This window comes from Pipistrellus kuhlii, unplaced genomic scaffold (genome assembly GCF_014108245.1).
Source record: "Pipistrellus kuhlii isolate mPipKuh1 unplaced genomic scaffold, mPipKuh1.p scaffold_m20_p_91, whole genome shotgun sequence".
Taxonomy (NCBI): Eukaryota; Metazoa; Chordata; class Mammalia; order Chiroptera; family Vespertilionidae; genus Pipistrellus; species Pipistrellus kuhlii.
Window position 1 is genome coordinate 415,001 of NW_023425597.1, and position 102,264 is coordinate 517,264.

The following is a 102,264-nucleotide window of genomic DNA, read 5'->3' on the forward strand; positions in this document are numbered from 1 at the left end:
ACGGTTTTTCCATGTAGAAGAACTGCATTGTGGGTAGTTAGAAAGAAGCAGAGGACTTACTAGCCATAGCCGGAGGCCACTATCTCCTGGTCCTTTGACATCTCAAGGTTTGTAAGCTTTCCTTATACCAGAGGTCAGCAAACCGCGGCTCCCGAGCCATAGGCGGCTCTTTCGATCTTAAGGTTTTTTTCTTTTCTTTCTTTAAAAAAAAAAAAATATATATATATATATATTATTGATTTTTTACAGAGAGGAAGGGAGAAGGATAGTGAGTTAGAAACATGGATGAGAGAGAAACATCGACCAGCCGCCTCCTGCACACCCCCCACTGCGGATGTACCCGCAACCAACGTACATGCCCCCGACCGGAATCGAACCTGGGACCCTTCAGTCTGCAGGCCGACGCTCCATCCACTGAGCCACACCGGTCTCAGCTGGCCCCTTGAGTTTTTAGCAAAGGCCAGCTCAGGAGCACCCTAATTAAGTTAATAACAATGGACCTACCTATGTAGTTTAAGTTTTTAAAATTTGGCTCTCAATAGAAATTTTGATCATTGTCCAGTCGGTATTTGGCTCTGTGGACTAATGAGTGTGCCGACCACTGCCACATACATAAGCGTACCTAGTAGCCAGATTATTATGCGTTGAGAGACCATGATAACTTGGCCACTTGGTGTGTATGAAGTCGATATATACTGAATTCCGAGAGGAAGGGAGAGGGAGAGAGAGAGAAACATCAGTGATGGGGGGGGGGGTGAGGATCGGCTGCCTCTCGCGTGCCCCCACTGGGGATCCAGCCTGCAACCCGGGCCTGTGTCCCGACCAGGAATCGAACTGCGACCTCCAGCCCCTGAGCCCCCTGAGCCCTGGCACGAACCAGCTTCGGCTGAAGAAATACCCACAGCGTTTCCTGATTATAAAAGCAATCCCTGCTCGTTAGCACCACGGAAGTTACCGGAACCGTGGAGGAGGAGTTCAGGTCCCTCTCACGCCTCTCCCCACCACCACGCGCAGGGCGGCTGGAACCGCTGAGCGCCCAGGGCCCAGGGGCCCGGCGCCCGCCAGCTGCTCAGGCCGCCCGCTGCCCGCCCGTGGAGGCAGCGGCAGTGCCAGGCGGCAGGGAGCCCTCTAGGGGGCGGGCCCCGCTCGAGGTGGCGGCTGTGTGGGGATGGGACCAAGCAGGTGTGTTTGGGGCCTGGACGCTCCCGTGTTTCTGCGTGTTGGAGGCCGGAGGCGGCGGGGCCTGGACGTGTGGGCGGCGGGGTGTGCAGTGGAGGCTGGGACGATCTGGCCAGAGAACAGCTTCCGGGCTCATGGGGAGGGGGACGGGGGGAGGGTGCCCTGCCCAGGAGGCCGGGGCCACCCCCACTGGCTGCAGGCCTGCCCAGCTCCCAGGCCGCCAGGGCCCTCCCTGCCCACAGAGTGGGGACCTGGGCAGTTTCCTCAGGGGAGCAGCCCTGAGCCCCTGGACCAGACGGCGCTGCAGGGGGTGCAGGGCCTGGGGGGGGGCAGGGCTCTCCCACCATCCGGTGCAGGGGCGGCAGGGCCCGCAGGCCTCCTGCTCGGGGTGGGGCAGGGGGGTGTGATGGTCCCCCCTCCCTCAAGCTGGGTCCGGCTCCCCTGGCCTCACAGTGGGGCGAGGGGCGGGGATGGGCTCGGGCAGGCCCAGATGGGGGGGTCTCTGCTTGGACCCCCGGCGGGCCTCGGTGTGGGCTGGGTATCAGGAGCTGCCGGGTGCCCTCCTCCGGCTCACGGGGCCGCCCCTCCGACCTGCAGCAGCGCCCGGCGCTCTCGGAGGCACGTCCCCGCCTGCCCCAGCTCCAGCCGCTCCGCCTCCCAGCGCCCAGGCCCTGCTTCGTGTCATCCTGACAGCGACACGCTGCTCCCCACGGGCCTGGGGAGGGCGGGGGGAGGGCGGCCGGGGTGACTCAGGGGGGTCATGCAGGCGGCGGGGGCCGGGGGCCTGTGGGGCAGCAGGGACTCAGGCCAGGCCAGGACAGAGGGGGGCAGGCAGGGAGGGGTGTAGGGGGGTCGTGCCCCAGATCCCCAGGCTCTGACTCACACCGGCCCAACTCCAGGGGGCGCTGTGAGCTTTGGACGGAGTTGCAGCCAGCCCAGCGCCCACACGGCCCGGCTGAGACAGAGGGCATGCCCCTGTCACCCGCCCCTGCCACCGGCCACCACCCTCCGGCTCCCAGCCAGTGTTCCTCCCCTGGACACACAGCCACCCACCCCGGCTCTGGGAGCCTGGCCCCCAGCCCAGGGCCCGGCATACCCAGTGCTCACGTGGCACAGCTGTGGTTGTGGACTATCTGCGTGAGCATGTGCGTGCATGTGTGCCCATGGTAGCATGTGCGAGTGTGCACACACGAGAGTTCATGTGTGCACGTGCACACACGTGCCTTTGTGAGTGTGCACGTGTGAGAGCGTGTGCATGTGTGTGTACGTGCACCTGCACATGCACATGTGTGAGTGTGCCTCTGTGCATTTCTGTGAGTGCATGTGTGAGTGGATGTGCTTGTGCCTGTGTGCATGTCTGTGAGTGCATGTGTGAGTGGGTGTGCATGTGTCTGTGTGCGTGTCTGTGTGTGCACACATGCATGTCATAGTTTATATGTGTGTGTGCACACGTGTGCCTTTGTGAGTGTGCACGTGTGCATGTGTGAGGGTACTTGTGCGTGAGGGTGCGTGTATGTAAGCATGTGAGCACGTGTGTGCCCCTGTGGAGAGGGGCGGAGCCTGCCCTGAGGAGGGAAGGCACAGCAGACGGGAGGGACCAGGTCCGGGTCCTAATGGCCCAGTCGGGTCTCAGACCGCTCTCGGCCATCACACTGTCATCGCTTCTCGGAAGTGCCCGGCTCCGGGTGGGGGGGACCGGGGCCTCTGTGACAGGAGCAGGCTGACGGCGGCTCTGGGCACGACGCTCTGCCTCCCGTGGTGGGGGGACCTGGGTGAGTGGAGCTGGGGGTGTCTCTGCGGGGTGCACAGGTGTGTGGGTGCTCACACGGAACGGGGAGTGGATGAGGCGGGTCCTCGGGCCCCTCAGCACCCCACTGGTTGCACCTTCAGCTTGCTCTTGCCGACCCCCAGCCCCTCAGCCACACCCAGGCCCCTTGCCCACCCTGAACCCACCTCTCCCCTCCCCCAGCACCCTCCCCAGCTGCCATGCTCCCCTAGGGCGGCGGTGGCAGGCCCCGCTGGAATCCCCGCCCAAGTCCTGATCCTCTCCGCATTCCCTGTGAGTTGGCGCCACCACGTGGCCATCTGTAGCATTACACCCTCCCAGCCTGCGGTTTCAGGATCTGAGCAAGAGACAGCCCGGCCCAGGAGGGGCGGGAGGATCCCCGCAGGCCATCGGCGGGGAGGCCGGGGCCCGGGGCCCGAGGGGCGCCGGGGGCATTGGGCTGAGCCATGGGCGATGCCGGGGTCCCCACGTCCCTGCTCCCAGGGCTGCCTGAGGGGTCTGCAGCCTGGTTCTCCTGCCCTGCCCTGCGGTCCCTGGGCAGTTCTCTGGCCGGGTCAGCCGCAAGGTCACCCAGCCTCAGGCCCGCGGGAGGAGCCGGACCAGAGGCCTGTGAGGCTGGGAGCAGGACCCGGGTGGCCGGGAGGTGGGATGGGGGGGTGGAAGTTGGCTCCTCACTTCCCTGGGGCCCACCCAGCCCCCCACACTCACCAGCGCCAAGCGGTACCGCTCCTGCCTCCTGGCCAGAGGCAAGTGCCGGGGTGCCCAAGCCTGAACCGGACTCAGACTCCTGCCTCCCCTCCCCACCCAGGCAGGCCCCGCTGACTGGAGGGCTCTGACTGGCCGAGCCTGAAGCCACGTCTGCTCTCCTGCAAACAGGCCCAACAGGCTCCTCCCTGCTTAACCCCAAACCCTTTGCCTGACAAACCAGGGGGTCGTCACCCAGCCCCCCGAGCCCAGGCAACCTGGGCCCTCTCCGCCGAGCTCGGAGGCTGCCGGCTGCCGACCCTGTGACCCTCCGGCCGCCCCAGCTTCCCGCACCGGTTCGGGGCAAGTGGATGAGCCGAGGGGTCCCCGCTCCACAGAGGCCACCCCTGCCCAGCGAAGCCCTGAAGGGACCCCCAGAGCCTCAAGACCCTCAAGAGCAGGATCTCCACCTTCCTAAGGCCACAGCTCCTCACGTGGTGGTGACCCCCAGCCACAAAAGTGTTCCCGTTGCTATTTCATCACTGTGATGCTGCTGCTGCTAATGAGGCGTTTCGTCAATGTCTGTGTTTTCGGATGGTCTGAGGCTCCACAGCAGCGGCTCGCAGCCTGTGTGTCTCGACCACCAGCAGGCCCCTCTGAAGACCACCCCTCAGGCCCCTCCTCCGAAGCTGGGGCTCCCAGGCTGCCTCCCAGGGGCGTCTCTGAGCGCCCCCTGCTCTGAGCTCTGCCCTGAGCACCCACCAGGCTGAGAGCCACACACACAGGCAGGCAGGAGGCTGAGGACGCGCATCCTCCTGACCCTGAACCCCGTCCCCTCGGCCACATCCCCCCCCCAGACCCGCCTGCGTGTGTAGAGAGAGACGGAGGCCCTGGGCTCAGAGGAGGTGGAGGGGGAGGGATGGGGGGAGGCGGGGCTGAGCCAGCCATACCCCATGGGCCTGCAGGCGCCTCTGGAGGCTCCCGGCCCTGCCCCTGCACACAGGCCCGCGCCCCTGGGGTGCCCACATGGGCAGGAGCTGGGGGGAGGGCTCACGGGGTCCAGCTTCCAGGCCGGGACATCCTCGGCCCCTCCCACTCTGGCCCCCTGGGGGAGGCTTGCCATCCGGCTCCCGACCTGTCAGTCCTGTTTGGAGGGAAGGGCCGCCAGGTTCTCGGGGCGCCCGGGGCTCGGGCGTTTTTCAGAGGAGCCGAAGCGTGCGGGAAGCGTGCAGGCTGCAGGCCCGTGCGTGTGTGTGTGTGTGTGTGTGTGTGTGCATACACGTGTGTGTGGGCACGTGACCACATGGAGCCAGTGGTGTGCACGTGGGTGTAAATGTGTGTTCAGCGGCTCAGGTGTGTGCCACGCATGTCCCCCCACCCCCACGCAGTACACACACATTGTCCCTGATGGAACCCCCAGGCTGGGGGGGGGGGCAGCTGGCGGCACTGACTGGTGCTCCCCAGGAACAGGGAGAGGTCTGGGGGTTTGGGGGAGAGGGCCCTGGCCCCCCTGGTTTCCATATTGAACCTCAGGGTCCACCCCATGGCAGGTGTCTGGTGTCCCCAAGGCCCCGTCCCCCCAGAGGGTCTAGGGGTCCCCAGAAGTGGGGGGTCTCCCGCAGGGGGCAGAGGGCACAGGCCCCAGGCCAGGGGACCCCCAGACACCAGCCCAGAGTGGGCGGGACCACTGCTCTGCGGGCCACACTCACACTGTCACCTCGGGGTGGCCCCAGGCCTGCGTCAGCCTCGGGTGTCAGGAGGTCCAGGGGGAGCTGTGCAGCGGGTGGGACCCCACGCCCTCCCCCCTCCGCCCCTCGCCACAGGGACTCCAAACGCCCTCGGCCCAGCCTGGGGACTGCGTGATGTGAACTGTGCCGGCCCCTCACGGCCGCACACGCCTGCACACGCCTGCACACGCCTGCAGTGTCTGGGATCTGGGCGCCCAGAGGCCCCTGCCTCTCGGACTCAGAGATTTCACGACAACACGAGGAGATAAGACCGCTTTGATTGGGGCTCAGTTTTATGGGCTTTTGTTCCCTCTGGTTCGGGGGACAAAGGGGTTTATGGCCGCCCCCCCCACGCCAGCCGCAGGGGCGGGGGGGGGGGGCAGCGGCGGCTCTGATCACCGAGCCAGGCCCCGCCCTCCTCCACTGGGAAGGGCGAGGGCCGAGGGGGCTGTGTGCGGCCCCACAAAGCTGGGCCTCCACAGAGGATCCCGGGGTCCCCCATGGGACGGCCTCCGACCCAGGCCCGGGGCCCCCACGCCTCCCCAAACCTGGTGGACAGGATGCCGCCTGGGGGCCGCAGGCCGGCGACTTCAAAGCGGCGGACGGAGCTCTGGGCCCGGCCCCTCTGGGACTTCAAAGGCCGCGCCTGGGACTCTGATCAGGGCGGAGGGAGCGATCAGGGCGCCAGCCCCCCCGGGGCCCTGCACCCCCCCTGCAGGCTCCTCTGGGGCCTCCTCCCCATAGGCGGGTCTGCATGGAGGGGTCATGGAGGCCCCTGGGGCCCAGGCTGCACCCCAGGCCCCCTCGGGACCACCAGGTTCCACGGAGTCCCCCTCCTACCTCGTCACCCTCCCCCCCAGGGCCGGGACAGGGGGCCCAGCACCGTTACCCCACCTGCTCCTCTCAGCTGCCCCTCAGCGGCCGAGGGTCAGAGGGTCAGAGGGTGAGGGCTCAGGGTCCAGGTGTGCCCCCCGGCCTCCTCCCCGGCCGGGAGGAGGGTTCGGGCGGGGGGTCCGGGCGGGGGGTCCAGGCTGGCCTGCCCCGGTCTCCCTCCCCGGCCGGGGGGAGGGCCCTGGCAGCCGGGCGCTTGGGGAGGAGGTGACGATCGCTAATTGGCGTCTGGGGTGGGGCTGCACCTGACGCAGTGCCTCAGGCCAGTGACTCACCGCCGCCCACGCCCGCCGCCCGCCGCTCCCTGCCCACGGCCGCCGGCTGGGCCCGCCCGCCACACGCACGCCACACGCGAGGGCCCCTCCCCGGGAGCCCAGGGGCTCCGGCTGGGCTGGCGGTGCCCTCGGGGCAGGTGGCTCCCTTCAGGAGGGGAGACCGAGGCAGGCCCAGCCCGGCTCCACCCGGGCACGTCCGTGCCAGATGAGCAGGTGGCGTGGGGAGTCCGGGAGGGTCACCGGGGAAGCCCCCGGCCCCAGCTCACTGACCCGGACTCGCCTTCCCCGTCACTGTGCAGTCAGGCTCCGTCTAACACAGCTGCTGGCAGGGACGGTCCGGGGGGTGGGGGCCACGTCCGGCTGTTCCCCGCGCGGCTGTCCCTCCCGGTGGGGACCTGTCGGGAGGACCCAGGCCCTGAGGCTGCCGGCCGTGGCGCGGGGTGAACTGCCGTGCGGGGCACCGGCCTCGCTGAGCTGGTGTTTTCCGTCTGCCTGCGGCTCAGAGCACTCAGTCCGTCTGGAGGAGCCCGAGCCATAGAAGTCGGATCCTGGCACCCTCATGTCTCCCGCAGAGACACAGCCCGGTGCAGCCTGGCGCGGGGTCTGAGCTCGAGGCTGGGGTCACCACCTGCCCCCGCCCCCCACGTCCTCTGGAAACCGCCGGAAGGCAGAGGCCACGATCAGACCATGTTCCAGACCCCAGCACCGGGGCTTGGGGGGCGCCCCCGGGTCACGGAGCTGTGAGCGAGCCCGGAAGGCAGGGCCGGATCAGAATGCCTCGGGGGGTCCACGTGGCTCTGTGGTTGAGGTCGACCTGTGAACCAGGAGGTCAGAGTTCAATTCCCAGTCAGGGCACAGGCCCGGGTTTGGGGCGCCATCGCCAGTGTGGGGCGTGCAGGAGACAGCCGGCCCAAGATTCTCTCTCATCGCGATGTTTCTCTCTCTTTCTCCCTTCCTCTCTGACTTCAATAAAAACACGTTTAAAATATGGATATAGCCGAAACCAGTGTGGCTCAGTAGATAGGGCATTGGCTTGCAGACTGAAAGGTCCTGGGTTTGAGTCCGGTCAAGGGCATGTACCTTGGTTGCGGGCACATCCCCAGTGGGGGGTGTGCGGGAGGCAGCTGGTCGATGTTTCTAGCTCTCTCTCCCTCTCCATTCCTCTCTGTAAAAAATCAATAAAATATATTTTTTAAAAATAAAATAAAGTACGGGAATATTTTTAAAGAAGGAGGCGCCTGAGCTGTCACTGCTGCCCACGCCGTGTGCCCCCCAGCCCCGCGACGGCTCTGCCAGTGGCGTCCCCTGTGGGTCCGATGGGGCAGAGCCGCACTCGCCTCTGAGCCCTGGCGCCCGGCCTGCAGCGGCTGCCGGCCGCACCTGCCCGGCCGTGCCGCCTGGGCTCCTCCCGCGTGACGGCTGGACCCCGAGGTGGACGTGGAGACAGACCGGGAGCCGGAGAGCGGCCGGCGCCCTCGGGGACTGTCCGGGGGGGCGGGTGAGGGAACAGCTCCCCAGCGATGCGGCGCTGGGCCCAGAAGCCGCCCGGCGCTGCGGCTCCGAGGGGGGGCGCTGCGGCTCCGAGAAGCTGGGGGACCGACCGCTCTGTCCAGTGTCCCCGTGGGGCAGGCGCACGCAGAGCCAGCGGCAGGAACGCGTGTGCTGAGCTTAAGGAGCCGGAGGGGCCGGGGGTGGGCAGTGGGGAGTGTGGGAGAGGGGAGGGGAGGGTGGGAGAGGCGTGAGGACAGCGGTGCCCGCGGTGCAGTGGGGAAGGAGGGAGAAGGCGGTGGCTCTCAGCTCGGCTTGCGGTGGGTGAAGTGCAGCTCAGGCCCCACCCGGCTGAGGGCTCCAGCCAGGCCGGGAGGGGTGCGGAGGCTCCGGGCAGGGCCCTGGGACACCGGGTGGCAGCCCAGGGGGCCTGGGGCCTGGGGGGCCAGGAGGTGGGAGACGGGGAGCAGGTCTCCCTGAGCCCGGGGGTCTGGGGAACGGGGGGAGGGGCCCGGCTGTGGCTGGGGTGCAGGGACCGGTGCCGGGTCCGAGGTGGCAGCCCCGTGGGCGGGATGGCGGGCCCAGCAGAGTGGGGTGGCTCCCCGGCTGCGGGCTGGCCTGCAGAAAGCTGGCGGCGCCCATGCATGTGCCAGGCCAGGCTGGCCCCGCATTCCGGAGACGATCCGTGCGGGCAGGGCGGCCGGGCCTGTCCCGGCCTGTCTGCCCGGCGGCTCTCCTCTCCCCTCCCGACAGGCCAGCAGGTCCCCACCGGGCAGCGGGCAGCGGGAGGGATGGGCAAGGGTGCGGGCGGCCGGGGCAGGACGAGGGAGGGGCGTGCCCGGAGGCCAGGGGCAGAGGGGCAGCAGGAGGGATGGGCAGGGGGGCAGGAGGCTGGGGGGGGGCAGGATGAGGGAGGGGCAGGGGGCAGGCGGCCGGGGGGGGAGCAGGATGAGGGAGGGGCAGGGGGCAGACGGCCAGGGGAGGGGGGCAGGGCAAGGGAGGGGCGGGCCCGGAGGCCAGGGGCAGAGGGGCAGCAGGAGGGATGGGCAGGGGGGCAGGTGGCGGGTGGGGGGGCAGGATGAGGGAGGGGCAGGGGGCAGACAGCCAGGGGAGGGGGGCAGGGCGAGGGAGGGGCGGGCCCGGAGGCCAGGGGCAGAGAGGCAGCTGGAGGGGCCAGGAGAGTCTGGGAGGGGGGGAAGTCGGGGCGATGAAGGCAGGACAAGCGGGGAGCCCTGAGGGACAGGGCACCTCAGCCCCCTGCCCCCCATCGGCACTGGGTCGGACGGACCCCGATAACCCACATGGAGAGGGACCGAGAGCCGCAGAGAAGCTGACGGGACTGCCGAGGGCTCGGGGCCTGGAATGGCCGTGGCTGTGGCCGTGGGGGAGACAGGGTAGGCGCCCCCCATGGCTCCGTGTTCGCCGCCAGCCTGCCCCCCTCCCCTCCCCTCCCCACCGTCCCCTTCGGGGTACAGGCCCCGACCTGCCTCCCGCCGCCTCCCTCCCTCCCGGCCCCTCCCTCCCTGGAAGCCGGTGGCAGTCACTCCGCCCGCCCCTGGGTGGGCTGCAGCCACCACGTTGCTTCCTCCTGGGAACCACCAGGCCCTCACTGCCTGCAGGCCGCCCACCACGGGGCCCCCACGCCTGCCACGGCCTCCCTGTGGCCCCGGCACAGCAGGCACATCCTGAGGACGGGGTGGCCTCTGGGCTGACCAGGTGTCAGCCTGGTGGCCGCTGCTGTTCTGGCCCCTCCCCTTCCCCACACCACAGGGGGCAGGAGGAGGGGAGGGGAGGGGAGAGGGTCCGAGTCAGCAATGGGACAGAGAAGTGAGCGTCCAGGCCGACGTGAGGGGCACATGGGCCTCAGAGCGACCTCCTCTGTTGAGGGCATCTGCCCGGCCCGGCACCTGCTGGGGGGACGCCTGCTGGGGGGGCACCTGCTGGGGGGGCACCTGAGCGGGGGGAACCTGAGGGGGGCGCCTGCTGGGGGGACGCCTGCTGGGGGGGCACCTGCTGGGGGGCACCTGAGCGGGGGGAACCTGAGGGGGGCGCCTGCTGGGGGGACGCCTGCTGGGGGGGCCCCTGCTGGGGGGCACCTGAGCAGGGGGAACCTGAGGGGGGCGCCTGCTGGGGGGACGCCTGCTGGGGGGGCACCTGCTGGGGGGCACCTGAGCAGGGGGAACCTGAGGGGGGCGCCTGCTGGGGGGGCGCCTGCTGGGGGGCACCTGCTGGGGGGGCACCTGAGTGGGGGGAACCTGAGGGGGATGCCTGCTGGGGGGGTCGCCTGCTGGGGGGGCACCTGCTGGGGGGGCACCTGCTGGGGGGGCGCCTGCTGGGGGGGCACCTGAGCGGGGGGAACCTGAGGGGGGCGCCTGCTGGGGGGGAGCGCCTGTTGGGGGGGCACCTGCTGGGGGGGCACCTGAGCTGGGGCAGCTGTGCTGGGGCGGCTGCAGACTCACAGCCGGGCTGTGCACCCGCCTCAGGCCTCTGCTCGCTCGGGTCCAGCCCTTGGTGATCCCACGGACACACCCTAGGCCAGCGGTCAGCAAATTGCAGCTCCTGAGCCGAGGTTTGCCGACCACGTAAGGCATTACCCTCACCCAGCAGCTTTGACTTCAGGTGAAAGACATTAGCACATCGTTAAAATGTTTTTTAAGTTTTTCCCTAAGGCGGTGAGTGGTCGGCAAACTCATCAGTCAGCAGAGGCCCATGTGGCTCTGGAGCCGCAGTTTGCCGGTCACTGGTCTAGACGGATCCTACTTTTTAAAAATATCTTCCTATTGATCTCAGAGAGGGAGGGAGCGGGAGAGAGACGCAGAAACATCCACGGTGAGAGGGCACCACGGATCGGCCGCCTCCTGCACACCCTCCACTGGTGACCCAGCCGTCAGCCTGGGCCTGTGCCCCGACCGGAATCGAACCCGGGAGCCTTCAGTCCACAGGTGGCTCCATCCACTGAGCCACACAAGCCAGGCTCTGGTGCTCTAAGGACCCCTCTGCCCCGCCTCCCCCATCCCCATCCTGGTGTGATTGACACCTGTGGTTGTGGGTGGGACTTACTCTGACCAATAGGATGCGACAGAAGTGATGACATCGCTTCTCAGATTAGGTCAGGAGGAAGGTCTGCTTGCTCTGGGTATGGGGGGGAGGGGTAAGGGGGAGAGGACAGGGTTCATGTCAGGAAGGCCTGGACCATCAGGGACAGGGACACCCCTGGCTGGAGTCCCGGGACCCTTCACAGCATGGCCTCCCAGAAGCCTCTGCTGCAGCTGTTTTCGAGGAGACAGGTAGAGCATCTGGGGGGGTCACAGGCTCAGGATGACGGGCCAGGGTCCCCCTTGGGCCCAGGTGTCAGAAGCTGCCCATTGTCCTCTGATTGAGACATTGGAAGCTGAAGCAACTTCCACCTGTCAATCTTATAGAAATCCTTGCTGATTGGCTATTACTGGCTACGGGTGGATCCCAAACCTCAATAAAAGGGATAGCTAGGCCAGAGCACATGGGAGTCCTCCCCCTAGAGGTGGGCTCCCGCCTGGCCCCCAATATTCCCAAAGTAATACTTTCCGGTCTCTTTCACTTGTGCGCGGCCTCCTCCAGAGCCCGAACCCTGAACCACACGGGGTGTGAAAGGGCGGCAGGGGTTCGAGCTGGGGACGCGGGTGTGAGAGGGGCCACCAGTGGGCGGAGTTCTCCTGACACGAGCTGATCCCCCCCCCTCGCCCCAGCTCGTCCTGAAGGCGGGGACGCTGCCCAGGCCACTTCCTCTCCCCGCGGGGCTTCCACTGTGTCCCCAGCCCTGCCCGCCGGGCTCAGCTGGCCCGTCCATCCGTCCGTCCCTGCGAGGCTCCCGAGGACGGCAGGTCCGCGTCTAGTTGTCACGTGAAGACAAAGGAGCCTGGACCATCTGCGGCCCCACACGGCCCACACGGCCCACACGGCCCCACACGCCCCCACGTGGCCCACACATGGCCCCACATGACCCACACGCCCCCACACGGCCCACACATGGCCCCACATGACCCACACGGCCCCACGCAGCCCACACGGCCCCACACACAACCCACACGGCTCCATGCGGCCCCACACGGCCCACACGCCCCCAATCGGCCCACACACGGCTCCACACGGCCCCACACAGCCCCACACGCCCCCAATCGGCCCACACACGGCCCCACACGGCCCCACACAGCACCACATGGCCCACACGCCCCCACGCGGCCCACACACGGCCCCACACGGCCCACACGCCCCCACGCGGCCCACACACGGCCCCACACGGTCCAACATGGCCCCACGCGGCCCCACACGCCGCCACGCGGCCCACACGACCCACACACGGACCCACACGGCCCCACACGCCCCCACGCGGCCCCACACGCCCCCAATCGGCCCACACACGGCCTCACACGGCCCCACATGGCCCCACACGGCCCCACGCGGCCCACACACAGCCCCACATGGCCCACACGCCCCCACGCGGCCCACACACAGCCCCATACGCCCCCAATCGGCCCACACACGCCCCCACGCGGCCCACACACGGCCCCACACGGTCCAACATGGCCCCACGCGGCCCACACACAGCCCCATACGCCCCCAATCGGCCCACACATGGCCCCACGTGGCCCACACACAGCCCCACACGGCCCACACGCCCCCACGCGGCCCACACAGCCCCACACGGCCCCACGCGGCCCCACACGCCCCCACGCGGCCCACACACGGCCTCACACGGCCCCACATGGCCCCACACGGCCCCACGCGGCCCACACACAGCCCCACATGGCCCACACGCCCCCACGCGGCCCACACACGGCCCCACACGGTCCAACATGGCCCCACGCGGCCCCACGCGGCCCCACACGCCGCCACACGGCCCACATGGCCCACACACGGCCCCACATGGCCCCACATGCCCCCACGCGGCCCCCACGGCCCCCACACTGCCCCACACCGCCCCCACGGCCCCATGCGACCCCAGGCAGCCCCACAGGGCCCACACGGACTCCACACAGCTCCACACGGCCCCATGGACTCCACACGGCCCCACGCAGCCCCATACGGCCCTACATGCCCCCACGTTGCCCCAGACAGCCCCAAGGACTCCACACGGCTCCACACGGCCCCACACAGCCCCACACGGCCCCACACGGCCCCACGCAGCCCCATGCTGGTCAGAACAGCCCCACCCCCACCCCCGGGGAAGCAGACAAGGAAGTGGTGCCCCTCGGACCCAGGGCAGCCGTCCCAAGGCACCTGCCCTGGTCAGCGACCTGGCCACAGGTGGGCTCCGACCAAGACACCAGTACCCTGACCCCTGACCCTGGGTGCCCACGATGGGGGCAGGGCCCAGCAGCAGACGTCTGGCGGGGTGGGTGCTGGGCCTCCCCCAGGACCCTTGTAAAGGAGGCTGGGCGGGGGGGGCGGGGGGGGAGCTCTGAGGGCGGTGAGGGGTCCGGCTCTGGCTGGAACCCAGCGGAAGCCAGCCGCCCAGGGGCCCATCCACCCACCCTCCCGCCTGAGGCTCCGAGCAGGCCCGGGAGGGGGTGAGCGAGTGGGGCAGCAGGCCTCCGCGGGGAGGCCGTGGCCGGGCCGGCCGTGGCACCCGCAGCCCGGCCGCACCTGCCCTTTGTTTGCGCAAATCCTCCCTGCGGACACCGCGGGCTTTGAAGGCGGTGCCAGGCCCGTGGGGCCGCCCGCCGCAGCGAACAAACAGCCATTGTCTGCAGCCCCCCGCCGGCTGTTAATGGTAAACCCGAGGCCTGGGTGGGTCCGGGCACCCCACCAGCTGCCCCGTCCTGTCCCGGGCCCAGCGGTCCTCCCGTTCCAGAGCCAGCCTCCGGACCGGGAGCGGGACAGGCCCGGCAGGAGGGTGACACGCAGGGCGGGCAGTTCCTCCACCGGAGCATTCATGTGACGGCTGGCCACGCGGCTCCTGGGTGCAGTGTCCCCTCTGGGCCCAAGGCGGAGGACCTGGAGAGCCACACCCTTACCCACGTCCCAGGCAGCCCCCCCACCCCGGCCCGTCTCTCCCCATCCCGGCCCGTCTCTCCCCACCCCGGCCTGTCTCTCCCCACCCCGGCCCATCTCAGAGGCCCGTCTCTCCCCACCCCGGCCCGTCTCTCCCCACCCCGGCCCGTCTCTCCCCACCCCGGCCCGTCTCTCCCCACCCCGGCCCGTCTCTCCTCACCCCAGCCCGTCTCTCCCCACCCCGGCCTGTCTCTCCCCACCCCCGCCCGTCTCTCCCCACCCCGGCCCGTCTCAGAGGCCCGTCTCTCCCCACCCTGGCCCGTCTCAGAGGCCCGTCTCTCCCCACCCCGGCCCATCTCAGAGGCCCGTCTCTCCCCACCCCGGCCCATCTCAGAGGCCCGTCTCTCCCCACCCCGGCCCGTCTCAGAGGCCCGTCTCTCCCCACCCCGGCCCGTCTCAGAGGCCCGTCTCTCCCCACCCCGGCCCATCTCAGAGGCCCGTCTCTCCCCACCCCGGCCCGTCTCTCCCCACCCCGGCCTGTCTCTCCCCACCCCGGCCCGTCTCAGAGGCCCGTCTCTCCCCACCCCGGCCCGTCTCAGAGGCCCGTCTCTCCCCACCCCGGCCCGTCTCTCCCCACCCCGGCCTGTCTCTCCCCACCCCGGCCCGTCTCAGAGGCCCGTCTCTCCCCACCCCGGCCCGTCTCTCCCCACCCCGGCCTGTCTCTCCCCACCCCGGCCCGTCTCAGAGGCCCGTCTCTCCCCGCCCCGGCCCGTCTCAGAGGCCCGTCTCTCCCCACCCCGGCCCGTCTCTCCCCACCCCGGCCCGTCTCTCCCCACCCCGGCCTGTCTCTCCTCACCCCGGCCCGTCTCAGAGGCCCGTCTCTCCCCACCCCGGCCCGTCTCAGAGGCCCGTCTCTCCTCACCCCGGCCCGTCTCTCCCCACCCCGGCCTGTCTCTCCCCACCCCGGCCCGTCTCAGAGGCCCGTCTCTCCCCACCCCGGCCCATCTCAGAGGCCCGTCTCTCCCCACCCCGGCCCGTCTCTCCCCACCCCGGCCCGTCTCAGAGGCCCGTCTCTCCCCACCCCGGCCCGTCTCTCCCCACCCCGGCCCGTCTCTCCCCACCCCGGCCCGTCTCAGAGGCCGACGCTCTATCCACTGAGCCACACCAGTCGGGGCTGCTTTAGCTTTCCGATGGGCCTCCAGTCCACTCTTACAGGCTTGTCAGCATGTCTCCTCCGCCGCCTCGCCGGCCGCCTGCCCCCCCTCCCCCCCCAAGCCTGCAGGGCAGCCCTGTGTCTCCGGAGTTTGCGAGTCGACCTACTGTCTCTGCTCCTCTTCAACTTCCCACTCCTCCAGCTGCTCAAGGACCACCTTCTCTAATGCCCTCTCTTTCTCTTTTCTCTTAAAGGTATTTTTATTGATGTCAGAGAGGAAGGGAGAGGGAGAGAGAGAGAAACATCGGAGATGAGAGAGAATCGTGGATCGGCTGCCTCCTGCAGGCCCCACACTGGGGATCCTGCCCGGGAATCAAACCCTGACCTCCTGGTTCATGGGTCAAAGCTCAACCCCTGAGCGCACAAGCCAGGCTCCCCTGGAGCTTTCTCATGACCCTCCCGTCTGCTCCGGCTTCGGTCACCCTCCTCCCTCTACTGCGCGCGGCTGCTCTCTCACTACAGGCTTCTCCCCGTGCTCCCCACATCCTCACCAGAACCAGCCCTCCTCCCTCTCCTCTCCCCCCAACCCCCTCCTGCTCCTCCGTCTCCCCAGCCTCCACCGTCCCCCGGAGCCCCACCCTCCACAGCCGCCTCCTGGCCAGGCTACTGCTGGGTCCTGGCTTCCTCGCCCCTCACACTCCTGCAGGCCCCTCCTCTCCCACCCCCCTCACGGGGCCAGGGTCCCATCAGACCTGCAGGCCTCGCCCACCTTCTGCACCCCCCTGTCCGTCCGTGTGTCCCCCCCCCCGCCCCCCGGCTCCGGCTCTGCGTCTGAGAGTCCGGCCCAGATAGCACCCACCTCCCTCCTAGCAACTCAGATCTCCCCAGCGGGACCCAAGCCCGTGGGGCTTCACTTTGTTTGTCTTTTTAAATATATTTTATTGATTTTTTACAGAGAAGAAAGGAGAGGGATAGATAGAAACATCGATGAGAGAGAAGCGTCCATCAGCTGCCTCCTGCACACCCCCTACTGGGGATGTGCCCGCAACCAAGGTACATGCCCCCAACCGGAATCGAACCTGGGACCCTTCAGTCCACAGGCCGACGCTCTATCCACTGAGCCACACCGGTTTCGGCTTCACTTTATTTCTTTTACTAAAATAACAGCCTTCGTTTCCGTCAGGACAGGTTTAGATTTATAGGAAACGGAGGAGGAAGTACAGTCTCCCATCCCTTCACCCCACACGGGGCCCGTCACCAGCCCTGCCGAGGGCAGGAGTGGAGCTCACCGCTGGCACATCGGAGCCCGCTGGGGACACCCTGCAAGCTCAGCCACACCCTGCCTGCGGCTCCCGTCCCCCCATGCACGCAGTTCAGAGACACCCGTGCCCAGCCTGGCAGGGGCACATGTGCCCACACATGCCCACATGCACCCACACGCACCGCCACAGCCACACCCACAGGGACCAGCCCTCTGCCAGCCGCCGGCTGAGGTGGAAGCACAGACACCGGCACACGGCTCGGCCCGGCCGCCCGGAGGCAGGCGCAGGCAGACGAGTGCCCTTCAACGCCGCAGGTGGCACCTCTGCCTGGAGCCCGGCCCACTGGGGCGGGAGCCGAGGGTGCACGCCCGCCGTGCCGGCCCTGCCCAGCACCCCAGCCCCCAAGGGCCCCGTCCGCCTCAGGAGGGGCCTCCGGGGTCCAGAGCAGCTTCCGGGCTCCGGCTGCCTGGAGGCTCACCGGGGCCCTGCCTCTGGGACATGGGCCCCTCCAAGAGGCACCGGCCCCGCACCCACTGCTCACGACTGTCCCTCCCGGAGAAGTTTCCCAGGCGAACAGGAGGCCATGGCCTCCCTGAGGGCGTCCTGGCCAACGAGGGACTCTTCCCTCACCTCGCCCCCCATCGCCCCCCATCGCCCCCCTGAGAAAGGCCCGCCCTGGTCCCAAAGGGAGCGCCCTGTGGTGCCATCGTGTCCGGAGCCCCCACAGAGACCTGCTCCTTGCTTATCTACCGCCTCCGCCCCTGCCCTTCTCCGGGGGCAGCCCTCCCAGCTCTGCAGTTCAGGCCGTGGGGAGCCCTGAGGTCCTGCAGGGGCTGAGGGAGCCGGGGAGGGTCCCGGGCAGGTGGGTTGGGGGTTGGCCGGGCCCCACCCAGGCCCGACGGTGCCAGAACCACTGACCCAGAGACAGCGGGAGGGGCGGAGGCTTAGAGCCAAGCATGAGCCCGGCCCGCGTGGCTCCCTGGCTGAGCGTCTGGACCTACGAACATCTGGATTCCCAATCAGGGCACAGGCCTGGGTTATGGGCTCAATCCCCAGGGTGGGGCATGTGGTTCCAGCCCATCTGTGGTGCTTTCTGGGCGGCATTATTACGGTTAACAATGCGATTAACCACCAACCGGTTAATAATGCGGGTTTTGTAATCAAAGAAAACACGATAATTTCAAGAGAAATATCCAACGTGTTTTGTTCATCGTGATGTCCATCGCTAGCTGCACATTTCCCCATCTTTCAGGTAATTTGTGGGTACCGTCCCAATAGACCTTTTCCTGTTTTGAGGCAGACCATTCAGAGACCCAATTTCCCACTTCTTCATCCGTGTTGAAGTGCTGCTCAGAAACTGCGTGTGCCTCAATCGGGACACATGGCCATCTGAAGGATGGGTTCATACTTCCCAGGCAAGACCTTTTAACGTGTCTTTAACTGGTTTGGAAGTGTGTGATGGTGCGTCATCATGAAGCAAAATTACTTTGCCGTGTCTTCTGGCCCATTGTGGTGGTTTTATGAACAAAACGTGGTTCAAATTGGTTACTTGTGGGTAGCGATCAGTGTTAACTATTTCACCTGGTTTGAGAAGCTCATAATACACCTTCCTGATCCCACCAAACGCAGAGCAGTGTCTTCTTTCCGAAGCGATTTGGCCTGGCAGTCAATGTTGATGGTTGACCTGGATCAATCCATGATTCTGTGAATTTGGGATTCTCAGAATAAATCCACTTTTCATTGCCAGTCACAATTTGATGCAAAAAAAGACTATCTTTCATGCCGCTGAAGAAGCATTTTACTGATGACTTTTCGGTTTTCCATTTGTCTTTCGTTCAGTTGATGTGGCACCCATTTTCCTTCCTTTAAAATCTTCCCCATTGCTTGTAAACAATTGGAAATTGTTGCCGAGCAACGTTTAATCTTTCTGCGAGTTGTTTTTGAGCTTGACACACATCTTTACCCAATATTGCTTGTCATTGTTGGTCTTTAGACTTTTTCTGTTGACCTGGATGTTTTTTGTCTTTCACATCTAAATAATCACTTTTAAAGCAGTTAAGCCAGCGTTCACAGTATCTTGAGATGGAGCATGTTCACCATAAGCTTCCTGAAGCTTTCAGCAGCACTTTTTTTGAAAATAAAATAATGAATTAAAACTTCCCGCAAATGCTCTTTTTTTTTTTTTTTTGGCATGAAATTTGACATTTTAAGTGTAAAAATATCTATGATGTTAATACCTTCAGAAAAATTAACATATGAAGTTTTGAAGCTTCTTGTCAATTCAACAAAATAGCATACTTATCAAATTGCATATATATCAGCATATATGTAACTACTGGAAAAAAATCTTTGTTAACATCATTATTAACAGTATAACACTCCGAAAATAAAATACTTGCATATAAATACATAACAAAAAGTGTGTAGATTCTGAATACTGGAGGTGATAAAACACTGATGAAACAAATCGAAGACGGACATATGTGGAAAGGTATACTATGTTCATGGATTGAATGATTCCGTATTGTCAGTACTCCCTACGTTGATCCAAAGATTCACACATTCAACCATTTCCCCAGCAGGTATTTTTGTAGATGGTGGTAAGTTGATTCTAACATTAATAGGATAATGCAAATAAGCTGAGATCGTTAAAGCAAACTAGAGAAAGGAGAACACATGGGAGCACGCACACTACCGGCTTTGTTTTATTTTACTGTCTGTCTGCCACGGATTACCTGGTTTCACTCAGTTACGGTCGTCAGGATGGCGCGTCCTCTGACGGAAACGACTCACAGGTCAACGGGACAGAACAGAAAGCTCAGAATAGACCCACACACCTACAGCCAGGTGAGCATTGGCAAAAAACACAAAGGCTGCCCTGACCGGTGTGGCTCAGTGGATAGAGCATCGGCCTGCGGACTGAAGGGTCCCAGGTTCGATTCCCAGGTCAAGGTTATGTTCCTTGGTTGCGGGCACATCCCCAGTGGGGGGCGTGCAGGAGGCAGCAGATCGATGGTTCTCATCGATGTTTCTGACTCTTCATCCCTCTCCCTTCCTCTCTGTGAAAAATCAATAAAATATTTAAAAAAACAAAACAAAACAAAAAAAAAAACCACACACACAAAGACAATTTGATGAAGAAAGGATGGCCTTTTCAGCTAAAGGGAAAGGGGTGTTGGGTCGACTGGCTATCCGTCTGCAAAAACAGAACCTCGGCACACAGCAGATTGCACAGCTCACACAGAAAGAAACTCCCAGCAGGACCGAGGGCCTGACTGTGAAACAGAAAACGAAGAACACCTGGAGGAAAAGGACCAGGAGAGGCTGGGTCTCCGGCCTGCCAGTCAGCACGCCGGCATGCAGGGCCGTTTGACCCTCCCAGGATGACAACCAGGGAGGTCTCCAGACATTGCCGAGTGCCCCTGGGGCAGGGTGGCCCTTAGCGGAAAACCTGGCTTCGGAAAGAGTCCTTTGGTTCCGATAAGACAGCGAAACAGGGCCGCCCAGAGGAAAAACCATCTGTGCCCTTTCCTAAATGTAAAATGCTTCCTCTGAAAAGTCAGACACCAGATTCAGAGCTTCTATTCAGAACTCTCACAACTCAACAATAAGAAAACAAACAGCACAATTTAAAAATCAACACCAAGCCGAAACCGGTTTGGCTCAGTGGTAGAGCGTCGGTCTGCGGACTGGGGGGTCCCGGGTTCGATTCCAGTCAAGGGCATGTACATTGGTTGGGGGCGCATCCCCAGTGGGGGGTGTGCAGGAGGCAGCTGGTCGATGTTGTTTCTCTTTCATTGACGTTTCTGGCTCTCTATCTCTCTCCCTTCCTCTCTGTAAAAAATAATAAAATAAAAAATAAAATAAATCAACACCAAGTCTGGCTGGTGTGGCTCAGTGGTTGAGTGTTGACCTAGGAACCAGGAGATCAGGGTTCAGTTCCTGGTCAGGGCACATGGCGGGGTGGTGGGCTCCATCCCCAGTGGGGAGTGTGCAGGAGACAGCTGATCAATGATTCTCTCTCTCATCATGGATGTTTCTATCTCTTTCTCCCTCTCCCTTCCTCTCTGAAATAAAAATATATTTTAAAAAAACAATCAACAGTGGTATAGTCCAGTGGTCGACAAACTCATTAGTCCACAGAGCCAAATACCAACAGCACAATGATTGAAATTTCTTTGGAAAGCCACACTTTTTAAACTTAAACTCTTCTAACACCACTTCTTCAACATAGACTCGCCCAGGCCGTGGTGTTTTGTGGAAGAGCCACACTCAAGGGCCAAAGAGCTGCGTGTGGCTCTCGAGCCGAGGTTTGCCGACCACGAATATAGTCAGATGGAAAGTAATTAGGGAAAGGCAGGTTAAAGCCTCAGAGAGGCGCCTCCCGTTACGACCAGACCATGGAGAACAGGCAGACGGAGCGGTGTCTGGGCCGGGGGTGGGTGGTGGGGGGTGAGGGTGAGGGGTGGGGGTGGGATGGGGAGTGGAAATGGGGGGGTTGGGTGTGCAGCGAGCAGGGCCCCACACCGCCCAGGAGGCAGGCTGCAGCGAGCTGTGTTCCTGGGGTCCGCACCCTGTGGGGGGACTGGCTAGAGGGGCCAAGGGGTGGGGACCACAGAGCCACAGGATGGCACTGAGCTTCCTCACCCCGCCCAGGGCACCCTGGGCTGTCATCATAGCCTAAGGGCTGCAAGGCCGAGCCTGCTCTGCCTGCGTGTCTGAGAGTCTGTACATGTGTACACATGTATCTGCATATATGCATGTGAGTGTGGCGTGTAACTGTGTGTATGTGTGCATGAGTGTGATGGTGCAGCTGTCTCTGTGTGAGTGTGTCTCTATGTGTATACGTCTGTGTGTGTGTATGCCTGTGTGTGTTCATGCATATGTATGTGGGTGTCTCTGTGTTATGTGTCTATGTGTGCTAGCGATGGACATGAAGTCTGTATGAGTGTGTATGTGTGTGTATGTGTGTGCGTGTGTGTCTCTGGGCATGTGTGTGAGTGTGTGTAGGGGGGAGGGAGGCTCTGGCTGCCTGATCTGTTCCGAGTAAAGGCCCTGGGGCTGCGGGCGGGAGGCAGGGAGGGCGAGGCGGGCAGGGGCGAGGCTGCGGGCCTTCAGGTGAAGTGAGACAGAAAGAGCTGGGAGCCACCCTGCCCTGCGCAGAACAGGTTGGACCTGCCGGAGCACTGCTGGGCCGAGGGCGGGGCGGGGGGGCAGGCACTGGCCGGGCAGGAGGGGGAGCCGGCCGCCGCTGGGGACCAGGCCTGGCTGAGCCCCTGGGCCACGGGGCTTGAGCTGGGTCCCCTCTCCCTGAGGTCCCGCAGGACAAGAGGCCACTGCCCGGCGCCATCGGCCTGGAGGCCCTCCACCCGATGGGCTCCCAGCCCGCCTCAGGGAAGCCCTCCCGGCCCCCAGCCCCCAGGCTCTGGGCTGCCCCCTGAGCTGAGCTTTGACCCCCACGTCAGGTCTCCTCCCAGCATGTACCGGGCTCCAAAGAGGTGGGGATCTAGGGATCCAAGCGAGGGTCCCTAAAACCCTCCCCGGCTCCCTCCCTCCGCGCCGCCCCAGCAGGCACTGTGTGTATACGTCTGTGTGTGTGTGCCTCACACAGTGGGGCCCCACTCAGGCCCAGCACCGCGTAGGGTTACGGGGTCCGATGGCCACTGTCCCTCCTGCCTGCCTCTAGCTGGGCGGAAGCTCCGTTTTCTTCCCTTTTGTTTAGAATCAGGGCGTCTATGGATGTTAATGACATTCTGCCTCATTCCATAAGCAATGTGGAATGAGGGAGCAGACACGGGACCTCCCCGAACCCAACAGAGATGAGAACGCCCACTCGAGGGGGGCCCGTGCCCCCCAACACACACACACACACCCTGAGGCCGCCCAGGCCCCCAGCTCCTCGGCAGGAGGGCGAGGCCCCAGTCTCCCCATCAGCTGGGCGCACAGGCGGGGGTCACGGTGAATGAGGGTGCTGACACCCCTGTGGTGACAGACGTCAGACAGGCAGAGCCTGAGGTCTCCAGGTGCCCCTGAGCAGGGACAGGCCTACGGCGACTTGGGTGCAGACTCACTGATTTTAGGCAAATTCTACCCTAATTAGACGACCGTGCTGCTGGGCGGGGGCCCCCCAGATCCGAAGGCCCAGGAGGACGGGGACCAGGCCGGGCCCGGGGTGGCCCGGAGGAGGCTTCTAGAGAGCCTGGGAGCCTGCGGTGGGGTGGCCGGGGTCCGGGAGGCCAAGGGGAGTCTCCAACGCCCCAGCTGCACCCCGTCCGACTCCCCCTTTTCCTCCTCTGGCCATGGAGGCAGCAGGGCTCACCCAGGGCGGGGTCCCAGGCTGCCGTCTCGTCCGCCCCTCTCAGCCGCGTCCACCCTGCCGCCGGCTTCCCTGCAGCCCCGCTCCTAGGCCAGGCGCCTGCAGGCCGGCCCCTCCCTGGTCCCAGGTCAGGGGGCTCAACCGGAGCCCCTGGGGCAACGGCCCTTCTTCAGACTCAGCTCAGACCTCGGACCCCTGAGCACTGGGCCGACTGCCTCCTCCAGCTCTGCTCTGTCACCCGGCGCCCCCGCCCCCGCCAAAGCCGCTGCCCCGCCTGCGGCTCCTGCTGCAGCCTCAGTGCCCACCCATCCCCGGTCACAGGCTGGCCCCGGGGTGAGTGGGGCCACCCGGCTGGGTGCCTCCTGCCACCTGCTCCTGTGGCCGTCCGGCCTCTCTCCCATCGCCCCCGAGAGGTGGGAGGGGTCCTCGCGGCTCTGCCGGTGAGACCGGGGCAGCTCCAGAGGGAGGTCGGAGGTCATGTGAGGTGGTGCCGGCAGAGGCCGGGCCGAGGAAGGGGAGATTCGCCCTCGGGAGGAGGAGTGGGTGTCAGGGGCCCCGTGGGTGGCCCTGGACAGCGTGCCTGACCCCAGACCCCTTCAGGCGGGAGGAAGCTCCCCTGGCCCAGCCCCGAAGGCTCACCTGACTGCGACAGGGTCAGAGGGTCACAGGGTTGGGGCTGAGGGACACTTGGGGGGGGGGGGGGTTGCCTGCCGGGTGGCTGCTACAGGAAGGGTCCCCCCTGCCAGCCCTGCCCCCCTCCCTGGAAATCCCCTCTCTGACCAGCCTCGGGAGCGTGTCCGACGCCCTGAGCCTCAGTTTGCACGCCTGTGAAATGGGCACACCACCAGGATGGACTGAGCAGGCAGACCCAGGGCCGTTAGGACGTGGGGGGCCCGGGTGACGGAGGGCTGGAGGGGTCCAGTAACTTCCCTCCATGCACCTCAGAGGCCTGCAGGGCTGGGGCTCCGAGGGGCAGTCGGGGAGGGGCCACGAGCGGGGGCGGGGGGCTCGCCAGGGTGTGTGTGCAGCACAGGGGAGGGGGGAAGCGGGGGAGAGCCCGGTAGAGCTTAGATCTCTCCGCAGCTCACCTGTGGGCGGCCGGCTTTGTCTTCTGGCCCCTTTTTGGGCCGCTCGCTGATGTGCCCGCCTACAAAGGACATTCAAATGAGAGACAAATATTTGAACAGGAGGGTGGCCCGGCCTCTGCTCCCAGGCCCTCATTTGGGTGTAAATTGGTTTCATTTAGAGATTTGCATGCTTATCAATGGGGGGTTGGGGGGGGCCAGGGCAGGGCCTGGGCAGAGCCACAGGCTTGTAGGCAAATGTGGGATGGGGGGGGAGGCCGGGGCACTGGGGGGCGGGCAGCACCTCCTCACTGACACTGGGCAGGCAACCTGAGCTGGGCGGCCACGGGGCCCGGCTGGGCTGCAGGACCGACGGCCTGGCCTGGACGCGCGGACGGGGCCCAGCGGGACGCGCCGGGGGGCGGGGGGGGCAGTGGGTCCCCCACACAGAACTCCATGACACCCCCCGAGGGGTCAGCCCTGGGGCCTGTCCCCCAATCCGTGGGCTCGGGGGTCCCGGGAGGAGAGGCCCTGGCCGCTCGCTGAGCCAGCGGGGCCCACAGAGGGGCCGGGGGCCGGTGGTCGAGAAGGGGAAGGGGGGCAGTGGCCCCCGGGCTGGGTCCTGGACGCCCTTCGTTACAGGTTGTGTCCCCCGAATTCACAGGCTGGCGTGGCTGCGCGTGGGAGCAGCGGGCCCTGGGGTGCCCTTCTCCCTCCCGAGCGCCCGGACGGGGAGCGAGGGTGCAGGCTCCCGGAGAGGACCTTGGCCTCCGGCACTGACAGTGGCTCCTGCCGGCTCAGCCCGGCTCTGCAGCTGCCCCCGGGACTCCACCACGGCCACCCCGGGCCTGGTTGTGCTTGTTGCCGTGGAGACAGGCCTCTGACCTGGTTCCAGGGTCTGGCCCGCGCTGGGTGGGGGCCGACAGGTGTGTGTCCTTGGGCCAGGGCTGCTCTGGGGGTGCCGACCCCTCCCCCCAGCAGGCCCCTCGCTGCCCCTGGGAAGCTGGACGTCCACAGCTCTGGTGACAAAGGCCCATTCCACAGTGTGGGGTGGGGGTCCAGTCTCGGGGGGCGGGGGGGGGGGGGCGCTGCAGGAGGCAAGGCTGGCCTGCTGACGGCAGCTCCTGTGGCATCGGGGCCCCTGGGTAACAGATGTGCCTGTTAATCACAGCCGGCAGCCTGGCAGGCAGGCTCCGGGGGCCCTGGGGGTCCTGGGAGGTGGGGGTGGGGGGTGGGGACAGGGCCCAGACTGTCCTCCCTCTGTCCCTCCTCCTCCTCTTCCTCCAGCCCCGGCCGGGAGAAGCTGGGAGCCGGCAGGGTGCTTGGCCCGTCCAGCCCCCAGGACCGGCTCCTCTGTCTCTCAGGGCTGACAGGCCCCCCATGCCCTGCTCCCAGCAGGAGACCAGCAATGGCGGCCTCCAGGCGGACGTGGGCCCGAGGAAGCGTGATGGAGCGTGATGGCAGCGTGACGGCAGCATGATGGCAGCATGATAAAAGCGTGACGGGGCTGCCGCCCGCCCTGCTCGCTGTGAACCCCACGCACCCTGAGCTCGCGGGCCCAGAGGTGGGGACAAGTCCCCGAAGGGGCAGGACTCCGGGGGACCTGTCCCCACTGCTGTCCCTCCTAAGGGCTCAGGACTGACTCTGCCCCAGGGTCACCTGGCCCACACCCCGGGTTCATGGGAACAAAGACTGAGCCTCGGACAGCCCCACAGGGAGTCTCACCCCATCTCACTGCTGGGAACAGGCCAGGAGCCCCGCTGGCCATGCCCCCTCCACCCCAGCAGCAGGCGCCACCCTCCCGGCCCTTCCCTCCCATCCCTGGCCCCTGGGGCTCTGGGAGATGGGACTGCGCCCACACCATCCCGCCCCTCTCCCCTCCGCTGCCCACGCGGGAGCCGTCCACGGCGGGACCTCCCCCGCCCCCCCCAGGCCGCACACCACGACCACCTGCCTCACCAGGAGCACAGAGGGCCCATGTCTCGGAGGAGGAGCCTTCGTGGCCCCTTCCCTGGCCTGGGTGCCCCCTCCCCAGGCAAACACGCAGGGGTGAGAGGTGGGTCCCCTGACCCCACCCAGCCAGGGGCTCAGAGGCGAGGGTGCCTTTGGGCATGGTTGTGCTGCCAAAAATTTATATAAATAAAAAATAGCAAATAAAGTTTCAAAACATATCCTAGAGAACTGGAATGCATAAGTATATCACAACTAGAGGCCCGGTGCACAAAGTTCATGCATGGAGGAGGGGGAGGGGGTTCCTCAGCCCGGCCTGCACCCTCTCCAACCTGTGACCCTTTGGGGCATGTCCACCTACCAGGTTAGGCCCGATCCTCTGGGCCTCATCTGGCAGGCGGACATCCCTCTTGCAATCCAGGACAACTGGCTCCTAACCACTCACCTGCCTGCCTGCCTGATCACCCCTACCTTGCTCCCCCTGCCTGCCTAATCATCTATGCCTCCACTTGCCTGCCTGATTGCCCAAACTGCCCTCCCCTGCTGGCCTGATTGCCCCTAACTGCCTCTACCTGCCTGCCTGATTGCCCCTAACTGCCTCTGCCTGCCTGCCTGCCTCATTGCCCCCAACTGCCCTTCCCTGCTAGCCTGATCTCACCCCTAACTGCCTCTGCCTCGGCCCCCACCACCATGGCTTTGTCTGGAAGGAAGATGGTGGGTTGACAGGTCTAATTAACATATTACCCTTTTAGGAGCATAGATATATGTTTATATCCTGTATATGAGGCCCCTAGAACCACACGAAATGCATAACTCATTCTCTAATTGCCCCCCTTAAAAGTCAAATGGCCACTCTGTGGGTGTGTGCTCACATTGGGAGCCACTGACTCAGGGACACCCCCCTCTCCCCCTCCACCGTCTTGGGGGGCTGCCATTTCCGACTCCGTGGCAGGGCCCTGGAGGCTCTGGCAGTGACCCCGAGAGGACCCTCTCCCTCGGTGGGGTGAGCCACGCCCAGGCGACACACCTGTGTCCCGGCTGGCCACCCACCACCGCCCGTATCCTCTCACCGGCCGGCAGGCCTCCGTGGCTGAGCATCGACCTATGAACCAGGAAGTCGTGGTTCGATTCTGGCAGGGGCACATGCCCAGTTGCGGGCTCCATCCCCAGTGGGGGGCTGCAGGAGGCAACGGAGCCATGATTCTCTGTCACCATTGATGTTTCTCTCTCTCTCGCCATCCCTTCCTCTCTGACACCAATAACCACCTATTTTCTAAAGCGAGAAAGCACAGGGACAGACGGTGGGGAATAATGCCCAGGAGGTGCCCGCTGCAACCGCCGGGACACGGGAGACGCTGCCGGACAAAGATCCCGCTTCTCCCGTTCAGAAACAGGCACGGCGGCCGCACAGGCCCCGAAAGCCAGTCCAACGCGTGGCCCTGGGCGCCAGCCTGGCGCTGGGGAGGCACAGGTGTGCACGGGGCGAGGGTGGTGTGGGCTTCCCAGCGGGAACTCAGGGGGTGACCATAGTGTCCGGATTTGCTTCAAAACCTCGTGGGAGTGAACGTGGCCCCTTATCAGTCATCCTTGATGCCCCATCCTCCCAGGCTTCCCTCCCAAACCCACATGCCCCCCTCCCCGTCCCCCCCATCGTGTCCAGACTGCTCCTGGGGTCAAGGGAAAGAGTCTCAGGATAAGAGATCATCCGAAGGACTTGTGTGCATGCATATAAGCATAACCAGTGACGCAAAACTCTGAGGGGTGAGGGCATGTATGGGAGGGGGGAGGGGGTCAATGGTAAGATATGTACACGTATAATACCTTAATAATAATAATTTTTAAAAAAGAGTCGCAGAGAGCCCGGGGCCTGTGGTTCAGTGAGGTCTGAAGACTGTGGGGTGACCATGCCCCCTCTGCCCCCTGGAGGTCAGTTCACTCAGCCAAGTCCGACCTCACCCTCACCCCCGTCACCATGGTGCCCACATCTGCTCTCTGCCAGCCTCCCAGGGTCCCAACGGCTTTGACCCCACCACTCCCTGCTGGAAGAAGGGGTGCCTTCGGCACCTTAAAACAGCCTGGGGGATCCCCGCCCCCACCCCTGCCATAAAAGAGGGCTTTGGGCCTAGACTTCAAAGCTGCCGGGGCCCAGGTCAAAGGTAGGGCCCGCCGAGCAATCTCTGCAGGGCCTCCGAGCTGGGGGGCCTCTGGGGGGGCCTTCCTCCCGCCTTATCCTCTCCAGGCGGCTGGGGCGCAGGCTCCGTGGCCAGGACCCTGCCACGGGGAGCCAGAGTCGTCTGGAATTCCCCCATGACCCCGCAGGGTGGCCCTGGGGTCACTCCCATGTGCAGGCCGAGCAACTTGTCCAGGGTCACCCAGCAAGCGGCAGGAAGTGGCCTTCTGAACCCCAACCAGGGGGCAGGCTGCCAAGGGGGCTCACCTGGGGCCTGGGCCTGGGCCTGGGCCTGGGCCTGCACTTGGCCTGGGCCCAGATGCGGGGGGAGGAGGGGGGAGCAGCTTCCCCACCTCCACTTCCCAGCTGGGTGCAGCCCTGCCCAGACTCCCACCCGCTGCAGGCACCTGTGGGTGCCCAGGACCCTGCCACAGAGCACAGGGTCCTAAGAACGCCCACTCCCCCGGAAAACAGCCGGGGGAGCCCTGCATCACCCCGGAGATGGAGACCCTGCCAGGGCCCTGTCCCTCCAGCCTGTGGTGTCCGGATCTCACCAGGTCCAAGAAGCCCAGGTGGTGGGGTCAACCATCTTTATTGGATTCTGCTGGACGGAGTCTTTGTATAAAAATAAGTTCATGGTGCCCTGTTCCCGGGCAGTTCGAGGTGATGTGGAAACAGCAGATGCTCTGTGACCTCACACCCCGGCTCCCTCCGGGAAAACCGCGGGCTGGTGCCCGGCCGGGGCCAGCGGGTGGCCTCAGGGTGGACAGTCTGGGTCCCAGGATGCTGTCCCTCGGGGAGATCAGCCAGTGGACAGTCTCAGGGTGGACAGTCAGGGTCCCAGGAAGCTGTCCCTCCGGGAGATCCGCAGGGACCACGCGGTCAGGCTGGGCGTCACGGCGTCGGTGTTACCCGGCGGGCAGCAGCAGGATGGAGGCCGGGCCACCCTCTGGCTCCTCGGTGGGGACGGAGCTGCCCTGGGCCGCGGGGCTACGCCACCTGGAAGGAGGGGACAGGAGGCAGTCAGTGCGGGGCCAGCCCCGCCTCCACCCCTGAGATCCAGGCGGCGGTTCCTGCGGGTCCGTGGGTTCGGGAGCTCCGGGCTGTGGGGGCCATGAGGGGGGCCGGGGGCACCCGCTGCGGTGAGTCAGGCTCCGCCGCCGGCTCCTGTCCACGGGGCGCGATTTGCAATGCAAAGTCCCCCTCCCTGCGCCCTCGCCCCGGGGACCGCCGCCCGCACCCCCTCCTCGCCCTCCCCCGGCGGCGGCGGGAGGAAGTGTCGCAATCCCGGACCAACAGGCGCCGTCGTGCTCGGGCTTGAACCAGCGGGGGATGGAGAGCAAGCGGTGCTGGAGCCATCGCCGGGACGGCGCGCGCGGCTCCCGGGCGGACAGGGCGCGATCCCGGGGCCGCCGGCCTCCCCCCCCGCCCGCCCCGGGGCCCCGATCCCCCTCCCGCCGCCCCCTGGTACCTGGGGCGGGTCAGCAGCCGCCCAGCCAGACCGGGAAGCCGAGCAGCTCGCGCTCCGCCGGGCTGGGCGCGCCCTCGCCGCCGCTGCCGTCCGAGGAGCAGGCGGAGCGCGGGGAGCCGGGCTCGGAGCTGCCGCCGGAGGGCGGGGCGGCCGCGGGGGGCCCCCCGGGGGGCGCCAGGAGCCCCCCGTCCTGCTCGGCCAGCAGCCGCTGCAGCGCCCGGATGTACGCGGCGGCCGAGCGCAGCGTCTCCGCTTTGCTGAGCCTCCGGCCGCCGCGCGGCACGTGCTGCCGCAGCGCCTGGAAGCCCAGGTTCACCCGCCGCACGCGGCTGCGCTCCCGCGCGTTGCGCCGCGCCACGGCCGCCCCCGCCCCGGCCCCCGCGCCGCCCCCGGGCCCCTCCGGCCGCCGCCGCCGGCCGCAGCGCAGCAGCTCCGGGGACGCGGGGCGCCGGGCGGCGCTGCTCCCGGGGACGCCGAGTGCCGGGGCCGGGGTCCGGGGCGGCGCGCCGCCGCTCATCGCCCCGCACGCGCCGGCCCCGCGCGGCAGGAGGTGCGGGCGGGGAACCTGGGTGCCGGGAGGTGCGGGCGGAGGAACCCGGGCGCACGGACTGCGGCCGCGCCCCGAGGGGAGGGGGCCGGGCTCTGCGCCCGCAGCCGCTGCCCGGGTTCCGCGCCGGGTCTCCGGGTCGCAGGGCGCAGGGCGCGAGGCCCGGGAGGCGGCGGCCGTGGGCGCGGGGCTGGGCCGCTCGTGTCCTCCCGGGCGGCGGGCGGCGGTTTTAAAGGAACAGACAACCCTCCTCCGCCTCCCCCGCCTCCTCCCCGCCGCGCCCTCCGGCCGCTGCGCCCGCCCCCTCGCGCCCAGCCAGCAGAGGCCGAGCCGGAGCGCGTCCCCTCCGTCCCGGGGCCAGTCCGTCCCGAGGGCACGGTCCGCGGGTCCAGGGGCCAGTTCGTCCCGAGGGCACGGTCTGTCCCGGGGGCACGGTCCGTCCCGGGGCACAGCCCGCAGCTCCCGGGGCCCCCACCCCAGGTCCAGCCCGCAGGTGCTCAGTGCGCCCCCCAGACGCAGCGCGCGGGGCCCGCGTGCCCCCCCCCCATCTCCGGGCGCTGCCAGCCCCCCGGGGCGAACCCCCCTCCCCGCCCAGAGAAGCCCGCGGTCCGCGGCGGCCGGGCCCCCACCTCCGGCGCAGCCGCGGGTCCCAGCGTGGCCCGGGCCGCGGAGGAGGGGGGCGGAGCCCCGGGACCGGAGGCGCGACACCCCTCCCCGCCCCCCGGGCAGCACGCGCCGCCGCCCCACCCGCCCGCCCGCCCGCCGGGCCAGAGGCGGAGGCGCAGGGCCGGGCCAATGGCGCACTGTCCGCCGGCCCGCGCCCCGCCCGGAGGGAGCGCAGACGCCGGGCGCGTGGCTCCGGAGCGTCTTAACCGCTGCGCCCGCCCCGCCCCGCGGCCGGAGCGCGCCTCCACGTGCACCTGCTGCAGCTCCTGCCACCCCATCCCCCCGCCTCCCCTCCTCCCCCCCCAGGGTGGGAGAGGGCCCTGCAGGCCTGCCCGAGCCGGGAGCCCGGAGCCTGGAGACCAGCGCTGGGGTGGGGAGTCCAGGTTCCCAAAGCGCCTTTCCGTTGATGAGAGAGAGAGACATTAATGGTGAGCCTGGCTAGTGAGGCTCAGTGGATAGAGCATCTCCTGCGGACTGAAGGGTCCCAGGTTCGAGTTCGGCCAAAAGCATGTGTCTTGGTTGCGGGCACATCCCCAGGAGGGGATGGGCAGGTGGCAGCTGATCCATTTTTCTCTCTCACCGATGTTTCTAAGGCTCTGTCCCTCTCCCTTCCTTTCTGTAAAAAAAATCAATAAAGTATATTTTTTTAAAAACACACACATCAATGATGAGGGAGAATCATTGATCAGACCAGCCCGCAGGCCAAGCCCAGCACAGCCCAGGCCGTGACCTCGGGGCTGGTAAATGCCTTCAAATATTCAGGGGGGAAATTCTACATACACTCCTTCTTTACCGCGGAAAAGGGGCCTGTGTCCCAGCGGGATGATTTTCCGCTAAGGTCAGGAGCAAGACAAGCGAAGCTGTTTCATCTCAGAACGTCTGCTTCACGCTGTTCCGAGGCTTCAGCTGGAGCAAACGGTGAGAGAGAGCCCCAGCGGGGGCGGGGGAGGCCCAGGCCGGAAAGGAGGAGGAAAATGTGTCCTTAGTCACGGAAAACATGATCACCTGAGAAGGAAATTGTAGAAACACGAGCTACAGTGGGTTTAGCAAGGTTGCAGGATACAAGATCAAAACAAACACACACGACTAACTGGAAATTGAGCTTCAAAACACCAGGCACAATAACATCAAACATTAAATACTGACGAGACCTCAGTGGATAGAGCGTCGGCCTGCGGACGGAAAGGTCCCAGGTCCGATTCCGGTCAAGGACATGTACCTTGGTTGCGGGCACATCCCCAGTGGGAGGTGTGCAGGAGGCAGCTGGCCGATGTTTCTCTCTCATCAATGTTTCTAACTCTCTATCCCTCTCCCTTCCTCTCTGTAAAAAAATCAATGAAATATATTTAAATTTTTTTTAAAACCATATAAAATACTGGTGAGGTACCAGACTGCCTCCACAGGCCCAAACATCCCACCCTGGACCAAAGGCCCTCCCAGGACCCGACATCCCTCCGGGGCCCAGACTGTCCTTTTGGTCGCAGCCGTTATAGCAAGGACCAGAGGCCGTTCCTGGTACCCATACTGGAAGCCAGTGCCTCTTCCTTAATTGGAGGCCAAATAACCAGGCTAATCCTACCCACCTTTTCATCATCACGAGGTCCTGCCCTTGCACCCAACCTCACTCCTGGGACCATAGCGCCCCCTCGTGACCACACCGTGCCTGAACACCCAGACCTTCATCCGGGGCTCAGACCTGGATGGCGGGGCCTAATTGGCCCTCCCAGGGCCCAGGTCCCAAACCTGGAACACAGAGCTGTTTCAGGGGAAGAGATCTCTGTGTGTAACCCCAACAACTATTCCATAACCCGGATGCTCAGGTGAGGCACCAGACGGCCCCGAGGCTCAGACTTTCCCCCGGGCCCGAACTGCCCTCGGAGAACCCAGACCTCCACCTGCGCTCACACCTACATCCTGGACTCGGACTGTCATGGCGGGGCCGGGAAGATTTTCCCGGGGCCCCGGCCTCAAACACAGACTCCAGTCCTGTATCAGGCGTCTGTTCTCGTCTGTAACCCAGACCATCGTTCCATAACCCAGATGTCCTGGTGAGATTCCAGACTGCCCCCCCGGGCCTCAGACCTCCCTCCCTGGCCCGAACTGCCCTCCAGGACCCACACCTCCACCTGGGGTCAGACCTACACCCGGGCCCCAGACCTTGTTATTGTTTTATTTTTATTTTTTTAATTTCCAACAGCGAGGAAGAGCGTGGAAAAGCGAGTTGGAAACATCGGTGGGAAACACCGATCCGCTGCCTCCTGCACAGCCACCGCGGCGATGTGCCCGCACCAAAGTTGGACGGACTTTGGCACAACCACAGTCCAACCGTCCCTACGTGGACTCTGTGTTCTCCCCACGTGCACGCCTCGATGCCGCGTCACGGACACGCGAGGCCCCGAGCTCCGCTGGGTATGTAACGGCTCCTCGCCGCTCTCCTCTCCGGTGACGACGGGGAGATGCTCTGGCCTGAGGGGAGGCAGGGACGGGGCGCCCTGGGCGGCAGGAGAGCGCTTTGGCCTCTGACCCCGGGGACGGCCAGCATCGCTGCTCGCCTGCTCCAGGGCCTGGGCCTGAGCGAGGGGCAGATGTCTCCGGCAGAGGGGGCGCCGCAGAGACGGCTGCTGGGAGCCAGCGAGGGCGGGGGGCCATGTGACGGACGGACTTCGGTGGGGAAGCCTGAGAACAGGTTGTTGGAGGAGTGGGGGGAGAGGGGGGCGCCCCGGTTCTGGGTGGCGGAGTGAGCCTGGTGCGGCACCCGCCGATCTGATACGCCAGCGGCCCCTGGTGCCTCACAGGCGGGAACGGCCGGGATTTCGTCCCGGTGCTCCACATGGCAAGCTGCGTGTGCGTGTGCGTGTGCGTGTGCGTTGTTCATTCTGTGATTTGGCACCTCATGTTGCTGGACCATGGCCACCCTGGCCGATGGAAACACCTCAAAGTGCAGTCACCCATGGGCACCCCAACAGTGAGACTGTGAGCAGCACTGGGACCCAGACACTGTCCTTCCCACCAACTAGGAACAGCGGGGGCCAAATGTTGACGCCAGGACATGTGACAGGAACACGGCATGTCACCCAGCCGGTCAGGGCTGGCCTGCTGTGAACGGTGGCCAGGCCCTGATCAGGTTTCCCTGGGTTTCCCCTGGGTCCTCTGTCCCCGGACCCGCCGCGACACTGGGAGGTCATCTTTGCAAAGTGCTGAGCACACAGTAGGTGCTCAGCGCACAGTAGGTGCTCAGCACTCAGTAGGTGCTCAGCACACAGTAGTGCTGGCGCCCTCTGCTCCTCACCCACCTCCTCCCCGGGTCCTTGTGGCCACGCCCGGAGCAAGGCTGTGGGGCTGGCCGGGCCTCTGATGCCTGCAGAGCCTGGTGCCCTGGGCCAGGGCTGGCAGCCGGGGGCAGAGCCGGCAGCTCCTCCCCTTCCTGCCGCCCGTCCTTCGGCAGCTCAGTCCTCAGGGTGTTGACAGAGGGGCAGCACCTCTCCCTCCTGGGCCGGCAGCTGCGTCTTAGGGCCCGCCCACTGAAACCCAGGGAGGGGAGGGGAGGGGAGGGGAGAGAGGGGAGAGGAGGACGGGGGAGCAGGGGGAGCAGAGGAGAGGCGACCGCCATGGGCCCTCGGCGTCGAGTCAGGGTGGCCAAATGCCAAATGCTGGTCACCAGCCTCTTTGTCCTGGTAACAGGGGTTGGGTGGGAGGGGGCCTCAGGGGAGAGGGTGGTGCTGTGTGACTAGGCCTCCAGCCCATGGACGCACCTGGGTCCCTGGTGGTGGGCGCCCAGGGGTGACCGTTGGGGTGGCTGCCCCTTTGGGTGGTGTCTGACCCCCCCGCCCCCACTGGACAGCCAGACGCCTGCAGGAGCCTGGGGGTGGCAGGTGCACTGGGGGGGGGAAGAGTGATGCCGGGGGGGGCTGTCACAGGGGGGACTGGGGCTGGGGCTGGGGGCCCACTTCCTGCTGTGCAGAGAGAGCCCAGGCCCGTGTGTGTGTGTGTGTGTGTGTGTGTGTGTGTGTGTGTGTGTCGGGGGAGTCTGTGTGTTGGGGGGTCTTTGTGTGTTGGGGGGTCTGTGTGTGTGTGTCGGGGGTCTGTGTGTTGGGGGGTCTGTGTGTGTGTCAGGGGGTCTGTGTATGTGGGTCAGGGGGTCTGTGTGTGAGTTGGAGGGGGTCTGTGTGTGTGTGTCAGGGGGTCTGTGTATGTGGGTCAGGGGGTCTGTGTGTGAGTTGGAGGGGGTCTGTGTGTTGGGGGGTCTGTGTGTTGAGGGATCTGTGTGTGTGGGTCAGGGGGTCTGTGTGTGTGTGTTGGGGGGTCTGTGTGTTGCAGGGGTCTGTGTGTGTTGGGGGGTCTGTGTGTGTTGGGGGTCTGTGTGTGTTGGGGGTCTGTGTGTGTTGGGGGTCTGTGTGTGTGTGTCGGGAGGGTCTGTGTGTTGGGGGGGTCTGTGTGTTGGAGGGGGTCTGTGTGTGTTGGAGGGGGTCTGTGTGTGTTGGGGGTCTGTGTGTGTGTCGGGGGGTCTGTGTGTGTTGGGGGGTCTGTGTGTGTTGGGGGGTCTGTGTGTGTGTCGGGGGGTCTGTGTGTGTTGGGGGGTCTGTGTGTGTTGGGGGTCTGTGTGTGTGTTGGGGGGTCTGTGTGTGTGTCGGGGGGTCTGTGTATGGGGGTCAGGGGGTCTGTGTATGGGGGTCAGGGGTCTGTGTGTGTGTGTTGGGGGGTCTGTGTGTGTTGGGGGTCTGTGTGTGTTGGGGGGTCTGTGTGTGTTGGGGGTCTGTGTGTGTGTGTCGGGAGGGTCTGTGTGTTGGGGGGGTCTGTGTGTTGGAGGGGGTCTGTGTGTGTTGGAGGGGGTCTGTGTGTGTTGGGGGTCTGTGTGTGTGTTGGGGGTCTGTGTGTGTTGGGGGTCTGTGTGTGTTGGGGGGTCTGTGTGTGTGTCGGGGGGTCTGTGTATGGGGGTCAGGGGGTCTGTGTATGGGGGTCAGGGGTCTGTGTGTGTGTCGGGGGGTCTGTGTGTGTCTGAGTGAGTGTTGGGGTGCTTGTGTTGGGGGTATCTGTGTGTGTCGGGGGTGAGGGGTACCTGGGCACAGGCCTCCCTGAGACCACCAGGGGACCGCCCGGAGCTGAGCCTCTCCTGAGACCAGGAGGCTGGAGGGAGCCCCACTCTGGCTCTGCCCCCAGGTGCTGGGCCTCCTCGCGGCCACCATGGCGGCTCTCACCTACTTCGGAGCCCACTTTGCCGTCTTCAGCCGTGTGTCCCCCGAGGGGTCCCCCTACCCAGCCCTGCACCGCTGGGGTGAGTGAGGCCCGGGGCAGGCGGGACAGGGAGGGGGGCCGGCTGCAGTGCCCGGGGGTGGGGGGTCCCCGCAGAGGGGGCCAGCCCCGGGGTGTGGGGTCTCTCCAGGGCACCCGGAGGGGGTGGGGGACAGGCACCGAGGCCCTCGGGCTGGTGGTGGCCCCAGCCCCAGGCCTGCGCCCTGGGCCCCACGTTCTAGCCTCAATCCAGAGCCCCCGCCTCCTTGCAGGAAGCCTGGGCCTGGGCTGATAAGCGGGCAGCCCACGTGGCACCTGCTGCTGGGCGGGGGGTGGGGGGGCGCCTGTGGCTCCAGAGGCTCCAGCCGGGGGTCAGGAAGCAGAGGTGGGGGCAGGGCCTCCCTCCCTCGGGCCGGCTGAGTGTGGGGACGGCTGTGGCAGGAGGCACTCCCTCCTGATGGGGAGACGCGGCTCCCCGTCCAGCACCGCCCCCCCTCCCCCCCACTTTGGGCGGATTTCACACCCGGCTCTGTGCACGCGGCTCCCTGACCCTCCTCTCTGCACCCAGCCTTCTCCGCAGGGATCAGCCTGGCCGGGCTCCTCACCCTGGGCGCCGTGCTGAGCGCCGCAGCCACTGTGCGGGAGGCCGGGGGCCTGATGGCTGGGGTGAGTCCTCCAGCCCCGCCCCGCCCAGCCCCAGCCCCAGCCCAGCCCCGCCCCGCCCAGCCCAGCCCCAGCCCCAGCCCAGCCCAGCCCAGCCCAGCCCCAGCCCCGCCCAGCCCCAACCCCAACCCCAGCCCCCGCCCCGCCCCGCCCCAGCCCAGCCCCCAGGGAATCGGGATGTCAGGTCTGTAAGCCCAAGGAGCCTGCCCCACCCCACAGAGGCCTGACAGAAGCAGAGACTGGAGGATGTGAGCCCCACAGGGCCACTCCCCCTGACACAGACAGGCCCCGCCCCCTAGACACAGACAGGCCCCGCCCCCTAGACACAGGCAGGTCCCTCCCCCTAGACGCAGGCAGGCCCCTCCCCCTAGACACAGGCAGGCCCCTCCCCCTAGACGCAGGCAGGCCCCTCCCCCTAGACACAGGCAGGCCCCGCCCCCTAGACACCAGGCAGGCCCCGCCCCCTAGACACAGGCAGGCCCCTCCCCCTAGGCGCAGTCAGGCCCCTCCCCCTAGACACAGGCAGGCCCCGCCCCCTAGACACCAGGTAGGCCCCGCCCCCTAGACCAAAGCCAGGAGCCCCTGCCCAGGCCAAGAAGGACCCTCCACCCAAACCAGCCAGGGTCCCTCCGTGGGCCAGCCCCCTGCCCTCCTTCAGGGAGTCACCTGGGCCCATGGGAGGCAGAGCTGGCCCCCAGGCTTGGGCGCCCTTCCCCAGGGCCCGGGAGAGTCCGGTTCCTAGACAAAGGCGGGGTTTGGCCGCTTCCTCTCCTGGTGCAGGAGGCCCGGGAGGCAGCCAAAGGCCCGCCCGGCCTTCACCTGCGGCCTGGGTCTGAGTGGCCGCCCTGGGTGGCTGCACCCCGGCTCCTCCTGAGCCCCACCCGCCTGGGCAGCTCTCCGCAGGGCCTCCCAGCCTACCCAGCCCCCCGCCTCCCAGCCCCCGCCCCCAGGCCCCCTGCCCCCCGCCCCCCAGCCCCCAAGGCCCCAAACCTGCCCACCGGGTCCCCACAGACCTGTGCCAGCTCAGGATCCCCCTTCCCCCCCTGCTCCCCCAGCTACCACCTGGTGCCTGTTCAGTGCTGGGGTACATGGGGTCCAGCCCCCCCATTCCAGCAAGGAGGCCCCTGCATGGCTGCGGAAGCCCGTGGGCGGGGGAGGGGCTGTGCTTGCCCGGCGGTCCAGCCCCAGGGCGGTCCGGGTTCTTGCCCCACCTGTGCCATCCATGGCTGTGGAGTGGCTCCAGGTGCAGCCTTCTGGGACAGGGACAGGGACAGGGTCACCCCCTTGAGCTGCAGCCCGGGCCGGGCAGGGCGGCTGGGGGTCCACCCTCATGCAGAGCCCCGGGCAGCGATGTTCGGCCTAGGCTCCCGGTGCCCAGCGAGGAATCTAAGACCAGCCACATCGGGTCACCAGGGGCACGGCCTCTGTCCCTAAGGCTGGCAGATACGAAATAAAAAGGACACCGGTGCCCCAGCCGGTGGACGGAGCGTCGGCCTGCGGACTAAAGGGTCCCGGTTTGATTCCGGCCAGGGGCAAGTGCGACGTCTGTCCACTGAGCCAGCCCGGTCAGGGCTGAACAAAGCACTTTGATGTTTCTCTTGAAATCGTCATGTTTTCTTTGATTACCAAATCCATAGTATTAACCGGTGTCCGCATTATTAACCGGCCAACCTAGTTAAAAAAAAAAAAAAGACAATGGCCAAGACAACAGCCCTCAGGTGTGAATGAGTCAGAATTACACCTTGTCAGATCGGCAACACATACACTATTTTTTGGTGTGCCGTGAGGGGAGGGGCTGAAAACCGCTGACCGAACCGCCGAGCCGGGTGCTGGAGGGAGGGAAGGCAGCCAGAGGGGAGCCCGCAGGTGAGGGGCAGCCACCAGGGCGCTCAGCAGGGCAGGCTGCCCGCAGCGGGCAGAGCGGGTGTGGACTCCAGGGGAGGAGGCCTGCAGAGGCCAGCAGCGGCCACCAGGGGGCGACGTGGTGCTGGCTTAAGGCATAAACCAGGCTGCTTGTCTGGGAGCTCAGGCCTGTTCTTAGCTCAGCCAGACGCCAGGGTGTGCCCTGCTCCCCTGACCCCTGACCTCTGCAGGCAGCAGGGCTGTTCCCAGGGGTTGTCCCGTCCCTGCCCTCGGACTCCCAGTCTGGCCCGTGGGTGCTGGACGCCCTGGCTCTCAGATACCTGCTCACCAAGCTGCGTGTTGTATCTGGCCTGTGTGTGTGTGTGTGTGTGTGTGTGTGTGCGCGTGTGCGTGTGCATGTGCGTGTTGTGTCCAGTGTGTGTGTGCACATGTGCGTGTTGTGTCCGGAGCGTGTGTGCGCGTGTGCGTGTAAGCACATATGAAGCAGCTGGGGAGCCTGGAGATCTTTCCCAAAGTGACAGCGCCCGGCGGCCCCCCTTCCTGCCCCGTGCCCGCCCCCCCAGTGGCCTCCAGGACAGGAAACGCGAGCTGCAGGCTGGGCCCGGGCCTGGGAGGGCCGGAGGGAGCCATGTCCACGTGTTTTGGGCTTTTGTTCAGAACCAGGAGGAGGAGGACGCTCTGGCCACACCAGCAGGCCGAGCCCCCGGAGGCCTCCGGGGCCCGCGGGGCCCACGGGGTCCTCGCCCACGGCCCCTCCGGCGGGTGGTGGGAGCCGTGGGTGCGGTGCTCTCTGGGAGGAAATGCCGCTCCTCTGAGCTGGCTCGGGTCCCCAGCCTGGGAGGCAGCCTGGAGCGATGGGTTCCAGATGGGGAAGGAGGCCCTCAGCCAGCTGGGAGGAGGATTCGCAGAGGGAGGAGGAGGAGGAAGAGGAGGAGGAGGAGAGGAGGAAGAGGAGAAGGAGGAGAGGAGGAGGAGGAGAGGAGGAAGAGGAGAAGGAGGAGAGGAGGAGGAGGAGAGGAGGAAGAGGGAGAGGGAGAGGGAGGAGGAGGAGGAGGGAGAGGGAGGAGGAGGAGGGAGAGGGAGGAGGAGGAGGATTCGCAGAGGGAGGAGGAGGAGGAAGAGGAGGAGGAGGAGAGGAGAAGAAGGAGGAGGAGGGAGAGGGAGGAGGAGGAGGAGGAAGAGGAGAAGGAGGAAGGAGAAGGAGGAGGAGGAGGGAGAGGGAGGAGGAGGAGGAGGAAGAGGGAGGAGGAGGAGGAGGAAGAGGGAGGAGGAGGAGGAGGGAGAGGGAGGAGGAGGAGGGAGAGGGAGGAGGAGGAGGAGGAAGAGGAGAAGTAGGAGAGGAGGAGGAGGGGGAGAGAGAGGAAGGAGGAGGAGGAGGGAGAGGGAGGAGGAGGAGAGGAGAAGGAGGAGGAGAGGAGAAAGAGGGGGAGGAGGGGAAGGGAGGAGGAGGAGGAGGAAGAGGGAGGAGGAGGAGGAAAAGGGAAGAGGAGGAGGATTCGCAGAGGAGGAGGAGGAGGAAGAGGAGGAGGAGGAGAGGAGAAGGAGGAGGAGAGGAGAAGGAGGAGGAGGAGGGGGAGGGAGGAGGAGGATTCGCAGAGGGAGGAGGAGGAGGAAGAGGAAAAGGAGGAGAGGAGGAGGAGGAGGAGGAGGAGGAGGAGGGAGAGGGAGGAGGAGGAGGAGGGAGAGGGAGGAGGAGGAGAGCAGAAGGGAGGAGGAATAGAAGGAGGAAGGAGAGAGAGGGAGGGAGAGGAAGGGAGAGGAGAGGGAAGAGGGGAGGAGGAGGAGGAGAACAGGGAGGGGGGGAGAAGGAGAAGAAGCGAGGAGGAGAAGGCGCCCTCAAGGCTGCCTGAGACGCAGGGAAGAAGGGGGGCCCTGCGCCCACAGTAGAGTTTGGGGGCTGATGGGTGGTCCACCCTCTCACAGAGCCCCCAACACACACACACACACACACACACACACACACTCGGCTGTTTCTCTGCCCGCCTGCCAGGCCGGGTCTGTGTCTGTCTGCGTGGGCAGGCACCTCTGCGGCCAGTTGGCCACGGACTCCGGTGTCCCTCCACACGAGGCACAGCGTGCCCGGCTGTGGGCCCCCCGGAGGGAGGGGGTGCCGGCAGCCCGGCAGCCACTCCCTGCGCCCTCCCTCGGGGTGGGGCCGAGTGACCCGCAGACACGGGGGGTGGTCAGTGGCCGGACCCTCTGCACTGCCCCCCAAAGAACTCGGGGCACCAGAGCCTGACAGAGAGAGGCAGGGAGGGAGCGGGGCGGACCCAGCTCTCCAGGGGCCGCCGCAGCCTCCAACATGGGGCCCGGCCGGCCGGGGTGAGCGTGCGGGGGCCGGGCCGTGGCCACGGGGAGCAGCGGGGTGTGACGAAGGGAGGGTGTGACCTGGTTGCCCCCCCCCCGCCGGGTCCCCCTGGCCTGAGCTGCCCCCGCCTGAGGGTTGGGGCCCAGTGAGCCCAGCTGCAAAGGTTTCCAAAAACAAGCCAGCCCAGCGGGCGGGGCTCCGGGCTGAGCCTTGGACCATGAACCAGGAGGTCACGGTTCGATTCCCGTCAGGGCACAGGCCCGGGCTGTGGGCTCCAGTCCCCGGTGTGGGACGTGCAGGAGGCAGGATTAGGGTCAGGGTCAGGTTAGGTCAGGGTCAGGTTAGGTCAGGGTCAGAGTCAGGATTAGGGTCAGGGTCAGGGTCAGGGTCAGGATCAGGGTCAGGGCCCTCCAGGGGCAGTTGCAGTGGGCTGGTCTGTCATGCCAGGGATCCCCTCCATCCTCGGGCCAGGAGGTGGGGAGGCTGGGCACTGCCAGGGACAGGCCCTGGGAGCCACCATAGCAACAGCAGCGGCTCCGGAGGGCCTGCCCGGGCGTGGGGGGCGTGGGGGCGTGGGGGCGTGGGGGGCTCAGGCTCCTGACCCTGTGCCCCTCTCCCAGGGCTTCCTGTGCTTCGCACTGGTGTTCTGTGCCCTGGTGCAGGGCGCCTTCTGGAGCCTGTGCCACCCCACCCAGGTGAGTGCCGCCCAAGCCAGGGCTCCCCCCACGGTCGCTGAGGAGAGGGGGCCGGTGGGGACCACGGGGGCCATGGGGTGGGGTGGGGACAGCACTTCCCAGGAGGAGGGGGGCAGGTACAGGCCTCGGACCCCCCCACGAGCGCCCCTCATCCCTGCCCCCTCCTGGCCGGGAAGACGGCTCCCGGGAGTTGGGGGAAGGGAGGGGGGCAGGGCTGCCCCTCTCAGGGGTGGATTGTGGGGGAGGCAGTTTGTGAAGATGCACTGAGGGGTCTGCACTCCGACGGGCCCTCGGGGCGGGGCCGGGGAGTGGGGCGGAGGTGGATGAGGTGTGCAGGCCTGGAGCCGCTGCCAGGCGGTGGGCGGGTGGGTGCTGTGTGCCCTGGGTGCCAGGTGGTGGGCAGGTGGGTGCTGTGTGCCCTGGGTGCCAGGCGGTGGGCGGGTGGGTGCTGTGTGCCCTGGGTCCCAGGTGGTGGGCAGGTGGGTGCTGTTGCCCTGGTGTGTGACCACCCTCTCTGGTCCTAGCTCTGCTCGCCCTCAGAAACAGGCCTTGTCCCCCCCTTGGGGTTTGGTCAGGGTTAGTCAGGGTCAGGCTCAGGGTCAGGCTCAGGGTTGGCGGTCACCCCGTCTGCGGGTGGGGGGACAGGCCAAGGTGTGGGGAGCTCGCCCCGGCGGAGCCCAGGGCTCATTGCCCAGGCCAACGCCTCTTTCCCCTCCAGCCCAAGGGTCTTCCCAGACAGCCTGCACCCCCCCCCCCCCCGGCAGGCAGCACTCGGCACGCACAGTGACCAGATTGGGAAAAGGACCCCCCCGGTTCTGGAGGGGCTCGAAGCCCCCACGAGGCGGCCCAGGCTCTCAGGGGACAGGCCAGCGTCTTGCTCGGACCCGCGTTGGGGCACACGTCACCCATCCCCCCGGCTGTGGTCCGGGTCACAGCGTGGGTGGTCCCTTCCAGACAGCTGCCTGGGCGCCAGGGCCCCGCCCTTCTCCCGGGGTGCCCAGCCCTCCCCCCGCTCCTCTCCCACTCCCGTCTCAGCCCCAGGGAGTCCCGGCTGCAGGGCCCGGCACAGGCCGCGGTCCAGCTGGGGCTGGGCCAGCACCGGGAGGTGAGAGCTGAGGGCTCCCAGCTGGGCCTCGTCCCCGTCCCTCCCGCTTCCCTGCACCATCCCCCCATCCGCCCTGGTCTGGCCGGGCTCTGACCCACACCGGGCACCTTGGGCCAAGGTGGCGTGGGCGAAGGAACTGGCTCGGAATCCGGGTACGGGCGGCTCACTCCCTTCTGGGACGTCCCCTCATCTGTGTACGAGGAACAAAGAGATCCCCACCACACCCACACACACACACACACACACATACACACACCCCGTGACGCGCGCACACCAGCACTGCTGCACTGCGGAATGACAGTGCGGTGCGGGCTCTGGGAGGCCCGATCAGTCCTCCCTCTTACAGTACTGAGGTGTTTGGTGCCAGGGCATGGGCAGGCCAAGCCTCCCGCCTGTGCCCAACTAGCAACGTGACAGGCCTCGTGGCCTCAGGACAAGCCAGGCCAAACAGGTCCAGCAGACTCCTAAGCCCACGAGGTCCTATGAGCAGGGATTCTATCTGCTCCGGGGATTTCAGAGCCTAAACCTAACCCTAACACTAAACTCTAACCCTAACCCTAACCCTGACCGTAACCCTAACCCTAGCCCTACCCCTACCCTAACCCTAACCCTAGCCCTAGCCCTAACCCTACCCTAACCCTAGCCCTAGCCCTAACCCTAGCCCTAACCCTAACCCTAGCCTTAACCCTAACCCCAACCCTAACCCTAACCCCCGTCCCCCCACGGTCCCCTAAGGGCCCCTAACGTATCCTGGGGAAAGGTCAGGCCTGCTGGTGCAGGGCCACCCCACAGACAGGAAACCCCAGCACAGGGGAGGGGTGGCCATGCTTCCAGTGGCCCCGAAGCCAGGCTGCTGCCCGGCCGTGGGGGAAGGGCCTGGCCGGCGCCCAGAGCCGGAGGCGGTGGCCGTGCAAGGACTGCGAAACGAGAAGGCGATTAATTACGCCGCCGGCCCAGCCGGAGGGAGGGCCGCAGCCGGAGGGAGGGCCGCAGCCGGGGGGAGGGCCGCAGCCGGGGGGAGGGCCGCAGCCGGGAGCCACAGCCGGAGCCGCAGCCGGAGGGAGGGCCGCAGCCGAGAGCCATAGCCAGGGAGCCACAGCCGGGGAGAGAGCCCAGGCCCCCAGGCGCTCGGAGATGAACTGGCTGCATTATTCATTGGAGACTGAGCTCAGCTGTCCTCAGCCCGGGCCTGCCCCGCCCCCCCACCTCGAGGCCACTCTTCTCCCGACTGCGTGGGGCAGCGAGGACTGGGGGCCCCATGAGAGGGTCTGCAGAGCCCCCGCGGCCCCCTGAGGCTGCCCCCCACAGGTTTAGCCCCGGGAAGGGGGAGCGGACGCCCCTGGCGCCTGCTCTGAGCTGAGGACCCATCCTGAGGGCACCCTGGGGCTCTGGGGGAGGGGCTCAAAGTGGGTGCCCGGAGGGAGCACCCGGATGTCGGGACCTGCGCCTCCACACCCCCCGGGCACGGGGTGGGGGCGGACGCCCAGGCCTGCAGGGAGAGCCCAGCCTGGCCCCCGACTGGCCGCGGCCTGGTGCAGGGCCGTGGGACGGACGCTCCACACAGCCTGTCGTCCCTGCTGGGGTGTGACCGGACACACCGCCCGGGCCCAGCCTCGCCGGCAGAGTGGTGGAGGGGAGCAGGAGCGGGTGTCCAGCTGGCTTCCCGGTCACGGCCACTGCCCAGGCCCGGCCCTGCCTGCCCCAGGCCCGTGGCCACGGACAGAAGCAGAGGACACCCCTTGGCCGGCCCTCCGAGCTCTCCAAGCCCAGAGCTGGGGTCTCTGGCTCATCCTTTGGGGCCCTGGGAGCAGCAGTGGCACTGACAGCCGATCTCGGGGTGCAGGAGGTCCCCACCACTGAAGTCCGGGGGAAGCACTGTGACCGGGGACCCAGGAGAGTCGGGGAGCTGGCCTGGCGGAGGGAGACGGAGGGGAGGGGCCGGCTTGCCCTCGGGGCCTCACGGAGACCCTCTGGTGCAGGTGGAGGACGCCCTGCTGGACACCTACGACCTGGTGTTCGACCGGGCGGTGACCGGCCCGCCCGCCCGGCGGCAGGAGCTGGCGGCCATCCACGACACGGTGAGCACCACGGGCCCATCGCCTCCCGGGCGGTCCCTCAGCGGCAGCCGGGCCAGGGGCTGAGCCAGGGTCCCAGCCACAGGCCACGGATCTGCTGCCGGGACCGGAGTTCAGGCCTCCTCCCTGGGCCCGGGCGGGGCCGCCACAGATTCGGTGGGTCCAGAACAGAGTGCAAGGCCCCTGTCCACCAGCGATGGCGGGTCGCAGGCCACGGCTGGCACGGCGTTAAGCAGGCCTGCGAGGCGGCCCTGACGTGGCAGTTGTGGCCCCCCAGGCAGGCGGGTGGCGTTAGGGGCCCTCCTGTGCCCTGGGAAGCCCTGAGTGGTGAGGGCCAGGCTGCCCAGTGCCCGGTGCCCCCCAGGCAGAGGCCCTGAGCCCTGTCCGGTCTCTGCCTGGCCCGCCTCGTCAGTTGCTCTCTGTGCCTCGGTTTCCCCTCTTCGCGGGAACCCGGGTCCTGAGCCCCCGTCTGTCCCTGCAGTTCCTGTGCTGCGGGAAGGGCCCCCCTCCGGGCCTCCCAGGCGGTGTGGAGGCCGACCTGTGCCCGGGGCCGGAGGCGGCCACGCAGGTGAGCAGACTTGCCCCACAGCGCCTCTGCCCCTCTGCCTCCCCCAGGCCCGGGGCCTGCCTGCAGGCTCGGGAGGCTGAGAAGGGGGAGGAGGTGCAGGGGGGCGGGGGGCCTGCAGGCTCAGAGGGGAGGAGGGGGAGGAGGTGCAGAGGGGCGGGGGGGGGGGGCCTGCAGGCTCAGAGGGGAGGAGGGGGAGGAGGTGCAGGGGTGTGGGGTGGGCTGCAGGCTTGGGAGGCTGTGCAGGGGGAGGAGGTGCAGGGGGCGGGCGGGCCTGCAGACTCAGAGGGGAGGAGGGGGAGGAGGTGCAGGGGGGCGGGGGGGCCTGCAGACTCAGAGGGGAGGAGGGGGAGGAGGTGCAGGGGGGCGGGGGGGCCTGCAAGCTCAGAGGGGAGGAGGGGGAGGAGGTGCAGGGGGGCGGGGGGGCCTGCAGACTCAGAGGGGAGGAGGGGGGAGGAGGTGCAGGGGGGCGGGAGGGCCTGCAGGCTCCGGAGGCTGTGCAGGGGGAGGAGGTGCAGGGGGCGGGCGGGCCTGCAGGCTCCGGAGGCTGTGCAGGGGGAGGAGGTGCAGGGGGCGGGAGGGCCTGCAGGCTCCGGAGGCTGTGCAGGGGGAGGAGGTGCAGGGGGCGGGAGGGCCTGCAGGCTCCGGAGGCTGTGCAGGGGGAGGAGGTGCAGGGGGCGGGCGGGCCTGCAGGCTCCGGAGGCTGTGCAGGGGGAGGAGGTGCAGGGGGCGGGCGGCGTGCTGAGCCCCCACAGGCCGTCCTCCTCCGCTGGACTGGCTGAGGGCCCGGGCTCCATCACGCCCTCATTCCTCCGCTCCCAGCTGGCGGGCTCCGGGCCAGGCGCCAGGCCCGCCCTCGGAAGCCTCCGGAGGCGCGGGGGCGGAGGGGATCAGGGCCGAGGGTGCAGAGCAGAGGGTCAGCCTTGGGGGGCGGGAGGGGGGACGCAGGCATCCTGAGGGCCCAGGGCACCCGCGCCTGCAGAGGCTTCAGCGAGACGGAGCAGAAGCCCCTCCTTCCGAGGCCCAGAGCGGCCTGGCACCCGCCCCGCTGCCCGGCCTCCCGCCCGCCCCCTCCAGGAAACATCCTCCCCACGCCTCCTCCTGGCCGCCTCCAGGACACAGACAGGAAGATGCAGAGGGCAGGGCCAGGGAGGAGGCGGCCTGCCGGGAGGGGCAGGGCTGGGGCCGGAGCCCGTTCCTGCCCCCAAGAAGAGGGGGCCTGCGTTGCTCAGGCACCTCCAGGCCTCCGGGTGGGGGCGGGGGCAGCACCGGAGGGGGCATGGGCGCTGGGCCTGCGTCTGCAGAGCCACCCGCCCGGGCGGGGGCAGGCCTCCTGGACCCTGGGCTGCCCAGGCTGCCTTCGCGGAGAGACAGACTGACAAGGGTTCCTTTTCCTTCTTAAATATATTTTTATTGACTTCCGAGAGGAAGGGGGAGGGAGAGAGAGAAACATCCACGATGAGGGAGAATCACGGACCGGCTGCCTCCTGCACGCCCCCCACTGGGGATGGAGTCCACATGTCTTGACGGGGAATCGAACCGGGACCTCCTGGTTCGTAGGCCGATGCTCCACCATGGAGCCACGCCGGCTGGGGTTCGTCTTCCCGGGGGCACCCCGGCCAGGCCACAGCGCAGGCTGCACCCAGGGGTCCGGGGTGGCTTCCTGGGGGAGGGGGGGGGCTGGAGAGGGCAAACCCGGGTGCCGGCTGCCCTGGGAGCCGGAGGCCCCGACTCCGAGGGCCAGTGAAGTCGCCCCGACACCAAGTGTGGGCAGGGCGGGGCTCCGGCCGGGCGAGGGCCCAGCACGGCAGGGAGGCCCTGTCCTGGGGACGTCTGGGCAGACGGACGGACGACAGCCACCTGCCAGCCTCCCCCAGCTGCCACCCCTGGCTGCCACCCTGCCTTAGGCCCCGGTGGGCTGGCACTGCAGGCCCCTGCAGGGAGGAGCGGGCGGGCGAGGCCCCGTGCTGCCTCCCGCCTGTGCCTCCGCAGGACTGCCTGCAGGGCGTCCGGCGCTTCCTGAGGACACACGGACACGTGGCTGCCACCCTGACCGGCGTGGGCCTGGTCACCATGGTACCCGCTCGCCCTCCCCCGCCCCTCCCACCCCTGCCCCCAGGGGAGGCAGGGCGGACCCCAAGCAGGTGGCCGGGTGGAGCCGCCTCGCTCCCTCCCCTGGGGGGGGGGACCCTGCGGGGCCGGGGAGGGGCCCTCCCGAGCCGCTGGCCCAGGCGCCGCCCTCCCAGGTGTACGCCATGCTGCTCAGCGCCTTCCTCTGTTTCGCCATCCGCGCCGGCCGCTGCCTGGACCGCAGGGGGACGTACGCGCTGAGGCCCCGGTAGGCACCGGCCCCTTCCTGCTCCGCCCCGCCCCCTGCATGGACCCCAGAGCCGAGGGCCAGGCTGAGGTTCCAGCCCAGCGGTCGGCACACTCACCCGTCCACAGAGCCAAACACCAAGTGCAACGACTGCCGTTTCTTCGGAGAGCCACGTTTCTTAAAGTTAAACGTCTTCTGACGCCACTTCTTCAACACAGACTGGCCCAGGCCGTGGCATTCTGTGGAAGAGCCACACTCAAGGGGCCAAAGAGCCGCATGTGGCCCCTGAGCCTCAGTTTGCCGACCACGGGTCTACAAGACCCCGGCCCCACGGGGGGCGGGCGGGGCGTGGCGGGGGCGGGGGGGGGGCGGGGGAAGGTGCCAGACCCACGCGCAGCCACTCCACGGCCGGCAGGTCTGAGGGCACAGGGACCCCTCCCCCTGCGGGTCCCCAGCTGCACCCAGACGGACCTCACTGCGCCCTGTCCCCCAGCCCATGACCCTGGGCAATGCCCCCCCCCCCCTGCGGGGAACAGGGGGGACCGGGCCCGGCAGCCAGGCAGCCCCCTCGGCTGGCAGCGGCCCTGCCGGCCACGTCCTCCACTCCCCCGCCCCGTCCCTCCTGGCCACGGGTCCCCTCGCCGCCCACCTGGCCTGCCCCTGGGCCCCACAGCTCCTGGCCTCTCTTCTCAGAGCCCGCGGCCGCCGGCCCCCGGAGCCCAGCTCCTTCAGGCGCTCTGCACAGAGCCCCGCCCTCCGCCACCTGGACCACCTTCGGGGCCCAGGCCCCTCGGGGGACCCCCGGCTGCTCCAGGACAACTGACACTGCGTCTCAGCCGGCCGCCCAGCCGGCCCGTCCCCGCACCGAGCTGTGAGCCCTGCCCGGCACCCAGGCCCCTCGGGGGACCCCCGGCTGCTCCAGGACAACTGACACTGCGTCTCAGCCGGCCACCCAGCCGGCCCGTCCCCGCACCGAGCTGTGAGCCCTGCCCGGCACCCAGGCCCCTCGGGGGACCCCCGGCTGCTCCAGGACAACTGATGCCACGTCTCAGCCGGCCGCCCAGCCGCCCCGTCCCCGCACCGAGCTGTGAGCTGTGCCCTCCACAGGGAGGGAGGACAGGGACGGGGACCAGAGGCCTGGCCACGGAGAGAAGCGGCCTCATTTCAGCAGACGGTGTCCAGGTCGGGGTCTCGCACAGACTCAGTGGGGCAGGCTGGGAATGGAGTCCAAACGGGGCAGCCAGCCCTGGCCGGTGTGGCTCAGTGGATAGAACATCGGCCTGTGGACTGAAGGTCCCAGGTTCAATCCCCGTCAAGGCCATAGGCCTGGGTGCTGGGCTCGATCCCCAGTGGGGGGTGTGCAGGAGGCAGCTGGTCTGTGGTTCTCTCATCATTGGTGTTTCTGTCTCTCCCTCTCCCTTCCTCTCTGACATCAATAAAAACACTTTAAAAATCCTGTAAAAATGTATGTGGCAGCAGGAAAAGACATTTTGGCGGAAGCTAGGGGCTGCTCCTCCCGGGCACAGCTCCCAGGTCACCTTCTCGACGCCCCCTCCCCCGGCCCTCCCCAGGCTTCCTGGTGGCGGGACCCACCTTCGCTGCAGAGGGAGCTGAAGCGGGAAGACCTCCATCTCTCGGCCAGGCCCCCACCAGCCTTCACGGCAGGGGCGCAGGCTGGGGGAGACATGGGGACCCCTCCTCCCACTCACACTGTAGTAACACCCACCCCTGCCATCACCGTGACCCTTTTAGGGAGTTTTTTAAAAAATAATTTTTATTTTCAGTATTTTTATTGAAATACTGAAATGTAGAAGCACAGCATGGCCTCCCCCGACTCACAGCACCTGCCCCGGCCTCACCCTCCCCCCCCAACTCACAGCACCTGCCCCGGCCTCCCCTCCCCCCCCCCGACTCACAGCACCTGCCCCAGCCTCCCCCCCCCCCCGACTCACAGCACCTGCCCCGGCCTCCCCCCCCCATCCCCCCGACTCACAGCACCTGCCCCAGCCTTCTCCCCCCCCCCAACTCACAGCACCTGCCCCGGCCTCCCCCCCCATCCCCCCGACTCACAGCACCTGCCCCAGCCTCCCCCCCCCCCGACTCACAGCACCTGCCCCGGCCGGCCTCCCCCCCCCCCCCCCCCCCCCGACTCACAGCACCTGCCCCGGCCTCCCCTCGATGCAGCTCCGGCTCCGGCTGGGCCTTGGGGCGCAGGGGGCAGGGGCTGGGCGTGTGAAGGCCGCCCTCCCCGCACCCTGTCCGTCCGGCGGGAGTTCCCGTGTCCCTGGTGGCTCCGGCCTCACTGGCCTGCTCGGGCGCCGGTTCAGCAGCTGCGCATCCAGCTCCTGTTTGTGAGGCCTCTGGAGCCGCAGCCGCCTGGAGGGCCCGCCTCCCGCGGACGCAGGGTCTGCACTGTCACGTGACCTAGGGCACGTCGAGTGCCGTCCATCTCCTGGCTTGTGATTTGCCTCTCGTGTCCCTTCCAGCGATTTCTGGCGAGCGGGTCCTTCTGGGCCTGGTTTTACCTTGAAGTGAAAGTTTCCATCCAGGGCTTGGACGGGAAATCTCGCCATCTTTAAAGGAAAAGAGGCCTGAATATCCACAGCCACAGTGACCGCCGAGCAGCTGTGAGCCCCAGAACGCCGGTCCCAGGTGGCGCGAACACTTGGACCGCACTGCGAAAAGGAGAGAGAACTACCGTATTTTTCAGACCATAAGACGCACTTTTTTCCCCCCAGAAGTGGGGGGGAAAAGTCCCTGCGTCTTATGGTCCAAATACAGCCTACACATATACTTTAAAAAACAAAGTTGTTTTACTTGCCCGGCTCTGTGTGGTCTCTGTGAGCTTGCCCGGCTCTAAAATGGTTCTAAATGCTGCTGTTTACTTTACAGGGTTGATTACATGTGTTTATGACTGTGATGTTGGGTTTTAATGCACATAAAATATTTTAGGACACTATTTGTTTCAGAATCTTTTTTTCTTCATTTCCCTTCTCTAAAAACTGGTGCGTCTTATGGTCCGAAAAATACGGTACATACCCAGACCCCCTGTGGGGAGACAAACAGCCCGCACACGAAAGAGAAGCAGGCATCACCAGAAAAGGAAGCAAACGAGTTGGAGGCAAGCAACCTATCAGAGCAAGAATTCAGAGAAATGATCATAAGATGGTTAAAAAGAATGGAAGACAAATTTGACAATATGAGTAAGAACCAAGAGGAAATGAAGAAGAACCAAGAAGAAATGAAAAATGACGTCGTTGTGTAAAGAACTCGATAGAAAGCACCAAGAGTAGATTAGAAGCAGCAGAGGACCGCATCAGTGAGCTAGAAGACAAGATGGCAAGTTTCCATCCAGAAAAGTAGAAACGGTCACACAATGGAGGGTTCCGGCTGTTCTCAGGAGGGTTCTGGGGGTTTCCATGGACGGCGGGGTCTGCACTCCGTTTCTGGGGAGGGTTCCGGGTGTTTCCATGGAAGGTTCCAGGAGTTTCTAGGAGGGTTCCAGGACCAGGGTTCCAGGTGTTTCTAGGGAGGGTTCCGGGTGTTTCCGGGTGTTTCCATGGAAGGTTCCAGGTGTTTCTAGGAGGGTTCTAGGTGTTTCTAGCAGGGTTCCGGGTGTTTCCATGGAAGGTTCCGGGTGTTTACGGGGAGGGTTCCGGGTGCAGGGTAGTCATGGCGAGGAACCTGACCATGGTGACAGCTCGGGATTGTGGTCTCTGCTCTGCGCACGGCTGGCGCTGAGGGATCCGGAGAAAAGGAAGTCACTTGGCTTTCCGTAGGCGGTACAGCGGGGCCCCCGGAGGCAGAAGGTGCGGAGGCTCAGCGAGGCGGCGATGGGCCTTCGGAGGGGAGATGCCGGCGAGGACAGGGCTCCGCCCGGCGGCTTCCAGTTAGAACGTTTCAATCAGACCACCTGTGTGGTCACTCGTATCTTTATATTTTTTAATTGATTTTATGTCCTTTCTTTAGAGAGCCAGGAAGGGCGAGGGATAGAGAGATGGAAATGTTGATTAGAGGGAGCCAGCCATCGGCTGCCTCGTGCACGCCCCCTGCTGGGGATCGAGCCGCAACCTGGGCCTGGGCCCGACCGGGCGTCAAGCTGGGACCTCCCGGTGCAGATGGACGCTCCCCCTGAGCCGGCCGGCCCTGTGGTCACCTCAGTCTCTGCATGTGCAAGGCCTCCTGGGAGCTTGTCAGGCTCCACATGTGGCCCCTTCCTGTGTGTGTGTGTGTGTGTGTGGTTAGAACATGGCACCCTGGCTACTCTACCACTGGTCGGCAAACTCCTTAGTCTACAGAGCCGAATATCAACAGCACAACGACTGACATTTCTTTGGAGAGCCACGTTTTTTAAACTTAAACGTCTTCTAACGCCACTTCTTCCGCACAGACTCGCCCAGGCCGTGGTGTTTTGTGGAAGAGCCACACGCAAAGGGCCAAAGAGCTGCCTGTGGCTCTCGAGCTGCAGTTTGCCGACCACGGCTCTAACCTGTTCCAGGTCACCCACCTCCTGGCTCCTGGGAGCCAGAGCACAGTGACTCCCCGAGGCTCCGGGGAGAGGCCCCGGGAGCCGTCCCCGCAGGGCGACGGGATTTGGAAACACAGAGCCACGCCCCAGGCCGGCACGGCTGCTCTGCCGGTGCTGCCCCCCCTCCGAGCTCACCGGCAGGAGAAAGGGCAGTTACCGTGAAAGGACGGTCTGGGCCGGAGGGATGTCGGGTCCTGGGAGGGCCTCTGGTCCAGGGTGGGATGTCTGGGCCTGTGGAGGCGGTCTGGTACCTCACCAGTATTTTATATGGTTTTTAAAATTTTTTAAATATATTTCATTGATTTTTTTTACAGAGAGGAAGGGAGAGGGATAGTTAGAAACATTGATGAGAGAGAAACATCGGTCAGCTGCCTCCTGCACACCTCCCACTGGGGATGTGCCCGCAACCAAGGTACATGCCCTTGACCGGAATCGGACCTGGGACCTTTCCGTCCGCAGGCCGACGCTCTATCCACCGAGGTCTCGGCAGTATTTAATATGTTTGATGAAACACCGGGGCTCCCTCCTCTGTCCTCAGCCGCACCCCACTGAGCGGAGGAAGCTGGCGGCCAGGGCTGGGGCGGCCAGGTCTACCCACGGGAGAGGAATGATTTTTATTGATTTCAGAGAGGAAGGTTGCAGGTATGACCGCCCGAGTTTGGGTTCCAGGTGTGAGTGTCCCCCCCACCCCCACCCCTGCATGGCTCCGGTTCAGGGTTCAGGTTCAGGGTTCGGGCTCAGGAGGAGGCCGCACACCAGGGAAGAGACTAGAAAATATTAATTTGGAAATATTGGGGGCCAGCGGGAGCCCAACTCAAGGGGAAGGACTCCACCAGCTCTGGCCTTGCCGTCTGCCTGACCGGTTTGGCTCAGAGGATAGAGCGTCGGCCTGCGGACTGAGGGGTCCCGGGTTCGATTCCGGTCAGGGGCATGTACCTTGGTTGCGGGCACATCCCTAGTAGGGGCTGTGCAGGAGGCAGCTGGTTGATGTTTCTCTCTCATCGATGTTTCTGGCTCTCTGTCACTCTCTCTTCATCTCTGTAGAAAATCAATAAAGTATATTAAAAAAAAAAGACTATGGGATCCACCCATAGCTCTACGCAGGCAATTCCAGCAACAGCCAATCAGCAGGGATTTACAGGAGACTAAAAGGCGGCGGTTGCTTCAGCTGCCGTTGTCTCCACTAGACAGGGGTGCTTGGCTGTGGCCTTTCAGAGCCTCAAGGTGGACCAGCCTACAGGTTCTGTGCCAGTGAGGACAGTGGGCAGCTTCCGACAGAAGGGAGATGGAGAGAGAGACACGCATCAGTGATGAGAGAGAATCACGGACCGGCTGCCTCCTGCACGCCCCCTACTGGGGATGGAGCCCATCCCGGGCCTGTGCCCTGACGGAATGGAGCCGTGACCTCCTGGCTCCTAGGTCGACGCTCAGCCCCAGGGCCACCCAGGGCCACGCCGGCTGGGTGACAGCCATGACACTAAAGAAATCTCCCTCCACAGGAGAAGCCGAGCGAGTGGTGCAGGACCTGGCAGCGTGCTCCAGGCCTCGTCCGGCACCGTGTCCCTGGTGCTGGAGCTGGAACGAAGCCCCCAGGAGAGATCCCTTTAAAAAGGGGTGTCTGCCTGGCAGTGCGGCTCAGTGGATAGAGCGTCGCCCTGCCCACCGAAAGGCCGCTAGGTCGATGCCGGTCAGGGCCCCGCCCGGGAGGCGGGTTCCGGCCCCTGTTGGGATGTGTATGGGAGGCAACCAATCAATGTTTCTCTCTCACACTGATGTGTGTCTTTCTCTGCCCCTGTCCCCTCCTCTCTCTCTAGAATCAATTTATTAAAAATAAAATGGGGTCGAAACCGGTGTTCCTCAGTGGATAGAGTGTCGGCCTGAGGACTGAGAGGTCCCGGGTTCGTTTCCGGTCAGGGGCACGAGGCAGCTGATCGATTTCTCTCTTATCAATGTTTCTAACTCTCTCTCCTCTCTAAAAAATCAATAAAACATATTAAAAAAAATAAAATAAAAGGGGGCAGTGTTTATAATTCCACGTAGGAGCCCCCGTAGTTCTCCCCCCTTCCCGTAGAGGAACCCAGGGGAACAAGAGGGAGCTGTTAGCAGACCTGGGGCTATAAATAGCCGGTTAATCCATTCCTCCTGAGGACCCAGTCCGCCCTGGGACCTCCTGTTTCTCCCTAATGGGCTTACGCAGCCTGAGCCTAGGCCGCCTTGCTTTCACCTGGGAAGATTACAGATTGGCTTCTCGCCGTCCGTCAACAATATACAGAGAGTCCCGCCTACTGCCTCAGGCCCGTGGTCGGCAAACCGCGGCTCGAGAGCCACAGGCGGCTCTTTGGCCCCTGGAGCGTGGCTCTTCCACAAAACACCACGGCCTGGGTGACTCTATGTTGAAGAAGTGGCGTTAGAAGAAGTTTAAGTTTAAAAAATGTGGCTCTCTGAAGAAATTTCAATCATTGTGCTGTTGATGTTTGGCTCTGTGGACTGACGAGATTGCCGATGCCTGCCTTAGACCAAGCGCATCAAACTCCAAGGCTGACACGGGCCAAATAAACCAGGTTAAGTGTATGTGGCCGCAAAAAAAAAGAAAAGCTTCGATCTTTATAGAAACGTGGGTTTATTTCGATAGAGACACACTGAAGACAAAGGGCTGAAGTAATGAGACATCGTTAACATAAAATAATAGAACATTGTAATAAACATTAATGGTTTTTCTTGAACATTCACTTACCAGACGCTGAGTAACTGCACAAATGAATGAGCCTAACGCAAATAAACCTATTTTCCTCATTTTCCTCGTTCTCTAAAAGCGAAATATCTCCTGTTGCTCACACCAAACAGGTCAGTCTAAGGCTAAGGACGTGGCCGTCGGCTGCTAAATACTCGCTGACAGTATCGCTGGGGAGAAATGGTGCGCCTGCGTGTACGGTGTGTAAGGGAAATGAATGCAGCACGAGTATAGGTATCAGCCATTAGCGAATGCTGCAGATTGTTATTAATTATGCATAACAAGATATTGTCAACATTAAGTTCAAAATTTCTATTAAAACGTTTCTTACCTTCCCTGACTGGTGTGGCTCAGTGGATAGAGCGTCGGCTGCGGACTTAAGGGTCCGGGTTTGATGCCTGTCGGGGGCATGTCCCTTGGTTGCAGGCACATCCCCAGTGGGGGGCGTGCAGGAGGCAGCGGATCGATGTTTCTCTCTCATGGATGTTTCTAACTCTCTATCCCTCTCCCTAAAACAAAACAAAACAACAAAAAAAACCCAAACAATAAAATATAGTAAAAAACAAACAAAACAAAAAACAAACACAGCGTTTCTTAGACAGTTATATTGGCCGGGCCGAGAAAACACTCGTGGTGGCCACATGCGGCCTGCAAGCCGAGAGTCTGACCTGCTTGCCTTGGACACTGACCGCTGTTCTCAGTGACGCCAAATCCCCCGGACATTCTGCTCTCACCCCACAGGTGAACGGCGTAGTTTTAAGTCTGGAAAACATTAGACTCCCAAAGGCACACCATGTGCCTCCCACCACAGCTAGCTCTCAAGGGACACACAGCAAAGGACCAACCCCTCCCCCAAAAAATTAGCCTAAAAAAAACAAGACAAGAGCCCAGGTCTCCTTCTCTCCCTGGTAACAGGACGTCTGAAATCAAGACTTTTCAAAAATCTCTTTATTATCTTATTTTATTATTATTTTTAAAATATATTTTATTGATTTTTTACAGAGGAGAAGGGAGAGGGACAGAGAGTTAGGAACATCGATGAGAGCCGAAATCGGTTTGGCTCAATGGATAGAGAGTCGGCTTGGGGACTGAAGGGTCCCGGGTTCGATTCCGGTCAAGGGCAGGTACCTTGGTTGCCAGCACATCCCCAGTGGGGGGGTGTGCAAGAGGCAGCTGATCGATGATGCTCTCTCATCAATGTTTCTTTCTTTTTTTTTTTTTTAAATATATTTTATTGATTTTGTACAGAGAGGAAGGGAGAGAGATACAGAATTAGAAACATCAATGAGAGAGAGTCATCGATTAGCTGCCTCTTGCACACCCCCCACTGGGGATGTGCCCGCAACCAAGGTACCTGCCCTTGACTGGAATCGAACCCAGGACCTTTCAGTCCGCAGGCCGAGGCTCTCTCCACTGAGCCACACCCGTTTCGGCTAAAACCAAGGCTTTTAAACGAAAAGCGGTTTATGGTGTGCGGTCATGCTGTAGTGTAGGGCCTAGCCCCGTGGTCGGCAAACTCCTTAGTCAGCAGAGCCAAATACCAACGGCACAACGATGGACATTTCTTCAGAGAGCCACATTGTTTAAACTTAAACTTCTTCAAATGCTACTTCTTCAACATGCGCTCGCCCAGGCTGCGGTGTTTTGTGGAAGAGCCCCACTCCAGGGGCCGGAGAGCTGCGAGCCGCGGTTTGCCCGCCTGAGCTTGTCAGGTCAGCATGTGGCTAGAAACCTCCCCGGACACAGGCGAGTTTCCACCTTAACCACCCGAACTCCCACCCTCACCGCCCCGACTCCCACCCTCACCGCCCCGACTCCCGCCCTCACCGCCCCGACTCCCACCCTCATCCCTCGACTCCCACCCTCATCCCCCGACTCCCGCCCTCACCGCCCCGACTCCCGCCCTCACCGCCCCGACTCCCACCCTCACCGCCCCGACTCCCGCCCTCACCGCCCCGACTCCCACCCTCACCGCCCCGAATCGCACCCTCACCGCCCCGACTCCCACCCTCATCCCCCGACTCCCGCCCTCACCGCCCCGACTCCCACCCTCATCCCTCGACTCCCGCCCTCATCCCCCGACTCCCGCCCTCACCGCCCCGACTCCCGCCCTCACCGCCCCGACTCCCACCCTCACCGCCCCGACTCCCACCCTCATCCCCCAACTCCCACCCTCACCGCCCCGACTCCCGCCCTCATCCCCCGACTCCCACCCTCATCGCCCCGACTCCCGCCCTCACCGCCCCGACTCCCACCCTCACCGCCCCGACTCCCACCCTCATCCCCCGACTCCCGCCCTCACCGCCCCGACTCCCGCCCTCACCGCCCCGACTCCCACCCTCACCGCCCGACTCCCACCCTCATCCCCCAACTCCCACCCTCACCGCCCCGACTCCCGCCCTCATCCCCCGACTCCCACCCTCATCGCCCCGACTCCCGCCCTCACCGCCCCGACTCCCGCCCTCATCCCCCGACTCCCGCCCTCATCCCCCCGACTCCCACCCTCATCCCCCGACTCCCGCCCTCATCCCCCGACTCCCGCCCTCACCGCCCCGACTACCGCCCTCATCCCCCGACTCCCGCCCTCACCGCCCCGACTCCCGCCCTCACCGCCCCGACTCCCGCCCTCACCGCCCCGACTCCCGCCCTTATCCCCCGACTCCCGCCCTTATCCCCCGACTCCCGCCCTCATCCCCCGACTCCCGCCCTCATCCCCCGACTCCCACCCTCACCGCCCCGACTCCCACCTTAACCACCTGACAAAGGCCACTTCCCAGTTAACCAGCTTCCACCATAACCACCAGAGTCTCCCTTTAACCAAGCCCTCTGTGCCTGTGGTCTGTGCATCTGGATGCCGTCACAGCAACTTCCTGCCCCGTGCTGCCCCTCCCAGCAGAGACCGCAGACCTCGCTGCGGAGGAGAAGCCGCGGGCGCCCCGGGACCCACCTGAGGGAAAGACGAGGGGCTCTGGGTCCCGTGTCCTCCGGTCGGGTCCGAGGCCCCGCTGGCCGAGGGTCCTCCCTGCACCGAAGGGTCACAGGTCGCGGCTCCACGGCAGGAGCGGGCCTGCAGGCAGCAGCTGATGGATGCTTCTCTCTCACATCCATGCTTCTCCCCTTCTCCCCCTTCTCACTCTAAAATCAATAAAGATACATTAAAAAAAAAAAATAGAAATGTCTATCATTTTACCTCTTATCCGACCCCAGAGGTGTCCCCGCTCTGCTTTCTCCGCCTCCCGGACCCATTCCCAGTGGGTTTCATGGTGCTCCTCTGTGTCACGTACAGAACACAGCGAAGACCCGCCATCCTCCGGGGCACTCTCTCTGTCTGCTGAGATTTTGCTTCCCCACAATCGTCGATGGCTTGGCTCAAACTCACCCAAATTCTCTACGGGTCCGAATGCTTCTTCCTGTGGACAGAAGGGGCCGCACGCTGGCCTGGCAGCTCAGGGGAGGCCTGCCTGGCCGCCTCGCAAACTCAGCCCTAAAGGAACCACAAAGGATGGTCTGAAATTAAATATTTAGCTGCAAACAGGTTATAGTGAGTAGTCAGGTCCTAGGCTGATGTTTTCCCTACAAAGAACAACTTAGATCTTTCCTGAGGTTTGCCTTTCGCCTCTAAGCTAACATATCTGGTCGAAACCGGTGTGGCTCAGTGGATAGAGCGTCGGCCTGCGGACTGAAAGGTCCCAGGTTCGATTCCGGTCAAGGGCATGTACATTGGTTGCGGGCACATCCCGGTAGGGGTCGATATTTCTCTCTCATCGACATTTCTTGCTCTCTATCCCTCTCTCCTCCTCTCTGTAAAAAAAAAAATCAATGAAGTTTATATTTTTAAAAATCAATAAAATGTATTAAAAAAAAAACATATCTGTGAGATGTCTGGGTAACTTGTAACTCCCCTTTTTCTGGAGCCCCTGGGGCACAACCAAATGTGCTGGGCGCCAGGACAGATGCCTCAAATTCCTTTATCATCAATGTTAATTGTTCCTGCACCCACGTAAGCATGTGTCCATCATTTCACTTTTTATCCAAAACCAGGGGTTTCCCCTGCTTTGCTTTATCCCACCTCCTCCACCTCCTTAATCCATCACCAATGATTTCATGTAACCCACCTGTGTCCCTCCTTTGACTGCAATGTATAGAGACAGGTGTAGCCTGCCACTCTCCGGAGCATCATCTCAACTCGCTGAGGTTTTTCCCGGGCCTACGTTGACAGTTTAGCTCCAATAAACTCACAAAATTCTTTACAGGTTTCAATGTTTGTTTGTTTGTTTACATTAACATTACGCTGACACAGATATACGCCTGTTTTTGAAGTAATTGCGGGTATCATGACCCTTCAACCCTAAGTAAGTAGCTCGTCGAGGTCAGCTTTATCTCCTGAAACAGAACCACAACCCCGCCGTGACCGGTGTGGCTCAGTGGATAGAGCGCCGGCCTACAGACTGAGAGGTCCCGGGTTCGACTCCGGTCAAGGGCATGTACCTTGGTTGTGGGCACATCCCCAGTAGGGGGTGTGCAGGAGGCTGCTGATGGATGTTTCTCTCTCATTGATGTTTCTAACCCTCTATCCCTCTCCCTTTCTCTCTGTAAAATAGGGGTGTCGAACTCAATCAGAGAAGGGGCCAAAATCTAAAATCCAGCCTAAATCGCGGGCCGAATGGTTTACTGAACAGTCATAAACTGTCATTGTGATGGAAACGCAGCGGAGTGCAGTGATGACAGCGTGGTGCGGGCCACATTGCAAGGCCTGGCGGGACGGATTTGGCCCGCGGGTCTTGTGTTTGACACAGGTGCTGTAAAAAATTACTAAAATATATTTAGCCCCGGCTGGCTTGGCTTAGTGGACAGAACGTCGGCCTGCGGACTGAAGGGTCCCAGGTTCGTTTCGGGCCAAGGGCACAGGCCCGGGTTGCGGGCTCCATCCCCAGTGGGGGGCATGCAGGAGGCAGCCGATCCATGATTTTCTCTCATCATTGGTGTTTCTGTCTCTCTCTCCTTCTCCCTTCCTCTCTGAAATCAATAAAGAAATATATTCAAAACATATATACATATATAATAAAAAAACACACAAAAATACTGCATCCCCACTTCACATCCAGCTAACCGAGTCTGTCGGCACCAAATGCATCATCACATCCCCTCGTCCCCAGGCCCAGCTACGATGGCGGTCACACGGAGGCCCAGCCACGGCCCGGCCCGTTCGGTCACTTTAGAATTTTCTCATTTACAGCACTTTCCTCCCCTCCCCCTCCCCACCCCTGGTCCTGAGGCTCAGGTGCGGGAGGTCTGGATGCCACTGCCACGGGTGCTGCTGTGTGCCTGTTGTCCCGTGTCTCTGTGACTGGAGGCGGGCGCCCCCACATCCGGCCTCAGCGCCTGCCTGGCCCAGGTCTGCGGGCGGGGGCCGCTGGGTGCCCACCGGGAGCCTGCGGAGAGCGCAGCCCTCTGTGCCACCAGCCACCGGCATGCTGTCCCGGGCACCCCCCCCTCCTCTGCGCGCCCATGTGGCCTGCCCTGGCACCGGCTTCCGACAGCCAGGAAAGGCCAGAGTGACGGCATCCCTTCAACTCCCTCCTCTCCCTCTCCCTCTCTCACCTGCCGGCTGTGCCAGGAGCCGCAGGGACGGCTCTGTGCAGAGGCCTCGGGCCGGGACTCAGGCACCTCCAGCCCATATGGGGGTCCTCCCGGGGAGGGACCGAGCCAGGGCTCATGCTGAGCGGCTCCTGGCCGGCAGGACAGGAGAGAACGAGCTGCGGTTTTACTTATGTATTATTATTGTTGTTGTTATTATTTTAAAAAAAATACTTTTAATTGATTTTTTACAGAGAGGAAGGGAGAGGGAGAGAGAGAAACATCAATCAGCTGCCTCCTGCACACCTCCTACTGGGGATGTGCCCGCAACCAAGATACATGCCCTTGACTGGAATCGAGCCTGGGACCCTTGAGTTCTCAGGCTGAGGCTCCATCCACTGAGCCACACCGATTTCGGCTATTGTTGTTATTACTGTTATTTAAACTGGAGGCCCGGGGTGTGGATTTGTGCACCGTGGGGCCCCCGGCCCTCGGCCTGGCCTGGGGGACAAGGGGACCTTCCCCCGCAGCCCGGCCTCACCCCCTGCCCATGGGCTCCAGCCCGCTCTCTGCGTCGATCCAGCAGGCGGGCGGGGCGGAGCCCGAGCCTGGGCTGGGCACCGAGCTGCTCCCGCCCACCCCGCCACCGTCACCGCCGGGCTGCTGGGGAGAAGCTCACGCCGTCACACTCACCAGCTGAGCCCGGCCTCTGGCACCCGCCTGTCCGCTGAGCGCAGCTCCTGCGTCGAGCCTCTGCCCCCTGGTGGTCATTCCACGTCATAGCTACTGGCCAGCCATCCGGTCGTCCGGTGGTCCGGTGGTCCGGTCGGTTAGGCTTTTATATAGAGAGATGGGAGCGGGAAAGAGAGAGAGAAACACCTGTGATGAGAGAGAACCATGGATCAGCGCCTGCTGCACGTCCCCTACGGGGGATCAGGCCCACAACCTGGGCCTGTGCCCTGGACTGGAATCAAACCCGGGACCCTTCAGTCTGCAGGCCAATGCCCTATCCACTGAACCACACTGGCCAGGGCGACTGGCTGCCGTGTCAAACCGCTAAGCTCCGGGCCGGCTGGCTCCCTCCTGTCCTCCACCAGCCCTCCTCCAGGAGGTCTGCTTCCCGAGCCCTCAGACCTGCTGGCGAACTCGAGAGATTCTTAGCTCCGTGTCTTCCTCGGCCCGGTTGGTCCTCCTGCCATTTCCTGTCGGTGCCTCCATTTCACTGGCGTCCTCCGAAGTCAGGCCTAGCCCCGTGGTCGGCTCATCCGTCAGCACAGCCAAATGTCAACAGCACAACGATCGAAGTTCCTTCGGAGAGCCACGTTTTTTTAAACTTAACTTCTTCGAACGCCACTTCTTCACAGCAGCCTCGCCCAGGCCGTGGTGTTTTGTGGAAGAGCCACCCTCCAGGGGCCAGAGAGCCGCACGTGGCTCTTGAGCCGCGGTTTGCTGACCGCGGGCCCAGAGCTCCTGTTTTTCTCACAGGAAGTTGCAAAAGAGGCGTCCGGGGGGCCGGGCACCCCTCCCGGGGCCAGGGAGCCGGAGGAGGGGCCTGGGTCTCAGCCGCCTCCGGCCTCCGGGAGCCGGGCGAGCGGGACGGGGCGCCCGCCGTGCGGTCTGCAGGGCTGCAGGGCGACCGCTGGCGCACGCAGGGCGGGCACGCGCACTCTCGAGGGGGCGGGGCCAAGCGACCCCCTCCGGGCCCCCCAACATTTAAGGGCCCCAGACCAGTCTGCTCCGTGACCCCAGTTTGGAGGGATCCGGAGACGCCAGAAGGCAGAGATGACAGAGACGCCGGGGCGGACACGCCAGGACACAGACGGACGAAGGGCCGGGTCCCGGTGCTCAGCCCCCGGCCTCCAGCCTTCTCGACGCGAGTGGGCACATGGTGGGGGGGGGGCCGCGGCCCCACAGCCTTGGGGAGCCCACACGGCGATGTGAGGGGGGTTCCGGGCAGAGATGAGGGACAGGCGCCCGTCGGCGGCACTGGGGGTGGACAGAGCTCCCCTCCCCCGGGCACGCCTACGGACCTGAAACAAGACCCGGGAAAACACACACGCACACGCACACCACCTTTGACCCTCCCCGGCGGCGGAGAGATCAGGGGCGGCCTGGGCCCTAGGAGCTGCCATCGCTCGGCCAAAGTCCTCGGTCCCAGTCAGAGACGCAGCGACCGTTGGTTTAGCAAACATTAACGCTTCAGCCGGGCCCTGCCTCCTGCTCTGTGAACCCAAACCACAGCCCCTCCTCCCCTCCCCCTGAGCCCCCATCCCCTGGACAGCCCGTCCGTCGTACACGTGGTCACTTCCTCTGTCTCGGACCCACCACCGAGGCAGTGAGATGAGAAGGAACGTGGCAGGTGTCTGTGGGGGCCGAACCCCGGCCCAGCAGCCAGATGGGACCAGGAAGCCTGGGCCCCTCGCTGTGGGCGGGAGGGGGGAGGGGCCCTCGCTGTGGGCGGGAGGGGGGAGGGGGCCCTCGCTGTGGGCGGGAGGGGGGAGGGGGCCTCGCGGTAGGCGGGAGGGGGGAGGGCCCCTCGCTGTGGGCGGGAGGGGGGAGGGGCCCTCGCTGTGGGCGGGAGGGGGGAGGGGGCCTCGCGGTAGGCGGGAGGGGGGAGGGCCCCTCGCTGTGGGCGGGAGGGGGGAGGGGGCCCTCGCTGTGGGCGGGAGGGGGGAGGGGGCCTCGCGGTGGGCGGGAGGGGGGAGGGGCCCTCGCGGTGGGCGGGAGGGGGGGGGGGGGCCTCGCTGTGGGCGGGAGGGGGGAGGGGGCCTCGCGGTGGGCGGGAGGGGGGAGGGGGCCTCGCGGTGGGCGGGAGGGGCCCTCGCTGTGGGCGGGAGGGGGGAGGGGGGCCTCGCGGTAGGCGGGAGGGGGGAGGGGCCCTCGCTGTGGGCGGGAGGGGGGAGGGGGGCCTCGCTGTGGGCGGGAGGGGGGAGGGGGCCTCGCGGTAGGCGGGAGGGGGGAGGGGGCCTTGGGGTGGGCGGGAGGGGGTAGGGGGCCTCGCGGTGGGCGGGAGGGGGGAGGGGGGCCTCGCGGTGGGCGGGAGGGGGGAGGGGGCCTCGCTGTGGGCGGGAGGGGGGAGGGGGGCCTCGCGGTGGGCGGGAGGGGGGAGGGGGGCCTCGCGGTGGGCGGGAGGGGGAGGGGGCCTCGCGGTGGGCGGGAGGGGGGAGGGGGCCTCGGGGTGGGCGGGAGGGGGGAGGGGGCCTCGCGGTGGGCGGGAGGGGGGAGGGGGCCTCGCTGTGGGCGGGAGGGGGGAGGGGGCCTCGCTGTGGGCGGGAGGGGGGAGGGGCCCTCGGGGTGGGCGGGAGGGGGACCGGGGGGACAGGCGTCCCTGTGGTGGTGACCGGGGATGGACACGGGTCCGGTGAATCTGTTCGACCACCAGCAGCCACCGCAGGGACTTCGGACTAGAGGGCTTTGGGGGGAGGGGGCGAGCTTGTTCGCAGATCCTAACGGGAACTGCCCCCAGGAAGGACCCAGAACATTCCGGAACCTGCCCCGATGGCAGGCTCGTTTGGGGCCTGTGTTTTAGGATGTTGGAGTCTTCCTCTCTTTTTCTTTTTAAAAGGTGTTTTTATTGACTTCAGAGAAGAAGGGAGGGAGAGAGAGAAACATCAACGACGAGAGAATCGTGGATCTGCTGCCTCTTACACACCCCACCCTGGGGACCGAGCCCGCACCCGGCCTGTGCCCTGATGGGGAATCGAACCCGGCACCCTTCGGTCTGCAGGCCGACGCTCCACCCACTGAGCCATGCCGGGAGAAGGCTTCCTTTCTTAAAGAAGCCCGCGGCCGCCCGTGGGGCACTCCCTCGGGGCGGCTCCCTCGGGGCACCCTGTGCCCTGGCTCCCGCTCATTGTTTGGGGTGCTCTGTGTTCATTCCCACAGGAAACCGAGGCCCGGGCGGGGCTCGGCGGGCGAGCGCCCAGGGGAGCCGTGAGTCAGCGGCCCGAGCCCCAGGGCTGGGCCTGGGTGCCAGCAGCTCAGAGAGGCGGCGCCCAGGGTCTCACACTCCCTTGCACCCGGGCACAGGGGCCGGGGAGGCCGGGAGCCGGAGTGAAGGCCACGGGAGGGAACACTGGGCTCCAAACCCCCTCCATCCTCAGGGTGGGCAGAGAGGGCACAGGGAGGGGTGCCCATCCTAGGCGTGGCGCAGGCAGGCCACACCTTCCCTGGAGTGCGGGTCCCACGGGGGCGGAGCCAGTCTCGGCCCCTCCCTCTGCATTCCCTTGGGAGCCAGGCCTGCGACTTCCTTGCAAACCCTCGACGGCTGCCCCCAGGGCTGTCAGAGGCGCAGGGAGCTGCCCCCGACCAAGGGCCTTCAATGCCCCTGGCCCCGTCAGCCCTGGTGCTCCCCGCCCCATGCCCACCCCACCTTCCTCTGTTCCTCCACCCTGACGTCCCAGAGAAGGCCTGCGCTGCTCTTAGCTTATTTGTTAACCATTTTTATCGATTTCGGAGAGAGAGGGAGGGAGAGGGAGAGAGAGAAACATAACAGCAATGAGAGAATCACTCATGGATCAGCTGCCTCCTGCACGCCCCCCGCCCCTCCCGGGATCGGACCTCAAACCCAGGGGAATGGAACCACTGCATGGAGCCACCCACCGGACCCACATCACTCTCACCACAGCGGCACTCGGACGTGTTCAGACACAACACGCAGGCCGGCGGGTACCGGGAGCCCCTGCACGCGTGCGCAGCCACAGCACACTCTGAAATGGACCAGCCAGCCCGGCTGGCGTGGCTCCGTGGTTGAGCATCTGCCTATGAACCCGGGGATCCGGGTTCGACCCCGGCCAGGCCACAGGCCCGGGTTCGGGCTTGATCCCCACTAAGGAGCGTGCAGGAGGCAGCCGGTCCGTGAGTCTCTCTCCTCTTGGATGTTTCGCGCTCTCTCTCCCTCTCCCTTCTTCTTCTCTGAAATCAATAAAAACATAGTTAACCGGGAATTTAGTGGGTACCGACGGATGCGGCAAACTACAAGAAAAAGCCGGTTCTCCAGCAGCACCAGCCCGGCCCCACACTTGGGCCGAGCGCCCTGCCCACTCCACCCCAGGCACCCACTTGGGAAGGAAGCACCCACGAAATCCACCACTCGGAGGCTCCCTTCCAGGTGGCTCGGCTTCCCAGGCCCCCTCCCTGGTCCAGGGGGCCCTCCTAGGGCCTTACAAGCCAGACTCACCACTGTCACCAACAGCCCGTCCAGGTGGCCCGAGTCGCCTCCCAGGACCCTCAGCAGCCGCGCCGGCCCCCAGCCCCCAGCCACGGCCCCCACCCCAGCCCCAGCCACGGCCCCCAGCCCCAGCCCCAGCCCCCAGCGCCAGCCCCCAGCCCGCGACCCCAGCCTCCAGGCCCCGGCCCCTGGCCCCCAGCCACAGCCCCCAGCTCCCCGGCCCCCGGCCCCCGGCCCCAGCCCCCAGCCCCCGCCCGCGGCCCCAGCCCCCAGCCCCCAGCCCCCAACCCCGGCCCCCGGCCCCAGCCCCAGCCCCCGGGCTCCCGGGCTCCCGGGCTCCCGGGCCCCGGGCTCCCGGGCCCCCGGGCCCCCAGCCCCCGGCCCCCAGCCCCAGCCCCCAGCCCCCGTCCCCGGCCCCAGCCCCCGGGCTCCCGGGCCCCCTGCCCCTGGCCCCCGGCCCCCAGCCCCGGGGCCCACCTGGTTCCGCAGGGAGCCCCGTGCACTCAGCACTGCCCTCCGGGTCCTCCGGGGGCCTCCGGGCGGAGTGCACGGCGCCGGGGGCGGGTCCGGGGAGAGGGGCCCCTCACTGGGCCTCCGGGCCGCAGGCCTGTCCCGGGCGCAGCCCCGGGGGCTCGGAGGGCGCCCGGCCCGGGGTTCGCCTGGGGTTCCAGCTGCCGGAGACCCGGAGCATCCATCAGCCTCCGGCGGAAGGGGGCGGGGCTGCTGATGGGCGTGGTCCAGGGGCGGGGCCGGGGCGGGGCATCGGCGCCGTACAAATAGCGGAGAGGCGCGCTCCCGGCGGGCGGGGCCTCCGGAGGGCGGGGCCTCGGGTCGGACAGGGGCGGGGCCTCTAGGTGGGCGGGGCCTCGGCGCCGTACAAATAGCGGGGCGGGCGCGCGCCCCGCCAGAGAGGGAGCGCGCAGCGGCGGCGGCGGCAATCTCACGTGTCCGGACCGGCCTCCGCGTCACTCCGCCCGGACCCGCGCCCCGCGCCCCCCGCGCCTCCGGCCGCCCGCCAGGCCCAGCTCCGCGCCCCCGCCGCCCGCTAGGCCCAGGCCCCTCCCCGCCAGCCAGGCCGCCCGGCCGCCGCCATGGGGGTGGAGGGATGCACCAAGTGCATCAAGTACCTGCTCTTCGTCTTCAATTTCGTCTTCTGGGTGAGCCGGGGGCGGGGGACCGGGGGCCGGGGGCGGGGGGCCGGGGTGTCGGGGGGCCGGGGGCCGGGGGGCTGGAGGGGAGTCTGGATGGGGGAGCCCCGGGCCCGCAGCCGCGCCACCCGCTAGGCCCCGCCGGGCCGCCAAGTTGCGGGGCGCCCTGTGCGCGGGGCCCGGGGGGGGGGGCGCCCTGGGGGGCGGCCGGCGGGGAAGGCGTCCGGGCCACCGCGCCCCTCGATGGCGGGCGGGGGCCGCGGGCTGGGCCTGGGGGCCTGTGGTCCGTGGGGTCCCGAGCCCCGCGGCCGGGCGGGCGGAGGCATTTCGGGGGCCTGGGGCCTGTCTCCGCCCCGGGAGGCGGGTGCGCGGTGCGGGGGGGGGGGTGCGGGATGGGGTGCGCGCCCTGCCCGCCGCTCCGGGCCGCGGAGTCGGGACCGTCCGGCCTCGCGGGGGCGGAAGGGGGGCGCGAGGGCGGGGCTCCCGGCGGCCCGCCCCCATGAGCTCATCCGGCCGCCGCCCGGGGTGGGCGGCTGGTCCGGGGGGTGCATCCCCCGGCGGGGGCTGGGGTGCCTGCACCGCGGGGACCCCGGTGTGAGGAGCCTGCCCCCCACCCTCCTCACCCGCCCGGCCTGCAGCCTGGCCCGGGGGGTGGGGGGAGGTGGATGGGGGGACCCCGGCGGCCTGAGGGGTGGGGGCTGCGGCAGCCCTTCCCGTGGACACAGGGCCGCAGCCGGGACCCGGGCGTCCCCCAGGGGCCGGGCCGGCCTGGGGCGCCCACTGGGGAAGCAGGGCCCACGGGACGGTCCTGTGGGCGAGGAGGGTCCGGAGCCGCTTCCTGGCCTGGGTCTCGCTGCCGCCCGGGCCTGGCCGGGCCTGGACTTTTGTTCTCACTTCCTGTTGGTGCGCGGGGGGCCGGAATGGGTGGGGGTCACACGGCCATGCCCGGCCTCCCCGGGCCCAGCCCCTGGGCGGTGACCCGGACCCCCACCCGGGCCCCATGCTGCTGGCCGCTCCCCCTCCCCGCGGAGACGGGGTGCCGTGGGGTGGGGGTGCCTTCCCCAAGTGGACGCAGGAAGGCGGACCTTAGGGGTGGGCCCCGAGCGAGTATGGGGTCAGGGCACCGTCCCCCCGCCCCGGGCCAGGGTGAGAGGACAGGGACTAGCTGAGCTCAGCCGAGGGTGCAGTGGGTGTCACATCCACCGGGGGCGGGCCTGGCTGAGGGACGGTGATCTGGGGCTTAGCGTTTGCCTGCTCTGGCCGGGGTAGGGGTCAGAGGGCCGCCTGAGCTGGCGTGAGGAGGAGGACGCTGTTGGGTGGGAGGGGGAGGGGACTTCTCAGGAGGGGGGGGTGTCCTGCCCCCCTTTCCCGTGGGGCCCTCTCCGGGGGAGCCCACCCCGTCAGAGCCGCTGGGTGGCCCGGTGGTTCCCAGGCAGCAGTGGAGCCGGCACGGCCCCCCTGGGTGCAGGGATGTAAGTGCTCCCTCCCTCCTGGGCCTGCCCCGTGGAGCTCAGAGCCAGATCCGCCCACAGGCGCCTGGGTCCCGTCACGGCCCCGCCCCCACGCTGGCCGGCGTGCTGAGCCCTGGGTGCTGGGCACACCCTCAGGAGCCCCCTGTGTGCCCCCCCTCCCCGTCACCTGGCTGCAGCGTGGACCTGGGTGGAGGCCCCCTCCCCGCACGGCTCTGGTGCTGCCCATTGGGAGCACTGCACCCTCTGACCCCGGTGCTAGTGGATGAGCTCACCGAGGAGCGGGCGCAGGAACCGTGTTGGCTGTGCCGGCGTGGCCTTGGGGACGGGAGGCCCCATCCCGGCCACAGGGCTGCGGTGGGCGCTGAGGGGGAGCCCAGAGAACGGGTGACGGACGACGGGTGTCTGGATCGGGAACATTTTAGTTACGTCGCAGAGTGAGAGGCCCCCACGCGGAGTGGCCTCGGGTGGCCTGGCACGCCGGCCCAGGGAGGAGTGGCGCCTGCACGCCCACACGGGCGCGCCTGCCTCGCCCTGCTGACACCGGGCCCCAGGCGGCATTCGCGCAGCCTGCCCGGCCCCGCCTGCTCTGGGCTCCCGGCATCTGGCTGGGAGGCGGGACACAGTGCCAGGCAGCCAGGAAATCCCCCGTTGGGGCGGCCGGGAGCCGAGAGGAGCCGAGAGCCGGGTTAGGGCAGGGAGGTGAGGCTCTGTCCGGCTCTGGGTGGCGTCTGGCCTCTCCTGGGGGGCTGCCCAGGGAGCCCCGGGGGTGCCCGGTCCTGGGGCGGAGGGTGAGCATGCCCGCCTGGCCTGGCCGTCCGGCCCCTAATGCAGCCGGTGGCCGCAATCCAGCGGCCGGCCCGGGCCTGATGGGAACGAGGCTGATGAGAAGCCTCACTAACGGGCATTTAATTTCGCTGCCAGACGGCACATGACTGTCACTTAGCGGGGCGTCACAGCCCTCTGGGAGGGCGGCCCTGGAGGATGGGGGGGAGGATGAGGACGGGGAGGAGATCTCCTGCGGCTCTTGGGGGGGCTCTCCGGGGTGGGCGAGGGGACCCTGGGCGCCCCTGGCTGAGGAGAGGGAGTCTGAGCTGGGCCCCGGCCTCCGGGAGACGGCCTCACCGGGCCCAGGCCCTCAGCACCAGCTCAGCTCTGCTTCCGGCCGTGAGCTCAGCTTTGTCGTTATCTCTGGCTGCTTCCCTGTCTGACAGGGGGTGGCCCCGAACCACGGCTCCCCCAGACCGAGCTCTCAGTGACATTCCTCTCCCGACCCCCCTCACCTAAAGCTGAGTCCTCAGATCAGCCAGGTCCGCAGGCCGGGAGCCGTGGGGGGAGCCGGTCCCTGTCCCTGGCCCTGTTCTACAGGAGAGGGCGGAGGGAGGGGAGGAAGGGGGTGGAGCCCAGCTGCTGGTTCTGGCCCTGACACCCAGGACCCTGCCCGGCACAGGTGAGGGCTGGGTGACTCAGCCGGGAGACACCTACCCCGCACCCCACACAGACACTGTACTGGGGGCCTGGCCCAGCCCCGCCTCCCGGTGAGAGCAGGTTCACAGAAGACCGTTTGGGGGCCTCGGGGAGCACCCGCCGGCAGCCCAGGCCTCTGACAGCTGGGACCTGTCTTGCCCTGGTCCTTGAAGCAGTGCCCCTGCTATGACTGGACATGTTCTTGTTTTCTGGCTTCTTTAGAGAGAAAGGAGGGGGGTCGGGAGAGGAATGTCACTGAGAGCCACCAGGCAGCTGCCTGCCCCTGACTGGGAGCCGAACCGACTGGGAGCCGAACCGGTGACCTCTCGGTTCGAGGGCCGACTCCATGCGGAGCCACACCGGCCGGGCTCAGGGGTGACGTGACCGTTACCCAGAAGGCCCAGGGACAGGGAGGCAGGTGGTGCCCGGTGCCCGGTGCTGCCGCCCGGCGCTCTGCACCCACCGCCCTGCATCCCGGTCGGACGGCACCGTGACCCGTTCTGCCTGTGCGTCGCCTGTGGGCGCTGCTGAGGTTGGTTCTGTGCCCAGCGGGGAGCAGCCCCTGGTGGGGGGCATGGAGACTTGGGGTCCAAGACCCTGGGCACAGCGGTGAGCGCCGGGGAGAGGACCCCAGGCAGCCACCTTCCCGGGGGCTGGGGGCTGGGTGCGGGGGCCACTGAGGGCAGCGGCCGGGGAGCCAGTGACTGCAGCCGGCCCATGGCTCCCCGGGGGGCTCCAAGCCCCACCCGAGCCGGCCCCGCCCTCTGCACGCACGCCCTTCCCTCGGCTCCTCCCGGCCAGGCCCGGCTGTTCCCACCGCGGCAGCACGGGATTCCCGGGGGCCACGGGGAGAAGTGGTGGGCGGCCGAAAACCAGAGCTGGGACCAGAGCGGCTCCCGGGGGCCGGGGCCCGGCAGCCGGTGCTGCTGGCCCGGACGCCCTGCCTGAGCCGTCTCCTCCGAGGCGGCTGTCCATCACCACATCCTCGTCAGACCCGCCGGCCCCCTCCCCTCTCTGCAGGCCACCGAGTCTGCCCACACGGCTTCCACAGGAGGCCTCCCGGCCACGGGGTGTGGTGGGGGCAGGGCTGGCTGGACCCAGAGGGGCAGGCCCGGGGTGTGGCCCCAGGAGGAGCAGAGCTGGGCCTCTCACTGCCCCTGAGAGGGAGGTGGCACCTGCTCCGGGCCCGTGGGGCCCAGGGGGGCACTGTCCTCCCCCCGACTCCCCGGCCCTATTTTTAGACGCCTCGCCGGCGCTTCCTGAGGTGAGAGGCCGAGGGAGTTTCAGCTTCCTGTGAGCCCAGGCCCGGCGAGCGTCCTTCCTGCCTCCTCCGGCGGGGACAGCCGTGCGCCCGGGGCCCGAGGCCCGAGGGGGCTGGAGCCGCCTGGGGAGTCCGCCCCAATCCGCGTGGGCAGAGGAGGGCCAGCCTGCAGGGACCTCCCCCCCAGCCCCTCCGCGGGCATCTCAGCCTGCAGGGACCGCCTCCCCCACCTCCCGGCCTCTCCGCGGGCATCTCAGCCTGCAGGGACCCCCTCCCCAGCCCTCAGCCTGCAGGGACCGCCCCCCCCCCACCTCCCGGCCTCTCCGCAGGCATCTCAGCCTGCAGGGTCCCCCCCCCAGCCCCTCCGCGGGCATCTCAGCCTGCAGGGACCGCCCCCCAGCCCCTCCGCCGGCATCTCAGCCTGCAGGGACCGCCCCCCCAGCCCCTCCGCCGGCATCTCAGCCTGCAGGGACCGCCCCCCCCCCACCTCCCCCTCGGCCCTCTCCGCAGGCATCTCAGCCTGCAGGGTCCCCCCCCCCAGCCCCTCCGCGGGCATCTCAGCCTGCAGGGACCGCCCCCCCAGCCCCTCCGCCGGCATCTCAGCCTGCAGGGACCGCCCCCCCAGCCCCTCCGCCGGCATCTCAGCCTGCAGGGACCCCCCCCCCCCCCACCTCCCGGCCCCTCCGCGGGCATCTCAGCCTGCAGGACCTCCCCTCCCGGCCCCTCCGCGGGCATCTCAGCCTGCAGGGACCTCCCCCCGCCTCCCGGCCCCTCCGCGGGCATCTCAGCCTGCAGGGACCTCCCCCCACCTCCCGGCCCCTCCGCGGGCATCTCAGCCTGCAGGGACCTCCCCCCACCTCCCGGCCCCTCCGCGGGCATCTCAGCCAGGAGGGCCCCCCCCTCGGCTGGCATCTCAGCCGGCTCCGGGCGTTTCCTGCCTCGGGCCTTCACGCCGCCTTCATGTGCCGGCCCCGTCCCCGGCCCGGCCTCCCGGTCGCCGCGCCGGGTGGGGGTGGGGGTGGCGGTGCCGGTTCTCAGCCTGATGTGCCCCCCGGCTGAGCGGAGCCCAGGCCGTGGGTGTCCCTGCTGCTGCCCACCCGGCTCTGAGGGGCTGCCTCCCCCGAGGACAGGCGGGTCCGGCCGGACCAGGGCCCTGTGCGGTGTTGTCCCGCCGTGGCCGGAATGCGTGGGCAGCACTGGGGCGGCTGGGCCTGCCCGGTGGGGACGGAGGCGGGGGCGGGGGCCTGTCTGGGTCCCTGCGGAGGGAGGCCGCCGGCTGGGCACTGGGTGGGAGGTGAGGGGGCCTCGGGCCTGCGGGCAGCACCCCTCCCCCAGCCCACGGGACGCGGATTCTTGGAAATGCAGGGCCAGGCGGGAGCCCAGCCTGCTTGGCAGCCCCACTAATTCTCCGAAAGGAGGAGGAAGGAGACGGCGGGACATCCCGCAGAGTTACGGACGCCCTTGCCTGCCCTGTGGGCCGTCCAACCAGCCCCCACTGTGGCTGCTCAGAACTGCACAGCAGGCGCCTTTCCCTTGGCCGGCCAGCGGGCCTGTCCCGAGCCCTGGTGGACGGCGAGGGCCCCGTGTGCCGGCCTCGCGGCTCCCGCTGGCGTGCGGAGCTCTGCACCGGCTCCAGGAGGCGGCACCAGGCCCGCGCCCCGCGGCCAGCTCACCCACCCCGATGTCCTGGCATCGCCTCCCGCGGCCGGACGCTGGACGCTGGGGACGGGTGTGCGTGCGTCCTGGGCCTGGGGAACGGACGGGGAGCCCCGGGCCCGTTCCCTGACGGCCTTGCTGCTTAGAGGTTCGGGGCCAGAGGTGTGGGGTGACTTGTGGTTTTTTTAAGTTTTATTTGGCATAAACAGCACGTGTGTGGCATGAACAGTCGTTACGCTTTGGCCCAGGCAGGTGGCGTGACGCTGTTCCCCATCGGGACAGGGGGCCCGTCCGCCAGCCCCCAGGGTCCTCAGCCGTGCTCCCCGCTCTGCTCCCCCACCCTGGCAGGCAGCCTGGGTCCCGGGCCGGTCTGCATTTCGGGGCTGCCCGTCTGCACCGTCGGCAGGTCCCCGGCCCTGCCTCCGCTGTGGGCTCTGTCCCCGCGTCTGGCCCCTGCGGCCGCTCAGGTGTCCCCGGAAGCCGCCGGACCCCCGGGGCCGTGGCCGTGGGCGTGGCATCACTCTGGCACGGGGGGAGGGGCGCAGGCCCCTCTCCCCCCACCCCCCACCCCCCTCCCCCTCACATGGGCAGCTCGCCTGGGGAGCAGGCTCGGGGCGGGCGCTGTCTCCGGGCCCGGCCTGCCTCCGGGGCCGAGGCTGTGGGGTTCCGGGCTCCGGACGTGTTCCCCCTCCCTCTGCTCTTGCCTGTGGGCGGCCAGTCGTGCCGGGAGGAGGGCCACCGGCCCAGCCAGGCCCCAGCCTCCCAGTGACTCTCCGAGGGCAGGTGGGGGCCACGGGGAACAGGGTGGCGGTGGGGGGCTGGCGAGGATCGACCTTGACGAAGGCACGGGGGCGTGGGTCCCAGGTCCCTGCCCCGGCTTCTCCCCTCGGCTCCTGGCGAGGGGCTGGCTGCACAGAAAGGGGGGGCCCCAGCCCAGCCGGGCGCCACCCCACGCTGGCTCCCCGGCCACGGACACTGAGGCCGGCTCTGTGCCCGCGGAGGGAGGCCCGGCAGCTCCCCCTCCCGCCGCCCTGGACGGCTCACAGGGCCCTGGACCACGCTCTCCAAACAGAAGTGATGTGTTCAGGCCAGAGTTACCATGGCAACCCCCAGCCGCCTCTGGAGTCGCAGATGGCAGCCAGCTCAGAGGGGAGGACGGGGGCACCCCCACCCCGCCCCCACACTCCCCCTCCCCCGTGCACGACCCTCGGCCTCCAGCCCGCTCCCCCACCCTGCCCCCACACTCCCCCTCCCCCGTGCACGACCCTCGGCCTCCAGCCGCTCCCCCACCCCGTTCCCTCACCCCGCCCCCACACTCCCCCTCCCCCGTGCACGACCCTCGGCCTCCAGCCCGCTCCCCCACCCCGCCCAGCTGGTAGGGAGGAGGAGCTGGGGACCCAGCCCCAGGGGAGGGAGTCAGCTGCCCTGGGTGCCTGAGGGCCCCCCAGCTGAGCCCAGGGTAGAGGGTCGGGGTGGGGGCGCAGCCCAGTCCTTCCTGCCCCGGGTCTCCTGCCGGCGTCCTGGGTGGCTCTGGGCTCTGGGCCCGAGTTTCATCGGGACCCCCTCCCGGGACCCTCCCCGACCCGGGCCCTGGGGTCAGGCCTGAGGCGGGTCAGCTAGTCTCTCTGGGTCTGGTTTCTTCTTCCTTTTTTAAAATTATTTTCATTAACTTCAGAGAGGAAGGGAGAGGGAGAGGGAAACATTGATGACCAGCTGCCTCCTGCACGCCTCGCACTGGGAATTGACCGGGAATCGAACCTGTAACTTCCTGGTTCATAGGTTAAAGCTCAACCCCGGAGGCCGGGCTGTGTGTGATTTCTCTTCCCCGCGGGGCACGTGGCCAAGGCCGTCAGTGGGGTCGGCCCGGAGGTTCCTGGCACCGGGACGGGAGGTGGGCCAGCGTGGACGCTGGAGGCAGGAGGGGCCAGACCCTTCCACCAGGGCCCTCGGCCCCCAGAGGCACCCAGGCCTGGCCGGTGCTCAGTGGGCCGGGCCGGGCCGGGCCGGGCCTCCACAGGCTCCCCGTCCTCCGCGGGCTCCCTGGTGCCCAGGCCTGTGGGCAGTGCCATCCCCGAGGCCCGGCGCCCCCCTGGGGTGCTTGGGGTCTGCGGTGGCCAGTGGCCAGGCCCAGCCAATGCACACGAGGGCGCCCCCTAGGAGCACAGGCACCATTTACACCGAGCTGCCGGGGCACTCAGCATGTGCCGCGGTGTTTAGGGTTGCTACGTGTGTGTGTGTCTGTGTGCGAGCGCGTGTGCGGGTATGTGTATGTATGCCTGGCGGTTCACACACAATGTGTCCAGGCCCTGGGCCACAGCTCACCCTCCCTGTCCCTCCCCAGCTGGCCGGAGGCGTGATCCTGGGCGTGGCCCTGTGGCTGCGCCATGACCCGCAGACCACCAACCTCCTCTACCTGGAGCTGGGCGACAGACCTGCACCCAACACCTTCTACGTGGGTGAGTTCCCGGGCTGCGGGCGGGGCGGGCAGGTGGCTCATGAGCTTGGCGAGGCCAGGCAGGCAGTCAGGGAGGGCTCCCGGGAGGAGGCGGGCTGAGTGGGGTGAGGGCAGCCTGGGCCTGAGGGCATGGGTGTCCCCCACCCCGGTGGTCCTGGGAAAGCTGGAACGGGGGGTGTGTGGCTTCCTGGGCCCCTATAGCTCTAGGGCTGAGTCACAGCTGGAGGGCGGCCGCTGAGGGGGGCGGGGAGCTGGGCCTGGGTGGCTATTTTGGGACCCTGCCTGGGAAGGGGCCAGATGCCAGGGCATGAGACTGGGGGTGGGCGGGGGGAGAGACTCAGGCCCAGGAGGGAGGGCGGGCGCTGTCTCAGGCCCCACAGCCACACCCTGCTGCCTAGTTAGGCTGCCCACTGGCCAGTTGGCCTCCGCTGTCTGGGAAAAGAGGGGGGACGGGGGCGGGGAGGGGGGTGGACAGCCGCCACCTCCAGGGGCAGGAGGCCTGTTGTGGGTCCCGGCCAGCGGGCGGGCGGAGGCAGACGGAGGCGGGCTGGCTCTGCTGGGATCTGGGGGTTGGGGAGGAGTTCCCTTCAGAGAAAGTGGGTGTGACCTTGGGGGCCAGCTCAGGCGGGCTGGGGTGCAAGGTCTGGTCTGAGGCCCACAGACCTGGGTACGGGGTCCTGGCCGGGCTGGGAGGCAGAGGGCTGGGTGGCAGGGACCTGGACAGGTGCCCCCGCCCCCCGGAGTGCCCAGCCTGTGCCTTGGGCCGTGGTTCCCGGGGAACTGGGGCGGGGGTAGGTGGGGGGGCAGCCATCCCTGGGGCGGCCCGAACCCCCACCTGCAGGCCCCCCAGACGGGAGCCCCTCCCAGGCTGGTCCGGGGGGAGCCTGCCACCACAAGAGCACACGCGGGCACCACCAATCCTGGGCCAGCCTCACAGGTGTCTGAGGCTCGGGGATCCCCTGGGCTCACCTGGGGCCCCCATTCAGGCGTCCCCCCCCCCCCCAAGCCTGCAGCCACCAGGCGGGACCCAGCGGGTCCCAATGCCTGAGGGGCTGGAGCCACCGCTCCCCGTCCCCTTTCGGGCGGGGACTGAGCCCCTGGGGGGTGATGCGGGAGGGGGCCCTCTCCTGGGGTGAGCGAGCGCCCGCTCGAGGCCCAGCTGGAGAGGACTGAGGCTGCGGCTGCGGCCAGGGCTGGGCTCGACGGGCACGGGCACAGGGCACAGGTGGCTGGGAGGTTGGGTGGCCCGTGGGGCCGCAGCTGCTCTGGCCCCCGGCAGAGGGTGGAGCTCGGCACATGGGGAAGTGTGTGAGGCTGGCGGGGGAGCGGGTTTCCCCCTCGGCAGGTGCTTTCCGGAGGCCCCGGCCTCTGCGCGGCCCCTGGCCCCGGGGGGCAGCCTCGGTGCCGGGCCACTTGGGCAGGGTGAGGGCTGGCCCGGGCTCCTGCCTCCACCATGGGCACGGCCTCCCGGAGCCCCCTGGCTGCCTGGCCCTGCCCGGCCAGGGGCCCCGGCCTTGGGGCGTCTCGCCGGCCCTGACGTGGCTGGGCAGCCCGGGGCGGGGGAGGGCAGACGTGGGCCCTCAGGACAAGGGCCCTTTGTGCGACCCAGGACGAGGGCGGGTCAGCGGGCGCCCTCGGCTCGGGCAGCCCTGGGCCTGGGCGGGCGCCCGACCTCACCTGCGAGCTGACGGCGCCGCGTTGGGGAAGGTCTGGGGTCGGGCAGCTGCCCTGGTGTCTGCTGGCCCCTGGCAGGACCTCCACAGCCCTGGACACGTCTCCTCCCGGGCCCCTTCAGCATCTCCCGAACCTCACTGAGGGGCTGTGCGGGGATCGGGGGCGCCCCCAGAGGCTGGTCCTGAGCCCAGGCCCCGGGCGCGAGTGTGTGAGGGGGCTGTGCCGACCGAGGGCTGCAGAGGGCGAGGGGCCAGGGCCCTGCAGGGACGAGGTCAGCTTTCCCAGGGGCCCCGTGGTGGTTGGACGGGGACCTGGAAGGCCGCATGGCACATCGGGGCCTCTGGAGCCTTCCCGGGGGCGCTCCTGCCTCCAGGAGTGAGTCCCAGCCCGGAGGGCATTGGGACGGGAGGACACGGGCCCCATGTGCCTTCCGCAAGCTGCCCGCCACCACACACCGTCCTGGCTGGGCCTTGGGCTGGTCCAGCCCTGAGCTCCCATTTGTACAGGCGGCCAGGCCTGTCCGCTGCCCCAGCGCCGCCGACAGCAGTGGGCTCTGCATGCGGCCAGCAGGCTGCCCCACCTGTCCCCCCCCCCAGCCCACAGCCGGGCCCTCCCTGCTGTGGCACCAAGACAGGGCTGTGGGGCCAGAAAGGTGCTGATCGCAGGGTCACACGGGGAGAGAGTCCCCTCCGAGCTCTGAGCCCTTCCCACAATGCCAGTGGGCACGGGCCTCGCTGGCTGAGGCCCTCCCCCTCCCCCCGGCGGGCGGGCGTGCACCGCGGGGGGGTCAGGGTGGGCGCCGGGGGGCGGGCGCCGGGGACACGGCGGGGGGTCAGGATGGGCACCGGGGGGCGGGCGTGCACTGCGGGGGGTCGGGGTGGGCGCCGGGGACACGGCCGGGGGTCGGGGTGGGCGCCGGGGACACGGCCGGGGGTCGGGGTGGGCAACGGGGGGCGGGCTCCGGGGACATGGCGGGGGGTCGGGGTGGGCTCCGGGGACACGGCGGGGGGTCGGGGTGGGCACCCGGGGGTGGGCTCCGGGGACATGGCGGGGGGTCGGGGCGGGTGCCGGGGACACGGCGGGAAGCCGGTGGGTGCCCAGGCCTGGGCGCCATGGGGAGGTCGGGGCAGGCTCCGGGGACATGGCGGGAGGTTGGGGCGGGCACCGGGGGTCGGGCACCGGGGACACGGCGGGGGGCCGGTGGCACTGAGGCGCCTCCCCCGCAGGCATCTACATCCTCATCGCTGTGGGCGCCGTCATGATGTTCGTGGGCTTCCTGGGCTGCTACGGGGCCATCCAGGAGTCGCAGTGCCTGCTGGGGACGGTAGGTCGCAGCGGAGGGTGGGGGGGCGGGTGTGGGGGCCCGGGGCTGACGCCCAGGGGAGGGCCAGGAGCCGAGAGGCTGGGCGGGCTCCGGAGCTGGGGCGCCCCGGTGCCCGGTCTGGCCTTGGACGGGTCGGCAGCCGGCACCTTCCCTGAGGCTGTGCTCACGGCCGTGGTAAAGCCACCTGGCTGGCGGCTGCCTGCCTGGGCCCCGAGGCCAGCCCCACGGCTGGTCCATCCGTGTCTCAGAATGCCACAGGGGTCACAGGTGGGGAGCCCTCCCCCAGGTCCCCAGCCTCCGGTGGGGAAACGGGGGCACCAAGGTGACCCCTCCTGCGGGGGAGGGAGGAAGGGGCACCTGTGCTCCTGCCGCCGACCCGGCCTGCCTCCCTGTCCAGCATCCGTTCCTGCAGAGCCTGCCCGGGCCCCGGCTCCATGGGGCCCGCTCCCAGGCCAGCCCCCTCCACACACACTGGTCACTTGGATGTTGGCCATCTGTGGGAGTCCAGCCCCACGCCGCCGCCGCCACTGGACTGGGCCTCGGAGAGCCCTGGGTGGTCCCGGCCTGCCCTGACCCCCCTCTGGCTGCCCTCTGGCCTGACTCCCCTCTGCCCTGACTCCCCCTGCCCTGATCGCTCCCCTGCCCTGACCCCTCTCTGGCCTGATCCCCCTGCCCGAACCCCCCTCTTTGCTCTGATCCCCCTGCCCTGCCCTGGCCCCCCTCTGCCTTGGCCCCCCCTGGCCTGAACCCCCCCCCCCCCCCCGCCCTGACTCCCCTCTCGGCCTCTGCAGTTCTTCACCTGCCTGGTGATCCTCTTTGCCTGTGAGGTGGCTGCCGGAATCTGGGGCTTCGTCAACAAAGACCAGGTGAGCCTGGGCCGTGGGGATGGCAGGGAGGTTGGGGGCAGTCAGACGGCGGGTGATCTCGGGGGAGTGGCCTGGGGACTGGGGCTGGGGCTGGGGCTGGGGCTGGGCCTGGGGGCTGGCTGGAGCCCGGGAGGCCCGGCCCTCACTGGTACCCCCCCTCCACAGATCGCCAAGGACGTGAAGCAGTTCTACGACCAGGCCCTGCAGCAGGCGGTGGTGGACGATGAGGCCAATAACGCCAAGACCGTGGTCAAGACCTTCCATGAGACGGTGCGGTGGGGCGGGCGCTGGGGAAGGGGGGAGCGGGGCGGGGGTAGGGGTGAAGCCTGGCGGGGGCCGAGTCAGGCCTCAGGTCCCACCTCTGTGAGCCAGGGGTGGGGTGGGGGGAGTTGGGGGGTCCTCTGGCACCTGTGACCCAGGGTGGGGATCAGATAGGCCGGGCCGGCCGGGGTGCTGGGTCTCCGAGCAGCAGGGCTGAGCGGGAGGGGAGGGGAGGAGGGGACCTTCGGTCACTGCCGCATGCGGGCTGATGGCCGCCCTCTGTCTCTGCAGCTCAGCTGCTGTGGCTCCGATGCACTGAGCACCCTCACCACCTCCATCCTCAAGAACAACCTGTGTCCCTCGGACAGCTCGCTGCTCAACAACTTGAAGGTGAGGGGCGTGGGCGGCCCACCTGCTCCCAGCCCGCCCTCCAGGGGCCCGGGGTGGCCACACCGGCTGGTGCCAGGCCACAGGGAAGGGACTGTCCACCCGGTTTGGTTCCTGGTGGGGCAGCTCTGACAGCCCTGGCGGGGCGGGCGCCCTGGCCTCCCGGTCAGCGGCCAGGTCCTGCTGCGTGGTCTCCGAGGGGAAGCGGGCGCAGCTCGTTGTTTCAAAATACATTTTATTGATTTGAGAGACAGACAGACAGACATTGATCGGCTGCCTCCTGCCCGCCCCACTGGGGACCGAGCCGGCCACTGGGGCCCGTGTCCTGCCAGGAAATGGAATAGTGACCTGGTTCCGAGGTCCATGCTCAACCCCTGAGCCACTTTGGTTTGAACACATGTCAGATCAAACGTACAGAGACCGGGGCTGAGGGGGTGGGAGTGCAGTGACCCTCCTGCACTGCTGGGGAGCAAGGGCGGAGGCCTGGCACCCCTGACCCCTGACCCCTGACCCCCGCCCCCCCTGCAGGCGAACTGCCACCAGAAGATCGACGACCTGTTCTCGGGGAAGCTGTACCTCATCGGCATCGCGGCCATCGTGGTCGCCGTGATCATGGTGAGCGGGCGGGGGGGGGGGGTGCGGGGGGGGCGCCTTCCCGGCCTCGGGAGCGGGGGAGGGAGGGAGGCGGGTGCTGACGGCCCCCCCCCCCCCCTGCAGATCTTCGAGATGATCCTGAGCATGGTGCTCTGCTGCGGCATCCGGAACAGCTCCGTGTACTGAGGCCCCGCCCACGGCCCGGCTGCCGAGGCCCGGCGCCCGGAGGGCGCGCGGCCGTGTAGATAGCCTCCTGGTATTACTCTGCTACACGTACTAGCTTCTTCACCTTGAGGTTCTGCTCCCCATCACCTTCTGGGGCTGCGATCCCTGTAGGAGGCTCCGGAGCAGGCCTTGGGGACAGCGGGGCATGGTCCCCTCTGCTCTGGGCCACAGGGTGGGGCTCTGCCCGCTCAGCCAGGCCTCTCGGGCCGAGAGCACCTGCCGCCCGCCCGCCCACCCGCCCCCGAAGGCTCCGCCTTTTTTAATCCTCGTCCCCTTCCTGCCCCCGGCCTCGGAGCCGGGTCTGTGAGCAGCCTCTGCCTTCGACACACCTGTCCTTCTAACGCGGCACCTTCCATTGTAACTACATCTCCATTCACTCAATAAAGGAGAGACTAGGCATGCTAACACCCTGTGCCCGCGGCTGCCGCGAGTGTGACATCTGGGGCTGGGGCTCCCCTCGGGGCCTGGCTGGGCCCGGGGGTGCTGCCCACCCTGCTGGGCGGTGGGGGGGGACCGTGGGGAGCGTTCCATGGGGCGCGTTCCATGGGGCAGGGGCCCCTCTGTTGGGCCCTGTGCCCCCAGAAACATCCTCACCCACAACCCCCTGCTGTGCACCCTGCCCGGAGGGGGCAGGAGGGGGTGAGCTGGGGAGGCCTCTGCAAGACCCTCCCGCGGAGGCTGCACGGGGACCGTGCCCGCCCCTCCCAAGGCTCCTCCCTGCCCATCTGGGTGCCCGGAGGAGCCGGGCTGGAGGGGTGGCGTGTCCACCCTCTGATCCAGTGGACTCAGGCTGCTGGCCGGGGGAGGTGGGGGACAGGGGGGGGGCGTCACCATGAGCCTCAGGCGGGCACCCACAATGCGGACCGTCCATGGACCTGAGGCCAGAGGACCTGGCTGTGGGTCACGTGGGCCTCCCTGGGGACTGAGGCTGGAAACGGGCGGGCGGGCAGATGGCCCAGGGGCTGGAGGTCCGGCGCCCTGCGGTGTGACCCCGGGTGACATGGGTGACACGGACTGGGTGCTGGGGACGCGGGGCCCTGGGGGTGAGGGGCCGGGTGCAGGGAGGACGGGCCGGAACCCTCGCTCCTGAGGGACAAGATTCCCGCACTTAGTGGGGCCACGCGGCCTGTACCCGCGGCCTGCCACCCGCTTCCAGTGCCGCTCCCGAGCGGGATGCCCCGGCTGCCGCCTGGCCCGACCGCCCCATCCGGGCCCAGAACCCTCGAGGACGCGGCCGGTCACTTCCGGCCGGGACCGGAAGTGTCTGCGAACGGCGCCCGCCTTGCGCTACGACACACTTGAGGCCAAAGGGGCCGCTGTCCTCACGGCCTCCGGTAGGGGGCGTTGGTGCCTCGGGAACAAGACTAGGACCGTTAGATCTCGCAGTCCCCACCCCTAACCCCCTTTAATCAATTCCGGGTTCTTTTCGCGAACCAGTGACGCCATTTCCGGGGATGGGTGGGTCGGCAAGAGAGCGCATGAGTAACGATCACTTGTCCCGATAGGCCTCGGGAGGAAAGCCCCAGTGTCTTGTGGGAGATGTAGTTCACCGGGCACAGCAGCTGCGGCGCTCGGCCGGCGAAGGACTCGGTTTCCCAGAGGGCCGAGCACGACGCAAGATGGAGACGGCCGGGCCGCTGTAAGCCGCAGGTTTGTGATGAGCGCGGGCGGCGGCGCGGGCCCGTAGCACCTCGCGGGGGCCTCTTCGAATCCCAGGCTTCCAGCCTGGCCCTTGGGTCCGCGACTCTCTGAGGCCCGGGCCGTGGGCCCGGAACCCAGGCCTCCGGAGGGGCGCCTGCTGCGCACGGGCGGCTGGGGCCCACCCCCGGGGAAGCCGGGCTCTGCCTCCAGCGGGGAGCGGTGCCCCGGAGCCGGGGTCCGGCTCCCCGTCCCCAGCCCCGCGGCCCGGACGCGGCGCCGCCCTCGGAGCTCCCCGGTTCTCGGAGACCCCCGTCCCGGCTGTCCCGCCGACCGGCCGCTCTCCGGGCCCAGCGGACAGCGCGGGGCGTGCTCCTTCCCGGGGAACCCCGGGGATGGGGCCTCGGGGTGCTGGGCTTGTGCAGGGGCGCTCCGCCCGGGCCGCCTGGCCTGGGGTGAGGGGGGCGGGCCCAGCCGGGACAGGGGTGGGGGCCCGGGGGCAGGAGAGGCGCCCCCGGAAGTCGCTCCAGGAGCCGCAGGGACTCGCCTGCGCCCAGCGGGGCTCCTGCAGGTGCTGGTCGGCGCCCTGTTTCCCGAGCGGGACCGTCCGATGCCCAGGACGTGACCGCAGACCCCTCGGGAGCTAGCAGGGCAGCTCCCCGCACGCACAGGAGCCCCTGTCCTGCTGGCCTGGCAGGGGCCGCGCCCGTGGGGAGGGTCCGAGCGGAGCCCGGGCCGCTTGCTGCACCGCCGCCCCCGGAGACCCCTTCCTCCTGCATTTGGACTTAGCTTTTGGGTCTGGGGGTGCTGCGGCCAGGATGGGGGCTGAGGTGGGGCAGGCCAGCCCTCCCCTGGCCTGTGGGTGCTGAGTGAGGTGGCGGGTGGGAGGCACCACTACCTGGCCTCTGCCGCTCACTGGTCATGGTACCAGCCCCAGGTCATGGCACCAGCGCACACCCACTCCCCACTCACCCCCAGCCCAACCTCTTTGTATTCACTGTCCGGTCTGACTGGGCCGTCCCTCCCCTCCCTCAGCCTCCTGGGTGTGAAGAGCCTCGCAGGGGACTTGGGTGTTGAGGACACAGCCCACAGGACTGGGGCATCTGCACCCGGCACTGGGAAGGTGAGGAAAGGGTGTGCTGGGAGGGCGCTGGGCGGGGCTGTGAGCCGGGCCTCACGCTGTCTGGGTCTAGGTGTGCTGCGGCCGGACACATGGCTGAGGTGGGGGCCGGCGAGGCCTCCCCGGGCCTGGAGGTGGAGCAGGGGACGGAGTACGATGTCCTGCCTCCGCCCACCGTCTCCCTCAGCGACTCCGACTCGGACTCCGACCTCAGCTGGCCAGGCAGCGCCCCTCTGGAGGCTCTGTCCCCAGAGCTGCCGCCTGGGGAGATCCAGGGGCACTCGGGCCCCGACAGCTCCCCCTCGCCGCCCAGGGGCCCCCCCGAGGCCGCCGTGCAGCCTTTCCGCCTGCGGGGCACCAGCAGCACCTTCTCCCAGCGCAGCCAGAGCATCTTCGACTGCCTGGAGGGGGCGGCCGGGCGGGCAGTGCCCTCCGCCGGCCAGGCGGGCCTGGGGGACGGTGCGGGCTTCAAGCAGCCCCGGGCGCCCCCCAGCCGGCCCCTAGCAGAGGGCCTGGGCAGAGCCCGGCAGAGCCTCGTGCCCCCCCGGGTACCCCCCGTGCCCGACTACGTGGCCCACCCCGAGCGCTGGACCAGGTACAGCCTGGAGGACACGGCCGAGGCCAGCGAGCAGAGCAACCGGGCGGCCGCCCTGGACTTCCTGGGCTCCCGGCGTGGGGCTGCGCCCAGTGCCTACGAGCCCTCCTTCAACCAGGACCCGTCCAGCAGCGGCGAGGGCCGGGTGGTCTTCTGCAGGCCGCCGCGCGCCGAGGCCCGGCCCGAGAGGAAGAGGGGCCAGCCGGAGGCGGGGCCCCCGGGCCGGGCCGAAGGCACCGTGGAGCTGGCCCACCTGGCCAGGCCCGGGAGCCCCGAGGCCGAGGAGTGGGGGGGCCCCCATGGGGGCCTGCAGGAGGTGGACATGCCCGAGGGGGCCCCCCCTGGCAGGCCGGTGGCAGGCCCCCCGGCGGTGGAGACGGTCGGCTTCCACGGCAGCAGGAAGCGGAGTAGAGACCACTTCCGGAGCCAGAGCACGGCCCCCGAGGCCCCCGGGGCTGACGGCTGACGGCGCAGGCCCGCAGGAGCCAGGCGGGCAGCCTGTGGCTGGCGCCGTGGCCTGGTTGGGCTCAGGCAGCCGTCTTGGGCAGGGACCTTGCCAAGGGGACTGGAAGCTGGGCCGTGGGGCCGTGGAGGAACAATAAAGGTTTTGGGCTTTACTCTGGCTCCGTGTCGCTCTAGACCCTCCCCCTCGCAGGCCGGGACCTCTGCTCTCTAGCTCCCCCAGCGCCACTCCCACACGAGCCTCCTGACAGCATCACGGCTCCCACACGAGCCTCTAATAAGGTCACGGCCCTGCGTTCAGCAGCAGCAGGTCTTACCCAGGGACTGAGGGGCTGGCCCTCGCCTCGCATGGGGGGGCGGGGAGCCTTGACCCCCAACCCGCAGGTCAGGAAGCCTCTCCCACAGCACATGGTCCACAGCTGGGCCACCCGTATGCCTCCCGGGCCCTCGGGTCTGGCTGCAGCCCAGGTGTGGCCTGTTCTCCCAGGTAGAGCAGCCTGCAGGCGGGGAGCTGCTGGGGGGATGGGGGTGGGACGGACATGGCAAGCACGCACACGCGTGTTGAGAGCTGGCACTCTAGTCACACCACGTCAGAGTGGTTAGTTTATTGGGCGACAGGTTGTGGGGGGTCGGTGTGGGCCCCGAGACAGGAGGTGGACGGGGCTTGGCGAGCGAACACTGTCCTGGCGCAGGCCAGCCGGCCGGCTCAGGCTCCAGCAGGTGCTGGGCAGGCATGAGGGGTCCCTTTCGGTGAAGCCATTGGGAGCAGCGGGGGCACAGTGTGGGTTGGACCTGGGGTAACTAAGGCCACAGGGCTGGGCCTAGGGCTCTGGGAGGGCTGTGTGCTGACGTCCGAGGGGCTCAGGTGTCCGAGGGCGGCGGGCCCGGCTCTGGGTGGCCTCTGCCCCCCCGGCCCCCTCCGCGCTCAGCGGGGGCCTGCCGGCTCCCCACGGCCACGTTCCAGGAGTCTGGGGGCAGGAGGAGGGCTGCTCACTGCGGGGCCGGGGAGGGAGAGGCGGCCGCCGGGGAGCCTGGGACCTGCCCCCCCCCAGGCCTGAGACCACCCTCAGGCCTGGCTGGTCAGGGGCTTGGCCAGGGCCATCCGGGGCAGGACAGGTCCCACCAGGCAGGGCAGGACAGTGGCCTCCCAACACACTTACTGTGCTGGCCACTGCCCGGGGGCAGCCTGTCGGCCACGGAGGCCAGGAGCACCGTGCAGTAGTTGACCTGCAGAGGGAGAGGCGTCAGGGGAGCCCCAGGCCCCTCCCCACCCTCTCCTGCCAGGACCCCTGCTGCAGGCGCAGGGAGGGGGTGGAGGGTGAGGCTCCGGGTGTGCAGGGTGGACAGGCCCCTCCAGGGAGGGCGCCCTGCTCTCAGTGACAGCTGGCAGGGGGGTGCTGAGCCCAGCCGGGTGCGGCTTAGCCGGAGGGGCAGGGTCTGGTTGGCCGCCCACCTGTGACTCCAGGCCCCGGATGCGCTTCTCCTGCTCTCTCAGCCCCCCGAGCTGCTTGGCTATGACCTCCACCCTGTGGAAAGCAGGGGCACCAGCCACCGTTGGCCACGGGGCCTCCGAGTCGGGGCTCTCCGTCCCCCCTCGTCCTGCCGCCCAGGCCTTAGGGTGGGCCGGGGTCGCTGAGGCCTCTGCCCCTCGCCTCCGCGCTGCTGCGCCCTCCCCGGGCAGGACCGTCCCGCCCGCTGGCACAGGCACCGAGGGCTCAGGACGGGTGCACCACCTGGGACCCCAGAGCGGGGAGGACACCACACGTACTGGCCCTTGGCCCCCGAGTACGGGGCAGGCAAGGCCCAGAAGAGCCCTGTTCGGGGCCAGGAGGCGGGTGCTGGGCCCTCAAGACCCGGCATAGCCGAGCCTCAGGCAGCCTCGGTGCCCAGCTCCTCCGAGTGCAGAGGCCACGGCTCCAGGCGGCCCGCACCTGTGGGCGGTCCTGCGCAGCACCTCGGCCTCGCTGTCCCGCCGGCTCCGCTCCAGCCTGCTCAGGTAGCTCTCCTTCTGCACCGCCTCCCACGTCACCATCTTCTGGTCCAGGGGCTCCGGCAGGTCTCTCTCTGGAAGCGGCAGGTGGGCCTCGGAGCAGTGCCGGAAGGCAGGGAGCCGGGGTGCTCAGCCCCAGCCCTCCCACCCCCCCTCCCGCCATCAGTGCAGCCGCCGGTCGGACACAGTGCCCCTCCCTCCTGCCCGTCCGCCAGGCGGCCTCACCCAGGCGCGCCCGCTTCTGCCCCGCCTCCTTGCGGAAGGCCCTCTGCAGCGCCAGGCCCAGGTGGCTGAGCAGGATGAAGGGCGGGGCCAGGGCGGGGCGCTCCTGGTACTCCACAATGAGGTGGTAGCGCTGGAACCGCCAGAACGTGTCCGCGTTGCCCTGCACCATCTGGAAGGTGGAGCTGCAGGCCCGGAGCGAGGGGACCCTCAGAGCCTGGCCCCTCCTCCTCGGCTCCCCCATGGTTCTGGGGGGAGTCTGACATGGGGGCACTCTTCAGGGGGCTTCCACTGACCCTGCTGTCCCCCAACACCTCCATGCCCTCAGCCTTCGAAGGCCCCAGCCCTGCTGGTGTGGGGGTGACCTCCCCGTGGGGCCCAGGTCCGGGGTGACCTCCCAGTGGGGCCCTGGTCCGGTGTGACCTCCCCTGGGGGCCCAGGCCCAGGATGACCTCTCCCGGGGCCCAGATTCGGGGTGACCTCCCCGTGGGGCCCAGGTCCGGGTGACCTCTCCCGGGGTCCCGGTCCGGGGTGACCTCCCCCGGGGTCCCGGTCCGGGGTGACCTCCCGCCCCCCATGGGGCGCAGGCCGGGCCGGCACCTGAACATGGCGATGAGCAGGTTCATGAGCAGCACGTTGGTGACCAGCAGGAAGGTGACGAGCAGCAGGATGACCAGCCAGTTGGCATAGAGGTTGGGGCAGGCGGGGGAGCCCTCGGGCATCAGCGGGTGGGCCGAGCAGTTCACCCGGGCCTCTGAAAGGGGGGCTGCTGGCAGGCGGCTGCTTTCTGGTGCCGCCCCCGGGGGTGAGGGCATGGCAGGGTGACCCCCACCCGGCGCTCCGAAGTCCCCATCACGGGACACCCCAGGCCAGCTGGCGGCCACGGGGAGGGCATAGGCCCTGGGGGCGGAGGCCCGGTGTCTGCTCCGGGTGAATGCGCCCCCCCCCCCGTTCCTGTGCTCGGTCCCCCAGGCTCTGCCCGAGCCACGGGAGGGGAGCTGGCAGGGCAGTCCCTGGGGCAAGACTTCCCAGGGCTTTTCTGACACCGATTCCGTCTGGGGAGCACACCTAGGACAGGCCGCCGCCCGCCCTGGCCCCAGCCCAGCCCTCGGCACAGGAGGGCGGCCCGGGGGGTCCCAGGTGCTCAGGTCCCTCCCTCGTGGGGAGCCCGTGGGGAGGCGTGCTCAGCCTGCAGGACCGAGGAGCTGTTGGCAGGCGACACGGAGGTCCGTGTGCCGTGTCCCCACCACTGGGCACGCATGTGCCATGCCTTCCTCACTGTGTCCCTCTCGCCTCCCCCGGGTGACCCGGGCAGCACAGCGACCTCCCTCCGCTGCCTCTCCCAGCCGGTTCCCAGGGGGCTGTGTTGGTGAAGCTGTAAACCTCAGCAGCCCCGGTAATGAGACCGGAGCTTCCTGCTCACCCGGCACCGCCTGGCCGGGCTGCAAATTAACTCCTCTGGTCACAGCCCAGCAGGCCCCTCCCGCCTGGGGGAGAGCAGGGAGGCCGCCGGGCCTCGGTTTCCCTCCGGCCCTCCTGTCACCGCAGCCTGGCGGGCTCAGCGGGGCGGCAGCCCAGATCCGGGCCCTCCGTGCGGGTCTGCCCGCCCAGCACGGCGGCCGGTCAGGCCTCGGGAGGGCTCGGACCCTCGGAGGCTCAGGCCCTGGGCCTCCCAGGGGCCCCATGCCACACCACTCCCCCGGACCAGCCTGCCGGGCCCGGCGGCCAGGGATGTGGTCTCGGGCTGGAGTGCCCCACCTCACACTGGAGGCCCCTTGCTCCCCTCCTGCCTGGGGTCGCGGCGCCCTCCCCAGCCGGGCCACGGCGAGGGCAGCGCTCTGAGCTAATGGCCTGGAAAACCAGGCTGAGGGTGAGCAAACACAGGAGGCGCAGGGCTGGGAAAGCAGCCCGCAGAGCCGGCCTTGGCGCCGGCTGGGGGCACGGCCATGGCGGCCCCCTTCCTGCCCCTGTGGCTCCGTCAGGCGCCGTCCTCCGGGCAAATATTTACCCGCGGTCCCGCCTCATTAGCTGGTGAGGGTGAGCCTCTGCGACCCAGTGACTGCCCAGGAGCGCCCGGGGCTGTGTGCCCACCTCTCCCCTCCCCCCAGACTGCCACCCACCCCCGGCCGTGCTGCTGTCCCGTCCCACCCGCCTCTCCTGCCGCTCACAGCCGGCAGCTGGCTCCTCACCTGGTCCCTGTTGTGGGAATTGCTCAGAGCTCACCCTGGCCCCGCCAGGCACAGGGCAGCCTCCCCCGCCCCCCAGGGAAGGCGCACAGTGGGGGCCTGGGACAGGGACCCTGGGAGGGGAAGGCGCACAGTGGGGGGCCTGGGACAGGGACCCTGGGAGGGGAAGGCGCACAGTGGGGGGCCTGGGACAGGGACCCTGGGAGGGGAAGGCGCACAGTGGGGGGCCTGGGACAGGGACCCTGGGAGGGGAAGGCGCACAGTGGGGGCCTGGGCCGGGCCGGGGCCTGGGTGGGGAGGTGACAGGAGACTCGCTGCCCAGCGGGTTGTGCAGGAGGGCGGAGGCCCAGGGGCGTGGGGCCGGCCAGCGGAGCCCAGACCCCGGCCATGGTCAGGGCGGATGGGGGCGGCCCCGGCCCCTCCAGCCTCCGGGTGCCTGTGTCCAGCCCAGGCCTGAGGTCGGCCGTGCCGCCTGGGGGTGTGCAGGGCCGGGGCTGCCCAGGAAGGCCCTGTTCGACGCTCCGGGCTGGTCTCAGGAGGAGCCTTGGTCACTGCCCTGCAGGGTCCCACCGAGGCCGCCCCGGTGCCACCCCAGTGCCCGCCCCGGCCTGCTGACCGTCGATCTCGTCCAGGGGGATCTGCCCGAAGATCTGCAGGTAGGGCCGGTAGAGCACCCGGCGGAACACCCACTCCAGGCGCCCGTCGTGTGGGTGCAGCAGCGCCTGGGTGGCCACGCCGTAGGCCACCAGCCACACACTCAGGAAGAAGAGGAAGAAGAAGACGTCCTTCATCTGGGGGGCGCACATCGTCAGCCAGGCCAGGGCCACTGACGCCCTGGCCACAGGCCACCCTCCCCCAGGCCGGGCCGCCCTCCCCAGGCCGGGCCGCCCTCCCCAGGCCCGGCCGCCCTCCCCAGGCCCGGCCGCCCTCCCCAGGCCCGGCCCCCCTCCCCAGGCCGGGCCAGGCCGGGTCCGCCCTCCCCAGGCCCGGCCCCCCTCCTCAGGCCGGGCCGCCCTCCCCAGGCTGGGCCAGGCCGGGTCCGCCCTCCCCAGGCCCAGCCCGGGTCCCCCTCCCCAGGCCCAGCCGCCCTCCCCAGGCCAGGTCCCCCTCCCCAGGCCCAGCCGCCCTCCCCAGGCCCGGCCGCCCTCCCCAGGCCCGGCCGCCCTCCCCAGGCCGGGTCCCCCTCCCCAGGCCCGGCCGCCCTCCCCAGGCCCGCCCCCCCCCCCCCAAGGCTGGGCCAGGCCGGGTCCGCCCTCCCCAGGCCGGGCCGCCCTCCCCAGGCCCGGCCGCCCTCCCCAGGCCGGGTCCGCCCCCCCCAAGGCTGGGCCAGGCCGGGGCGCACCATCCGCTCCACGATGATGATCTTGGGGCCCAGCTGCTTGTGGATGGCGAAGATGTGGATGAGGCGGAGCGTGAACACCATGAAGTCGATGGCGAGGACGGCGCGGCCAGCCTCGAACGCCACGGGCAGCATCCTGGCGGGCACGGCGGGCTGGAGGGCTGCCGCTGCCGGTGGCGAGGGCCCCAGACAGCCGGGCGGAGGGGGAGCGGGTCCCGAGCCCACGAGGCTCTGCCTGCCCGCCCGTGGCCGCCCCGGCCCAGACCTGCAGGTGACACCCACGACGAACAGGAAGATGGCCACCATGTCACACTTGTTCCAGTTGTCCTCCACGTACAGCGTGAGCTGCTTCCCCAGCTGCGTGTCCTCGTCCGTGAAGAAGCCCTGGCCAGGCAGACAGGCCCTCGCTGCAGCGCCTTCCTCCTCCCCACAGCCCCAAGCAGCTGGGGCGCAGGACGCAGGGCACAGGGCGCACTCAGCCTGGAGCTGGGACAGGGGCTTGGCGGCCAGGACGGGGGCTCTGCGGCCGGGAAGGGGCTCAGGAGCTGGGACGGGGGCTCGGTGGCCAGGACGGGGCTCGGGGGCTGGAACGAGGGCTCGGCAGCCGGGACAGGGGGCTCAGAGGCAGGGACGGGGGCTGGGGGCTGGGACGGGGGCTCGGCGGCCAGGACGGGGCTCGGTGGCTGGGACGGGCCCACCGCTCACCTGCCGGACCTCCTCCAGCACGAGGGTGAAGACCCAGAAGTACAGGGTGACCTCAGGCCCCGACGGCCCCTGGGGGGGCGGCCGGAAGTCCGCCAGCAGGACGTAGGTGAACAGGAAGAGGAAGGCGAAGTACATGAGCACGTTCCCCAGGAACACGGTCACCGGGGCGCCCCAGAACTGCCGCCAGCGCGCGGGCAGGAAGGCCGCCCGCCGGTCCCGGCGGCCCTGCGTCCCCCGAGGCTCCGCCGGCTCCCCCAGCCTGTCCGAAAAGGGGGCGCAGCGTGAGGCAGGGCCGGCCCAGAGACTGGCCCCTGCCCCCTCCCTCCCGCTCCAGCCGCACCCGCCGCCCGGGCCGCCCAGCAGGCTCTTCTCCTCCGCGTCCAGGCTGTCCAGCTCCCGCAGGTCCTCCCGGCCCGGCTGCTGCGGGGCCTCCTGGCTGCAAGCACAGGGCACCCTCAGGCCACACGAGGGCCTCAAGGGGCTCCAGCAGGCGATCTGGGTGCACGGGGAGGCGTGCGGGTGGGGCCCGCGGGACCGGAGCCGCGGCCCCGCCCCACCCCCGCCCACGCACCTGAAGGCGATGAGGCCCGTGTAGAGCAGCCCCGGGCACAGGAAGGTGCCCAGCAGCCGCAGCACCGGCGTGCCCGCCGCCATGTCCCCCCACCAGATCTTGGTCAGGAAGGCCTGCAACAGAGCGCCCGCCGCCGCTGCCCTGTGTGCCTGTGCCGGGCACACCCTCGCGCCCGGCTGGCACCCAGCCTGCCCAGCCTCCATCCCGGGGCAGGGACCTCGGTGCCGTGCGGGGGGCGGGCTGGGGCCGCAGGCACGGGGACGGGGACCCACCCTGAGGCTGGGACTGAGAGGAGGGCGGCTGCTGGCGGGGGAGCGGGGCCTGCGGGCACCTGCTGCCCACCGGCCGCCTCGCCCGGCGCCGCCCGCCGCTCACCTGCACGCCTTCGTGGGCAAAGAAGGCCTTGGTGTCGGCCTCGGTGGCCAGGTGCAGGCAGGTGGTGCGGCTCCAGGAGCGGGTGCGGCGCACCAGCAGGGCGAAGGCCCGGTCCTCGCTGTTGTGGTAGCACTCGGAGAAAAGGCCTGTGGGGAGCGCTGCCACCAGGCGCCGCTCTGCGGGGCGTCCGCCCGCCCGCCCGGCCGCTGTCTCCCCGGGACCCTGGGCTCCCTCCCACCACAGGGCCCAGGCTCCGCTCTGCGGGGCGTCCGCCCGCCCGCCCGCCCGGCCCCTGTCTGCCCGGGACCCTGGGCTCCCTCCCACCACAGGGCCCAGGCTCCGCTCTGCGGGGCGTCCGCCCGCCCGCCCGCCCGGCCCCTGTCTGCCTAGCGTCCCTCCCACCACAGGGCCCAGGCGCCGCTCTGCGGGGCGTCCGCCCGCTCGCCCGCCCGCCCGGCCCTGTCTGCCCAGCGTCCCTCCCACCACAGGGCCCAGGCTCCGCTCTGCGGGGCGTCCGCCCGCCCGCCCGCCCGCCCGGCCCCTGTCTGCCCGGCCCCTGTCTCCCCGGGACCCTGGGCTCCCTCCCACCACAGGGCCCAGGCGCCGCTCTGCGGGGCGCCCGCCCGCCTGCCCGCCCGCCCGGCCCGCCCGGCCCCTGTCTCCCCGGGACCCTGGGCTCCCTCCCACCACAGGGCCCAGGCTCCGCTCTGCGGGGCGTCCGCCCGCCCGCCCGCCCGGCCCCTGTCTGCCCGGGACCCTGGGCTCCCTCCCACCACAGGGCCCAGGCTCCGCTCTGCGGGGCGTCCGCCCGCCCGCCCGCCCGGCCCCTGTCTGCCCAGCGTCCCTCCCACCACAGGGCCCAACTCTGCTCTGCGGGGCGTCCGCCCGCCCGCCCGCCCGCCCGGCCCCTGTCTGCCCAGCGTCCCTCCCACCACAGGGCCCAGGCTCCGCTCTGCGGGGCGTCCGCCCGCCTGCCCGCCCGGCCCCTGTCTCCCCGGGACCCTGGGCTCCCTCCCACCACAGGGCCCAGGCTCCGCTCTGCGGGGCGTCCGCCCGCCTGCCCGCCCGGCCCCTGTCTCCCCGGGACCCTGGGGGTCTCAGTCCCCTGGCGTCCCTCCCACCACAGGGCCCAGGCGCTGGCGTGGCTGTGGGCTCTGGGCGTGGTCCCCCGTGGGGATGGCCAGGCCCCCGGGGAGAGGCCCGCAGGCCCAGGGGGTCCCCAGGCCGGGCGGGGGCTCACCCAGGGCCAGCTGCTCGTAGGACGCCCCTCGGGAGCCGCGGTCCGCCTCGGCCTCCGCCTCCAGGTGCGCCATCTCACGGACAATCTTGCAGGCAGCCAGAGCGGTGGCCACGCCCTCCTGGCCCTGGGAGAGGGTCTGAGGAGGCTGCGGCCACCTGCCCGCCCGGGCCCGGGGTGTGTGTGTGTGTGTGTGTGTGTGTGTGTGTGTGTGTGAGCTGGGGGACCCGTGGCCGGGCCCTGCGGCCGCCGCTCACCATGGCCCAGAAGTAGGTGGCCATCTCGTGGCGGTTCTGCAGCACGGCCCACAGGAACAGGTCCCGCCACGGGTTCTCGCTCCGCTGGCTCAGGTCCAGCTGCCACCGCTGGCCGGCGGGCCGGCGGGCCGGGGCCCCCCCCTGCGGGACGGCGGGGGCAGCCCTTAGCGTGGCCCTGCTGACCCCCCCCTGCCCCCCGCCCGCCCACCTGGTAGAGCCCGCGCCCCCCCCGCCCGCCCACCTGGTAGAGCCCGCGCCCCCCCCCCGCCCACCTGGTAGAGCCCGCGTCCCCCCCGCCCGCCCACCTGGTAGAGCCCGCGCCTCCCCCCTGCCCCCCCCTGCCCACCTGGTAGAGCCCGCGCCTCCCCCTGCCCCCCCCCCCGCCCGCCCACCTGGTAGAGCCCGCGCCTCCCCCCTGCCCCCCCCCTGCCCACCTGGTAGAGCCCGCGCCCCCCCCTGCCCCCCCCCGCCCGCCCACCTGGTAGAGCCCGCGCCCCCCCCCTGCCCCCCCACCTGGTAGAGCCCGCGCCCCCCCCGCCCGCCCACCTGGTAGAGCCCGCGCCCCCCCCCCCGCCCCCCGCCCGCCCACCTGGTAGAGCCCGCGCCCCCCCCCCGCCCGCCCACCTGGTAGAGCCCGCGCCCCTCCCCCCGCCCGCCCACCTGGTAGAGCCCGCGCCCCCCCCGCCCGCCCACCTGGTAGAGCCCGCGCCCCCCCCCCCGCCCGCCCACCTGGTAGAGCCCGCGGCAGGCGTCGTGCAGGAAGTCCTTGAGCACGCGGGCCACCTCCTGCAGCGAGAAGGCGGGCGGCCCCGGGGGCGGCCCCTGGGCGGGCAGCGCCGGGCGGCCCTCCTCCAGCTTGCGCTGCAGCAGCGAGAAGAGCAGGCTCTTGGGCGGCACGGCCCGGTACAGCTGCTGCAGCCGCCCGTACGTCAGGAAGTCGGCCACGTCCGCGCCGTGGTCCACGAACAGCCGCACGAACTCCGGCTTGTCGCTCACCAGCGCGTCCATCATGGCCTCCTCCAGGTCGCAGGACTGCGCCGCGGGGGGGTGGCCAGAGCGGGGCGCGGGTGAGGGGCTGGGCGAGGCCTCCGCACCCCCTGCCGGCACCCAGCCCCCCTGGGAGAGCGGGGACGGCTGGGGGCTCCGGGCTCGGGCGCGGGCAGCTGCGGGTGCCACCGCCCCGGCTGTGGGCAGGCTCCCTGGGGAGCCGAGGAGCCGCCTGATGCTCGGTCCCCCCGTGGCGGCCGGGCAGAGGGGACCTGGCCCTCAGGACGCCGCCTGCCCCCCCCTCGCCCCCGGGCAGGGCAGGGCACCTTCCACTCCACGTCGCCGTTGAAGATCTCGCTCCTGGCGATGTCCACGCGGTCCCAGGCCACGGCCAGCTTCAGCTCGTCCAGGTAGTCCTGCGCCTGCTGGCTGTGGCTCTTGCAGGCTGCGGGCGGGCGGCAGGCCGGTGGGGGCACAGCCTCAGGACCGGCTGCCAGTGTCAGCCCCGGGCATGAGCTCATCTCCAGCAAAAAGCCCCCGGGCTCCAGGGGCGGGCTGGCTGTGCCTCACCTTTCACCAGCGCCTTGAGGATGGCCGTGTCCAGCTCCGCGGAGCCCTCCTGCTCGAAGTCGTGCACGGTGAGCAGGTGCGGGTGCGAGGCGATGCACTGCAGCTGGCGGACACGGAGGGGCCATGGATGGGGCGGGGCAGAGGGCAGGGCGGGGCAGAGGGCAGGCCCTGGGCAGCTCTGGGTGGTGTGTGAGGCAGGGTCCCCAGCCCAGACTGCCAGCTGTCACCCTGTGTGCCTGACCCCACGGGCCTGGCACAGAAGCACTGCCACAGGGGCTGCTCCAGGACCCGGACCCGATGGAGTTTGGGGCTCTGCATCCGAAGGGGCTGGGCCGTCTGGGTAGGAGGGGCACAGAGCTCCCAGGGCTGGCCCGCCCGGAGGGGGTGCACAGGGACCGGAGGGGGTGCACAAGGATTGGAGGGGGTGCACAGGGGTGGGGTGCACGGGGGCTGGGGGGTGCACGGGGGCTGGGGGGTGCACGGGGGCTGGAGGGGTGCACGGGGACTGGGGGGTGCACGGGGGCTGGAGGGATGCACGGGGGCTGGGGGGTGCACGGGGGCTGGAGGGATGCACGGGGGCTGGGGGGTGCACGGGGGCTGGAGGGGTGCACGGGGGGAGGGGTACGTGGGAGCACGCCCCTCCCGGCCGGGGCCGGGGCCGGGCTCACCAGCTTGGTCCAGTGCAGCACGTCCTCCCAGGAGAAGTGCTCGCCGGGGAACTTCTCCCGCAGCTGCTTCTCGGCCACCTGGGGCACCAGCAGGTGCGGCTGGGCCAGCACGGCCGCCAGCACGTCGGCGATGCCGCCCGAGCCCGCCAGCACCAGCCAGGGGGCGGCCTGCTCCACGGCTCGGGCCATCCTCTGGGGGCGCAGGGAGACGCTGCGTCAGCCCGTGCTCCGGGGCGGCCCCGGGCCCCCCGCCAGACCCCTACCTCCAGGGTGCCGGGGTCCCCGTTGACCAGCAGGCAGAGCACGGGGATCTGGATGCTGCCGGTGCCTGTGGGGGAGCGGCCGTGAGCCTGGTGCCGGCCGGAGCCCACGTCCCAGCCAACAGCGGCCAGAGGTCCCGGCGGCGCCGTCACCGGACAAGGACCCGTCCCTCCCCCACCCCTTCCCATGGCTGTTCACACACACAGTGACCCCCGGGCCGGCCCTGCGTGTCCAGGCTGTTCCCACGATGAGCGAGGGGGTCAAGGAGGCCTGGGGCACCCGTCCCCAAACCCGGACCAGAGAGGCGGCTCCCCAGACGCCTGGCCCTGGGGGAGCCCTGCTGACGGACCGCAGGCGGCGCGGCTCCCAGCCAGGCGTGCCCGGCCCACCTGGCAGCGGTTTGAGCGCTGGCCGTGTTTCACCCTTAGAGTGCTCAGGGATCCATGCCATGAGCGGTTCGGGTCTTGTTATAAGTGGCGTTTCTTAGCAAATCCGGCTCCCAAGGCCCCGGCACCTGAGCCCTGGGCGGCGCTGCCCCCTGGTGGCAGCGGAGGGAACAGGCCTTGGGAAACGGGCAAACCTCACTTCCCAAAGCCGGCGCCCTGGCGGAGCCCTGGTCTGAGCCCTGGTCTGAGCCCTGGTCTGAGCCTGGCGGAGCCCTGGCCGAGCCCTGGTCTGAGCCTGGCCGAGCCCTGGCCGAGCCCTGGCAGAGCCCTGGCCGAGCCCTGGCCGAGCCCTGGTCTGAGCCCTGGTCTGAGCCTGGCCGAGCCCTGGCCGAGCCCTGGCCGAGCCCTGGTCTGAGCCTGGCCGAGCCCTGGCCGAGCCCTGGCCGAGCCCGGCCGGAGGCCCAGCAGACACGGGCAGCCGCGGCTCCTGGCAGCGAGTCCTCCCCTCCCGCCGCCCGGGGTCCTCCCGCCCCGCCACTCCGCGCCACCGTGGGCCCGGCCTCCGGTGCTCACCCCCGTAGCCCGTCCTCTGCTCCGAGATGTGCTTCTCCAGCCTCAGCCATAGCTCCATGGCCCCGTCCCCCGAGCCCGGGGCGTCCGGCTCCACCAGCACGAAGTGGGAGAGGCTGTTGTCCAGCGCGCAGAGGGGGCCCTGGCCGCCGCCCTCGTCCGCGGGGTAGTGGACGGGGCTGTGCTCCTGGCCCGAGCACACGGTGAGCCGGCCCGCTCTGCCCCGGCCGCGCCCCCCTACCCTGGGCAAGCCAGGGGGGCGGGGGGGGGGCACAGCCAGGGGGGCGGGGGCACAGCCGGGGGGACGGGGGGGCACAGCCAGGGGGGCACAGCCGGGGGGGCGGGGGCACAGCCGGGGGGACGGGGGGGCACAGCCAGGGGGGCACAGCCAGGGGGGCGGGGGCACAGCCTGGGGGCGGGGCACAGCCTGGGGGCGGGGCGGGGAGGGGTGGGACACAGCCAGGGGGCGGGGCGGGGGGCACAGCCAGGGGGGCGGGGGGGACACAGCCAGGGGGGCTGGGGGGCACAGCCAGGGGGGCGGGGGGGACACAGCCAGGGGGGGGGGGGGGCACAGCCAGGGGGGCGGGGGGGACACAGCCAGGGGGGCGGGGCGGGGGCACAGCCAGGGGGGGGGGGGCACAGCCAGGGGGCGGGGTGGGGGGGGTGCACAGCCAGGGGGGCGGGGCGGGGGCACAGCCAGGGGGCGGGGCACAGCCAGGGGGGCGGGGCGGGGGGCACAGTCGGGGGCGTGGGGGGGGCACAGCCGGCGGGGCCGGGAGACGGGGTGGGGGATCCCCGCGGGCGCTCACCGGGGCCTGGTCCAGCAGCTGGCGGTGCAGCACGCGGCCCAGCGAGGCGAAGGCCACGGCCACCACGCGGGCCTCGGCGGACGTGCTGGCCAGCGCGTGGTCCCGCACCGCCTGCCCCACGTGCCGGGCGAGGCCCACGCGGAGCCCGCTCGTCAGGATCCAGGCGCCTGCGGGGCGGGGGGGCCTCACTGTGCCGGCGGCCAGGTCCCCGGCCCCCCCACCGCTGGCCCCCCTCCCGGCCCCCCACCGCCCTGTCCCCCACCGCCCTGTCCCCCACCACCGGTCCCCCCTCCCGGCCCCACACCGCCCTGTCCCCCACCGCCCTGTCCCCCACCGCCCTGTCCCCCCTCCCGGCCCCACACCGCCCTGTCCCCCACCGCCCTGTCCCCCACCACCGGTCCCCCCTCCCGGCCCCACACCGCCCTGTCCCCCACCGCCCTGTCCCCCACCGCCCTGTCCCCCCTCCCGGCCCCACACCGCCCTGTCCCCCACCGCCCTGTCCCCCACCACCGGTCCCCCCTCCCGGCCCCACACCGCCCTGTCCCCCACCGCCCTGTCCCCCACCGCCCTGTCCCCCCTCCCGGCCCCACACCGCCCTGTCCCCCACCGCCCTGTCCCCCACCACCGGTCCCCCCTCCTGGCCCCACACCGCCCTGTCCCCCACCGCCCTGTCCCCCACCACCGGTCCCCCCTCCCGGCCCCACACCGCCGGCCCCCACCGCCGGGCCCCCCACCGCTGAGCCCCCAACCCCCGGCCCCCCCACCGCCGGGCCCCACCGCCCTGTCCCCCCCCCCCGGCCCCCCCCCGCCCGGCCCCCCTCCCGGCCCCACACCGCCCTGTCCCCCACCGCCCTGTCCCCCACCACCGGTCCCCCCTCCCGGCCCCACACCGCCCTGTCCCCCACCGCCCTGTCCCCCACCACCGGTCCCCCCTCCCGGCCCCACACCGCCCTGTCCCCCACCGCCCTGTCCCCCACCACCGGTCCCCCCTCCCGGCCCCACACCGCCCTGTCCCCCACCACCGGTCCCCCCTCCCGGCCCCACACCGCCCTGTCCCCCACCACCGGTCCCCCCTCCCGGCCCCACACCGCCGGCCCCCCCCACCGCCGGGCCCCCCACCGCTGAGCCCCCCACCCCCGGCCCCCCCACCGCCGGGCCCCACCGCCCTGTCCCCCACCCCCGGCCCCCCCACCCCCGGCCGCCCTCCCGGCCCCCCTCCCGGCCCCACACCGCCGGCCCCCCCACCGCCGGGCCCCCCACCGCTGAGCCCCCCACCCCCGGCCCCCCCACCGCCGGGCCCCACCGCCCTGTCCCCCACCCCCGGCCCCCCCACCCCCGGCCGCCCTCCCGGCCCCACACCACCCTGTCCCCCACCGCTGGGCCCCCCACCGCCGGGCCCCCCACCGCCGGGCCCCCCACCGCAGGGCCTCCGCCAAGCTGCCCGCCCAGCTGCCCGCGGGCACTGGCCAGCGCGGGGGGGCCGGGCTCTGTCCGCCCGCCTGGCCCTCCTCTGCCGGGGGCGGGTGGGCTGACAGTGGCCCCGCAGCCTGAGCCACGCGGGAGCTGACCAGCCGAGGCGGAGGGCGGGGCGTCTCCCTGAGGCCCGTGGCCCAGCAGGGAGGGCCCGGGCGGCTCTGGGCCCGGGTGACCCTCGGCCCCTGCCGTGCCCCAGGGTGCTCCCGGCTCAGGCGTGGGAGGGGGGCCCGAGGGAGAGAGGGGCCCGAGGGAGGGGGGCCGTGGGAGGGGGCCGTGGGAGGGGGGCAGTGGGGAGGGAGGGGCAGGAGGGAGGGGCAGGAGGGAGGGGGGCCGTGGGAGGGAGGGGCAGGAGGGAGGGGGGCCGTGGGGAGGGAGGGGGGCCGTGGGGAGGGAGGGGGGCCGTGGGAGGGGGGCCGTGGGGAGGGAGGGGCAGGAGGGAGGGGGGCCGTGGGGAGGGAGGGGGGCCGTGGGAGGGGGGCCGTGGGGGGGGGGGCCGTGGGAGGGGGGGCCGTGGGGAGGGAGGGGGGGCTGTGGGAGGGGGCCCATGGGGAGGGGGGCCGTGGGAGGGGGGGCCGTGGGGAGGGAGGGGCAGGAGGGAGGGGGGCCGTGGGGAGGGAGGGGCAGGAGGGAGAGGGGTCGTGGGGAGGGAGGGGCAGGAGGGAGGGGGGCCGTGGGGAGGGACGGGGGACGGGGGCCGTGGGAGGGGGCTGTGGGAGGGGGCCCATGGGGAGGGAGGGCCGTGGGAGGGGGGGCAGGAGGAGGGCTCACCCGTGCTCTGGGCTGCCTTCACCAGCCCCTTGCGCAGCACGTCGCGCAGCCAGGACCTCATGGCCTCGGGCCGCTCGGTGCCCACCAGGGACACCACCAGGTTGGGGGCGGGCAGGTGCCACTCGGCCGTCAGGAGGTCGAAGAGCACGGACGGGGCCACACTGCTCGGCACCTTCACAAACTGCGGGGGGGGCAGGCGCTGGGTGCTGAGCGGGCGCTGAGGGGGCGCTGGGCCCGGAGGGGGCGCTGAGGGGGCCTGAGGGGGCGCTGGGCCCGGAGGGGGCACTGAGGGGGCCTGAGGGGGCGCTGGGCATGGAGGGGACTCTGGGCACGGAGGGGGCGCTGGGCACGGAGGGGGCTCTGGGCACGGAGGGGGCGCTGGGCCCGGAGGGGGCGCTGGGCCCGGAGGGGGCGCTGAGGGGGCCTGAGGGGGCGCTGGGCCCGGAGGGGGCACTGAGGGGGCCTGAGGGGACTCTGGGCCCGGAGGGGACTCTGGGCACGGAGGGGACTCTGGGCACGGAGGGGGCGCTGGGCCCGGAGGGGGCACTGAGGGGGCCTGAGGGGCGCTGGGCATGGAGGGGACTCTGGGCACGGAGGGGGCGCTGGGCACGGAGGGGGCGCTGGGCACGGAGGGGGCGCTGGGCCCGGAGGGGGCGCTGGGCCCGGAGGGGGCACTGAGGGGGCCTGAGGGGGCGCTGGGCACGGAGGGGACGCTGGGCACGGAGGGGACGCTGGGCACGGAGGGGGCGCTGGGCACGGAGGGGGCGCTGGGCCCGGAGGGGGCACTGAGGGGGCCTGAGGGGGCGCTGGGCACGGAGGGGACGCTGGGCACGGAGGGGACGCTGGGCACGGAGGGGGCGCTGGGCACGGAGGGGGCGCTGGGCCCGGAGGGGGCACTGAGGGGCCTGAGGGGACTCTGGGCCCGGAGGGGACTCTGGGCCCGGAGGGGGCACTGAGGGGGCCTGAGGGGACTCTGGGCACGGAGGGGGCGCTGGGCACGGAGGGGGCGCTGGGCCCGGAGGGGGCGCTGAGGGGGCCTGAGGGGGTGCTGAGGGGGCCTGAGGGGGCGCTGGGCCCGGAGGGGGCACTGAGGGGGCCTGAGGGGACTCTGGGCCCGGAGGGGGCGCTGGGCACGGAGGGGACTCTGGGCCCGGAGGGGGCGCTGGGCACGGAGGGGACTCTGGGCCCGGAGGGGGCGCTGGGCCCGGAGGGGGCGCTGAGGGGGCCTGAGGGGACTCAGGGCACGGAGGGGGCGCTGGGCACGGAGGGGGCGCTGGGCACGGAGGGGGCACTGAGGGGGCCTGAGGGGACTCTGGGCCCGGGGGGGGCACTGGGCCTGGAGGGGGCGCTGGGCACGGAGGGGGCGCTGGGCACGGAGGGGGCGCTGGGCACGGAGGGGCGCTGGGCACGGAGGGGGCGCTGACAGGGCGTGAGGGGGCGCTGGGCACAGGGGGCGGACGGCAGCCGGAGGCTGTGTGTGACATGTGGTCCCTCCCCAGTCTGGGCCTTGCTCTGCTTTGGATGGGGGAGGGCTGGGGTGGGGAGGGCTGGATGGAAGGGGCCCAGGTTCCCATGATCGTGTGGAGCTGGGTCACCGGGTGTAGGGGGTGAGGGTGGGGACGGGGGAGGGGTGGTGGATGGGGTGTGGGTGTGGGTTTGGGGGTTGGGTGGGGGTGGGGTGTGGGGATTGGGGGTGGGGTGTGGGGATGGGGGTGTGGGGTGGGGATTGGGGGTGTGGATGGGGTGTGGGTGTGGGGATGGGGGGAGGGGTGGGGGATGGGGGGGGGGGGGGATGGGGTGTGGGGATGGGGGTGGGGTGTGGGGATGGGGGGGTGTGGGGATGGGGGTGTGGGTGTGGGGATGGGGGTGTGGGTGTGGGATGGGGGTGGGGTGTGGGTGTGGGGATGGGGGGATAGGGGATGGGGTTGTGGGGTGGGGATTGGGGGGTGGGGGTGGGGTGTGGGGTGTGGGGATTGGGGGTGTGGGTGTGGGGATGGGGGTGTGGGTGTGGGATGGGGGGTGGGGTGTGGGATGGGGTGTGGGGTGTGGGTGTGGGGATGGGGGGATAGGGGATGGGGTTGTGGGGTGGGGATTGGGGGGTGGGGGTGGGGTGTGGGGGGTGGGGGTTGGGGGTGTGGGTGTGGGGATGGGGGTGTGGGTGTGGGATGGGGGGTGGGGTGTGGGATGGGGGGTGGGGTGGGGGATGGGGTGTGGGTGTGGGATGGGGGTGAGGTGTGGGGATGGGGGGTGGGGGGTGGGATGGGGGGTGGGGTGGGGGATGGGGTGTGGGTGTGGGATGGGGGGCGGGCGCTTACCCGGCCTCGCTTCTTCCCAGACCCCCCGAACTCGATCTCGCCCCGGCACAGGCCAGGCCCCCGCCCGGTCCCCACGCCCCCGGGTTTGGGGGGGCGGCTCAGGCCGGGTGGGGCCTCCTCGCCGTGGGCCCCCGCCATGTCCCCCGGTGCGTCCGGCACCTGTTGGGGGGGCTGAAGGTGAGCCATGGCCGGGCTCCCCAGGCCTGGGGCTCGGTGCCGCAGAGGCGGGAGGGGCCTTCCGGGGCGCGGCCCTGCGACCCCCACGTGGGAGCCCCGTCCAGAGCCCCGAGCAGCGTGCTTGGCACTCAGTGCCTGTGTGAGCCAGTGGTTATGGCCTCGGCGGGCACTCAGTTATCCTCAGAGGCCTCGGGGCGGGCGGGCCGGTGCCTGTGCCCACGCTGTGCCCACGCACCCCCGAGGCCCAGCAGCCTGGCCCCAGGAGCTTTGGTACCAGAGCCGGGGCCCTGGCTGGTGTGGCTCAGTGGCTAGAGCGCCAGCCGGCAGGCTCAAAGGTCTGGTCAAGGGCATGTCCCTCGGGAGTAGGT

General features: G+C 68.6%; 5 protein-coding genes and 1 long non-coding RNA gene across 10 annotated transcripts; 3 read left to right on the plus strand and 3 right to left on the minus strand.

Annotated features, from left to right (window-relative positions):
• Nucleotides 1-28,499: 28,499 nt before the first annotated feature.
• ASCL2 (achaete-scute family bHLH transcription factor 2) lies at nt 28,500-30,186 on the minus strand. The gene is made up of 2 exons (XM_036428830.2): nt 29,387-30,186; nt 28,500-28,914 (listed from the first exon to the last, which is right to left on the minus strand). Exon 1 carries the CDS (start codon nt 29,901-29,903, stop codon nt 29,397-29,399), a length of 507 nt encoding a protein of 168 aa, XP_036284723.1. The 5' UTR covers nt 29,904-30,186; the 3' UTR covers nt 28,500-28,914; nt 29,387-29,396.
• A 3,966-nt stretch (nt 30,187-34,152) lies between these two features.
• Nucleotides 34,153-48,359, plus strand: TSPAN32 (tetraspanin 32). The gene is made up of 9 exons (XM_036428819.2): nt 34,153-34,273; nt 35,757-35,871; nt 36,397-36,494; nt 41,283-41,357; nt 44,442-44,540; nt 45,019-45,105; nt 47,095-47,178; nt 47,349-47,440; nt 48,113-48,359. Exons 1-9 carry the CDS (start codon nt 34,208-34,210, stop codon nt 48,240-48,242), a joined length of 846 nt encoding a protein of 281 aa, XP_036284712.1. The 5' UTR covers nt 34,153-34,207; the 3' UTR covers nt 48,243-48,359.
• LOC123651938 lies at nt 47,187-66,137 on the minus strand. 2 transcript variants are annotated; one of them, XR_006740951.1, is made up of 6 exons: nt 65,903-66,137; nt 61,390-61,563; nt 60,949-61,090; nt 58,058-58,162; nt 57,626-57,813; nt 47,187-47,658 (listed from the first exon to the last, which is right to left on the minus strand). It is a non-coding gene; the product is annotated as an uncharacterized LOC123651938 (long non-coding RNA). The 2 variants fall into 2 exon arrangements; XR_006740952.1 differs by lacking the exon at nt 61,390-61,563.
• A 269-nt stretch (nt 66,138-66,406) lies between these two features.
• On the plus strand, nt 66,407-80,613 carry CD81 (CD81 molecule). Of its 2 annotated transcripts, none has more exons than XM_036428817.2 (8): nt 66,407-66,582; nt 74,768-74,882; nt 77,782-77,879; nt 78,671-78,745; nt 78,911-79,015; nt 79,298-79,396; nt 79,922-80,008; nt 80,111-80,613. In XM_036428817.2, exons 1-8 carry the CDS (start codon nt 66,517-66,519, stop codon nt 80,171-80,173), a joined length of 708 nt encoding a protein of 235 aa, XP_036284710.1. In that variant the 5' UTR covers nt 66,407-66,516; the 3' UTR covers nt 80,174-80,613. The 2 variants fall into 2 exon arrangements, with proteins under 2 accessions (XP_036284710.1, XP_036284708.1); XM_036428815.2 differs by having other exon boundaries at nt 66,408-66,582; nt 79,298-79,389; nt 79,915-80,008.
• TSSC4 (tumor suppressing subtransferable candidate 4) lies at nt 76,088-84,182 on the plus strand. Of its 3 annotated transcripts, none has more exons than XM_036428814.2 (3): nt 76,088-76,104; nt 77,200-77,210; nt 83,050-84,182. In XM_036428814.2, exon 3 carries the CDS (start codon nt 83,063-83,065, stop codon nt 84,029-84,031), a length of 969 nt encoding a protein of 322 aa, XP_036284707.1. In that variant the 5' UTR covers nt 76,088-76,104; nt 77,200-77,210; nt 83,050-83,062; the 3' UTR covers nt 84,032-84,182. The 3 variants fall into 3 exon arrangements, with proteins under 3 accessions (XP_036284707.1, XP_036284706.1, XP_045434169.1); XM_036428813.2 differs by lacking the exons at nt 76,088-76,104; nt 77,200-77,210 and adding exons at nt 81,751-81,862; nt 82,886-82,976; XM_045578213.1 differs by lacking the exons at nt 76,088-76,104; nt 77,200-77,210 and adding exons at nt 81,751-81,862; nt 82,886-82,973 and having other exon boundaries at nt 83,044-84,182.
• A 654-nt stretch (nt 84,183-84,836) lies between these two features.
• TRPM5 (transient receptor potential cation channel subfamily M member 5) lies at nt 84,837-101,875 on the minus strand. Its single transcript, XM_036428811.2, has 24 exons — nt 101,720-101,875; nt 99,405-99,585; nt 97,161-97,327; nt 96,355-96,538; nt 95,398-95,462; nt 95,135-95,326; nt 94,467-94,569; nt 94,223-94,341; nt 93,639-93,941; nt 92,910-93,050; nt 92,656-92,779; nt 91,416-91,561; nt 91,041-91,153; nt 90,810-90,905; nt 90,470-90,728; nt 90,030-90,148; nt 89,768-89,900; nt 89,042-89,216; nt 86,840-86,993; nt 86,243-86,424; nt 85,959-86,091; nt 85,481-85,553; nt 85,188-85,254; nt 84,837-84,995 (listed from the first exon to the last, which is right to left on the minus strand). Exons 1-24 carry the CDS (start codon nt 101,855-101,857, stop codon nt 84,889-84,891), a joined length of 3,474 nt encoding a protein of 1,157 aa, XP_036284704.1. The 5' UTR covers nt 101,858-101,875; the 3' UTR covers nt 84,837-84,888.
• Between the last annotated feature and the right edge of the window lie 389 nt (nt 101,876-102,264).

What these genes read in the sequence shown, in the direction of transcription:
- ASCL2 (XM_036428830.2), bottom strand. Translation starts at nt 29,903, where the DNA reads ATGAGCGGCGGCGCGCCGCCCCGGACCCCGGCCCCGGCACTCGGCGTC.
- TSPAN32 (XM_036428819.2), top strand. Translation starts at nt 34,208, where the DNA reads ATGGGCCCTCGGCGTCGAGTCAGGGTGGCCAAATGCCAAATGCTGGTC. An exon ending in TCACCAGCCTCTTTGTCCTG is followed by an intron (nt 34,274 to 35,756) that starts GTAACAGGGGTT and finishes CTCTGCCCCCAG; the next exon opens with GTGCTGGGCCTCCTCGCGGC. An exon ending in GGCCGGAGGCGGCCACGCAG is followed by an intron (nt 45,106 to 47,094) that starts GTGAGCAGACTT and finishes GTGCCTCCGCAG; the next exon opens with GACTGCCTGCAGGGCGTCCG.
- CD81 (XM_036428817.2), top strand. Translation starts at nt 66,517, where the DNA reads ATGGGGGTGGAGGGATGCACCAAGTGCATCAAGTACCTGCTCTTCGTC. An exon ending in TCTTCAATTTCGTCTTCTGG is followed by an intron (nt 66,583 to 74,767) that starts GTGAGCCGGGGG and finishes GTCCCTCCCCAG; the next exon opens with CTGGCCGGAGGCGTGATCCT. An exon ending in GCTTCGTCAACAAAGACCAG is followed by an intron (nt 78,746 to 78,910) that starts GTGAGCCTGGGC and finishes CCCCCTCCACAG; the next exon opens with ATCGCCAAGGACGTGAAGCA.
- TSSC4 (XM_036428814.2), top strand. Translation starts at nt 83,063, where the DNA reads ATGGCTGAGGTGGGGGCCGGCGAGGCCTCCCCGGGCCTGGAGGTGGAG.
- TRPM5 (XM_036428811.2), bottom strand. Translation starts at nt 101,857, where the DNA reads ATGGCGGGGGCCCACGGCGAGGAGGCCCCACCCGGCCTGAGCCGCCCC. An exon ending in GGGACCCCGGCACCCTGGAG is followed by an intron (nt 95,327 to 95,397) that starts GTAGGGGTCTGG and finishes CTGCGCCCCCAG; the next exon opens with AGGATGGCCCGAGCCGTGGA. An exon ending in GTCGTGGGTGTCACCTGCAG is followed by an intron (nt 89,901 to 90,029) that starts GTCTGGGCCGGG and finishes CGTGCCCGCCAG; the next exon opens with GATGCTGCCCGTGGCGTTCG.